This window comes from Anthonomus grandis, chromosome 6 (assembly GCF_022605725.1).
Source record: "Anthonomus grandis grandis chromosome 6, icAntGran1.3, whole genome shotgun sequence".
Classification (NCBI taxonomy): domain Eukaryota; kingdom Metazoa; phylum Arthropoda; class Insecta; order Coleoptera; family Curculionidae; genus Anthonomus; species Anthonomus grandis.
The window spans coordinates 19,247,315-19,365,283 of record NC_065551.1 but is presented as its reverse complement, the minus strand read 5'-3'; the positions used below and the strand labels follow the sequence as shown (position 1 = coordinate 19,365,283).

The following is a 117,969-nucleotide window of genomic DNA, read 5'->3' as shown; positions in this document are numbered from 1 at the left end:
TTCTACTTGTCAAAATGCCGTTCTAAAAATGCTGTTGAACAATAAGGACTCTATATAGAAGTTCTATACGAACAATATTTTAAGTATAAGAAGTTTATATGTCAACTGATATTAAATAATAATTTAAAAATGGATCATATTCATGTATCAGAAAATCATAACCATTTAACCAGATTTGCTCTTCAAGAACATATCATAGTTCTATTTACGTCGACTTCTTCCTGCCAACTGATTTATCTCTTATCTTGGGTCCTAATTTTTAACAACAAAGAATAATTAAACGAAATTCAAATGCACTATTTAAGATTGGACGTTTAATACCCTAAACGAGCAAGTCTTAAAAGAACCTTTTAACGCTGAAGCAGTATACCTTTTATCTTTAAGTTTTGAAATCGTTACTATAATTTGATTTTATAACTAACTTATTAAATTAGGTTAGGTATATTAAAAAGTTATATTTAAATTTATATATATTGTATTTAAATTATGCCCATGTGAGTTTTATAAAAATATAGTCCACGAATTTCATAAAAATGTTTATTTTGTATCTAAACTATTTATTAAATAAATTCAATTGAACTGAATTGAAAAAAAAATTGATCGTCTTACATTTATGGGAAATTTTGGAACCGAAATAGAAGAAAAAACGACTTATTAAGGGGAAAAAATAATTGATGACAGCTATAAGAGCCTTGGCTAGGTAATTACTTTTGGAAGTGGACAGGGTTGAAAAAATCTGAAAACTTTTTCAAAATGTAAAGAAATTGTATAAGTAAACATAACGCTTAAAATGTAAGGAAATCTTAGAAGTAAAAATATTATTACTATTACCTAAAGGAATCCACCAGTACCGTCTAACAAAATTGTTGTTTTCAAAATTGTATTGTGTCAAATTTGTAAGTTTTTATTTTATTTATCTTTACCTGTAACCTTACATCAACGGAGTAACAATAAGGTCAGGAGATAAGATAAGGAGAGATGGCAGCGGACCAGCTAAAAGATATTTTTGTTTTATTTTTAATAAAAACTTGCCTGTATTTCAAAAAATAGCCTATAATGTACTAGTATAAGTGACGCGATTCTTTAGGGAACGCGGAAAGGCTGAAAGCTGCATCAAATATTTTTACCTGGATTGCACATGTTATTGCTCTATCGTTAGATAATTCAATACAGGAAGCAAATCTTAAAAATAAGGCATCAATTATTCAATTATTGAAATATCAATAATACAATACCTGCAGCAATTCTCACTAACTGGTACAATTTAAAACTAATAGTAGGTAGTGCATTAAATAACTATAATAATCTATCTAAAAGAACAGATTTGAAATTATTTGAATAATTCATGCCAAACAGACCAACATCGAACTTAACTGAACATCAATGAACCAGTTGCTTACGATATAATATTTATATGGACTGAAGTGTTAAGATAAAATACATTGTGTCTTCTTAAATGGATGCAGAAAATAGCTTCAGAAATAGCAGAAAAAAGTTCAAAGCTGATAAGAGATCTGAAGCCTCAATTTGCTTGTTGTCAGTTGCATATTTGAAAAAAACACTAAATTCCCACAAACAGCAAATTGATGAAGAGACATTTCAATAAACCTTTGTACAGAATATAGAACTAGCATATCACTTGTAAATTTCTCGTTAACGTGATTCTAGCCTGCATATTAACACTGCATAATTAGGAAACCATAATAAAAATGCATAGAGTAAGCGTGATTTCACTAGGTAGTTAAACAAAATGGTTTCATTTACTTTATGAGAAACAAAATGGCTTCGGAAGCCAAAGGAATACAGAGTATGCAATTTTGGAACTAGTAAATAACATTACTTTCAATTATTAAAATAAATAAAACAATTTTTTATAGAACTGCAGTTTTAAAATAGACCTCTGAATTTAATAAAAAACTATCGAAAAAAATAGAAATTAGGCTGGAAAAATGAAACAATAAAAAGTACATTTAAAACAATATAGAATGTGGTATAACATATAATATAAGATAAGGTGCTGGGGCCCATATCCTTTCTACCTTTCTGCTCTAAACAATAATACAATGTATAAGTAATACTGGTAGCGTTTGTTAAAACTATAGTACTCGTACGCATAAACTTGGGAAGAAACTTATCAGAGAGATAGGTCTTATTAGCGTTCACAGTCAGTCGGAAAAAAATATCATAATATATAATGTCTGATCAACCCTACAACGACCATAATCAAATTCATTTGAAGAATTGCGGTAATGTACGTGACTGTATATGACTCCAAAGAAATATTTCGTAATAATACCGCTTAATACTTTGGCTTGAATAAACATATAAATTGGGACGAATACGTTAATTTTAAATAAGTGAATTAAATAAGAAAATTATAAATCTATTTTATACATTTTTTCATCAAATACGTAAAATTCCCAAATAATTTTATACAGATCCTTGGTGAGATATTGTATTATTATTTTAGGCAGATTATATAATTCTAATCCAAGAAAACTTTCTACTTGTCAAAATGCCGTTTTAAAAATGCTGTTGAACAATAAGGACTCTATATAGAAGTTCTATACGAACAATATTTTAAGTATAAGAAGTTTATATGTCAACTGATATTAAATAATAATTTAAAAATGGATCATAATTATGTATCAGAAAATCATAACCATTTAACCAGATTTGCTCTTCAAGAACATATCATAGTTCTATTTACGTCGACTTCTTCCTGCCAACTGATTTATCTCTTATCTTGGGTCCTAATTTTTAACAACAAAGAATAATTAAACGAAATTCAAATGCACTATTTAAGATTGGACGTTTAATACCCTAAACGAGCAAGTCTTAAAAGAACCTTTTAACGCTGAAGCAGTATACCTTTTATCTTTAAGTTTTGAAATCGTTACTATAATTTGATTTTAAAACTAACTTATTAAATTAGGTTAGGTATATTAAAAAGTTATATTTAAATTTATATATATTGTATTTAAATTATGCCCATATGTGAGTTTTATAAAAATATAGTCCACGAATTTCATAAAAATGTTTATTTTGTATCTAAACTATTTATTAAATACATTCAATTGAACTGAATTGAAAAAAAAATTGAGCGTCTTACATTTATGGGAAATTTTGGAACCGAAATAGAAGAAAAAACGACTTAATAAGGGGGAAAAATAATTGATGACAGCTATAAGAGCATTAGCAAGGTAATTACTTTTGGAAGTGGACAGGGTTGAACAAATCTGAAAGCTTTTTCAAAATGTAAAGAAATTGTATAAGTAAACATAACGCTTAAAATGTATCGTAAGTAAATCTTAGAAGTAAAAATATTATTACTATTACCTAAAGGAATCCACCAGTACCGTCTAACAAAAAATTTTATTTATTATTTGTAAGTTTTTATTCTATTTATCTTTACCTGTTACCTTACACTAACGGAGTAACAATAAGGTCAGGAGATAAGATAAGGAGAGATGGCAGCGGACCAGCTGAAATATGACTTTGTTTTATTTTTAATAAAAACTTACTACACATGTTATTGCTCTATCATCAGATAATTCAACACAGGAAGCAAATCTTAAAAATAAGGCATCAATTATTGAAATATCAATAATACAATACCTGCAGTAATTTAAACTAACTAACTAGTACAATTTAAAACTAATAGTAGGTAGTGCATTAAATAACTATAATAATCTATCTAAAAGAACAGATTTGAAATTATTTGAATAATTCATGCCAAACAGACCAACATCGAACCGTAACTGAACATCAATGAACCAGTTATGCTTGCGATATATTTATATGGACTGAAGTGTTAGTTCAAAGCTGATAAGAGATCTGAAGCCCCAATTTGCTTGTTGTCAGTTGCATATTTGAAAAAAACACCAAATTCCCACAAACAGCAGATTGATGAAGAGACATTTCAATAAGCCTTGGTACAGAATATAGAACTAGCATATTACTTGTAACATTTTCGTTGACCTGATTCTAGCCTGCATATTAACACTGCGTAATTAGGAAACCATAATAATAGGGTATAGAGTAAGTGCGATTTCATTAGGTAGTTAAACAAAATTGTTCTCGTTGCTTAGAAAATAGTTCTGTTGATCTTGAAATGAAGCCTAGGCTAAAGATAAGCTCTTTATCAACATAGACCCCGAGGTACAGACGAGAGTCACAATTTGGTCGTGTGATTTCTTTTATTATGTATCTAAAGTCAATCTCATTTGTGAGCAAAGAAATCTACATCTTTTCACATTTTAGAAGGTAAAGTGGGCTCTGTTAGCTTCACACCAATTATAAAAGCTATCAAGATCTGCTTGCAGTTACATAATGTAGTCATGACAATTTTTAACTAGACAAAAAACCTTTACGTCATCAGCAGTAGAAACTTACTGCCAATAACGAACTTAATAAAAATACCTGGACTCAATGAAAACTAAATGACTACTACTAAGGGGCCGTCATTTTGCGTGATTGTGTCTTTCCGATTTTGGTCACTCTGACAAATTTCAGTTGTGCCAATTGTAGGGAAACAAAACAATTAAAGTTTTTGAGAGCTTATGACTACAAATATAAAATAGAAAGTTAGATTTAGTTAAGAATTTAAGATAGTTAGTATAGAAGAATTTAAGATAAGCGTTAGATCTGTGATTTTTCTTCTACTTCTTTAAGAATTTCCTTAAAACTTATGAAAGAAAGTAATCCTCACCTAAAATGAGATAAAGTTTCAATTAACTTGGGGTAGAAGCATGCACTTTAAAATATTTTTTATATTATTCTGATAATCTTAAATCTTATAAATCTAAACTTAAACTTGAATCTTATAAATCCTACTACCATGAAAATGATGATCTTCATTTAAATTTTTGCTTGTATTTACTCAACAAAATCAGTTAAAAACACTTTTATTTTCTTTCTATTTTTACTATTACGACTTTTACTTTCCTTCTATGTACAGTGTTTCCACATTAATAGGTACAATCATCTATAAAAATCAAAATATAGATGATTTTATGAGGGTTTGTAATTAGCAAGGGTTTATATAGTAAAAATATATTATTCTATCATAAACAACAATTTACAATAATTCGGTTTTGAGAAACAGTGAATCAAATACGTTTAAATAAGAATGGTGATATATTATCCACGTATTAAATAAGGAGGAAGCATATCGCCTGTTGTAGACGATCACGAACTTAATAAATATACCTGGACTGCTAATGCATATGGCCACGATACCCAAAAATGATCACTGCATGGTGGCCGCCATTTTTATAGTGGTTGTGTCCTTTTAATGTTGGTCACTCTGAACATTTTTAGTGTTGCCAACAAAAACTATATTAAATAATGATAAGGAAGTTGACAACGCTCACCTCTGAGTATACGCACTCATTTTTGGGGTATCATGGCCATATGCATTAGCAGTCCAGGTATATTTATTAAGTTCGTGCTGCCAATACTTCTGGAAATGTCATTAATAAAATAAAATGGAGCAACATTTCTCCTCTGGTTAGCACCACTTTAGACGTAACTAGATGATCTGTATCCATTGAACTTAATACAAATTGCGATAAATTTAATAAGTAGGAAATGCAAAACTCTACTAGCAATGTTTATGAAGAAGTTCCTTTAAGTTAAGTCTATTTTTTTAGCTTTTTTGGGAAAGAAAAAGGCCAGTGTAACATAATCTCCCAAAAACTTTAATTGTTTTGTTTCCTTACAATTGGTACAACTGAAATTTGTCAGAGTGACCAACATCAAAAGGACATAAAATCACGCAAAATGGCGGCCACCTAGTAGTGGTCATTTAGTTTTCAATTTTATATTTATTAAGAGTTCCAAAATTGACCATAAATGTAAGACGATCAATATAGTAATATTAAATTCAGATTTTTCGCTATAAATAGAGCGTTTTCGTTGAAACATGACCGACTCAAACGTCAAGTAATAGATAAAAATAAGGTCTGAAAACAAGATAAGGTAGAGACAGCGCAGCGCACCATCTGAAATCTTTTTGGTTCAATTCAATTTAATTTTAATAAAAATATGGGTAGTATTCAATCGAACATCAGTTTTCATACTTTTTAGCACGTTTAAAAACTGGGTGGAGCAACAAAAATACTTATTGAGCATCTAATCTTTAGCATCTAATTAAGTTAATATTGTCAACTGTTTTATACTAATCTGGATAGCTATTTAAATAATAAACCTTCTAAAAACTGTTTGAACTTCATACTTTATAATATGACAAAAGCTAGTGAGCATAAAATAAAACAAAAATAGGCATCACAAATATACTTTATTGTCTTCTATTTATAAAACAAAAAGAACAAAAAATGCCATTTTTTATCATCAAACAGTATTTGAACCACAAAACAAAAAAGAGTGAACTTTAAACAAATTATTAATAAGACTTCAATAAATTAAAAACATCACTGAATTACCAAAGCAGGTTTGGATTTTGATGGACGTCCACGCTTTCTTTTTTGTCCAATATGGATATTTTTTGCCTCTACAGGCGGAACTGTATATTTTAATCTAATTGCTAGGCCCAGAAGATGTTTGCATATATACATCTTAAAAAACTGTGGACAATTGCAGCTACCATTCATCCAATCATCCTTTTCTTTGGGAATTGTTACTCTCCAAGTGGAAAAAAAAATTGTTTGAATTCATCAAAAGTTTCCCAAGGTTTTTCAGCCTGAACATCCAATACTTGACCTCCTGGTACTATATAGACATTGTTCTTCGTGTCAGCATCTAACATCTTTATTTTTTTGTCCAATTTTGCCCTTTGATATGCTTTTGTCCAATCAGGAAGTTTAATAAGCGGAGTAATTGAAAAGGGCTCCTCTGTAGTTTTGCAGGACCATTCGTTAACCATCTCCGATGCAATAACCAGAAAACGAGACAAAGGAAATCTTTCGCGTAATGTATTGCTATCTTTTATGGTTCTATTAAACGATTCCAGTGCGTTGTTTGTGGCTGGTGATCCTGGGGCAGCACCTAGGTACCAATTGCGATTTTGAGTTGACCACTCTTCTTTGAAGTATTTAATAAAATTAGTTTGGGTTTTCCATTTCCTCATAAAAAGCTGTGATGCGCTAGTAAAATGTTCAGGAGAAGTAACGGACTGTAAAGCATCAATGTGTTGTAATATATTCTTTCGGGCGTTTTTGAATGTGCCCAACATATTCTCACAATGGGTTCAGGATCAAAGACTTCTGTAAAAGCATTTTGGATGCTCTTTGCGGTATCACAAACTAATACCTACGGTTGTAGAGAATGTCCGTATGCAAACAAAACCTGTTCTTTTAAACTATTAAATGACATGGTAAAATCTTCCTGACGCTCGTTTGTCGAAACTCCTAGACATATCGGATGAAATTTTCTATGTTTATCTGTAGTTCCTACAATTAATACCGGGAACTCTTGCCAAATCAACTTGTATGTCGCATCAGCATGGATAATATTTGCATGACGTTCTGCTAACCCCAGTAAATGTTTTGTAGACAATGCAAAGCGAAAGGACATTGGTTCATCTGCGAATATATAATAAGAAAGTGCAAACACTTGGTGTATGTCCTCGGAAACTGCTGTATGATATATATATATATATATATATCCATCGCTCCAGTTCTCCTAGACTTATAGTTGAGGAACCGTATTTAACACGTCTACGACTTGATAGATAATTGTTCAATTGTTTCATTGATGGTAATTTTACTCCCTCCATCTTACTAAGACTTTTTAAAATAGCTTTAGGCTTCAAATGTAAATCAAATAGTTTGTTTATTTCTGTCCTAACTTCCTGACTTATTCCGTAATCAGAATGAATTCCAATCGACTCGTGGTTATGGGCAGCCTCTACACGATGGAGCAAAACAGCATCTGATGTAGCTTCAAACAGTAAATAAATTTGTGCCGCACACTGAGAGCCACGACGTTTTACTTTGTTACAGCGATAAAACCTTTTGTTTCCTTCTTCAGTCATATGTGTTATTAAAATAGACCAAGTATTTTCTGCACGAACAACTGCCTCCGCTTCTTTAACACATGCAAATTTTCTTACAAAGAGCCACTGCTTATACTCTCGCCACGCTTTTTTTTTTTCTAATTCTTCAATCTCCGAATCACTGTCGGAACGATATGAAGGAATTTCTATTTCATTCTCCATTTGAATATTGTCATCAGAACTATTCCCGGGTAAAACAGTATCGAGTTCCATGATTATTTAATGTTTAAAACGAATAAAACGGTGCATAAAACAACTGTTTATACTACTGAAATATTATACAGGGTGTTTCACATGCATGCGAATATGTGGGAAGATATTCCTTTAAATTTAAGGAGACGGAGTTGGTTCCAGCTTGACGGTTGTCCTGCGCATTATGGGAGAATTGTGCGAAACTGGTTGGATACCCATTATCCAGAAAGGTGGATGGGTCGTGGAGGGCCAGTAGCGTGGCCTCCACGATCCCCAGACTTAAACCCCTTAGACTTTTCAGTATGGGGATTTTTAAAAGAAAGAGTGTATGCGACACCTGTTCCAACAAGGGATGACCTTATAAAGAATTAGGATTGCTTGTAATGAAATAGTACCATTTTTAAATAACATTTCACGTTCGGTTATTCGTCGATGTGAATTATGTATTGCAGAAAATGGTTCACATTTCGAACACCTTCTTTAAATTTGTTAATTGTTTGTTGTGTTCTTGTAATCTGTTGTTTGTTATAAATAAGTTATAAGTATTTGTGGTATTGTTCTATGTTGCGATTTATTAGACGGTTAAAATAAATTTATCTTTAAATCTTAAGTGATTTTTACAACCCAATTTGAGGAGAAAACGGAGTCAGATACGAAAAAATATCAAGAGGGCATTTTTGTTTACAATTAAATGCACTATTTAGAAATGATCGTTTAATCGACTTAATCCAGTGGCGTGCTACTTTTTTAGTCACATTAACATTATTAATTAGTCATATCTTCACCACTGGCCAACGTAGAAACATGACATTATTTACGATTATGACCCTTCATCTTAGAATTGTTTATACCAATTTTGATTTCAATATCTTTGATAGTTCGGATATTAAAAAATAAAAACTTTTTTTTTGGAAAAATTTGACGCCCTGTATCTCAGAAACAAAAAGTTTGACGATCAATATTTATATGAGAACCTACCTTAAAATTAATTTTTCTAAATACTGTTAAAGTCCTGCTACAAAAAAGTGAAACACCCTGTATACACCATAACCAATAAACGTATATGGGAATCCCAAACGCAGTGTTAACTGCGCTCCAGTATAAACGCACGTTGCCGGATTTTTTTGTGATGCATTAACAAAAGCTGTTGCCACAGAATAAACGATCTCACAGAAGCGAAGGCTTGCGTCGGCTCCTTTGATATCCGTGAAACAGTTTTTTATAAGCCCAACTGACAGATGCACCCTGCGCAAATACACTGAGATATCTCGTAAAGTTGTAGTAAACGCATACACCGAACGAAGTGCTTTTAGTTTTAAAATCAAAATGGTTATATTCATATAATACGGGAGCAAACTACAAAATTTAGTTACATTTCAAATAGGATTTTTTTTTGTTAATGCTTATATTGGTTCTTACTTTTTAGAATAATTATAATAATTATTATTTTCATAAAAATTGTTATTTGACAGTTTTGATACACGATAGAGGTGTAGGTTAGTATACTTTTAATTTTGGAATGGAATTTTTGTGTTAGTTGTTTTATGATAATGGTAAATAATATTTGCCTTTAGTAAGGCACTAGCTGAGAAAAAGTCTGCTATTTGTGTGATGTTAATATGTTAACAATATACTTATACATGTGTACATAGGGAGGTATTTTTAAATTAAATTTTAGCCGGAAGGTTTATACGCAGGTATGTTTTAAACACAACAAATTTAAGAGTAGGTATCATCGGCTTTTATATATTTATATATAAAAAGATATATATGTATGTATTATTATATACATATGTAGGTACCACACATACGTCCATATTTTATAAAGGTATTATACGTTGTATAGTCGCCGTCCATTATGATAGTCTGGAACAAAATATAAGATTTTTAAAGGTTTTACTACTACTATATTATGCACTTGCATGCGTAAACCAGTCCATAAAAACACAGATAATTGAAAATTAAAGTCATTATTCTTTATCACCTAAAAATACTGTATACCTAAATCAACCTTAATATTTTTATCTATGTACAATGTTATGTACCTGCACGTATGTACACATACATAGATACATATGGTTTAGGTATATACATATATGTTTATTAAATTAAATAATGTTTATTCTGTATTTATTTGCATGGTACGACAGATAATTAGGGAATATTCTGAAGTTTTCAAAGCTTTTAAACAACCATAATAATAATGAATAATACATAATAATGTAACTTTTCTATACCTACTTTCTTTTATTATTGTTATTGCTCACCTTCTAATATCCCTAGGAAACGAAAATAAACTTTTTCCAGCTACGCTTTTGGCAAAACAACCCCTATACGCACAAAAAGTTGGCATTTTAGTGCTTTTTTAAGTTTTTAGCACAACACAAATGAAAGGAAAAACAAATTCATAGAGCACAGAGTTAAACTCCAAAACAAGGTAATGTGTAATACCTACTTAACAAAAATAAAATAAAAAACGGCAAATTACAAAATATCGCAAATATACACACTAACGCTCGTACTAATACACTAATTATGACCCAATACCCCACGTGGGCAACGACAGTTGTACTCGTTAGAATGGGGGTAAATGGGAGGAGCCTGAACAAAAAACCGGTTCGGTAAAAAGGGCTAGCCTTCTCTTCTGCGAGATCGTTTATTCTGTGCTGTTGCCGAATGCAAAATAAAAACTTTTAAGAAAAAAAATTGATGATTATATAATATTTTAGTTGAAATGAATTTGAAAATTAGATGCTCATTTAGAGTTTTTGAAGTTCAGTTGGTATTTTGGTAAACTGGTTTTGAAAATTAGCTCATTTAGATTTTTTGTAAGCTTTGGTTGGCAGATTAAAAAATATAATGATGCCTTAAGTTTGTTCACCGATAAATTTAGTTAGTTAAAATAGTTACCCCATTTTGTTGTACATCCATAATATTTGATGCTCATTTAAAAAATATCTCTATTTCAAAGAATAGTGCATAATGGTTTTTCGTATCAACGGTTCCCAAATAGAGATCAATAGCATCAACATGTGTAAAGAACAAAATATTTTAGATATCTTAGTTAAAGGGTGAGCAGTTGGACAGGATAAGTGTTATAGGAAATATTTTCTTACAAAAAATACCCAAATATTATAAGTTCTTTACTTCACTTTACAAAGAATAATACAAAGGTAGACACGGAACTGACTTTGTATTATAACTTACATATTAATAAATGATAAAAAAAAATAAAAAAAAAATTGTGTGCCATTTAAAGAACCGTTTTCGAGGTTCATTAACAGCCAGAAACTCAATATTGTAATATAATTGAACAAGTAACCATAAGTTACAGTAGGAAGTAAAAAATAAATGGGACTAAATCACTTATAAGATAATCATCCCTGATTGATTTGTAGGTATCGAAAATTATAAATCATGTGTTGATCATATTTTAAAGCTACAGACCAAACTTTGTAATATTCACAACTTCATAATGAACAAAACGAAGTGCAGCTCTTAAATGTGCGAATTTCTAATACACTAAGTATAATTTCTAAATTTCAATTGAAAAACAATATTAGGCTCCATAAACGGAATAGTCATTATTTAAAATAATTTAAGTCAATGCAATCTAAAGAGACTTGAATTAAGTAACCTTAAAACATTAAAAGTGCGGGTGTTAAACCGCATTGCACTAAAGTTGTTTTTTTGCACTATAATTTTCCGTTTATGTGGCCTAAAAGTGACTACGATGAAAAAAATCAGCCTTGCATTAAAGTTTAATAGTAATTCCATGTATTTTACAATTAACCGTAGATACTGAATTAATTAATAAAAAATATAATAAATATTATTAAAAGCAAAATACCCAATTTGGAGAAAGAGCTTAATTATTGCAACATAACTTGTTACAACAGATAATGAACTGTATCTATTTACATGGGTACATAAATTGTACTTAAAAAAAATCTATCCATATTATACTAGTCTAGGGAATACTTAACACTAATATAATTTATTTAGATTAAATAAAAAAAGTTTGCATTAAAAAATAGAATAATAAAAAAATGCTAGTCAACTAAAAACAACAAAAAAAAAAGACGTTTCTACCTTAAAGACTAATAGGGGGTGTTATGTAACTTCCATTTATATTTTGTAAAAATGGCTATATAAACTTTCCCACATTTCCGATTTGGGAACAAAAAAAAATCGAAACTAAGACCGATATTGTACACGACATCCCTATTTGATTCGCGAGACATACAAAATGGTAATATATTACATTCTTATGGAAAAAATCGAAAGATTTGGAATCATTTTGCGCCGATTTGAGACGCTACTTTTCCGCCGTTTTTCAGCGTTTCTTTTTTGCTCGGTGGACTCGGTGACAAACAGATGACCTCGTCGTGATCATCGCCGTTTGCTTCGGTCATATCCTCGTTACTTGTGCCGTTTTCTCTGCAAAATTAATAACATTGAAGTATATAATAGACAATAGATTTACTTATCGAGCAAATTATTTCGATTAAATTATACAATAAAATCAGTAAGAAAAAAAAGAACAATATAACAAAACGCAGAGTTGGTTTCCCTATGAAAGGTTGGCGATCCAACTGGTCCGAGAAATTGGTCTATAATTGGCCGTTTCTACTTTGTTATAGCTTGTTTATAAATTGGCACAATAATCGAACTTTTCAGGATCGAGAGTACCGACACAGAGGATGCGATACAATGTGTTTTAGGGGTCAATAAGAAATTTTGTTTGATTACTATAACTATCGGAGCCTTCATCCCTTTTCACCTTATTTTTTAAATTAAATCAAATCAAATCAAGAATGCTTTATTGTTGAATCATGCTCCTGGGCAGTTTTACGAATAAAAAGTGAAAGAATATTTGTCTTGTGGAATAGATGGAGGAATCTTGCCTTAACCAATTATCATACTTTTTATTAATTAAAATGACTTGTTTCAAGTATTGTATAAGAGTAGTGTTAGATTTTATTTATAATAAAAAGCGGCTTATATGCATTTTCACTTTAGCATTATTCATGTGATTAATGGTCTTTTTTGTAGCACAAATATTGTATACACTCGCTGTTTAGCAGAAGAACCCCAAAAACATATACTATAACGTGTAAATGGGATTCTAGTAATCCAATACATACTTATTTTGTGTTTTTATTTATTTATTTTTAATTCCTTAGAGATTAAAGTAGATTAGTTAGATGACATTTTTTTATTAAGAAGTTCAATATGTTCAAATTTTAATTTATTATCAATTTCTAAACCTAGACATATACTTCCAACAGCAGTGTTTAAAATTTGATTTTCTATATAAACTGGACCTAGAGTACACTTAAGACATAATGTTTGTTTTGGAAATATTGAAAAGTTTCTTAGTCACACCAATTGTTAATTAGCAGTAGGCCATGGTGAATAAGGTCCGTCAAAACCTCCTCATCTCTAATTATCCACAAGATAGTTTTTTCACACTATATTTCAGCATTATCTGAAAATATAGTAAACTTTCCAGAAATATTCACGTCCATGGATCCATACTGTCATTGGCATACAACAAAAATAAAATAAAATACAAATAAAATAGGTATATTTATTTTAACATTTGTATGAGACAGACTATGCCCTATTACTGAAATATGACCAAAATCAATCCACTCCTTTGCCTCTGAATCCATAAATCTTTAACTGGCGCAGCAATATCCTGAATTCTGATGACTCACATAATCAAGTGCTTTTGTTAAGTCATAGAACAGTGCCGGTGCAACCCCCGGATCATTTATTCACAGATAAAGCCTCTTTAATAGATTAAAATTAGCCTCATTAGTAGATTTGTTCTCTAGGAACCCAAATTGAACTGTGCTGAACACTTTATTTTTTAATTCAACATTGAAAACCTGCTTTCTGACTACCTTTTCCACAATCTTAGAAACAGTTGGCAGCAGAGCAACTGGTCTGTAGTTTGAAAGACTTTCTTCATCTTCTTCCTTGAATAGTGGAACTATGTGAACAACTTTCAAGAAACTTGGAAAAACATCCATAGCAAGACATATTGATAACCTCAGCCAAACAGTTGAGAGCAATTTCGGGCAGCTTACTAATAATGTTTGAAGATATCCCATCCCTAATTAAATTTCCTTATAAAATAATATTCTTAATAAATATTCCCTAAGACTATCTCTGTCTGTTGGAAAGTTTCAATTATATTATAGATATATTGTTGCCTAGCTGCTTTTATACGTTTGCCATGAACAGGTGCTTATTAAAATAGTTGACAAAAAAAATTATGAATATGGAATTTTCTTATAAAGTGAAGATCTAGTAAATTTTAATCCCTTGGTTACATAGGCTGCCCTAGTTTCTTCCTTCAATAACTAAATGCGCAGATATAAAAGATGGATTAAAAATATTGCTTAAAAGAGCACGAAATGCTTTGAGTGGTTCCTCTATCGCCAGTACATCCCACTTTGCTGAAATAGCCCTGCTAATAGCTGAAACAGTTTTAGAGAATTGATTTGGTTAAATAATTCATAGTTTGTTGTTGGGGTAAAAAATGAATATTCTAAATATGTATGTCCAGTGAGAAAGTTTCTTTTTTAGCAAATTTTTTATTACTTTTGCTAATCTTCTACCAATTTCTGTAAAGTACCGATTAACCTCATTGGCCTTCAAATTATTCATAATCTCCAGAAGACGTTAAAATCTCATTTTAATTTTAAAATTTCTTCTGGATTATATTTATTGTCTGTGCTTTACTAAAGATAATGTGATTTATTTATGTCTTAAACTATACCCTTCATCTCTTTTAACACCTTAAACCTTGGCCTTCTACTTTTCCTTGCCCAAGTAGCAAATCTCCTGGTATAATGGCTGAACTTCGGTCTTCTGAACTGAAGTTCTTCTATTTTGGCAGACAGATTCTATTTTGCTCTCGTTAAGTCCCGATTACGCTATGGTTTGCTTTTAAATGAAGATCAAAATTTTTGTTCTTAAAAACTCCAAATAAACCATCAACATCGTTTCTATCCAAATAAGTAATGTATGACTCTTCTCATATTCATATACTTGGGACGTTCTAAACGAGAGAAGCTAAAAAGGCGTAGTTTACTTTACCCGACTTCTCTAATCGATAAACTTCTAACCAGATTTATAATTATAATGTTATGAAAATGCATTCATTATTCTCATAATTTTTGTACTGTTTTATTTATATTTTATAGTTTAGGTTGGTTAGTTAAGTTTATTTAGGGTTCTAGATTTATTGCTTATTATAAATTATCAGCCAAAACAATGTAAAATATTCCAAGTATTTCCAAATTATTCTGAGGATTTTTAAAAGGGGCGGGACGGACTTTCGGTCATATCTGTGTTTGTTTATCGAACTTAAAATTGAATTTTTCTGATGTGAATATATAAAAACTTAATTTTGGCTTTAATTAGAGAGGGACTTTGACAATTAATCGAACCTACATAAATGAATCTGATGAATTGGCAGTCATTTATTCAGACTGTTTTGCCAAATAACCAGGGACGGATATAGTGTTCAACAAGTGCAAATAATCACATTCTTTTATCAGAATGGGCTCCGTTAGGGAAACGTTCCGCGCGTTTCGACCATTTTACGATGGTAAGAATCGTCCCACCGAGAGACCTATTAGCGGTATGGATGAATTTGAGTCCACTGGTTCAGTAAACAACGAAGACAACTCAACTACGTACGTCCATGAAACCCGACATCAACCGGAAACATCGCCGCTGTCCGTGAAAATGTTCAGAAGAGACAGTTGATTTCTCGTCGCTCACTCGACCTTTCTCAGACTACAACTAGAAGATACGAACGTAGATATTTCACACGAGCAATTTTAGGACATTAGGCTTACGAGAATACGCCAGAGACCATGGCAGCCCTCAAAATCAAAATAACCCACGCGTAAACTGTATGATTTATGCGGCAGAAACATGAAAAATTAAAAATTTCGGATGCAGTCCAAACGAACTGCGATGGTATCGATAGGCCTTTCAAACGAATAATTTAAATAAGAATACCATTTTTAATAATGTCTTTAATCATAACTACTATTATAATTGTTTTGTTCTCAAAATTCGGAATAAATACATCTTTATTTAGTTTTTGGATTATTATAAATGTAAATATAACTTGACATGCTTGTTTTATGGCTCTGCAACGAGTCAATTTTCCAGCACGATTTGGAGACTCGGGAAAACCGTCGGGTATGTACTCTATTTCCCGAATCGATAACTTTCACAAAATTTAATTCTTAAATGCACGATATAGCCAACGGCAAGGGGTAGGAAAGGGTTTAGGAAATGAATCTGGAGGATAGGAAAGGAAAATGAATGACCACTCGTTGACTGGGTAAAGGATGACGCGAAAGTGTAAATATAACTATAATTAAAAATAACTATGAATTTCTCCTTTGAACTTACCTTTCCCATTCCTTAATAATGTGATCTAAATTGTATCTCTTGCGATTGTTAATGAAGAAGGTGCGCACGTAATGTTCGGTCTTGTTGCCCAACATTTCTGCAATGGCTTTGAAGTCTTTACCATATTTACGGAAGCCCTAATAAGAGGATAGAAATATTGACATAACGACCTTAAATCGCATATAAAGTTTATCTTTACCTGTATAGCTAACATCAATTCATCGTTAGTCCAACGGGGATTATTTCTCTGTTTTTCTTCTGGAGGTCTTAAGTCGTCTATCGTGTCGGAGTGTTTGCGTTTAAGAGAGCTGATGGTCTGTTTGTTTTGTTGAATCTGGAATAAATTATGATTTTCAGGGGTTGATTAGGGTAAGGAATAAGAAATTAAGACATTTAAACATAGAAATCTCAAGATTCTCCGTGTAATAGAAATTAACCAGCACATTTAATTGGAAAATCATGAATGTATATACAAAGAGGCAAAACGATTGCACTAAGCTTCCTTAAAGGGGCTAGTGCGAAAATCAGTAAAGTTTCTCCAGCCGAGTAAGATAAGGTGCAACAAAAATAGCATTTAAACAGCAAACATATCTATATTATTGATAGTAAGTAGATTCTACAACTTCCATCAAGCAAAAGCTAACCATACAGAGGAGGGACAAAGACAGAGGATAATCTCAGGATTGAAATCCGTCCCTATATAGTGAAAATAAACTAATGCAAAAAAATAAAATATATCCCTGTCTCTGTCAGCTAGCTTCGCTGTACAAAAAATAGTTAATACAACAAAAAAAGACTAAAAATAGTAACTTAATTAAAAAAAAAATCGTTTGTAATCACTCTTTCTCTCTCTGTCTTTGGTCCCATCCTCTGGGATTCATCAGCTGTGTGCGGCTACCGGGAACTGTCTCGGTCCTGTTCTGCCTAAATTAATTTTCTGAAACGGCTACGGTGATCTTATAAACAGCACATGTAATAATTTGCATACTGTGTTCCATTGTTTCATTTGATTGAAATTGCAGGATGTCCCTTTCTATTAAAGATAGAACCTGTGCCACTTTTTCATCAAACTTGTGTAATCGCTCATATATGTTTAGCAAGAAGAATTCCTATTAAGTTTTTGCCTTCATAGCCAATGAAGGGTTTTGCCAAGTAAAGACGTTATCATCAAGAAAGATATTATCATTACAGTGGAAAAAGACTTTGTACCATTTCATGAAATGTATTGGTCTGAGAACTCCTAATATCATCAAGTTTTTTCTGTTCTCACCATTTGTATGCGTTAAAACATTCTTGAGTAATGCAAGGCTTCATAACAGCTTTTTAGTGCAATTTTAATCTAAAACTGTACGGCAAATAATACAGAATATTAACAGAACTTTGTCTTTGTGTTCTTTGAAAAACGCATTGGCCAGTGACCCACCATAAAATGCTTCTTATTATTGAAACATATATTACCTATGAGGTTTTTAACTTTCAAGTGAGTTGAGACTTAGACAGAGAATTCTTTATTAACTGATTTAGGTCCAAAATATTCTTTAGAGGGTATACATATTTTTCCATAATGTTGTGTGTGAAAAATGTTCCTTTCTGCGAGATCTAGTTATAGAACAAAATCGAGAATCCACTAATTATATGAATTTTAAATAAAACATTTGAAACTAAATGGAAAATAGTTTTAGATTGATTTCCGAAATTGAGAAACATGAATTCAAGAAATAAGGAATATATCCTAAAAATCTAAATCAATAAAGTCAAAAATCAAGAAAAAAATAAGTTTTTTCTTCTGAAAACTAATAACTACATTATGACAATTTATTTGTAGTTGGTTTTTTCCCGTGTTTAAACCAAACTTAATTTTTATAGTAATGGAGTTTACACACGGTGAGGATGAGGAAAAAGATGTTCAATCAAGTGCCTTTAAATAATCTGTCATCTACTTCTTTAAACTCTGAATAGGTACAGATATACAGGGGAAAAAAAGAAAAAAGTGCATTTCACAAAATCCGTTATATCTCGTTTATTATAAAAGAGAATAACGAATTTTTTAGGATGAAAGTAAGAAATAAGCGAGAATATAAAAGAGTAAAAAATTATCTAGGTATCTATGTTGAACGAAGTCACAGTCAACATTTGGTATATTGACTTTTTCCATATTCAGATTCCCTTTTCGAAATGCTCTTCAACCATGTATAACATATTTGTGTTCGATCGACATAAAAATTAACCAAATTAAGATTTCATGGTAATAAGGTATGATATTCCTATTAATTATTACTTTAAATGAATATTGATCATAAAACGAACACTGCAAACAAACAAGTAACATTTAACAATTAAATCTGGTGTTCAAATAAGTCAAAAGAACCAACCGGCAAATATACATCGTCTCGTGACTGCTTAATGCTTCACAGGATTTTCTGAAAATTTCTGTTAACAACATCTATAACAGCGTGCCTCAGCTCTTCTTCAGTTTCATATGACCTACAGTATAACACATTTTTCAGGAAACCACATGTATCAAAGTCAAGTGGTATGTCAGATTGCCCAGGTCATCTTAATTGTCGCAGATTGCCTATCCACTCGTGGAAAATTCTTTATTTAAAAATTTGATGATAATACAACGTGGTGGAGACCATTGTTTTATTGGAAGTTCTTTAAGTGCTTACGCTTATGGAACTATAAATATTGAATGTTAGCTTGTAAGAGGTTCAAATATCTCTTGGAATTTAGGTTCTCATTAAAGAAAATGTTCAATCACATGAGTACCGAAAATACCTAACCAGACATTAAATCCAAACCTAAGGACTTTAATGAACTTTTGACGTACAGACGTACGAGGTGTCTTAACCAAGCCTTGTATTAGCAAAATTAGTTTATTTTCATCAGGAAGTTTGTTTTTCTTAATCTTAGCAAAACTTCTGTAAGCTACAAGGTTTTCAGATGCTTAAACATAGTAACTAAACTTTAGCTCTACTATTTTTCGTCTTTCTCGATTTTTTCAATATTATAAATTTCTTTAGCTTCAGACAGAGAATAAGACTCCAACATATTCTATTTTTTATTATTTGAAACTCATAATTAAGTGCACACAATAAATTCTACTTTGACAATTAGCAAGGCAATTAAAAACGACAGTTTTTATTACCCTAAAATCTTAATTTTGCTAATTTTAATTATAACACAAACATGTTATACATTGTTAAAGAGTATTCATAAAGGAGAATTCGAAAATGCAAAAATTCAATATGGAGACCATAAGTAAAACAAAAGTTGACTTTTGTGTCATACAAAATAAGAAGCCTAGATAATTTTTTACTCTATTTTCAAATTAACGCCCATTTCTTAATTAGATCAAAGAAGAATATGACAGATGTTTATAAGCCCTTGATTGTCCAACTTTTTTCCCTTTTGGTCCACCATGCATCTAATGATTTCCAATATCACCATGTACATCATGTTAAAATGGACACCCTGTATATAAAACATTTTGATATTTATAATATACACTGACTGCCATGATTTTTTTAGTCATCTCTGGATGTTAGACCTAAAAGCAAACACTCACTTTCAAATGAGAAATTCTCTCTAATATCGTCATCTAAGAAGGCCATTAGTTTCAAATTTTTGATCAATTCAATATAATTTGTTTCGTATAAAAGGCCTATTCATGGTATCGGTATATTTTACTTTTAGTCCATTATCTAGTTTTGCACCTTTTATGGCACCCTTAATAGTGAAAGTTTAATTTTCACCTCGACTCTCAGAAATGTTTGATGAAAAAGTAGCACCGTACAACAAATTGGGATACAGTGTATTAAAAAAACTTAAAGACAATTTATTGTCTATAGCTTGTTGACTTAAAAAAAAAGATGTGTGCTACTTGTAAGACCACAACGGAGTACATCAACTACTCACTTGTCTCTGTAAGGAATCCAGTTCGCGTTCCATCTGCTTCAGCAGCAATGTTCCGGCGTTTCCGGACGCCATTGTGGCCAAATCGTCGTAATTGATGTGCATCCCTTTCGGAGGTTTTCCCTTCGCCCTTCCCGGACCACGTTTGCCCATCGCCGGACCGGAAGTCGGCCGGTTCGAGCCGGTACGTCTGATAAACCGCGAAAAATTCGATACGTAACATTAATTACTGAGCTCTCGGGAGGTTTCGTGAGTTTCTTTTTTGAGATTATGTGATACTGAACAAAAATGAAAAATGCGAGGAAATCGAATTACGATAATATTTATTTGACAAGCCTAATAGTAATGTAAACCATTTGAGTTAAAAAAACAATTAAACTAATTTCATAGGGAGACATGTAATCAAAGTCTATATATTTGAACAAGTCCGCTCACTCTCGAAATTCCAGGAAAGTTGTCCTCCTGCCGACGCGCTTCGTCTCGCCTAACTGACTAGACATTCAGACTAATTAAGTAAGCACGTCATCACAAAGTTGGGATAAAAATATATGACAAATAAAGGAATAGAAAATGATGTGACTAACACATTAAGATTTATTTATGGTTGGAAATTAACGATTTTGTCTACTTTAAAATTATGGGAAGTGCTGAAAACAAGGGTTATACGATCTTATTAACAAGAAACCAAAATCAAGATTGCGTCGAAAATTATTTTTGACAAATTAGGAATGCCTGTGGAAATGCCAGAAACTCCACTCCCATTCAGTTCAGCAGAGCGTTAAAAAAATTATTTGCATTGAGGTATTGCGATGAAAAGGAAGTACACTGTCTGGAAGATGCCAATAGCATTTTGCTTACCCTAACACCAGAATTAACTAAAGAGTTGATTTTTTAAAATCTAGAAACAAAAATACTGTTCCGATTTTAAATATTCAAATTAGATATTACCAAAATTTACATTCAATAGAAGGCAATGCATTAGTACGCATATGTGGATATTTATTACGTAAATGTATATTTAAGCATACATGTTCTAGGATAGGACTACGACTTTTCGCGAAAAAAAAGCTTACGAGGATAGTCTTGAGGAGCAGTTTGGGAGACTAATAGTGTCCCTTGTTTTTCAGTGTATCGAAAAAAGTTATTTAAAAAAAATGAATATTTTACCGAGTTCTATACACAGTTAAAAAAAAAGTATCAACTTGAAAATCACCCTGTATATTAATCAATTCATTGAATATGTCTAATTGCTGGTCCTATTATATAGGCCTAATTCTATTGTTAATTGTATAGAAAAATAATACTTTTTGTTTACCAAACCTGCTGCAAATACATATCTTTGATTATCACACCCCAGCTAAGTCATATGAATCTTTAACTTGTGACCACATTTTTACCTTCAAAATCATCCTCAGGAATCCCTTTATTTTAATGTTAAAAAAAAACAAATTTTTCAGTCGTTCTTAAGTTATGTTCAATTATGTCTTCTAATGAACAAAAATCATGATGATGGGTATATGGGTTCAAAATCTTCAAATTTGGTGCCTGTTGCACGTTGGTTGGAAAAAACAGTCCCTATAGTAGTATACCCCCTATAATAGTTCAATATATGAATTTTTAAAAAAAATTTTTCCTATTCAGTATGAAAATTATTTTAAAAAATTCCACGTTTCAGCCCTCAAATCCATCATCAGGAAAAAAGTATTTTAAATTGGCTCTTCAGATAATGCAAATAATATTGCTAAAAATAATTCTTAACAAACCATATTCATACCTTACTCAAGAAATTTATAATGAAACCTATATCGATATAAGAACTACAGGGTGTTTCAGAACTATGGGATCAAACTTCTGGGGGTTGTTCAGTTCACTGTTAGTAATTTCAAAATTATTTGGGGAAAAACAAACATTACCTAAATTCTTTAAAGTAAGTTGAACATGAAAATTGTACTCTTTCATTTATTTCTTCCCACGCAGATGCTTGCTTCTAGGGAAATGTAACTATAAAATTCGGATTCTACTATTATAATGATTTGTGTTGCTGATTGAATAAATTTGATCTGATTATTTTTAAAAGAAAATTTAAAGTTCACATCATTTTAAGATTATTATTAAATCTTCGATTTTTTCAGTGCTCCTAAACAATCTATGTTATCAGGGCAATTCTATTAAATTAATACATTCAGCTAACAATTAGTTAGAAAATTGGACTTTCCAAATGCCATTTTTCAATTTTTGTTCAGCGAAAATGTAACTCAATTACCTCCAGTGCTGGTAGCAGCTGTTACACACTTGCCCCTTGGGGCTTCGATGGGCAATGGAACAAATTACACCACAATTTGAACAGGAACCACGTTCACCCTACGCATATAACGGTAAAAAAAATGAGCGCAGTTATAATAATTACCCGTTACTATACAATGCTGTAATCAGTTAGTTCAAACTATTTTACACAGATTTCTGCAAAAGTATGAAAACTGCATCTCTTACCTTATTGTCGTCGTGATCGGATTCTTCGTTAGAAGCATGATCGACACCTTCCTCTCCATCTTCTTTGGGAGCGTTCAGTTTTTTCGCTTGTTTATCCATTAAACTGGTGCGAGATCTCGTTTTTTTCCAACTGTAATAATACTTTACGAGGCTAGCAATACTTTTATCTGGTAACTGAAAAATAAAGAAGCCTTGTTTAACTTAATGCTCCATATTGTGAAACGGAAAACATACCATTTGCCTTATTCTGTGAAAGCTTTTGCCATGAAACTGGAAAGCCTGCTCAAATAGGACCTTATCTTCCACAGACCACTCATCGGGAAACGGTGTGAAGTTTGCCAGATCCAAAACTGCCCTATCTAAGTCATGTTTGTGCCAGAAGAGCATGCCTAATGCTTGTTCTCCATTGTAGCCATACTTGTCCTTAGCCAGGATTATATAATCTTCCACTGTTGGAATTATTTGGTATTGAGATGAGAGTTTGGATTAAAGGTCTAATTGTTTTTAGAACTCACGTTTTGAATCTGGAATAGCCTCTGTCGGTGACCAAACTAAAAGTGCTCTGTCTGCTAATAATTCAGGTTTTCTCTGCTCCTCTGGTTGCAATTCCGGACATGTTGCTTGATAATCTCTTCCAACTCGGATTTTGTCAACTGGAACTAAGAAGGGTTTTATAAAATACCATGTATTAACATATGTACAATAGTATGATATTATATTGTTTTAAATATTATCTGTAAGTGAAACTTCTTGGCTTTTTTTATTTTCTACAGAGCATTTAGAGCTAATGACTATGAAAGTCGTCATTCAATTAAACAAAAGTTATTCTTATACCTAATTATCACCACTAACGAAATATTATCATTGTATTAAAACAAACACTGTAATAAAACTTAGTAAATTTAAATACCACCTACATAATTGATTAATTAAACGCATCCCAATTTATAACAACTCATTATAGTTTCTACGTAAAGAGATAATACTACAATTTTATAACCTACACTTAAAGAGTTATAGATCATTACAGCCATATAATTGATACACAACTCCTTTGAAAAAGAGGAGTCTTGTGTCGAGGCATATTAAGGCGATTTTGATGTCTAACAGTTCGATCATGAGTAGCAAAAATGAATTTTTCAGGAAGATATAAGGGAATCGAGGATCTTATCAATTTTATAAGAAAAAACTAAAAAATTTAGATCCACTGTATATTGCACTCTAAGCTGCTTTAAGTCATTGATTTTTTGGGAGATATGGACATATTTTCTTTGTTGAGGTTTCATATTATTTGGTAAATGCTAATTAACTTTCAAATCTGGAAACAGATTTTCACCATCACACAATTAAACCATTTGTGACCAAAATCTCTTCAACATCAAATGTCCTGCCTCCCAATGTCTACAATAAACTTAACAGTAGATAACACAAGAAGTCTCAACTTTAAACATTTTATAAAAGTTCTCAGATTATCTTGCGGAAAACGCCATTCAAATATTTTTGATTTAATTACTGCTCCCAGTTTCGTATTTCTAAAGGACCTATTTAAAGGGAATTTGAAATGAAAAAGTACAATTTTTAGGTAAATTTCGATGAAAAATACTACCTAATTGGGTATCTAAGAGGTTGTTTGTGTATTTTCTCCATATTTTAATCACGACAAAAATCTAGGATTAGCATAATTTATAACAGTTTCTCATCCTCGCTCTTTTCATGGATCGAGCGTAAAATGGTTTTTGAAGATAGAAGGCGCGCTAGGAAGACATGGTTTATTGTGGGCAGAGATCGCACAAATAAGTCATTAAATTTATGGAAATGATATTTCCTTGCATAAAAAGTTACTATAAATAACTTATAGGGAAATAATTACAAGAGAAAAAGTGAAGATATATAAAAAAGAAGAAATACCAGTGCCCTCGTCTTCGCTGCTCCAGCCGGGGGGTGCGTATTCGTTTGCACTAGGTCCCTTACTCTTATGGTCATTTTTTAAATTTTGGCTTCTCTTCTCTAAGACCATCTCTAATCAACTATTCTGAACACTTATTTACAGCTTACACAACACTAACTCACAGTCCTCATTAATGTACACTAACATAGACACTGACCGAACAGAGACTTAACATCGGTCGAGCGTCGTGTTATCTCGAGTACCGAAAATGGTTTTATGGGGGTAGAGGGCGCAGTACCAAGAAATGGGTTGAAATTCCCAATTGGCTGAAAGGATCGTAAAATTATTAAAGCCTTTCAATTACGTGTCAAAATTCGTGGAAATTCGTTTATTTAATTAGACTCTGCAGGTTAAATATGATTATAATGACAGAGCTATTATAAGTAATGCATTAATAGTAGTATAGTTAATGAAGAAATGCGATATCATTATAAGAAATAAATACTAGTGGCGTCGTCCTTGCTGCTCCAGCCTGGTGATATGATGCCATATTTAAAATCTTTGCTTTTCTTTGCTACCACCATCTCTAATGGACACACTCATTACGCTAATTCATAGCCTACTTTAATATATACTTACAGATACACTAAGCAAACTGAGATTTACCAACGATCGATCGTTGTTTTGCCTTGAGTACCGCAAATGGTTTTATGGGGGTAGAGGACACAGTACTGAGAAATTTTTTAATACGAAAAGGGATCACAATAATAAGATCACTTAATAATCAGTAAAACTATCATAAAATTAATAAATTCCGTCAATTATCTTTCGAAATTCGTGGAAATGCATTAACAAAATCGGACCCAGCACGCTAAATATCATTATAACAAAGCAATTATATGAAAGTTCATAAGAAATTAAGATAAATAATTTTTTGAGAGGATTTTATAAAGCTACAGATAGTGTTGTCAAGAACATCATAAACACTTTCCTATGAGAAAATATTACTAAAAGATAGTGAAATAACATTTTACTTATTGTGTTTTATCACTTTTATATTAGTATAATGACTTTTTGTGTACCTAACTTCCTATTTTTTTTTAAATAAATAAATAAAATCCATCTATTTACCAAAATAAACAATTTATACAGAAATACTAAACTATTATAGGAAAAAAATCAAAATAAATACCACTGTCATCTCCTCTGCTTGATCAAAGTGGCCCATTCGGACTAGGGCTCCTAGATCCCTTTTTAAAATTTGTGTATACATTATTATGCAACACCATCGCTAACTGACTCTTTAGAACGTCTTGGAGGATCTTCAAAATGCCTCAAGATTAAACTTAAAAGCCTAAAACTATACCTTATTTTTCATACTTCATGTACAACACAGCCTAGAGAGTATATTCACAGAGACTCTGAGATCTCTCCTCGACCGAGCGTCTTTTAGTCTTAAGTACCAAAAACCGTATAATAGGACTAGGGATAATTAATAATAATATAGCTTAATTGGTTGAGAGCAACGTCAAATCATTTCCTTTAAATTATAGGTAGAAATTCCTTTTGTGATAAACTCAAAAAATATGGAATCCTTTGAAATGAGTTATATTTAATACATAGAAAATCGGACCTAGCATTTTAAAAATGATTATATTGACAGAAGGATCATAGGTAGTGCATTAATAGCATGTGAAGATATAAGTTTAGTTCAGTTCTCACTGTAGTAATTTTAATGCATGTTCACAGAGACAGTGAGCAAACTTGGATTTTTATCGGTCGACCGTCGTTTTACCTGCCTAAGTACCAAGAAATGGTTTAATGAGGGTCGAAGGGTGTACTCTCCAGAAATGGTTTATTAGGCTAGGAGACCACTAAAGTGGTTTAACAGACCACGTTTTCAAGTAATGTATTTTCAGCAGTAGATTTATTATTTCAGCATAAAAATTCAAAAAGCAAAGAACTTAAAATAGTTTGCATAGAAATGTGTTTTATATAGAATTCTTCATTCAAATTAATAATGCTTATTTGTAGCCCTTTAAATAACCAATAGAAAGCCTTCTGATCTTTATCAATTCACATGTTAAACTATTGAAAGTTATATACATATATTTTAAAAACACTTATAGATTAGTAATTATTTAGTGATTTTTTACTTAACTAGATCTTGGAACTAACGGCAAATTAAGGATTTGAATGAGCCTTACACTGATGGAAATAACCTTCAAATCCTGCCATTAAAATTATTAAATCCTGGTGTTACAATTGCTTGGCGCCAACAAACATGGCTTTATTATGAATTGTGTTATTTTTAAGAAAATATAAAATACCTTGATTGGCCAGACCCTAGAATCGTTAGCCATATCGAAGATAAGACTCCGTTAAAAATTTAAGGGATAATTGGTTGGAATCAAACAATTTTTTGAAATTCCTGTCTTTCAAATTTTAAATGTCTCTTTTCTGACTATCATTGGCAAAGTTTGTAAACTCTCACGAGATGTTTATATGGATATAATCAATAACATAAATGAGAAAGCGAATATGTAAAAGAATGAACTCCATAGTTAAATTCCAAAGCAAAAAGATTTAAATAAAAAGGGGAAAGATCTAAAAGTAATATCATTCAAATTATCTAAGGGTTATGAGATTAAATGTAGGAAGATTAAAGTTCTTCAATGACCAAATTTATGAAAATTACTATAAACTAGATAAGTTTTTCTTGGATCATAAATTAGTGCGTTTCTTTATATAAAAATACTCAAATCAAATCGTTTATTTCCATTGACATCATAACAATGTATAGGAATTGTCAATAAAAAACTACAATGCTAATAAAGATAGTATAAAATTACAAAAATATGAAAGAAAACAAATTTAACTAAATTTAGTCAATAAATCTACAGTTAAAGAACTCTGTCAACGAGTAAAAAAAGGACAGTCAGCTAACATAGTCTTAAGAGCCTTCTTAAAAGTTGGAAAAGTCTTAGCTCTCTTTACTCTACATGGGAGACGATTAAAAATTTTGAGAGATGTAATTTCCGGACCATCCTGTACCTGCGACAACCGGGTAAAAGGGATGTATAATTTATCTGAATTCCAATTTTTAAAAAAATTAAGATCTCCAGATCTCATGTGGTTGGAAAGAGTTTTATGTACTTGACATGCGCACTCCAAGATATAGATGTTAATTAAAGTTAGGATTTTTTCTTTTTTAAAAGTACCACGGCAGGTTTCTCTGAAGGAACACTAAACATCGTACGTACCATGCGCTTTTGATTAACAATGTTTAATGTCAGCAATGTCCTTAAATAACAAAACATAAAAAAAGAGAACTTGAGAAGATTCCAATCCTGCTGTATGTCCCACATATTCTGCATATTTTTCAAACAAAAGTTAAACGTAAGAATATTTTGCTATCATGTCGTAAGAATAACAAAGATTTTGTTAATAAACATTAATAATCATTTTCTAATACAGCACAGAACTCGAGCAAACAAACAATTTATTACCAGAATATGAAAGGCCTAAAGACCAACACTCTAGACTTTAAAAATACACTTCCTGTTGGGATTTCATCAACATGGGTTCTTGCCCAAAAAATCAACTTTTATGAATCTTACCTCATCCTGTCAATATGTCCATGAAGGTATTAATGGAAAATCCCAGGTTGATGTTACCTATACAGATATGGAGTATTTGATATAGTGAGACAGTGTACAATCAAAAAATCTTTGTCAGAATTAGATGTATCTTCTTCTATTACTTGCCTAATTCAGCCATAGGTTTCAATATTTTGAAATTCAAGGCTCCAAGTCATGTATCTTTAAAAGTACTTCTGGTGTTCCACAGGGAGCCAATCTTGGACCTCTCTTGTTTTTGGCTGCTGTCAACACTCTGAGTTGCAATATTAAAACTGCAAGGGGATTATTATTTGCTAACGATTTCAAGTGCTTGCTTTAGATTCAGCCACAGAATGATTGTTAGGCGTCGATTTTGTGGTGTTGCGAGCTGATGCGAATTAAATAGCTTCAGATTAAATGTCGGTCAGTCTGCTTGTATGTCATTCACCCAAAATAGTAATCCCATAATTTTAAATTACACCTTAAATAGTGAACAACTTGAAAAAGTTCCTCAACAAAGGGATCTAGAATTAATTTTTGATCCAACTCTTTGAGTTTCTAAACATATTTTATCTAAAGTAGAAAATGCTCAAAAAAATTCCGGATTTATTGTTAGAACCATCAAGGAGCTAAGTGTTGAAGTGAGTATCCATCTTTTGGATATCATTTCATGATTTACCAATCGTGGAACAAGGGTCCATTACTTGGTGTCTGATGACAAAATTAATGAGAATTCTAGTAGAATCTCTCTTAAATTATGGTATAATTGTAGTGCCTGCAGACCAACTTTATTAAACTTAATACCTACAAGATATGGACTTTTCAGGTTGTCAGCAGCACATTTTTTTTGTGAAGCCAAGAATATGTAATATTCTACCTATGCATTGCAGAACTATACATTGAAAGAAACTTTTCAATATTAGTGTAGTTAAATGCATCAGAAATTCATGATTATTTCTCATAATTGTTATAGTTGCATAAATAATTTTTATTATCTTTCTACTTCATGCAATATAGCCAACTTCATTAAAGTGATAGAAATGATTGGAATTATTGAACTTTATCTGAGACTGTCTAGACGCAAATATGATAATATATGAGACACCACATACTAAATTCTTAGGAATTACTATTGACTTGAAATGGACTGAATATGTACAAGATATGACAAATAAGCTATTATGGTTAATTTACAACTTTCATCTGATATACAGCATTTTACCTCAAAAAATCTTAATTATGATCTATAAATCACTTCTAGAATCTATATTAAGATATGCTATTATTGCCTTGCACTTTCCTACAATGCTCTAAATCAATTAAGCATTATTCAGAATTAATTATTGAAAATCATTAAAAAAAAGATAGTTTCAAACAAATGAATTATACAATAAATGCAACTTGAACGTTAGAAGTCTGTATTTTTTCAGCAATTACATATTCTGTTTTAAGAAGACAAAAAGTCATGCACCATACAACACTAGGGAAATTTTTAATAATATGCTATTTGTCCTATTTATGAGTCAATGGAAACCAAAGATAGAAATACAAAAACTATTGTCAATATGTTAATTACCACAAAATTTTTATTTCTAAAAAAATAAATATATTATTGAATACTTTGTCAGATTGTTCATAAACTTTAATTACATCATATTTATGAGTATGCCTATTGATTTTCTGTGTAAAAGATAAATTTGAAAACTGTTCTTAATATTTTGTCAAATTGGATATTTATGATTATTTTTATTTTTCACTATACAAGTACAGTAAAAATTCTCCCATAGATTTGAGTTTGTTATATTATGAAGAATTATTACCTATGGTACTTCTTTTGGATATCTTGGATAACTTTAAAGTAGCTTGCAAAATACTGCTGTTATATTGTTAAATTATGTAATAGCATATCCTATCATTAATCTGTGATAATGATCATTTGTTGCAGGTTTTTGATAGACTATCTCTGAGTAAGAGAAAAATTATAATATTTTTGCGCACTCTTTTCAAAATACTGAAAAACAAATTAGATTGTCCTGAGATTCTTAGTTAGTTACCTTTGGCTTCAAACAAAATTAACACTCGCTATCCATTAGTTTTTTATCTAGCTTATCCACAACCCAACCTTTATAATACTTCTTCCATTTATAAACTTTATCACATTTATTCAACTAGTGTGAATCAGTTTAAAAAAATAATACTAAATAAACTAAAACAGAACTGAACTGGTCAGTGAGTATTTGTTATTGTATTATTATTTAATTATTTATTACAGTCCTTTTTATGCTATATTAAGTTACGTATATTTATGTAGGTACATATGTTAAGTTAGTATTTGTGTAAGTGACCTTGTAGCTGCTGATACTTGTAAAATAAATAAATAAAAAAATTACAATGCACTATTTGGTTAACAAGGCAGGCCTGATTATGATTTCAGAAGGTTCTGTTCATTTACACTATATATAGAAAAATGTATAAAAATAGTTTTTATGCTATTTCTCGCTAACAAGATTTTGATCCAGCTACAATTTAACCAATGTGATATAGTTTCCTGCCAATATGTGTGCATCCCAGATTTTTCATCATTTCTGATATTAATAATTTTTTTTTTTAAGTATATATGCATTTCTATGTCTGTATGGTTTTTATTTAAGACTTGTTCTACAAAAAATGTAAATTTCTTCATACAATAAGACTATTGACATTCAAATTCAAATTCAAAAATTGCTTTATTGTTATAAACCTAAAAGTTGTGAACAAAGCTGTAAAAAAGAGAAAATAGTGGAAATATTTATAAAACAAAATAAGGAAACATTACAGGTAAAGGTTTTAAAACTTATAAAATACATGTATCAAAACTAGTCAGTGAATAACAATAATAAAAATAAAATATAAAACAAAACAATGTATCTGCCGTAAAATTCATCCAATGAGTAAAAAGCTTCACTTTGTAAAAATGTCTTTAATTTTTCCCTAAATTTACGGTCACATTCAGTATTCCTCAAATTAAGAGGTGAATTATTAAAAAGCTTCCTGCCGCTGTATACAAATGAGGCCCTACAAATGAGGCCCTACCCTCTCAGTTCTTGGAATAGGAAGAGGCTGAGAAAATGTGTTATGAAGATTGTACTCAGATGGAAAATTAAGCTCATGTTTGTATTTCTTATAAACTATACAAGCTGTTTCCATTATAAATAAGGAGGGCAAGGTTAGGATGGAATGCCTCAGAAAAAAAAGTGCGAATAGGAACACGGCACATATAGTGAATTACCTTCTTCTGGATAACAAATAAAGAATTAAACAGATATTGGGAACAAACTCCCTAGAAGACAATTCCATACCTAAGATGTAAGCTTTTTTGGCTACGACAAAGCTAAGGGAATTAGCAATTATTACTCTAATAGCATAACAGTGAGAATTTTTTTTGCAAGTAAGAGATGTGGTCTTCAAATTTTAAAAGCTTATCGATTGTCACACCCAAAAATTTTCTTGTAACAAATGGACTGATTGAATTATTATGCAAAGTAACTGCATCTAGATCACACCTAAAAAATAGAATTTTAGTTTTAGAGATGCTAAAAGCTAACTTGTTAGCATCACACCACAAGAGTTAGATCCCTGTGAATGGCAACTCTCATTTTTTCAGGATCAGTATCATGCCAAAGTAGTGTAATATCAGTGGTTGGCAAAAAGTGAAAACTTTCCAGAAAGAGGGGATGCCAAAGGCAGATCATTTACGTATAACAAGAAGCAAAATGGGGCCAAGGACAGAGCCATAGGAAACACCAGCATCAATGAATAGCTTACCAGACTTCATGTCACTAAAGAGCACTCTCTGAGTTCTACCCGAAAGATAGGACCAAAACCAGTTAATAGCAACTCCCCTGAAACCATAGATCAAAAGCCATTGCACACAATCAAAATCCTTGGATAAGCCCAGAATTCAACCCCAAGTAGAGGCTCTCCAAGAGGTTGAAAATAGCATTGCTCGTGCCAACTATCTCCCGAAGACTGTTAAGGTCACCTCCCTTGTACAATGGAATTACCAAAGCCTCTTTAAGAGAATAAGGAAAAGATCAGGATGAAAGAGAAATATTGATTACTTCAGAAAGTAAGGTTTGTGGCAATGCAGCAAGTACTCTCACTGAAACTCCATCTGACCCACCAGAATTCTTACTCTTTATGTTACGCAGGACAGCTTCAAACTCATTTGGATCTGTAGGTCCAAGAAAAAATTTTTCAGGGACTTGAATGCTAGTAAGATAAGAGACTGGATTGACATTACACTGGGACAAACCCTCAGAGAGAATTTTCCCAAGGTTAAGTCCATGCTGGCCAACAATCAACATGGCTTTGTTTCTGGTCACTCATGTACTACAAACCTAGCATTCTTCTCTCAGCTTGTGTGCAAAGCACTTGATGATAGAGGTCAAATCGATGTTATCTACACAGACTTTCAAAAGGCTTTTGACTAGATTGACCACTTCATCCTATTAAATAAGCTTGAACTCCAGTTTGGATTCTCCGATCATATGCCGTTAGCATATGCTGATGACCTAATGCTTTTCCATAGGATTGACTCTATAGCAGATTGTGGTCAACTGCAAGAGAACATCAATACTGTACACAATTGGTGCACTTTGAACCAGCTTAACCTTAATGTTTCCAAGTGTAATGTGGCCAGCTACTTTCGAATCAAAAGTCCAGTTTTCTTTAATTACTCAGTTAATGGAGAGTCTCTGGCAAGGTCTACCTGCTTTAAGGATCTTGGAGTCACCTTTGACCAAAAATTTTCTTTTATCCCTCACATTGAAGATACTGTTTCTAGAACTACTCGCATGCTGGGCTTTATTTATAGAAATTGCAAACTTTTTTCGAACACTGCCACTGCCAAAACTCTCTACTATGCATTTGTTAGATCCAGGCTGGACTACAGCTTCCTTATTTGGTCTCCCATTTACAACCAGCACATTCACCTATTAGAATCAGTCCAATGGCGATTCCTTAAATGTTTGGCATTTAAGGATGATGGAGTCTATCCTCCAAGAGAATCTGACCATAACCTGCTGCTCTCTAGATATACTGAATGGTCACTTGCGAAGAGGAGAGAAATGCATTCGGTGAAATTCTTGTTTAATTTACTTAACCATAAAATTGACTGCCCATCCCTTTTGCAAAGGATTTGCTTTCATATACCACACCCAGGATCTAGACAGTGTCCAGCTTTTAACTTGGACACAGCCAGGTCCAACATTCTGTACCAGAGTCCTATTCACTTTATGTGTCAAAACTTTAACACTATTACTGATTCTTGTGACATTCACCATGACAATTTGGCACTTATTTTGAGTCACCTGTGTATGGTTGGTGGGGGAGGCTAGGTTATTTAGTTTTTAGTTTGAATACATTTGTTTACTCATTTTTTTTTCTGCTCTTTTGATTTAAATTAATTCTTGATTCGTATCCTAATTTAGTGTTGATTTTTTATTATTTATTTTCTCAAACTCACTACTTTTTTTTTATTATATAGCAATTCTTTTATAGTTTAGTTGCATGAATATAAAACAGTTCATGCATTTGTACTTGTACATTTACATATTTAATTGATTTTCCTGTAACTGGGTATATGTAACCTGTTGGAAATAAAGCTTATTATTATTATTATTACTATAATAAGTGTTGAGGGACTCAGCTGTTAAAGCTTCAGAAACAGGATCACATTGTACAACACCATGTTGTTAACAATTTTCCAAGTCTCCCTAGATTTGTTGGATGATTGTCCAATTCTTTTAGAGTAATAAAAGTTTGTCAGCCTAATAGAGTTTCTGTAAATCCCGTGGTACTTATTAACATAAGACCCAAAATGTGCAATACCAATTGCAAATTTTCTAATGTAATGCAATGTTCTGAGATTTTTAACCGAAGTTAGCAGTTATTTACTGTACCAAGGTTTTCTTTTTTTTTCTTAATTTTAACCAAGGGGAAGGCTAAATCAAAAACCTTTACCAACTTAGGGTGAAATTCTAAAAGGGGTTCATTACTATTCTCTAACATTAAATATTAATGGATCATTCACTTTGTTGATGATACCTCATCAGTCTTATGGTTTGGAATGGATAGCAACATATTACTGAATACTATCAATTATGATGTTAAAGCAAAAATGGAGTGGTGCAATATCAACAGGTTTATATTCAATATTCGAAAAACCAATATCTATAAATGTTCACTTATAAACGAAGCCTTAAACAATGTTCCAATAAATAAACAAGAAAGCTATAAGTTTTTGGGACTGTTCATTGATATCAAGTTCAATTTTGATGATTACCTACAGACCTTGTGAAAAAAGATTGCATCAGCTGCCATAAGGCATGAAATTTCTAGGCAGGTATATTTTGCAGTAATTGAATCCCAGTTAAGGTATGGGAGTACAATTTGCAAGCAGCCAATTCATGCAGTAAAATTTGTATCCTCCAAACATTTTTTATGTTTTTGACTTGACTAGTTATAGAGCCTTAGCTTATTGTAACTTATAAAGAATTTACTTAAAAGAAATCTCACATAAAAATGCACCTTTTTTAATACCCAGATAACAATTAATTAAGGGCATTGCCAATATGACTAATAGGGGGTGTGTATGCAATGGGGTGCAATATAACCTCTTTTCCCCACACTCATTTAAATAATCCCAAAACACAAAAAATATCTGAAACAGCAAATAAAGAAATTATTGTAAGGACAAATAAACATTAAATATACCAGTGCTCTCGTCCTCGCTGGTCGAGTCAGGTTGTACGTGCCCATTCGGACTCGGCCCCTGACTCCTACGGCCATTTCGTGGATTTTCATTCTTCTCCGCTAAAACCATTTCTAATCGACGCTTCAGTATGTCGCCGAGTGTCTTTAAAGTGCCCCAAGAGTTAACGTAAGGCTTCAAATCTCCTCACTTAGAAACACTTATGTCAAAAACAAATTTCCAGAGTACACTAACTCACTCACAGTGCTTGTATTTGGTATACTTTAATGTATACTCACAGAGACACTCAGTGAACGGGGTTTTTGCATCGGCCAACCTTCGTTTTCCCTTAAGTACGGCAAAATGATTCAATGAGGCTAGAGGGCGCACTAATAAGGTCACTAAATTGGTTAACACGACCACGTTTCTAAACCTTATTTAGTTTTCCTTCAATTATTTAATTATGCGCGGAAATCCCAGTGAAATCGCCAGCGTATTTATAGAAAAAACGCCTTTAGGACATAAATATTAAAAAAAAAGACTTAAATCTGATTGGTAAACGTCTTTTTTTGTGATCACGTCCCACGACTCTTGCTCAACACGAGATGGCGCTGATGTTCGTTTGTCTTTATTTAAGACCAGTCACGTCGCAATATCAAAAAGTGGAATTCATTGTAAATGCCTGTTATAGAGAAATGAATATTAAACATACTTTTAATTACTCTATGATGCCTGTAAGCGTATATTTGCAATGAATTCCACTTTTTACAATGAAATGTCTTTTCAAGGTCAAACGCTTTATTATAATTTTAACGTGAAGATATATGGTGCATGAATTTTCTTTTCTTTTATATCACTTAAGATTAAGTCTTTATTATTTTTAATCTTCAGTAATTGAAAAGATCTATTATAGCCAAGCTGTTATTAAAACTAATGCAATTCACTAAATATTTTCCTCCATTAGCTTCATGCTGTCTGTCTATTATAATATGCTCGAGGCCTAACATCCGTCAAAACTGTCAAAGTCAGCTGCTCACAGTCCGTCAAACTATCAAAACAAAACCTGTCAGGTTAGTAAAGAAAAATATACTTTTTTACTAGGAATTGTTTTTGTTTAAAACTATTTGAAAACTATTCACAAATCTAATGGTGTCAATAGAGTTACGTTAGTGCCGACCTTCAAAAACTTTAAAATGAATAAATAAGAACGTGCAGTGATCGATTGGTAAATAGGAATTATATTGGTGGTGTTATGACTCAACAAACCTCTTAATCTACCTTTGCCTAAATAATATGTAGGGTCTTAATGTGGGACGGGGGGCTTATTATCATGCCTTTTTTCTAATATGTGGGAAGAACAATCTATGGGTTCCCAAACCTTAGAAATTATACGCCAGGGTGTCTGGGCTTCCATAACAGGAGGCTGGTTTTATGACCCTAGCCAAAACCTTTTTTGTAATACTTTTCATCTATATACTTGGCTTTTTTTACTATGTGTGCCCTTTACTCTTTATGTAGTAAGTATATCTTTCTAATTAATATATTTAGTATAAAAGACATGCTTCTGTGTTTTAGTATTTTCCCCCAACAAAAATTGTCTGGTACATATACTGTATCCTAGTAACTCTAGCCTTAAGTGGAATCAAGTTTGGAAACTACTTTTTGCACCATATTTATGATACTACTGAATGTGTCACTGAGACCATTGAGGAAGATCCTGATCTCAGAAGGTAAGAAAATATAAATCATCCTTTAATTAATGTTTACTCATCAGTGTGATTGACTATTATGGTAAAACTGTAAATTTTAGAGAGGATGAAGGCATAGAACTTCAAGACTTATCAAATAAAGGTGCAAAAATTATTCGCTTTGGCCATGTTTCAATGGTTACTAGGTATGTTAAATTGTAAGGAAATTAAAGATTCAGTTCTTTCTGGTGCTGGACTTAGTGCTTATAGTTTTCTTTATAAAATTTCATTCAATTTGCTAGTTTTATAAAATTCTGCTGCACCAACATAAATAGAATGGTAGTTTGCTCCTATTTTTTTTGTATAGATTTTGGCTTATTTTTGCACCCTTAGCTGAATGAAATTTGCTTATATACCTCTTCTTAATAAAATTTCAATTCCATCTTTTTCTCATATGCATATTACTGTGATTGATGTTTGAAAATTGACTGATTCAGTATGATTGATATCCTAGTTATCGATCACATTTTTTTACTTCCTCACTGTTATGTTATTCAAATCATTTTACTGCATATTTTTATTATAATTTCTACCCATTGTACTCGCTACAGATAAGAAGCTTTATTTTATTGACTCATGTTATTGTTATGACAATAATGATCTAATTCTAGATTTTAATGCTTTAATCAAATCAAAATATACTTTACTATTTTTTAACAAACATTTGTCATAAACAAAGCTTAAGTACCTAACCTAATTTCTTAAAATACACTTAAAGATATTAGACATGAAATTAACAAATAGTACAAAAAACAAAACATATATTTTCTTAAAAGTATACTGGATGGATACCATTTAGAATAAAATCAAGACTAAAACTTGAAAATGCAAACTTCGATTGAAAAATCAGCATAGTACATGGCCAATGAATAATAAATTTTGACAGTCAGGAATCTCTTAACTTTCAGTTTAAAAAGCTTAATAGATGTACCCTCCTTTAGGTCTTCCAGCAAATGATTAAAGATTTTAATCCCCTTGTAAAAGATAGACTTATGAATTAGAGTGCTGGAGAAAATTCAAACTTTTAAATTATTGCTTGTGCATATGTCTAGGATTTAGAGTTGCAAACTTAAAATACTTTCCATCTAAGGGAAACAGATCTAGCATTATAAGGCAGAGAACAAGAGCCATAAATTATTTAAATTTTCAATGAGATAGAAAAAAAAATGTGAGATTTGTAAAAATTATATTATAAACTCTGGCAAACTAAGAGCTTTAAAGTGTCAGGGAAAAACTTAAGCAGACTGTATTATTTGAAGAGATTTTTTATTAATGATCAGGGGTTTTTCAATTATTGAAATAGGTATTGTAGAATTTATAGAACTTCTAAAATTAACTAAATCTGCAATAGCACTAGCAATAGTCTAACTAAGGACATGTAACTTGTAACTTATCCTAAACATCTTAACTCTTACGAGTACATCTTTATTCATATTAGTAGCTTCTCTTATTTATAAAAATCATTTTGCACTCTTGGATCCTGTTACTTATCACAACATACAGCAAAATAAAGCTCTACTGCTTCCAAGATCTGCACTGATAAAAAAGCCACTTGTATATGAAAGCAGGAAAGTATTCAGCTATTTAGCAACAAATCTGAAAACACTAAAGTTCTTAAAGACCTTTTCGAAACTTCGAAGATTTACTATTGGGTAGGGCTTATTGGGCTAGTATGGAAGAATTCTAGCAGGATGCACTTTAAAATTTGACTTTATTTTGCTTTTATTGTGATATTGTCTGTTAATGTAAGACTATGTCTGATATCAATGTTTGTATTTTTCAATTCATTATTATTATTTTTCATTGTTTCATTTAATTTTTGTGGTTTTGTAAGGTATTGTTAATGGTTTTTATGTTCACTTGTATACCAATCTTGTTTTGTTAACAACATTTTTAATTTTTTAACTAATAAAGCACTTTTGAATTTGAATATATTATAGAACCATATCTCACTTACATGAAGTTAGTTTTTCAACCATTTTAATTTTAATTTTATTAATAATATGAAAATTCAAAAATAAAACTAATTAAGATCTTTATCTCGCAACTGTAGCTAAGGTTTATAATTTTTTGAACCTAGATGTATTTAGGTTGTTTACTGCTTTCAACTTTTAAGTAAATAATTCTAGTTCTTGAATTTTATTTAAGAAATATTTGTTTCAAATTTGTATTTCTCAGACTCTATTGAGTAGAGAGATTTTTGACTATTAACCTTTCTAGAACCGACGAGGCGATCGAATTACAAGAAATCTCCACAAAATCCAACAATGAACAAATTGAACAATCAACAGGACTTGCCACTCTAGTAACTTTATCCGAAAATAGAGTTCAACCCAGCACTGATAGCTTAGAGTCATCAGATCTCCAACAATTTGAAGCTTCTGGTGCAACAAATATTGTTAGCACAATAGGTAGTTAATGAATAACAAAACTTATGGACATTTTTAATATAATTTATCTTTTTTTCAATCAGATCTCAAGGCAGATGTTCATAGAAAAAATTCTACTGCCAGCAGCGAGTCTAGCGAACACAAACGGTCTGAGGATGTTCTTTCTGGTGTAGAACAAAAAGTGCAATTGTCTAATCATGTTGAAGTATTGCCGGAGGCTACCACGTCGATTTCGGTTGTTAACGAAAAAGATGCGGCTAGTCTTAAAAGACTGGATACACAAGGTAAGAAATCAGAAAAAACTAATTATAATTTTAGATAAGTTTACAGGGAGGCAAAGAGAGCCTGTTATAATATATTCCAATTTAACCAGAATCAATAAACTATAAGACTCTCACACATCAATTATCAACTTCTGAATGACTACTGACAGAACACTCTACGGCCAAACTATTTTATACATAATACAATTTAAATTTACTTTACTGTACATGCTTCAGACCGTAACAAACACTTAATATGTCTATGTTTTTGAATTACAGGCAGTATAGAGTCCCAAGACAAAACCAGCAATTTTAACTTAGAACAACGACCCTCTTTACACAGCGTCGATTCTGAACATAATCCATCAACAAATGTAGAAAATTCTGGTCGACGACACTCGAACATTACCAATTGTAGCCTTAACTTTTTACCGATAGCAGTCCACTCGGAAATTAAACCGACTGGTAGTTTGGAATTAGGTATGTTTGCTTAATGAATTTTTAGTAAAAGCAAAAGTGTTAAATCAAAAAATCATTGGAAATTTTCATTATAAATTTAAATTCAAAACGGTTATTTAGCAATATAAAAATTACAAAACAAATGTGGGTATAATGTAGGCGAAGAATAGAAACGCATCTCGATTTTTATAGATAATAAAACATATATACATTTAATACTTTATATATATAATACTATATATACTTTTTATATATAATAAAGTATAAACATTGTTTCTCAAAAATATCTCTACAAGAGGTATTCTTAAGTGAAAGAAAACAAATTAAAAAACTACATGAAAACAATGCAACCAAAAATTGATCTTATGTAAAAATATTTTTTAAAAAAGTAAATACATTTTAACTTATGAAAGTTGGAATAAAAAAAAAGAATAAAAATAGACAGCATAAAGAGGGCAGAGGCCAGCGACGACTAAATTAGGAAAGATCAGGAAAGGAAACATATCCAAAATATATTAAAATTATATATTATATATATATATATATATATATATATAATTTTATAATATATATATTATATAGATATTATATATTATATATAACATATATATTATATATATATATATATAATATATATATTATATAGATGTTATATATATAACATCTATATAATATCATGTATTAAGAGATGTATTATGATTATAAGATGTATTAAGTATCTAACATAACTGTAGTGTAAATGTAATTGCATTATTGTACATTACATTACCATAATCAAACAATGACACTATTAATAAAGTTGAACAAAAAATATTTGGTTTCACTCGGAAAGTGAAGCTTTAGGTTATCTAAATGTTTTAAGCACATAAAAGTAGTAGCCACTTTTTTTTATTTATAGGGGTTGAAAAAGACAAACTATATTCAAAAATAATACATACCCTTTGTAAAGTTCTTTGCTCCATTAACCACAGGTACTAAAGTATTATCTAGGTTAACCACAGTTTTCAGAAACATGTTGGGATTGTTGGGGTTTTCTGGATCTTAGAAATAAAACACACGATTTTGAGGCCTTCATTTTCAAATTATGAGCCTTGGCATATATTCACAGTGCTTTCATTTCAAACGAATCACCCTTATTAACTTCTAAAAAAAAGTAGGCAGTGTAGAGGCAAAAGCACTATTACTTTTGCAACTTAAGCAACATTAAAATGTCTATTCAATAGTGCCAAAAAAAATTAAATCGGTTAGCATACCAGTGAATAGTGAGCTAAAATGTAAGGGAATAATGGATATTTTATTGACCTAAAACGTTTGTATTTCAAGTGGCTATCCTAAGTGCAAAAGCTACATCATGTTAAAAGGCATACAATTTCCCATTTAAGCGAACTGAAAAAATCAAAATCTAAATTTCCTTTATAATGATATAAACTTCATGTACTTTAAAACTTCAATTAAGTAGTTTTGGGGATTTATTGATTTAAACTATACACGAATACATCATCATTAGTAGAGATCAATACATTTGGCAGGAAAGTAGTATAAACATGAAGAACGGACTGACCCGTCAGGCAAGTCAATGTTGGCAATGACCACCATGACTTTCAATGCAGTAGTAAAGGTTTTGCTCAAAACGTTGCCGCACATTTAGCAATATTTGAGGAGTAATTTAAAGGGATTCATTTACAGTTCTTTACCGCAAATTTTCTAACGATGTTGGCTGAGTAGTATAGATTCACAGTCACGTCACAAAAATGAATTCAAAGATGATAAATCTTGCGATCTTGGGGGCCATTCAATGGCACCTCTTTTATCAATTCATCGATCTGAAAACGTCTGATTTAAATATTGTCGAACACGTAATGCGTAATCTGGTGGGGCACCATCCTGTTGGAACATCAACATATTCGCAATGTACCGCCGATCATTCTGCTTTTCAATTATGGCAGTTAATGCAGGATTATGATGTCTTCTAGTAATTCCAAATGCATTTCACCGGTCAAATTTGCAGGTAAGAAAAAGGGACCAACTAAATGATTGCCAACAATACCAGCCCAAACATTTAATTTCTGTGTGTGTACCTCATGATAAATGCTGGGATTAGAATTGGACCAATATCGGCAGTTATGACGATTTACTACGCCATTTAAGAAAAAGGAACATTCGTCGGGGAAGCAAGTGTTGCATAGAAAATGTTCATCGTTTATAATTCGTTTACTTATATGTTTACAAAATTGTAATCGTCTTCATTAAGTTCTTGTACAAGGTGAATTTTATACGGATGAAAACTATGCGCCTTTACAATCCATTGGACATTACGCCGACTAATACCCCACACAGTATACAATTTGCGGGTACTTAACGTAGGATCGACATAAACTTGCCCTAAAACCCCCACTTCTATTACTTCGTTCCTTATGCGATTTTCAATTGTGAGTATTTTAGTGAGGACTAATCCAGTTTCCCGAAATTTAGCTTCAAGTTCTAGAACATATTTTCGATGCACGTTACTGTTATCGTGTCGCTCATTAAATATTTGTGCTGTTTTATTAGCGCACTGTTTATTTCCGAAAAATTTTAATAATTTCAACCCTTTCTGCCGTGGAATATACCATGGTTAATTTATGTATAAAGCGTTAAAAGGTATTTTAGGAACAGTGAGTGGGCGTAGTGAAGAAATGCACTAACTCATTAAGTAAATACTTTTACTAAACTTTTTTCTGTAAGTAGTATAAATTGACCTCACATACCTATTTAAGTCTACTTTAAGCTTTAAATCAATAAATCTCCAAAACTACTGAATTGAAGTACATGCATTTTACATCATTATAAAAGGAATTGAAAGGCTTTTAAAGTAAGATATTTAGAGAGAGAGAGAGATTTTAAGAGATTTTGAGATCTTCCTTTTAAGATTTTAGGGGTGGTGTCAGCCCCACCCAGAGAGCTGCACGTGTTAAAACCTAATTTTTCAGCAAACTTGTTTCCTCGAAAACAAAATCGACGGGTCGCAGCGTTTTTCCAAAAAAAAAAACTGTCAGTAAATGCGTCTGTTTCGTTTTTGATGCGCCACCCTATATAAAAAGAGATCTAATGTTAGGAATTTCCGTAAACAATAATTATTGTGTAGGGTATCTTCTTTTTTTCCTTATATAATTTTTAAAATATAATTTTAATTTGAAGTGGATAAAGTGAGTTCTTAGAAATAAATTAGTGAAGAGATAGAATGAGAAATAGATTAGTAAAGAGTGGGTGAGAATTAACGCACGCATTGAAACGAAGGCAACTGAGTTATTAGAAAAACCGTACAAATGTATTTTAGGTAGCAGCATATCATGATTTTGAGGGTCGGATGCCTTACTAAAATCGAATAATTAAGGTTGTAAATTATTTTTGTTCTTCATAACGCCTAACGCCATTTATGAAATTTACAAGGTAAGTGGCTGTACGAAACTATTTCCTGAAACCGGATTGACATTCAGGTATAATTTTATAAGAATCGTAAAATAAAATTTTTTTTGATGAAAATTTGATAACATATTTTTTTCTAGAACCTTAGATAAAATAGGTAAAATAATAATAGGGCGTAGATCTTTAGCTTCTTTGGGGTTTGCAAATGCTTCAATGATAGCTTTTTTCCACAATTCTGGAAATTGATTTTGTAAGATCTAAATTCAATTACTAGTATAAAGAAAAGGTTTTATGCAGAATGGAAAATAAGTTATTAAATCTTTTATTGATAGTTCATCAAAGCCTACTGAATTAGTACGAATTGAAGCTATAATATTTTTTAGTGAAACCTCATCCATAAAATTAAAATTTAGTAAATTGGGAAAATTAAAAGCCTTGTTATTTTGATTAAAAGACATTGTTTTTGCATGTAGTTTCATTCAACTTATTAGAGCTAGCAAACAAGTCAGTACATCTGCTTGAGATAACGCTGCAGGTATGTTGTAATTATTCTTTGCTTACAAAATTTGACTTTTGACCGTATGACAAGGGGCTCTACAGATATTCTAGATAAGTTGCGAAAATAGAAATATTTCTTACGTATGTATGCGTATTTAGTAATTTATTTAATTACGATAGTAGTGGAGACGATTACCGTTTTTAGTTTCCAAATAATTTTTATGTGCAATTTTTTTTAGTTATTTAATGTTATTCGTTAACATTGAGTAAAAGGCTTAATTTTTTTCAACTTTTATAGGTGCAAATTTGTCAATTATATTCTCAATATTTGGGATAAAGATGTTAAACTTCATTTATAATACGAAAATAATACATTTCTTCACTTTGTAAGAGTTTAATGTAACTCCGAAGTAATATTATTGTATTTTCGTAATTTAAAATATTTGGGTTAGTTTTTTTCTGTACTAATATTAGAAATAGCATGAAAGACAATGATCAGAACTTTTAGTTGAAATTTGTCTTGAGTTGCAACTTTTAACGGAGGGCGCTCTGCTGGTGATTATCACGTCCAATAGGCTAGAGAATTATTTCGCGAGCAAAATCGGGTAGGTTCTGTAATTTTCAAAGTTAAATCAAATGTATTTATAAGACAATTTGACCAGACAACAACTTGAGATGAATAGTTTGAGGGTTTTAGAAAGTTAACATTGAAATCACGGTTGTAAATAACTTTATCATAAAAAGACATTGTTGCAGCTAACATACTTTCAAAAAAATCCAGGAACAGATCCCGTCAATGGAAGGCGGGCAATCTAGGGATATAAAAATAACATATTGCTTGTTTAATTTATATAATATTTATTTATATATACAGTGTGGTGACTTTAACTGGAATAAATTCAGTTAAAACTAATCAAATTTTATTTCGCAAAATTCCTGAGACCCGTCGATTTTTGTTTATTTTTTTCACATTTCAAGATTTTTCTTGATTAAATTGCACTATTTACTTATGTGATTATCTAAAGGAGAAATACGAAAAAAAAAACATTAAATTATTAAAAGTTGCGTTTAATGTATAAGATGCTCAAAATGAGCACCATTTACTTGTTGCCAAAGCCCAAGACGATAATAAAATTCGTTTCTGACTTTTTCTAACACTTATGGAGATATTTGTCGGATTTCTTGCCTAATACGTTCTCTGAGTTCGTCTAGGTTTCCTGGTTTGCTCATATAAATTTGACTTTTCAAATGTCCCCACAGAAAAAAATCAAGTGGGGTGAGATCGGGAGAACGTGCCGGCCACTCGATTGCACCCCTTCTACCAATCCATCTGTTTGGGAAATTATCATCTAAATACTGGCGTACATTACGGGCATAATGTGGGGGAGCACCATCTTGTTGCATCCAGATTCTTTCGACTTTCATCATACAAATCTGGATCGAACTGACTCGGATATAAGGCACGTAAGACTGGAACTAGTTCATGTTCAAGAAATTCTAGATATCTTTCCCCAGTTAAAGTATCATTGAAGAATATGGGCCCTATAACTTGCCTGACAATTATTCCAGCCCAAACATTAGTTTTCTGGGGATATTGTGTATTAGTTTCCCTTACCCAGTATGGGTTCTCGTCAGACCAGTAGCAACAGTTCTGCTTATTAACATGGCCATTTAGGGTGAATGTAGCCTCATCAGAAAAAAGGATCCACTCCGAAGATGTGCGATTTTCGTCAATGGCGTTCATCATTAATTCACAGAACTGAACTCTGCGATCTGGATCGTCTTCCAATAACTCTTGAACGGGTTGCATTTTATAAGGTCGTTTGTTTGCACTTTTTAAAATTTTTAGCACAGATTTATGATGAATAGTCTTCGCGAGCTACTCTTCTGGCTGCAGTTACCGGATTTTCTTCCATCGCTAACAATACATTTAATTGGGTGTTTTCATCGATTTTAGAAGACCTTTGTCTTGAAACATCCCTCACGTGCCCAACTTCTCGAAATCTGCTTTCGATTTTACTAACCGTACCTTGGTTAATAGGTGGCAAGTCTGGATATTTCTGCCTGAATAAGTGGACAACCTCTAGCTGAGTACGACTTCTGTCCCCATAACCAATCGTCATTAAGATTTCAATCTTGTGGGATTCGGATAAATAAGGCATTTTTTCAATATAAGTTAACTTATTTAACAACTGGTTGAAATTCACTTTAACAGTGACACTACAACAATGTCAAGAAATGTCTCGATACCAATAAAATAAACAAACACGCTAAAAATTTACCAACACAAAATATTTCGAGACTTTTAATAATTTAATGGTTTTTATTTTTTTTTCGTATTTCTCCTTTAGATAATCACAAAAGTAAATAGGGCAATTTAATCAGGAAAAAGGGCTCTTTTCAATGAGAGTTTAAAAAAAGTGGTTTCCATTTGAAAAAAAAAGTTTGGGTTAATTTGGACCCCCCCTGTAGGTGAAAAAATACAAAAACTATCTTGAAATGTGAAAAAAAAATAAACAAAAATCGATGGGTCTCAGGAATTTTGCGAGATAAAATTTGATTAGTTTTAACTGAATTTATTCCAGTTAAAGTCACCACACTGTATAATATATAATTAATTATATTTCTTGGTTTTTGTTGAATTTATATAAATATTTAAATTGTTAGTGAACTAAAAAGTAGAGTAGAACTACTAAGTAGATGTATATATGTTTTTTACCAAATTGCCAGCCGTAGTATAAATAATTCCCTATTTATTCCTGATTTAGATGCAAAAACTTATTTTGACGGATATCACTTCCAACTTTGACCGTTAGACTTTATCAATAGATTTCATCAATTGTTTATTGTACAATATCATCAACTTTAAAATTGTTATTTGAAAGCATTTTAGCACTAGTTAGCATTAAAATTTCAAATAGCACACGTACTTTTTATCGTTATTAGTGTAATGAGTTTCATAGTACCAAATTAAGATATTTTAATTTTACTATATTTTTTGAAATAAACTTATTATTGTTATATTCTATCTTTTAAGTTTAAAATAAAATATATAAAAGTGAGACGGAAGAATCATAAAGTCTTAACATGTACTTCTCCTAAAAGACTAGGAATTTTATATAACATTAAAAAATTCAATTAGGTAACTTTTAGCATCTAATTTTTTTGTACTTCTTCTATAGGACAATATTAAGTCCAAATATAAGGTCTAGAAGGGGATCATATAATTTAAATTCCTTTGTGCTTTCTCTATCCTTCCTTCTGGTATAATTTTTTGGTAATTTAACTCTCGAGATATCTTTGCAATTTAAAAAGGAATTATAAGAATAATTATGATACTTGTGAATTGGTGACGCAAGATTTTAAATTAGATGTGGTATTTTGTGGATAAATTGGTCACATACTGAAGACTATTTGTTTTTAGCCAACGTTTCGAATTATATTTAATTCATCTTCAGGCACTATAACAGTATTGGGAGAGAGATATCAAAAACACTTACCGAAGTTGTTTTTGATAGTTTCCCGTTCTCCCCTTCTTGAAACTCTATGACATGCATCTTATCACTTACAAACATAAATGTTAAGTTATTTTTTTACAAATATTTTATTTAAAAAAATAAATACCATTTTTCTTTATCTATTGAGTCCTGACGAAAAATGAAATATAGTTCGAAATATTGGCTAGAAATAAATAGCTTTCTTTGGTATTTGACCAGTTAACCCACAAAACACCACATCTAATTAACAATCTTTGGTCACCAATTTATAAATTTAAGAATAATCTCTAATAGTTTCTGTTTACAAACGTTGCATATGGAGTATTTACATCCAAAAAAACAGCCTGTTTATTTCGACTTAAATCCTTAAACTTTTCAGGCTATATCGATAAAAATCCAAATCAAGCGTTAAATTTTGAAGGATTTTACTTCAAGCCAACAAATAGAGATGTGAGGAGATTTAGGTCGGCCGCCTTAGAAACTTGTTGTCCCCCACCGACTATTTCGGCGAATACCAATAGTTTGGAGGTGATCGGTTGTAAACAGAGCAATAAAAATCCTTTGCCTCCACCTAGCACCAGTTTAACAAGAAATCAACACTTAAATTTGTGTCAATATTATGGTAAGTCAATGAGATTAAAAAAAAAATCTTTTAATTATTACAAATTATAATAGGTTCAGAAATAGTGTATCCGATAGCAGAACAATCGGACGAACACCAAACCTCACACGGCCCGGATACTGATATCGAATCGTTAGCACAAGGTTCAGATTCTGATTTTGAAGATACCAATCAGGGTAAATTAAAAACAAAATTTTTAACTTTAGGGAAAAAATTAATTTATATTCCAGGAAGTCACTCTCCACTTTTATACATAAAATTCGACAAAATCAAAAAGTCAAAACCGAGAAAACAACGCGGTGTTGCGCCCATAGAGGGCGACAATTGCGCCTTTGGCGTTACTCAAACGGCACAAGAATCACACGAGGACTCGCAGTTAGATTATGCAACGGACAACGATGTTAGTGAGAAAAAATCGAGCGAATACTCGAATTTTTCAAATTTTTCTAACTTGTCGTGCTCGAGTGACGATTTTCAAGAGAGCATGAAGCTGAAAATGGCCGATTTGGATGTTGCGGAGTTCGGGGAGGACGAAAGAGTTGGAGAAGCAACTGGAATTACTACTGGAAGTTTGAGTACTTTAAAGAATTCATCTGGTAAAGGTAGGATACTTTTCTCCCATTAACGCATATTATGAAACCAATCCATAGATCCCATTCATATTTATATATTTATTTATTAAGTATGAACAGCCCGATGACCAATTACAGACACCAATATATATGAAGAAAAGAGAATAACACCAAGTTATCTTATGTTAACAATAATGCTTGACTTAAAATTAAAATGTATGGGCCTGAGTCTGAGAAGCATAAAGTTTATCGTCAATAACTTCTGGTAAATTTATTTAAATCTAAAAGGTCTAAATCCAAATTACACGCATAAATATTAAAATGATTGCACATTTTGTAAATGGGTGAGCGTTTATACGTATTGGAAAGCCTCTATTCGGGACTTAATGACGGAAAAGCAGCGGCAGTCGTTTTTTGTGATATCGCTAAAGCCTTTGATTGTGTATCGCATGAGTTGTTGTTGTGGAAGCTTGAAGTAATGGGTTTAGAGGGAGTATGCTACAATGGTTTCGGTCATATCTGTCGGAAAGAAGTCAGTCAGTTATCTTTAAGGGTTCCATATCTGATCAGTTGACAATTTCAGCAGGGGTACCGTAAGGATCTGTTTTGGGTCCACTTATTTTTCTTCTTTATGTCAATGACTTATCCTCAATATTAAGACATGGGCAGTGTACCTCTTTTGTTGATGATACCACATTGCTATGGAATTATACAGATGCACATTTTCTACTCAAGAAAATGATTGAGGACTTATGCAGAATCAAGACATTATAATTACAGTTACACCATGTAATTATTTGCCCTTTAATGTAACTAAAACAAATGTTTTAAATTTTAAGTGTAAACTAGAGAATGTCCTTTTGAACACAGAGGCTATTTTAAACACAAATAATAACAAGTTTTTGTGTCTAACAATAGATGACAAATTAAAGTTTCATAGACATATAGAGCAATTATCGCTAAAACAACCATTGTCAGTCAACTTAATAAACAAATATCAATTTTTTTTATGCTTATTTTGCCTTAATTGATTCGCACTAAAGGTATGGTATCTGCTTTTGGGGATGTTGCTCACGTTACTTGTTTCGATCTATCTTTTAAGTTGCAAAAATCATTTTGCAAAGAAAAAAATATCGAAATTAAAACGCTTTAAAAATAGCTGCGTCGGTTTTGTTATCTTTCCATAAACATTCAAGAAACCAAAAATATTATATTTGAAATAAAATTTTAGTTATCCCTTAAATAAATTCTAAAAAATCATGTTTTGGGGCGTTGGGCCTTCAACTTCACTGAGACAGGGCTCGTATATGTGGATGATTATTTATTAGAGAATAGTTAGCTGTATTGTAATTTTATTTTGTCTCTTACATTTATAAGTTTTATTTTAGGTACTAAATTATTATAATTTAATATGGATAAGCTTTGTCTACAAGAATTTTCTATTCTTCAGATAATAAAGCATATTTTGTCTTTGACTTGACTATTAGTTCTAGGGTGGCTTAAATGAAACCACTATCTTTGTGGTATTTCTAACATTTACAAAGAACGGCAACATTGAAAGAATTACAGAGGAATCAATTTTGTTGGTTAAAATTTTACACAGATGTATAAGACCAGTTCTGATGCGCCGATTTTCCAAAGTTCATCTATGAAATTTTTGTAAAAGTAAATAGTGGTCATAGCCCTGCTTTGGGTCATACCCAAACTTAAAAAAAAAAAACTTAAGAAATTTTCTCTGTACGCGAAATAAGAACGCAGCTGGGCGAAGTTCCTTTATTGTTACAAAAACGTACTTAAATCTATGGAACAATTAATATGAACAGCAACTAGGCTTTTACACTATATTAGTGTAGCTTCGTAGTTTTGGTCGTCGAAATCCTGAATATGGTAATAATAATCGGAGTTTTGGAGGTTGGGGGCTTCATTAATATCAGGGGGTTGTTCGAGAACATCAGCATTATTGTGGATCAGCATTATTGTTACAAGGATCAGCATTATTGTGGTCGGGATATATTTCTACATTGGTTAGTTCTTCGGCTATGAAGTTTTTAGGGCCTGAGGGTTGGAAAATATTACTGGTTGGTCTGATGGGAATAACATTGGTCTTAAATGTGGGTTCAATTGTTGAGGCTGATTAATATATCTATAGTTTTGATTTTGTGAAACTTGATTCTTAGGATTTGGATGTGTTGCAAATTGATTAAAATTGCGACGCAAAGTTGAATTGGTATTAGTGAAATTTACTTGAGTTTCAATCATATTGTAATTGAGTACATGGGTATAGACATCATCAAGTGTGTTGGGCTGCTGTAACATAAGCAAAGTTTTGAGGGTGTGTGGTGAATTAGCAGTTAAAATTAATACAGATGTTTTTTCAATTTGGCTTAGCAGGGTTAATTTTGCACTATTATTATCTACTTCACAATTAATTTTTGCTATTATTCTTTGTAAAAAAGTTTTGAGCCTATCAACAAATTGTAATATGCCTTCGTTCCTATAAATTTTAATATATTGGAGTTGTTGCATTAAGATTTGGTAAGTTATTGGATCACCGAATTTTAGCCTTAATAAATCCTTAATTAAGGGCCAAGATGTTAAGTCGGGCCTAGAGAGTAAAAAATCTCTTGCTCTATCAGTAAACTTAGACTTTATTGCCGCTAAGACAAGTTTTTTCTGATCATCATTATCGTTATCGTATAGAGAAAAAAATTCGTTTATGGAGATAATAAAACTCTCTAAGTGAGTTTGTTCTCCCGAAAAAGTTGGTAAAAGTGAGGAATGAAATCTTAAGTTTTCCATGTCTAAATAAATTACAGGTCTAATTGTCTTATCTACTAAAGAATTATCTTCTGAATCTAAACTTAAATTTTCTAAAAGTTCTGCTAATTGTTCTTGTGAATCTGAAGAACTTTCGCTAAGATTTAAATTAGGAGTTGAATTTAATCCTAAAAAGGCTCTATTCCTTAACAAAATTTGTTGTAAACGGTTAGAGGGACTGGACATTAAAAGGCAATTCAGCAATCTACTTACAGTATAGACAAGGATGAATCCATAGAGGCTAAACTGAAGAACAGCTCACGAACAAAGGGCTTCCTATAGAGTGTGGCTGGAAAGCTGGAATCGCTGGATAGTTTTCTGGAACGCCAACTGCTAGAGGAAGAAGGGCGGCAAATGACGTCGTTTTCTTTGGTGTGGCCGTATGTGCTGGCGATAAATGTACTACAGGATCGCTCGATTCACACACTGGCACCACTACCACAGGATCACTCACGATTACTAAACGCACTGTCACTGACTTTTTGCTTCTTCTTACTTTTTGAATGGGACTCGAAGATTTTGGGATTTTAACGGAGGTTCCGATCGATCACGAAGGTCCAGAAGATTCAGATAGTGTACTAAGATTTAAAAACCACTTCTGCACAACAAAAGATCGATAAAGGGCAGAATCACACTATCCTGTTCGCAGCGCCAAATAAGAACGCAGCTGGGGGAAGTTCCTTTTAAAAAACTTTATTGTTACAAAAACGTACTTAAATCTATGGAACAATTAATATGAACAGCAACTAGGCTTTTACACTATATTAATGTTACTGTTGAATGGGTTACGGTTACTTATATATACTTTTATTGCTATCTCAGCGTTAAATGTTAGTTATTAGATATTACTCGCGCTCAATGGTTTTAATGCAAACCTCATATTAAGGGAACGAAATTATGCAAGCATTATACGAAAATATACATTCCAACTTTGGTAATACCAGACTGTAAAACAACTTCAGATAATACTCCACATTAAAATTCTTAGTAAATCTGACAATGAAGCCCATTGTTTTGTATGCTTCATTCACCATATTGACAATTTGGTCCGTAAAAGCCAAAGTCAATAATTTAGTCAACCACAACACCCAAACCCCTTTCATTTGTACATTTCTGAAGAGAAGAACCATTAATATTGTAACAATATTCTACAATATCACGATTCAGGGTTATAGACATAGTAGAACATTTTTGGTTATTGAAGAGGAGGGCATTTGTATTATACTGGTCTACAACGCTATCAAGGTTTCTCTGTAGACATGACTAGTCTTCTACAGACCCAATCCCCATGCATAACAGGTTATAGTGTTAACCTTGCAGTGCACAGGTTATTAATGGCGATTAAAAATAATAAAGGTCCCAAATTGGAACCCTGGTGAACTCCAGATGTACTACTGTATATATCAGACTTGGCACCCCTGACTTCAACAATAAATATTTGCCTTTTTGATAAATATGATTGAAATAAATAAATTAAGTTAAAAGTGACATTGTTTTCCTAGAGATGCTTTATAAAAACTTTCAATAATTATAATATTGGAATACATTTACAAACCATATTTAAACTTGATGTCAAATAAGTATAATATTAAAAAACTAAAATAATTTTGTTAAAGGTGATACTACAGACTGTCCTCACAAAAGCACGCCGGTAATAACAAGAAAAAAGAACGTAAAAAAATACAGACGGAGAAAAAGTGATACGGTCGGTGGTGGAGCGGCGACTTCCTCATCCATGACCCAATTCGATTTGGGTTGGCTTTTTGAGGGGGGCGAAAGCACTACCGGCGCCAACAAATTGATTAATCGCAAAGGTGACAAATAATCTCGCACTCACTCTAAATTACTATCAATTAAAAAGGTTTACATGTTTGTTTAGAACCTCTGAAAAAGGACAACGAATGGTCGAGTACTACCACAGTATCGTTGGAACAAGATGTGAGTAAGGTGCTGCAGGAAACGGTACCGGCGGTACGCAGCTTAGGAGCGATCCCGAAGAAATTGTCCCAGAAGGACGTGGAAAGGAAAACGCCCAAGAGCGAGTCTGAAAAATGTAAAGCGTGTAGCAGGTAAATGATTTTTTAGTCTAATGCCACATATTATTAATGTTAACTGAACCAACTTTTATTAAGAAAATATATAATTCTTTTTTCTAATATACAGGGTGTCTCAAAATTGACACCCGTGTATTTGGAATTATATACAGGGGACTATTACTAGTTGAAAAGTAAGAGGGAAACTTTTTCTTTCGATTTTTCTTTGTTATCGAGTTATTAAAACAACAATAAATTATAGTGTATTATCAGTTAATTATTTTATTTACTATAACCTACGATTAATAATAAAAAACAACTGGTCTCATATGTGCATATGATCAAATAATGTGCTCAAATCAGTTGCCTCATACTTCAAGACTAACGGTTGCATGATGGATCATGGAAGCACGAACGTTCTGTAGAATATTTCCATCTATTACAGCCACATCAGCATGAATTCGAGGTACAACGGGCTCGAAATAAACTTTTTCCTTGAGATAGCCCTAGAAAAAAAATCAAATGAATAAAATCCGGGGATCTAGATGGCCATGGTATAGGGCCACCTCTTCCAATCCACCTGATTATAAAAATTTTACTTTTTAAGTAAATGAATTATTTGAAAATATATCAATTTATCTATCAGGAAATGTTTCGTTCAATAATCTTCTCAATTTTAGGCCATAATGCTTATCGACCATCGTCGTTGATAAGATCTACTGCGTATTAAGTGAGGGTTTTTATTTCTCCATTCATGCAGGTTATGAGTATTTATGATACTAGTCTCAGTAAAGGTAGATTCATCAGTCCACGTAATATTTTCAATAAAGAGTGGATTATTATTTAGGTTCTGCAACAAAAATCTACAAAATTTTACGCGAAGCTCACTATCCCCTTCATGCCAAATTTGAACTTAAGGTCTAAACGGATAGAGAAAGCAAGGGCGTCAATTTTGAACACTCTTTCGACACACAGTAAGACTGTATACAGTCTTAAGTTTGGTATTCTTTATTATTTGCTTCCTACTTGCTGAATATTAAGGATAATACTCCTTACAATATCAATTATATTTTCAGTCAAAAGTTGATAATTAACGTTTTTTGGAAATTGAAAAACATTTTTTAATATAATAGATTTAATTGCTTTAAATCATGTACTTAATATATAAAATATTTGATATCTCCAATTTTTGCGCATTTACAAATTTCATCAATTTTAGTGACTATTTTTTTTGTAATTGACCAAACGAGGTAATAACATAATTATAATTATTCTCCAATTATGTTGAGCTTGAATTTGCACTAGAAAAAATGGAATATGATCCATACTAAGTAATACATTACGAAAACTTTCTGAATGGAATAACAATAACGTACAGATTGGTCTCATATCTCGAAAGAAAATAATGTAGAAAAAGCTTGTAACAAATTTAATAATAAGTAGAGGATACTTTTAATCCTTGTGTAAGTTTGAAAATTATAAAAAAAAAGAATCAAGGATTGGATTTCAAATGATTTCCTAATAACCATAACAAAAAGTCATAAAATAAAAAAGAATTTAACAAGAACCCATACAAAAGAATTCGAAATAGAGATACAAATATATTAAGGATAGGGCTAGCTACTTCATTCATTATTATATTAATATAGGTAGCCTAATGAAGGATAAAATTCTAATACCTCGGGAAGAGTTCATTATTTCAAAAATATGTCAGTCATCTAGCGCATCTATGTTTCTAACTCTTGTCCGCTTTATGTTGAATAATTTGTTCTAAATTAAATACTTAAGGGCGAAATTTCGACTAGAGTTATAAAGATAACAAGTAAATTTATGTAAACTTATAATACTGATTGAATTTTCACTAAGCAATCACTTATCACTCCTATATAGGATTTTCAAAGTTAAGTTGGCACTATTGCTTAATATTAGAGCTATAAAATCGGTTAAATAGGCAAACGAGTAGTATTTTTTTCGCTGATTACGATAGTAAACATGAAATAAAAATCGAACAACGCGTTCGCGAGTTATTTCAAAAAGTTCCATTTGAGTATGCAAAATTGTCAGTCGATAGTAAATTGAATTCTAAACAAAAGTTATCCTATGATTTTCACCTTAAAATCAAAAATTAAAAAGCAATTGATGATTTTTTAAGATCGTGAAGGTGGCTGAGTTGGTTATCATAATATTGCCCTATCATTAAAGAGGAAGATAGGAAAAATATCCATTACGTAAAAAAAGTATCTTTTATACATCACCCGCCTGCTGCCAAGCATTTTTAAGTCCGTTTGTAAGCCCCCTGCCCTGATCTGGCAATGATTCTGCCATCAATATTATTGATTGCATTATTTATGCTTAGCTGAAGATTTTCTAGAGTATTAGACTGCCTCTTATTCACAAAATCTGCTAAGTACCCCTAAAAGAAAAAATCGGTCGGCGTTATGTCAGGTAATCGAGGAGGCATATGGATAGGGCCGTTAGTTGAAAAAACGGTCATCAACAAGGTCGTGTAATAAAGTAACAATCTGGCGAATATTATGGACAGGAGCTTCATTTTGTTGGAAGTGGTTAGAATCTATTGTATATCCACGAAGTAAGACAGTCAACAGTTCGACGTAACGCTCACCAGTTAATGCATCTTGATAAAATACAGATGGTTTTCGTATTAAACATGCTCCTATTGGAGAAATTGATTGATCGCTCCAAAGAATTTCGCCCAAAAATTAGCATTATAGTTAGAAAAGTTTATAAAGAACCGGTGACATCAACAGGCGGCAAAATCCGCGCATCTCGTTATTCTATCGATCGGGTCAGATGACTATGTTGAGGTCTGAAGACAGTGGAGGCGGCACACTTGTTGAAATTATTAATATTTATTTGTACTAGAGTTTAAATAGCCCTAGATTTTTAGTAGGTATAGCTAGCGATATTATAAGTGCGTTTGATTTAGTTGAAATACCAACTAAGAATGCATATATTTGAATTTAAAATAGGACTTCAAATAGGTAGCTGAAAATTATTCTTTATTCGCATTTTTTTTTAAAGATTAGGTATTTTAAACGACTTGTGTAAAGAAACAAATTGGTATAAGCTTAAAGTTTTATTTCATTATTTTACATATTATATATTTTTATTCACTATCAGACAGTGTATTACAACATGCACACTCTAGGCTGTACATATATACCTACAAGTTAAATACCTATTATTTTGTCACTTAAAATCAAAGTATATTTTAAATAATATAATTTTTAACAGTAATTAATTTTCATTTATTTTTTTAAAATAATATTAATAATTAGACAATTGAATAATTTAAACCAATTTTACTTACCTTTTACAATAAAAATCGGATAGTCTAACTAAAAAAACTATAGTCTATTTCACTATTATATTTAAAAAAAAACACACAACAGATTTTAAATGCCTTATAACACGATTAACTCACTTCCCGGATGAGACAACACTGAGTAGGCCTTCAGGCTACGTCATAGGCTTTAAATCCCCGGCAGGTACAAAGAAACGAAGTACGGCGGCTGCTTTGTTCTTGCGGTTTCTTTAATAAGAAGCGAGAGAAAATATATTGCGGTCGTCTTTGCTCTCTGCCACCGGATTTTCTATCGATTTTGTGTTGAAAAGTGGGTTTATGCGCATATTGAGCAGCCGGTTCTTTATAAACTTTTCTACCTATAAGTCTGACTTGATAAATGAACCATTGCCAAAACTGAATACGTCCTGCACCAATAGGGCATACACTTATGCTTGTGTAGAATGCCATAAATGGTTCCTAGAAGTAATCCACTTTCTTGAACTAAATCACTAAGTGAATTAGTCGGATGAGCATTAAAGTAAGAATACATCAATTTCAGTTGCTTTACATATTATAAATGGTTTTTGGGTCTATTCTCTTTAAATACATTGACATTTGATTTACAAGTGATTTACGACATTTGATTACGAAAGTTACGATATAAAAGCAAAAAGTACCTTCGGTCAAGTAAGTCAGGCATGGGAAATAAAGCACTATAACATTCACAATCGCTTACTATTTTTTCGACAAATAAGATTCTATCACATCACATTTTTTTAAATGCGTTTTTTAAAAGGCGTCTATTCCTCAAAAAACATAAACTTTAAGTTATTTACTCAAGACTGTTCAAATTGTCACTTTAATCTCGATGGTATTTATAAAACAAACGACCGTGTTATATGAAATCAGAGGTGCTTATATGTTGTTAAGGTTATTTTCTTACAGTTTTTTTAAGGTATTTTTTTAAGGTTAATTTTTGTTTAGAATTCAATTTTCTATCGATTGAGAATTTTGCATCCTGGGTGTCATATTAAAAACACTGAACCTTTTGACGTAATTCGCGAACAAGTTGTTCGAATTTTATTTTATTTTCACTATCGTAAAAAATACTACCAGTTTCTCAATTTAACCGACTTTGTAGCTCCAATAATAACGCAGTTAGCAATAGTGACTTAAGTTTGAAAACTCTGTATATAAAAACTAATCAATTATCAAAATTGAAAACTATCGCCCGATAAATATTATAAATAATTTTGCAAAAACTTAATTTATTTTTGCTAAAACTGATATTTTGCGAGATACTAAAAAAATTAAAGAAAACTCAAACAAAGAATGCATTGTCTTCTGTCGTTTGGCACCAGACCTCATGGAAATCTGCTACCAACCTAAAACCATTATGGTATTAAAAATGTGTTGTTGAGCCTTTTGGGAAGTTACTTCGGCTATTTCGATGGGAGGGAACAAATCCTTACATTGGAAATATTAGGGTCTCTTCTTCTTAAAGTGTACCATAATACTCTTCATACTTTCTTTGTCGTATCATGTAGTGTTGATGCCCTACACTCATTTTTAACGAGACAACATGGCAGGAGGCCAGGATGCATTGTGCAATAACTTTTGGCATATAAAGGACTGGTTCTACTCAAAAGGTCACAATCAATATTGAAAAAACAAACTACACTACTTTTTCTTCGATAGATGTTAACAGTTTAATAAAATAATTTTCGATGAAGTCAGTAATGAAGAAATCTGTGAAGTAAGAAAAACTAAATATTTGGGAAATATACTAGACCAAATGGGAAGAACATATTAATTATCTTACAGGCAGAATTAGGCATTCAATGCAAAAATTGTTTCTACTTCGAGCAATTCCAAGCACTAATTTATGGATTATCTATAACTCTTTAGTTGAATCCTTACTTACTTACTGTAGAATAGCACACGCGAATGTGAAACACAAAACTATTGGTAACACGGTAATAACAGTTTTTTAAAGGACTACAAAATACAGTAGGTCTTTAGTTTGGTAATCCTGTTATAAAAATGTTTTGTTGAATTGTTTGATTTTTTTTTTGTTTTGATTAGTTTTATAAGTTTTAATTAATTTTTATGCGTTGCAAATAGCATTGCAATTGCAATAGATTCATAGTTTAGATTGCTTGTTTTGTTTTGCAATTTAGGTTTATATTAAGGCGAAAAAAAATACCAGCAAGTTCTCGCACAGCGTGCTAGCTCCTGAGGGCTGGGGGCATTTTTTTTTAATGGTAAACACAAGCACAAGAGGAAAGTCCTATGTCACTCTTGGAGTGGTGCTTGCGCGAAGATATTTGTGGGCATTTATCTTGAATCGCTGTAGGTTGTATGCGTCGGGAAATATGTGAGGTGGAAGCCCGTTCCACAAAGAAGATGTTCTCCAGATGAATGAGTCCCGATACAGCGACGTCCTTGGGGTAGGCAGGTGTACTCGATGTTGATGAGCCGCAACTGCTAGACGCGTCCTTCTTGCCGGAACAGCCCTGGGTGGAATCAGGCCTGCCAGCTCAGAGGAGCACTTACCGTGATAATAACAGTAGAATAAACAGAGATCAGCCACCTTTCTCCTGTGCTCCAGACTATCCAGACTCTTTGTCAGTTCTGGTTTGTCGATAAGACGAATAGCTCTCTTCTGTATAGAATCCAGCAGGTTTAAACTATGCTTGGGTGCAGAGCTCTAGACATGCGAGCAATACTCAAGGGAAGGGCGTATTTGAGCCTTATAAAGAGTCAGCAGCTGTTCTGGTGTATACAGTTTTTTCGTTTTGAAAAGCACTCCTCATAGAGTTTTTTGGAAGCCGCCCTGGCGACCTCGGCAACGTGGTCATGCCAAGACACACTGTTGGTGACCTCGACTCCTAGAAGATGTAAAGATGATTTTATTGGCAATGTTTTCCCTTCCATAACCAGCTCCGGGCCACCAAGGTTAGTCTTCGTTCTTTAGCGTTAAAATTGACCAAATTGGTATCGCCCCACTCCAAGATTGCTCTAATATCGTTGTTGGTTGAAGCTACTTGTTGCTGCCTAAGATTCTGAGAACTTGCGGTTGTCGTTGGTTTGGCGAACTTAAATGTGGAAATAAGTGTGCTATCGTCCGCAAAGCTGTAGATTGGATTGACAGTTGTTCCTAGCATTATGTATTTATTGCCAATGTTTATTAAATTTACTTGTATTTCTTTTGTTATATTGCATTTGAAAATAAACATTATTATTATTATTATTATTATTATTATTATTATTATTATTATTATTATTATTATTATTATTATTATTATTATTATTATTATTATTATTATTATTATTATTATTATTATTATTATTATTATTATTATTATTATTATTATTTATTATTATTGCATAAACAGAATATATGTGCGAGCTATAAGATGCATAAGTCATTCACAAGGTACTAGGCATAATGTAAATAATTGTCACTTCTAAAGTTTAATAAATTCCATTTAGAGTTCTCTCTCCCTTCAAGCCTAAGGAATCTGAAGTTTATTGACTATTTGAATTTAAAGTATTATAATTTATTACCAAATGAAACTAAAGAAATTAAAAGTTACAAAAAAATTAAAAATTGAAAGAATATATTTACTTAAATATTAATAGATTTAAATCTGGCATCTTAAGTACATATAAAGGGTGTTAATACAATATGTAGAAAAACTTTTACTATCGAATTCTTGATTGATTTGAGGGCGAAACGTTTATGTGTACATGGGTCCCTAACGGCTTTGTTTTCGAGCACGAGCATTTCAATAAAGAAATGCAGCTAACGTTCTAAGTACGGCCAGAATAATGAAATGTATTTATTGAACAATTGCTATAACCTATGTTTGATATAGCATGTTTTACAAGCTGCTGAGGCTCATTATGAAAGTAGATTAAAATAGTAATATCCTATATTTTTGGAGAGAAACGACAATAGAAAATATAGAATATCAATAAAATAAATAATTTGTTTTCGTGCTGATATGCTCTAGCTTGCAAATAAAACCGTTCCGCAGGATTGGATGGTTCAAGTTTGTCTACATAATTTATTAACACACTGTATATGTAATGTGTATACATATTTATTCAATTTCCGATTTGTCTTGTTCAGAAATGTAGAATTACATGTTGGGTTGCCTTTGTTTAAAGGACTTTTAAATCTTTGTTTCAGGTTTTTTTATTTACATTTATAAGTTTTTTTTGGATGCTCGAGTTTTTCAGATATTGTTTTTCTAAATAAGGTACAATACTTTAGTTTACACTAATTTAAGGCACACACAGGTGTCAACTCACTTAGGTTTTTAAGGTATAATTTATTGTATGAAGTATTTTATTAAATTGAATTGAATTGTTTTAGGTGTAAATCCGACCCAGAAAAATCGAAATCCTTAAAAGAAAACAAAGTCACCCAAACCACTCGCCTTAAGGGAATTAGTCCGAGCACCAGCTACGAAGATCTTGAAGACGACCCGGGCAAGAAAGAGCGAAGAGAAAAAGCTGATCTGCCGCGAAAAGGTTTGTGCTGTTAATGTTAATGTTTTAACCACAAAAAAACACACTCTCGCTTAAACTTGCGCTACGCTCTTACCCTCGCTTTTACTAATCGATCTCTGTTAGATCCTTTAAAGCATCAGCAAGAGCATATGAAAAGTGAAGAGGCCTCCTCCAGCGGTTCAAACAACGAACTTAGTACGCTTTTACCACCCGCGCCCCCGTTACTGTCGGCGTTTTTGAATCCCAGGAGGGACCTACTCACCGCTTCTTGGGTTTCGGGTAAGAAAAATCATAAATTTTTTTCTTTTTGGGATAATTATTGGGGCATAACACCTTTCACTTTATATAACAAATTCATGTAAATTTAGGTGTATACTTATGTTTATTTCAAATAGTTTAGCAGAAAACAAAAGTCCTAATACAAGCCAATCTATATAAGAAGTTAAGACTCAAACAAATATATTCATCAATAAAAAAATACCAAAGTTGTGTCAATAATTGTCACTGACATATGTTGATATTAATCAAAATAGGTGCTATAGTTGTATCAACAAAAAAAACATAAAAAAAAGACAAGCTATCCAACAATGTTAAAAAACCTAAACTTATATTATCATTACCAAAAATAGATGCTAAAGTTCAAAGAATAATGGTTTAATCTTTTTTGTAAACATTGCTATTCAACCATTACAACTAAGATTAGGCTTTGTGTTAGAAAACAAATAAATATTCAATTAAATTTAAATAAAAAAATTAAATATTAAGAAGTGAACTAACCAATTACAACTACAACAATGTATCGTCGAACAATTCATTAATACACTTTATTAAGAATCTTATATATGTAATCTATGTCAAAGTTATGTTGGATATTAAGAAGCTATAGATGTAGCTAGGTTTTTTAACATTGTTGGATGTATTTCAAAGTCACAGTAAATTTGAAATTCTGGATCATTTTTATAATAGAAACCTAAGAATTAAAAAAAAACGTTAAAAACTTTATTAATTTCTCTATCCATATCTAGATCCTTTAGGCAGTTACCTTTTAAGATAAGATCGATAGAATGGGGGAAATAGAATATATCGGTAATTTTAAGAAAAAAATCGGCTATGGGTTTTATATTTTGGATTTGAAACTAAAAGTTTTTTCCTACAAACTAAAACGCCATTTACTAACTACAGCTATAGCAAATTGCACCAAAAAAGTGAAGTTTTAAATTATGGCTACCATTTTGCCTCAAGTATTCTGAAAATGTTCTGGTTTCGGGCGGTACATGCATTTCTTATTTTAAAAATCAAACTTGTTTATATACGATATTTATACTTAGTGTTAGATGAATTATGCATATAACTCATCCAATTTACCGTGAAACTTGAGAGCAGAACTTATATTGAGAACGCATTCGGCGTTAGTTCATGACTCGTAAAATATATTGCGACTAAACTTTCTGATTTAAATTATTAAATTGTCTAAATTTATTTCTTTCCTTTAAATTAAAAAAAAACCTTGTGAAAAAAAATCTAAATTATTGCAAAAAAAAAGAAAGTTCTAAAGGTTCGTCTTCTGTCTCGGAACTACTGTTTTTCTGAAAATCCACATTGTTCTTGTCCGATCCTTTTAAATGTGTGACTAACTGACCAATAATCATTAAAAAAAGTAAGAAATAGCACGCTCACAGCATTTTTTCTACTTCTCTTTACAAAATTGAAAAAAAAATTACATTACTGCTCAACACTTTTAAATTTAAAATCTACATTTTTATCAGCAACATATTGTTTTAAAGCAGCTCATACCAACTCAATTGGATTTAAGTCTGGCTGGAAGTTGTAAAACAGAATGACCTACATCGGTCATAAGCTGTATTTAGGTTTATATTTTTTTTCTCTCGCTACATAATTCCGCTTTTAAAATTTCTTCTAAAAATGAAATATTTCGTTGTCTCAACCAGTTCTTCATTAGATCTTTTCTGGAGTCCATATTCGGACATTTTTCCACTTGAATATTATGGTGCTTTATCTATAATGAAAACACTATAGGTTGGAATATTTGGAGTTTTTGTTGAATCCATTTTTTGTAGTTAATAAAATTTATTTCATTACGATAGTCACCCTAGTTAGTTTCATATTATACATTATATAAATTATAAATATCCGTTTATAAAAACCATTTCGTCGCCTACATTAACAATAATCATTATTTGCCCTTTGTATACTGCCGTATGAAACCCTTCGTTAGCATTGCTTCTCCAGGTTTTTTCATGGGTATGCGAGAAATGGTTATTTTATCCTTGAAAATTATGGGGCGATTTTGTTATTGCTATATTGGCTATATTGCCTAATGGTCGTAAGCACTTGTATTTCAGGCTTCTCTATTAAAAGTTTTCTATTATTATACTTGTTTTTAACGTAACTGATTTTCTGAGAAATCAGAGGTTGATTTTCTCCAGCCTCTCTTCTCAGCCGCATAAAAACATAATATTAGCTATAACCTCCCTCGTTTGTCTCGAAAGACTTTGCCTTAGAACTTTTCTGCAAAATGAATTAATGATTATAGTCTTGATTTTATGTACGAATACTTTAAAATATTTTTAGCTTTAAATTGTTTAATAAATTGGGTTTTTTCTTTTTCTTTTTTTTCTCAGATCGAAAAAATTGAAAATTGATTATTTTGCTTTGAAAAATGCATGAAATAATTGCAAAATAGTGTCGAATTTGGCTTGGCTTGCGCATCTGAAGAACCTTCTGATTCACGTCTCTAAAATCATTTGAGAAGCTGCAAAATTTGACGCAAAATTCAAAATTGCAGTAATAAAAATATTCCTATTTTAAAAAATAGTGCAAAAAGGTAGCAAGAAATGATAAGTGGTACATGAATTTTAAATAAATTTGTTAAATAACAAAACTATAACATGAGAAAGACGCGAATTTGCAGTGAAATTAAAGCACTTTGAAAGTTTTCTAGAATTGTCCCTGCTTCAACCTGCTTATTATCATATGCTATTAGCATGAATTTATAACGCAGCAAAATTTTTCAAGATCATACTGCACGCACAAAATAAATCCATAAAATGCGCTTCTAATTTGCTTTTTAAGTAACCAGATTAACTTATTGCTTTAAAATATGCCTAATAAACAACACCTAATATAACATTGTATTAAATTTCCAATTATTTACTCAAATATGCAAATTTTATGTAGAAAATTCGCCGAGATCGAGCCAAAGAACCCGATTAAAAAGAGCACGAGCTAACATAAAAGGAAACAGAGAACGCACCGCCAAAAAAGAAAACGCTATTGCCATGTCCTTGTCTAGCGGCCAGGGCACTCATACGGCCAAAAACTTTAATGACACCAGCGATGGCGCGGTTCACTGCTTTATGGATGAACATGGAAATTGGGTTACATATACTTTTGATGAAAAAGGTAAAAACATAATTTTTTCTCTGTTACCTATTTTATTAGGTTTTACGTTAATTTTTTTTATTTTGAAAACATAATTTATTTAAGCAATCAGTTACATACAAGATATTACAATTATTATTAAAGCTAAATATATATTTTGAAAGCTAATAAAAATAATAAACTCTTAAACAATGTCATTTATAGCATTGATGATACCAGAGCTTCACTAATAACTAAACCGTAACACGTGTAGTCTTGTTTTACAATCATTACATCAAATTAAATAATACCTAAACATACAGAAAACAATTTTAACATTGACTAACAGCAATCTTAACTTTCCTAATAAATCTGTAGTAAGAATTCTCCTGTTTTATTTGAGAAGGTACATAATTAAATATCTGTGAAGCTTCATTAGGATTTCTTAGAGCTATGTTGGTTCTAGCATTATTTAGTCTAACATTATTATTTCTTAATTGATATGAATGTATGACATTTGAGTATACAATAGTGTGATTTGACTTTTGTAGCTGATGTATAATCTTAAAAATTAATTTTACCTGCTCCAACTCGCAAATTTTTTCAGTATTTTTAGCATTCAAGCAAATTATTGGTGTGCATAAGGTAGTCAAGATCGAAAAGGATTGTAAATATTTTATTTTGCAACATTTGAATTTTCAAGTTAGTGTTAGTACATATGCCCCACATCGGAATCTTAGTACAGACAAAATATACGCATTATATATTTAATATTTAGCTGAAATATTGAGAAAATCTTTACATTGGTAGAGTGCTCCCACAAAAGATATGATTTTGTCATAAACATGCTCAACATGAGAATTTCTAGCTAAGTTTCTCATCCAGTATAAGACCCAAGTACTTTATACTACCTGTTTTAATTATAGCATTAAGTTATTTAAAGATATATTTATTTGATTTATTTTTTTGTTTAAACAATATGCAGTTCGTTTTATCTAAATTAATTATTAAGTTATTTTGGGGCAACCATTGAATATATTTGAATAAATCCTTATTTGCTCGATTAACTAAAACATCGTTATTGTCTGAATAAAGTAGTGCAGCAGCGTCATCTGCAAATGTAAAATACTGGGCATCCAACCGGGCTAACCTCATACTAAGGACAAATAGTGCATATAGTAAGGGCCACACTACAGATCCTAGGGGTACGCCACAGTTATATGTCAATACTTCACTTTTCTGACCATTTAGATACACATATCGCTTTCTATTTAATAAGTACGACGCAATCAAGGCAAATATAACCCCCCTAAGCCCCATTTTTTTCCCAATTATAGAAATTGGTCTATAGTTAGTTTGCTGAGTTTTAGATCCTGATTTATACAGGGTGTCCGGAAAAAGGAGGCCAATCCGCCGGCCACGTATAGGGAGGACCAAAATAGTGCGACTTTCGTTATGTCATTTTTTAATTGGGCGCTCGGTATTCAATATACAGGGCGTCAAAATGAGAAATATAAAATCGTTTTTTTGAAGTTAGTCGAGTGTTTCATAAGATATTAAATTAAAATTTGGTGTGAGGAGGTTTTTTGGCACGAAAAAATTGAAATCCGTTCACGGATTTGCTATACCTTGCAGAGGGCGCCACTTGTGGTAGGTTGCATGTATTAAAAATACCAAAACTTTTTTGTACAATAAAGTTCTAGTAAAAAAATTTTTATTATGCAATCTTTTCTTGTAAAAAAAGTATTCTTGGTAAATGTCAGCCTGAGAATCCGTTTATGAGATATCTTAATTTTTCAAAATCTAAATACATTTTAACAAGTTAATAAAATAAAGGTAAATTATTTTTCTAAATTAATGCTAAATTACTTATTATAATAAAAATCTTACAATAATGATCCTAAATTATTTGTTCTACGTAACCTCCATTCATTTGTATACACATAAGAGCCCTCTTTATTAAAGAAAATCTAAGGCTTTGTATAATATATTTGGTTTCAACCTGAAATGCAAGTTGCAATGATTCTTTCCCTTAAATGATCCTCGTTTAAAATCGAAACCATATACACAAAGTTTTTCATACATCCCCAGACTGAAAAATCCAATAGTGTAAGGTCGGGCGAACGAGGTGGCCACGGAACAGGAGCATCTCGACCCCGATCAATCCAGCGATTAGGAAATACTTAATGTATATAGTTCCTAACATTTATAGTTCACGCATTCGCTAATGCGTGAACGGATTTTAATTTCTCGTTCTAAAAAAACCCCTCACACCAGATTTTAATTTAATATCTCATGAAACACTCGACTTACTTCAAAAAAACGATTTTATATTACTCATTTTGAGGCCCTGTATATTGAATACCGAGCGCTCAATTAAAAAATTACATAACGAAAGTCGCATTATTTTGGTTCACCCTATATGTCGCCGGCGGATTGGCCTCCTTTTCCCGGACACCCTGTATATTGGACAGACTTTGGATATTTTTAGTTCTGAAGGAAATTCAGCAGTAACAAGGGCTCCATTTACAAGCTTTACCAATATACATACATCACATGTTCTTTTATATTGATTAAATAACTCTCAACTATTCCGATATTATCAAGGCCTGGTGCTGCATTTTTTTTCAGGTTTAATATTATGCTATTTAATTCATTATAACCTGTAGGTTCTAAAAATGCATGTAACCATAATGCAATTCAATTTCATAATGCATTCAATTTCATTAAACTTTTGGATAATATTTAAGTGTCCAGTTTGGTTTTGTATATCCCTGACCATGGTCGTACCTATCTCTATAAAATATATATTCAAACTATTTGTGATATCTTTACTATCACTTATAAGTGCACCATTTATTCCGATTTGATTAATATTATTTTTACCTTACTTATTTAAAAATTTATTTATTAGATTCCATTGTTTTTTCGGATTTTTTCCAGCCTGAATCCTTCTTAAAATAATTATATTTTTGTGCTTTTTATAGACTCTTTCTTTTTCTCTTCATAAAATTAATAGGTCTGGTGTAATCCATTCATTATTTTGATGACATTTAATATTTTTTATAGTAGTAGATTCTTTTTTACAATTCGAAATAAGATTAATCAACTCATGAAAAGAGTTAATATTTACATTTGCTATTTTATTTTGAATATTTTTGTATATTTAGTATAGGATGTTGAATATATATTTTAGGTTTGAACCTTTTTATAGATTCGATTACCTCTAAACTAATCATCCTATGATCGAATAGAGAATTATATGATATATTTAAATTTAAATATGATATATCTCCCATGATTAATTATTGAAATGTTTTATTATACTTAATTCAATCTAAGTCCAATAACAGTCTCAGGCACTTACTTCGTCCTTTTTTTGGCATGTAAAATGTGAAACTCTCCGGAAGAAATAAAGAATATTTTTTCTGAAAGTAACTTTATAATGATTTCTGCCAGTTGAGATCTTTCATTATTTCTTTCAAGAAGTTTAGGTAATTCTTTTAGTCTCCTGATTATATGGATTCACTTAAAAATTAGTGAATAGTTCCTGGTCATTTCAAAAAACAACTTGCCTTTCAATGATTTTTTAAAAATTGATTTATTCGTAGAATATTTTTACAAAAAGGTTTGGATTAATTTAAAGAGGGAGGGAGGGGTCAAAAATAATTTCAACAACTTGCAAGGAGTAAACAGGATTATTTCTAAAATATAAAGTAATTTTATTAGTTAGGCCCTAATATTTCAGGTCAGTTTATTGGTTTTTCCGGCCACTTATTTGGTGTTTCAAGTGTTTGAGCTCATTAGTTAGTTCTTCCAGACATTTTAGGTCATTATTTAGATCTTTAGATTATATTTCATAATTAAAAACCAATTTTGGAATAATCAGGATAATTTCTGGAGTATAACTGATAATATAGTCATTTTATAATATTTCCTGGTTAATTAATTCTTTTTAGTAATGGTCTAAAATTTCACATTTTTTATTTCATTTTCGACGGCAAAAACTTTGTATTAAAGACTTTAATTATAATAGGAGGCGCGCAAGCAACAACTAACATAGACCCATTAGGAATTCATAATTTTCAAGAGCGTAGACCGAAAAAACAACGTCCTGAGGGTGAAAATCAGGCTAGTAAAGCTCAAAACGATAACAGTGAAATATGGGACAGTAATGATAGTATTGAAGCGAGTTCGGTTTCGACTGTTATGGGTTCGAGGAATAACAGTAGGCCTAGTATAGGCCAGGAGAGTGTGCAACTCAGGTAAGAGTTTAAGAATTTTACAGTTAAATATATAAAAATATATGTGCTCAGAAATAAACAAAAATATTGTTCGCTTGTTAACAATATATCACAGACTGGAGAATGTTTAAAGAAGTAGATGACATGATCATAAATTGTATTATTTAATCTTTAACATCATGATGATAAGCTCTTATAATCTATAGAAATCAATGTACAACACCTAACTGCAAATTCCTTGGCTTAAAGTAGAATGATTTAGACCAACTTGTCTATACCAAATTTGCTTCGTTTGGCCGCTAGACAGTGCCAAAAATTAAAATGGTTTTTTTAAGTAGCGTATTCTTAAAAGTCTCACCTCAAAAGTGTAACTCAATATAAAAAATATATATTTTTTTATTTATCTCCTATAATTAAGATGAAAATATCAAATATTATAATTTAAAATTAATGATTGAATTTGTATCTTCTAACGTTAATAGTAAAGTGGGGTGAGGCTCCGTCATTCATAAACCACATTTCAGCCCTAAGTTAAAATTTCCAATGCTGCAGACTATTTTAGAAAGAAAACCAGATGTGACGCCCAAAGTGCAATTTAATTTTATAAAAATAATTACTTTATGCATCCAAGACACTGGACAACATTTTGAGCATTTGTTACGAAAATATTAGAGTAAATTTTAGTTTTGGAGTTTTTATTTTTTTGTTTTTATATTTTATCATATTATGTAAATATTTTTTTATTTGTAGATATTTTGAATTGGTAATATTTTTTGATATTTTCTGTTTTGAATAAACGCCTATAGTAAATTTAAGATCTCTTTTATTTTTATTCTTTTTTGCATTAAACTGTATGTTTAATAAAAAATATAGGAGACAAATACAAACTTTAGCAATTATCACAATCAACAATTAGTGACACGTACTATAAAATCCTTTAATTTACAAAAGATTTACAACAATCACAATCTTCTTTTACTCTAAAAAGTACTTTTTAGGGGAAAAGAAGATAGCAGCTAGCTAGAAGTTGTAGCGCCTAAAAAGTATTTTTAGCCAAGCTCGATAATTTTTATGACAATTTTAGTTTTCCGTCGGACTTTCAACCGAAAATCTGTCATAAGCCTACATTTTTTAGCTTCTGATAAAATAGCCTTAACCGAACACCTTATATTTATTTAGTTTACTATCAAGTTAAAAATATTGTGGAAACCTAACTCGTTTTATGCAGGGTATCTGACAATTAATAATACTTCATAAATCTCTTAAAGGCGTTTACTTTTTACAAAGAAAATAAAAATAAACCTTATATGTTTATTTTGCTACTATGTTTTTTTATATTAATTTTACATTTCAAAATTAAATATATACAGAAAATATTATTAAAATTATGCTTTATTTTAAAAATGTATACTTAAAAAAATATTAAAAGCAATTTAGGTTTTGAAAATATTATTAGGTATTTTTACTATTTATTATTATTTATTTTTTCTAATATACACGAGTATTTAGTTCATTCGGTAAGTTACGGTATAATCAAAAGGCAGGGGCCACCTCATAAATAGGTTAACAATATACCAAAAATGTATTTACATATAAAAAAATTGTGGAAACTGATATGGTAGATTTACGATAAAACTAGAGTGACAATAAACACATAGTTTTACAGGACTGTCTTAAGTAGGCACAATAGATTTCAGACCTGTATGAAATCATAAACTAATAAAAACTCATATACCTTACAGGTATTTGTTATTGTTTGGTCTATCTTTAACGTTTATATTTATTTGTATTTTAGTAAAAACTATTATCTTAAAATACAAATAAATTAACTTAAGTAATATTATTTACTTTTTTAGAGATATCTAAGTGTATACCTTTTGTCAGACTGAGCTTTCGCTTGAAATAAACATCTCCAGGGTGCCAGGGTATTAGGGTATTTTTTTGTAATTTATTTTACTTTTTTTGGAAGAAGAAACGAATATATTATGTAGTATGATTATAAGTTCAATATAAAGTCGAAATTATACCTATTTGTAATGACGTCATTTTTGTTTATCTTTGTTTAGCATATTCCAAACAGCGGCGACAACAAACTTTTGAAAAAAATTGGTTGATTATTCATTGTTCATTGATGATTATTCATCTTTTATATACTAGGTTATGTGAAATATCCGTCACTGTCAATCAAAAATATTGGTTTGTCAACTTGTTCTTGAAAGTTATTTCGAAAAGTGTTAGATAATGCCTAAAAAAAGATATAATATGTATAATGAACAATCGCAGCTGATGATTTTAAATATATTGGCTTTTTTTCAACTGGAAAAGGAACAAGTCCGAAACGAAATTCCACTTCAAATTGAGAATGTGATACAGCGAGCCGCAGATGCAACAAAATTGAGCACAACAACGATCGCAAATCTAAAGAAGAATGGGATAAAATCAGATTAGGATTACGCAGCCCGTATATCTTCCAAGCAAAAGACAGCAAAAACCAAAATTACAACATATTTGAAACATAGAATTCGGGACACAATTTATTCTATGTACGCCAGAAAAGAATATGTAATATTTGCAACAATAAGAGAAAAGTTCAGGGAAGAAATTGAATATTTTAAGCTTTTTTTGTTCTAGCAAATTTTATTTTATGATCGTCGTTTAAGTATTCAATCATATTGTTGCAATTTCATTAACTTGGTAATGCAATATGGCGTGTTTTTTTGAGTTTGTATGTTTTATTTTTTGGAATGGTATTTTCATTTTAATGTGTTAACATATTCCTTCAAGCAGCATTTTTTTCCATGAACAAGTAATTGTCAGTATTTAAATTTTTCCCAGTGAGTTAAAATAATTTTATACCATTATTCACAATTTTTGTAAGCTCGGTTTTGTTACGTCTACTGCTCGTGCCGAATTCTTCTTTTCAAATATGTTGTAGATTTGGTTTTTGCGGTCTTTTGCTTGGAAAATATATGAGCAGCGTAATCCTGATCTGATTTTATCCCATTCTTCTTTATATTTGCGATCGTTGTTGTGCTCAATTTTGTTGCATCTGCGGCTCGCTCTATCACATTCTCAATTTGAAGTGTAATTCCGTTTCGGACTTGTTGTTTATGTCCCATTATTTATGATTAATTATAATAATATTTGTTAATTGTTAAGTTTTTTAATAATTCAATAAATACTACAAGATTTCTTAAAATTTTTTGGGAATGAAAGTATATACACGAATATAAAAATATAATAAAATGCTGCTAAAATAAATCATTTGTTAATTTCTGAACGTATAAAAATGCATAGCAGACTATTAATTTCTGAAGGCGATGGTAAAGTTTCTAACCTAATATTGATTGGCAAAAATATCTACGCCATACGTTTTTTCTCACCTGGATGACGTAACTACAAATGGTTATAATGTCGACTTTATCCATTTTTAGTTCAATTAATACATTTGTGCATTCACCTTCTTGTGATGCAAAACTGTTGAGGTAGTAATAATAATATTAATCCGAATTAACCAGAATCTCTTTAACTTATCAAAACTAAAGAAGAACACTATGAGTAAAGATATTAAACGACGCAGTACATTAATTATATTCCTGATAAATTAATGTAGTGCTTTACTAATAATTATATAGTACTCTTAGTAATGTTGATATAGCTAATAATATTTCTGTGAATATTACAGCAATATCTGATCTGATTTTATTATAAATGCTATTCTGTAATAAATAGCATTTATAGTAAAATCATAGTGACTTTTTGAAATGCAATAAATTCAAAATGATTTCATTATAAGACATTCTATAATATACTTTATCTTACCTGGAAACTCCAAAATGTTGAAAAGTTATATAAAAGTCTTTAAATTAGTCACCAAAACTAAATAACAATAATAATCACATGACTTGAACTGGTCAATTCGAACACTAGAAAGTAGAAAAACAAGAAAGAATTTAAATTTCATTGTTGTTTCGGTTTTCGCCGATTGCCATCAGGTAGCACCAGCTCCCTCTATTAATTAATTGCTTATTTTAAAAATTTTATCTGTGGTGCCCTCTAGTGGCATGGCGGGTTCAACTAAATAATGAATTAACATTTATTAATGAGTCGATAACCTCCTCCACCCCAAATTTGGTATACATTGATAAAGGCATTTAGACACTATTAAAAAAAAAACATTTTTAAACGTTTGCCTAAATCGTTTTATTTTTGTCCAAGGAATCTGTGGTAACCGTTGTACCCTCATTTCGCGGATACCCTGTCTAATAGATCTCAATCTTAAACCTTTTTTTCTTTTTAGGGATCCAACGAGACACGAGTTTCGCGAGGCTCTAGCCCGTAACTTCTTTAGACATGCGCAAAATTGGGAGGCAATGCCCCGCAGACGTAGACATACCACCGCTCAAGAAGATGTTACGTTGTCCGCCCTAAGGGACATAGCGACCGCGGCCAATCCCGAAAATCCGGAAATTATTATGCTCGGAAGTCGGGAGGGCGGCAATGGGACTCCAACGAGAACCCAATTGAGGTGAGAAGATTGATTATGACTTATTTTAGTTTCTTACTGGGTTCTTGGTTTTTATGGTATTATCAATTTTTATGATTTTTAGAACTGCATGTTTTCTTGATGCTTGACGAGTTTCTTTTCATTTACAGATTTATTAAAGTGAGCAACCAAGGTAACAAAGTACGGACTAAAAGCTACTACAAAATCAAACTATTACCGTGGAAATTAACGTTGGACCGTCTCGGCCTCTTGGCTATGTTAGACCGCAATCTAACCGTAGCCGAAACCGTTTTAACTGTGATCTTAGGTGTATTAGTGTCCGTATTAGGTGCGGCGTTGTTATATTTAAATTTTTACCAGGACATGTTAGCTTTTCTTTTCTGTTTTATAATGGCGAGCGCGCAGTATTCCCTATTGAAAAGCGTGCAACCGGACGCCGCTTCTCCAACTCACGGATTTAACCGGATGATCGCTTACTCCAGACCAATTTACTTCTGCCTGTTTTCATCGATAATTCTTATAATGCACTTTAATATAACCGGGGATAGTCCGCAATTAATACTTGCTAGAGATTTTTTGATTATGTTCATTTTGTTTTTTCCGCTGCTGTTTTCTTTAGGCCTATTCCCGCAAATTAACACGTTTATTTTGTATCTTCTGGAACAGGCTGATATTCATTTATTCGGCGGTAAAGCGATGTGTAACTTAATCGGGGCGTTTTACTGTGTTTTCCGCTCGGTGTGTTCCGCTTTGATTTTGAGCGGACTGGCCTACGCGGGCCTAAGCGAGAAAAAAAAGTCGCAGGATATTTTTTTTTCGGTTTTTGTCGCTTGTTTAGTTGCGCTTAGTTATCATTTGAGTAGGAGCGCCTCCGATCCGGTCCACACATTTAATTTAATTAAGAAGCATATGTGGTCCCCTGATTTATATATGGAGAGAGAGCTAAAGCGACATGAAGATGATGGAGAGAAAAACGTGGAAAATGGATCTGAAAATGTTACAATCAATGGTAAGTTTTATATTTTTTTTATTAATAATATTACAAATATCCATGCATTGGAAGTTTTATTTACCTATGTTTTTGAAAATCATGTCCAAGAGGAATAGACAGTTTCTGGTAACTTGAGTCATAACTCCACTTCAAGTGATCGGTTCGATTTTTATTTGAAGAGTTTTTTGGAACGTTCCTCATGTTTCATAAAAAAACTCAAAAAACCATACAGTGGAAGTTTTTTTATACAAGTTTTTGAAAATCATATACAGCAGTAAAAGGTAGTTTCGGGTAACTTCGGTCATAACTACTTCTGGTGCTCAGATCGTTTAGATTTTCATTCTAAGAGTTTCTTTGGAATGTTCTCCATGTTCATAAAAAAAAATTCAAAAATCCATACATTGAAAGTTTTTTTTATCCAAGTTTTTGAAAATCATGTCCAAGAGAAAAAGGCAGTTTCAGGTAACAGGAGTCATAAACATCACTTCTAGTGCTCAGATCGATTTGATTGTATTTTAAGAGTTTCCTTGTAATTTTCTTTAGCTTTTACTAGAGAACCCAAAAAATCAATACATTAGAAGCTGTTTTATCTAAGTTTTTGAAAATCATGTCCAAGAAGAAAATCAGTTTCAATTTGAGTCATAACTCCACTTCTGGTGCTCGGATCGGTATATCAGTTTGATTTTTGTCTAGAGAATCTTAGAATGTTTTTCCGCTACTAGGACTCATGCATTGGCCATTTTTTATCCAAGTTTTTGGAAGCCATAGCCAAGAGAAACACAGTTTCACGTAACTTGAGTCATAACTCTACTTCTGGTGGTCAGATTTATTTGACATTTTTTTAAGAGTATTCTTGGAATGTTTTTTAGCTTTCATTAGAAAATTATGAAAATCCATGCATTGGAAGCTCGTTTATCCAAGTTTAGGCAGTTTCCGGTAACTTAAATGATAACTTCACTTCTGATGCTTAGATTGGTTTGATTTTTATTTGATTAGAATTTTTTCGGAATGTTCTTCAGATTTCATTAAAAAAAACTCCAAAATATATTTAAAGAAGCCTATTTATCCAAGTTTTAAAAAAATCAGCGGGCGAACTCTCTAACTCGATAGAAAGAAAATTTCTTTCTATTATAGAAAAAAAGTCTAAACCCTACTCTCAATCTCAACTGGCTTCGATCGGGTAGAGTTCGGGTTGCCGTCGGCAACCTTCGGAATAGAAATATAGAAAGAGGTTGTATGGTCTTGCTATTACTTTCGTCTCTTTTTAGTACATTGAAAAAAAGATGCATTTATCTTTGTTGTGGGGATGTTTTTGTAGCAGATTTGAAAATCAACGAATTCTCATATTCTCATATTAGACCATTAAGCCCCATTTTGCAAGGACCAACATTTTTAAGAGGTGATAAAGGGAATAGGGTCGGCTTGAAAGTGATTCTAATTAAACTTACTAATTAAATAAAGTATTTTATTAGAAAATGTTAAACCATAAAAGTCCACAAAAAAATAACTTACTTAAATCACTTGGTTACAACAAATAATTAGGGTTTTATTGCAGTCAAAAGATGAACGGTATATCTGTGGGTGAACTATAATTTGTTAACTACTTTTTTCAGGTTTAAAACAATCATTAAGTTTATAAGGTCATATAGCTTATCCAGGCTTATTTACGCCCCGGAATTGGGAAATTCCCAGTGATTCTACGGAAGGGAATAAAATGGGTTTTATTACTCTTCACAAATTTTGGAAATACTATATATATAATCCTTTTATCCTTAATTCAATCGTTTGTTTTATCTCTTCCATTTCTAAGAAATTAATAATAATATGATCTATATTTTAAGACAAATATTAAAATATAAATTTAATAGTGAATATATTTTAATTAAAAAAAAAAGAAAATATAGTAAGCTATTATAAATACACACTGCGAAAGTGATAAGAAAAAATTAGGAGGATCCATCATAAAATTTGCAGTCTTATTGATACCTAAAATTACTTCAAAAATCTGTAAGAAAACTTTTCTCTTATTGGCATCCGTTATGGATATAGGATGAAAACAGAAACAATAACAAAGCATACTTATAACTTAAAAGATCGATAATGTTGAATGACATTTCAGTAATTGACATTGTGTGTTGTGAAAAATCCCATTAGCTATAAAAATAGGCTAATGTTTGTAGATTGGGTAGTATAAGAATGTCTAAAGCCGAACGATGCCGAGTGACAGAGAAAAGGTTAGCGAGTGCTAATCGCGCATAGAAAGATATTTTCTTTCTATATTTTTTCTTGTCTATTTCTTTGTTTATCGAGTTAGAGAGTACCGCTGCAGGTCCAAGAGGAACAGGCAGTTTCAGGTAATTTAAGTCATAACTGCTCTTCTGGTGCTCAGATGGGTCTAATTTTTGTTTTAGTTTTTTTTTGAATATTCTTTAGCTTTCATTAAAAAAAATCACGAAAATACATGCTTTAGAAGCTTTTTTATCCAAGTTTTCAAAATCACGTCAAAGAGATAAAGGTAGTTTCAGGTAAGCCACGCCTCCATATCTGGTGCTTGTATTAAAAAAAATGACGAAAATCCATGAATCAGAAGCTTTTTTAACCCAGTTTTTGAAAACTTTTACAAATATGGATAAATATAGTATTTGTGCTAATAGGAAGGTAAACTTTATTCGTAATCCTTGTTACCCTTTGAGAGACTTATAAAATAACACATATTTTCATAAGAGAACCTATTTACAATTCAGTTTTGTAAAATTGATAACATGATAAATAAACATGATAAATTTCTTTCTATCTATCATCTTTCTTTCTAACTTGCGTTGACCAAATAATTGGCAAAATCGAAGAACCAAATTTATATTTTTATTAAGAAATACTATACTATATTATATTTCTATGCAATTGTTAAATTTATAGCTTTACTCAAAAAAAAACTTAAAATTCTAGACGATAAAGAGCAGCCTAGTCAAAAAGACCACGTGGACCCTTTACCAAAGAAACTTCAAGATACCGTCAACAATCGTCTAAAAAACGACCTAATTCTGTGCACCGTCATTGGTAAACCCCATTTATTGCCAAAAAATATTTTCAATTATTAATTTGCTTCATTTCTTTTAGCCATTTTAGTGTTTTCTTTGCACGCGAGCACCATATTTACGGTACTACAGCCAGAGTTATGCCCAGTTCTATGGTCTATAGCGGCAGGTACCGGTTTAATTTTACATTACGCTATTCCAGAGTTGCGGAAACAGTTGCCGTGGCTGTGCATTTCCAGGCCGTTGCTGCGTAGTCACGAGTATTTTCAATATCAGATCCGTGGACCAGCAAAGATTATGTGGTTCGAAGTGGTAAGGAAACAGTATACAGATTTTTTATAAAGTCAAAAGGGATACTTATGCCTCATGAAGGCATTATTAGAGTTTGGTTATTTTTTTTTCTTTTGCTTTCAGCTGTACGTGTATCTTTGTTTTTTTGAGAGAAATATATTATACCCGCTACTTACCCTTGCTGTGCTTACCGAAGACTCGTTAAAAAATGCTGATAGATATGGCACTTTAGCAGGTAAGCCGTTACATCTAGTATAGGATTGAGGATTAGTAAAAAAATAGTAACTGGGTAAAATTTGCGATTAACGACAATTTTCAGAATATCAGAAGGTAATTTAGGACTGAAAAAATGATGAGACAGAAAAAAGGTGAAACGTTTAATTTTCTTTCTTATATTATTATCTGAGTCTAGGTTATCATAAAGGATAGTAATAAATTTATGTTTTTTCTTTATAATTGGATAAGTAAACCAATCGAGAAAAACATATTTTTCAGAAAATCCAGACAGTAATTTAGAAATAAAGTAATTAAGACAGTAATTTAGATATAGAAAAAAACTAAAAAAGTTCAATTTTTTTCATTCCAAGGTATCATAAAAATTACAATAAAATGGTTTCTCTCCTCTGTAATTTGGTAAACAACGCGAGAAAAATACATTTCTGAAGTCTCAGACAGTAATTTAGAAACAAGATCATAATATAGAAAAAAGGAAGAAGATAAAAGTAATTTTCATCCTTATATCACCATGTCAGTCTGCGTTATCATAAAAGATTGTAATAACATAATGTTTTTTCTTTCTATTGGGGTAAAATATCCAATTAAAATACCATTTCCAATATATCCAGGCACTCCAGGCAGTAACAAAAGTGAGAGTTTAATTTTCTTTCTTATCGCCATCTCAGTCCAAGATTTCATAGAAATGGTAATAAAATGGGGTTTCTCTTTGCAATTTGGTAAACTATGCGAGAAAAAGACAACTCCAGAGAGTATTTGAGAGATGAAATAATAATATGGAAAATAATTTAAAAAGTTATATTTTCATTCTTATACAACATCTCAGTCTGGGTTATAAAGGATAATAATAAGATGGTGTTTTTACTTTGTAGTTTGATAAACTAAAGAAGAAAATCACAATTTCAGGAGAGTGTAGAAATAAAATGTTGATATAGAAAAAAAGGGAATATGTTCAATTTCTCATTTTCATTCGAACGTTTTTCTCATTAAAATTTTGCTAGGTTAAACGATTGTTTGAATTTTTTTTCATTTTTTATTAATGTTTCTCAATGCTTATGCATCTTCTAAAAACTACAGTATTTATTAATTACCTTCTAAAATATATTTTTTAGCCGCCTTTATCGCTTCAATATGCGGAATGAAACTACTACGAAACAATTATTCCGACCAGAACTGCCAGTACTTAATAGTCGTATTCACCGCTCTCGTTTCCAAATTCGACTTTAGACATTTGGAGGAGACATTTTTAGTCACTTACTTTTTCGTCAGCATAGCTTACTACAAGGTTTTCGAATTCCTTTTAAAAGTAAGTAGTCAGTCCCATTCGTATTCTACTATTTAAATTATGTGTATTTTATTTTTTGACAGATCGAATTTGTGATAACTTACATCGCCCCATGGCAGATTACTTGGGGCTCCGCCTTCCATGCGTTCGCTCAACCGTTTTCAGTACCGCATTCCGTTATGCTGTTTTCTCAAGCGGCCATTTCCTCTTTATTTTCCACGCCACTTAATCCGTTTTTAGGGAGCGCCATCTTTTTTACGTCTTACGTGCGTCCGGTGAAGTTTTGGGAGAGGGATTATAACACTCGCAGGGTCGATCATAGGTAAGATTTTGATTTAATATCGAAGTTGAAGTATGTGGAGCTTATAGAATTATAATAATAATAATAATAATTCGCTTTGTTCGCGGTGACCGTTCTGAACGCATCCCGGATCAGTCAGGACCTCTTAAAGGATGATAAGGATATGCGCATGCGTGATTCATTACCGATTCGGAATTTATTTCAATCGCGAACGACTGATCCACGGACTAACAACATCTAAATTTATTTGGGTTAGTACAGGTTATTTTTGTCGATTGTTTTGTTTAGGAAAAAGTTTTTTTTTTCTTTGAACAGTAAAGGTTTAAAGCAGAGAAACGATTAAGAAATACTGTAATAAATTTTAATGGAGTTATTTTTTCTCCTTCCTGTTCTTTATAATATGGGGATTCAGCAAATCGATATACCAGTTCATTAGTCAGTGCTCATTCAAAAATGTTGAAAGTACAGGTTATCATGAAATTTTGGGACAATGTTATCAAATTCGGTAACTTTTAAGAGCTTCTCCAAGTCCTTATCACTGGAACTTAAATGATCAGATGTGGTAATTTTATTATGGACAACTAATCTAGAACAAAATTGATTTAATTAAAACAGGAAGTGCTGGTTAAGCAACAAACTACCCGAAAACTAATAAAAAGTAGGACAAGCAATTATTATTTGTAATAATAACTATTATAGATTTTAAATTTAAAAATAAAATAAAATAAGCACCACTTGTCAGAAAATAAGCACGAAAAGAGTAAATAGTCGACATACATCAAGTATCAATGTCATTGAAAACCTACTGCGCAAGTCTAGAACTCAAAATTCCAATGAGAATCCAAGGATCGATTGAACTAGTTACATATTGATCCTGAACAAGTAACAAAACATCCGCGAACGGCAGGATTTCGAACTAGAAGTTCAGAACTGGTCACCGCGAACGCTCTTTTTAACAATGCGCATGCGAAGTAATTCTGAACTTGTTCAGGACTGTCACCGCGAGCAAAGCTAATATTTCTCCAAGTATAAGTAGATACATATACTATGAAAGGGCAAGAGTGCAGCTGAGCATAATTTGTTCAGTAGATTTATACACTTATTCTATATAGACATTGTTGGGTGTATTACGGAAACATTTTCAGGTTCCTTTATATTTGCTTTTTTGTGCATTTTTTTTTCTTTAATTACTGTTAACTATAACTTAAGACTACATTATTTAAAGTGCGTTTCAAGTGCATAATTATTTGGCACATGTGTGTTATTTAGCATTTATTGAAATCTGTTAGAGGGTTGAGTTTGAATAGCCCTAGGCTAGACTTCGCCAACTGATAGGTTAAGAAACATATTATAATACAAATATTATGTAATGAATTTTTGCAAATAAAAGTCGTTTATTATTATTATATTATTATTATTACATAGACTGCTTGAAAAAAAAAGTGTTAACATCCGTCCTTTACATATTTGTGAGTGAAACGTCTCTATTTCATATTTCCCCACCCAGTGGCCTCCAGTTTATGACTCACTGATTGTCTCTTAGATAATATTTTTAAATTCATTCTATTTTCTCACAATACTCTCCAGTCAAATAAGGACCATAACCAACATCATAATGGTTGAAAATAAAGAAAACTATAGTCTCTCAAATCACAAACAGTTTTACCACTAAACAAACTTTTTGCGAGAATATTAAAACTGAAAAGAAACACGTGTCGAGAGTAAAATAAAGAGTTTTGGTTAGTGGTAAAATAATTCTGTGATTTGATTAAGAAAGATCTAGAGTTATAAAGCACATAGATTCGCTATACATTTTTTAATATACATAGATTTACTTAGCTTCAAGTAAAAGGCATGGCGTATAGAAATGCTATACCGGGTGACACAGAAAAAAGGGAACTCTTAATAACTTTTTTCCTTTTCAAGATAAACAAATGAAGTTTGGTATATCGATAGAATAGTGTATAAGACCATCTTTCGACATATTCTATTGGTTTAAATCACTTCTGGTTTAACAGGATGAGACACTAACTTTCTTATTTTAAATGAGACACTTGGTATATTATTACGTATTTCGATAGAAAATGATATTCTAAAAACAATGATACTCTATTTGCTACTTTTTATTTTATACTCAAAGAAAAAATCATTTTTTAAAATTTTAAAATAGGGTGCTATGAATGCGTTATAAGTTTTAGTTTTTAATCAAGTAATTACGAAAAAATAGTTTTCATTGCATTTTATGACTTAAATCGTTTACACGTCTATTTAAAATGTCCAAACTATTAATTTTGGCATTTACTTTATTTTTAAATAGCACATTATTGGGAACAACCAACTTTGAAATGCGGTTTCTTTTTCCCAATAATTTGATATGATTATTTTTTAAATCGGTTGATAAATAAGCTCATAAGAAGGAAAAAACTAATTTACAAAAATGAACGAACAGAAAGCATTATAATGACACGCCTTCTTATTTTTTGCAACTGCCATAACACATCATATTTTGTCAAACGTCATATTACTATTTGAGAATAAAAGAACAAATTTTTTAATGCAATATTTTTTTCAATATCTTAATAGTACATATTTTATTTAACATTTACCTAACATAACATAGGTACATACAAGCGGTAAACAAACAGAAAAAATATGAGGTTATAAATTATTTTAATATAAACTTTTTATATGTATTGTTCGAAACAACCACCTTCTTGTCTAATGAACGTACGTATGCGCGGGAATATAGCGTACGGCATATCAACTTTTTCTTCATTGGTAAACATTTCAAATATTAGCAAAAATATTTTAATAACAAATAATAATTGCGCTTAACAAAATGTCATGTATTATATCAGCCTTTTATGCTATTTTTATTAATTAAATGCATTTACGTAACTTGGTTTTTTTCTTCTTATGGACTTATTTATCGACCAATTTAAAAAATAATCATATCAAATTATTGGAAAAAGAAACTGCATTTTAAAAGTTGTTCCCAATAATGTGGTATTTAAAAAAATAAAGTAAATGCCAAAATTAATAGTTTGGACATTTTAAATAGGCGTGTAAACAATTTAAGTCATAAAATGCAATGAAAACTATTTTCCATGATTACTTGATTAAAAATTAAAACTTTCAAAGCATTCATAGCACCCTATTTTAAAATTTAAAAAAAATATCTCTTCTATGAGTATAAAATAAAAAGTACCAAACAGAGTATCATTGTTTTCAGAATATCATTTTCTATCGAAATACGTAATAATATACCAAGTGTCCCATTTAAAATAAGAAAGTTAGTGTCTCTTCCTGTTAAACCGGAAGTGATGGTAAACAATAAAATATGTCAAAAGATGCTCTTATAACTATTCTATCGATATACCAAATTTCATTTGTTTATGTTAAAAAATAAAAAAGTTATTAAGTGTTCCCTTTTTTCTGTGTCACCCGGTATAGTGTGTTTAGATCACTATACGATAACTATAAGTCATCAGGAAGGGCGGAAAATGTAATAATAATACTAAATATTCTTTATTTGTTAAAATAATACAAGTTTATAAAAACCAAATAGTAGTAACCAAAAGTATGCAAAGAAAAGGCCGACAATTTCAGAATTTTGTCAAGACATTGTTATTGTGGCCTATACTTTATTCAAAAAAAATATAATTTAATTAACGCTTATGGACTAATTAATTAAATTGTTTTTTTTATTAAAAGTATGTTGTATATATCCAATTATTTATAGAAGTTCCGAATTCCCAATCTAACAGTCGAACCATATGAGTATATACCCAAAAAAAACATTTTTATTTAATTTATAAAAGAAACTCGCTACAAAACATAATTAAAAACAACAAATGTGTAATCCCTATACTAAAGACTTCAGCAAACACAAAAAAAATCTACAATGAACAATCCAAGAATCATAGTTAAGCACTCAATTTATACCTTGTTGATTTATTAAACTGTGTTTTATGCCTCGGGAATATCATATATGGATCGTATTTCTTCTTAAATTTAAAAGGTTTAATAATTTCTAAAAGATACATTTTCTGATAAAGATGCGGACCACCATGTTTTAAAATTTTATAAGAACAATTGAAAGAATGAGCAAATCCTTGATTTTTCATATTGAGTCATCCAAGTTTGTGAAGCTTATAGGAAATGCGGTTTCGCCTGCGAATGCGAAATATTAGTCGAATGCAAGAATAGAGCCTTTGCAGTCTACCCCTGTCCCCATAATGAAGACACCGGCCATAACCACATCACAGTAATTAGTATGTGAAAACACGAATCACATAAAAGATTTTTAATATCCACTTAAATAGTGCTTGTGAGAATATATTAATTTTAAAGCAAAATATGCCCTTTTAAGAATATTGGAAACGTGTTGAAGACGACACTTATAACTTCCAAGGGATCGGATATTTCGTTATCTATTTTAATGCGCTGAATGCGATTACTCAATTAAAATCCAATGAAATCAATAGCAGCATTAGGAATGCCAATATAATGGAATAATGCCTTTAAAATTGGCATTACCAAAGGCTTTAGTGTAGTCCAACAATACCAATGCAGAGATCTTACTATTATCCCGAGCCCGAATTGCGATATCAATAACATCATCAATAACGTCATTGTGGAAGTGCAACTATAATTCGTTCTAAATTTAGATTGTTTAGGTGCTAAAATATTATTACTATTACGAATTTGAGTATCCAGAATGCGTTCACGAATTTTAGAAAAAATGGGTAGAATATTAATAGATCTAAAACTGACTAAAATCTGTTGGATTATCAACATTCGGCAATGGCCCACACAAAGGCTTCCTTCCAGCATCTGAGAAAGTACTTTCTGTTAATACATTCATTAACTATGTGTAAAATAAAATGACAACTTAGATGAGTTAATGTAATATTTACATTATCCACCTTAAATGCTTTAGACTTAATACCTAATAAAATTGTAAAAACAGTATTATAATCGACCGGAGGTAAAGAAAATTTATTTATTTAAGATTGGTAATTCATTCATATTATAAAAGTGAATTAATTCTTCACAATTAGCAATATTGCCGCTTTGGTATTGTCTATGAAATATGAATTAAAATAGTTGGTATATACGTATGTTTAATTTTCAAATATATGCTTGTAAAAAGCCCCTTTATCCGCTTACCGAATAATTTAATTATGTTGTTGTTTAAAAATGTACCTCATCATCAATCGATTCGAACTCATATATCAAATCAAATGGATAAGCCTCTAAATCCTCTTGAAAGTTGTTTAGATTTGTATTTTTTAAGGGTCTATAAAGTACAATCTGCGGTTACACAATAGACGTCACAATAGTGCGGTCAGAAAATGTAGAATTTATAATGCCTGATCTTACAATACTAGCATGATTTGTAAAAGTCTATAAGTGTCAACGGTAATACGATTAGGCTTCCTTATAATCTGTTTTAAATCAAAAGTTTCACACAATGAAATAAGCTGAGATGCATTTAAATATCAATATTAAAATCACCGAAACTTATTATATTATTAAAATTAGAAAAAAAGTCAATTAGTGTTTCCTCTAATGTTAACCTTACTGAATTAAACTCTGAATATTTGAAGTTTGAAGCCTATAAATTATGCCAAAAATATGAGGTTCTTTATTAATAATAACCTTTAACCATAAAATGGGCGCCTAATTAAATTATCTTAGGAATAGAAATTATTAAAATTTTTTTTTACTGGTTTTTAAGATATGGGTATGTTGTGAAATTTTTGGCAAAAAAGTCGATTTTTCCAAAAATAGTTTTTTTTTTTCTCCAAACCTTGTCAATTTTTTGAAAAACGCTGGAATAGGTATCCAGTCAAATTATGCTAGGAATTTGTGTAGAAATTTTTAAAATTTTATTTTAACTGGTTTTTGAAATATAGGCATTATGTGAAATTATTGAAGAAAAAAAAAACGATTTCTCCCAAAATATTTTTTTCTCGAAACCCTGTTAATTTTTTGTAAAACGCTGAAATAGGTGTCTAGTCCAATTATTCCAGCAATATGTGTAAAGATTTTCAGAATTTTAGTTTTATTGGTTTTTGAGTTACAGGTATTTTGTGAAATTTTTCGAAAAAAAATCGACCTTTCCAAAAAAAAAAAATTTTCTGTACACTTTTCTAAAAACGTTAAACTAGGTGTCCAATTAAATTATTCCAGGAATATAAATAGAAATTTTCAGAATTTTACTTCCACTGTTCTTTGAAATAATTTCGAAAAAAAATCGACATTTCCAATAAATGTTTTTTTTTCAAAATTCTCTGAATTAAATGATCCTAGGAATACGTGTAAAAATTTCCAAAATATTATTTGTTTTTGCGGGCTTTTCTGAAATTTTTGAGAAAAAAGGATGAACCTTGAGAACAAAATAATTTTTTCCTTAAAATCGAATTATTAAGTCAAATTGTTTCTGAAATATATATAAAAATGTTCAGAATTTTATTGCTACTGGTTTTTGAGTTATGGGCATTTTGTCAAATTATTGAAAAAAAATCGATCTTTTGAGAATCTATTTTTTTTTCTTAAAACCTTGACAATTTTTTTTAAAACTGAAATATATGTTCAAATAATCAAATAATCTCAGGAACCCGTATAGAAATTTTCAGAATTTTATTTTCAATGATTTTTGTGATAATTATGGGCACTTTTTAAATTTTTTTTCTCAAAATTTTGTTGCTTTTTTTGAAAAACGCTGAAATAGGTATTTAGCCAAATTATCCTTTGAATATGTGCAGAAATTTTTAGAACTTTATTTCTACTGGTTTTTAATATATGGGTCTTTTGTGAAAGTTTGAAAAACATCGATCCTCTCCAAACATTTTTTTTTGAAAACCCTGTATATTTTTTGAAAAACAGTAAAATAAAAACTGTTATTTATTATACTAACGTGACATTCTCATAGCTAAGTAATTTATTAAATAAGAATATTTAAAATGATCAAATTTCACGAAAATAAGTATTTATTTCTAAAACGTGGCTACTTAGGTACCAGTACGGATGATATATGTTTGATTTGGAATGGAAGTGAGGTAGAGTTTACAAATTTCCATAATTATGTCAACTCTCTTCACTCTAAAATTGAGTTCACAATCGAACGGGAACAGAACAACACCTTACCATTCTTAGATTTATTACTTAAGAGAGAAAGAAATAAGATATCCTTTAAAATATTTCGTAAACAAGCAACAACAGATAATATTATACACTATAATTCAACATCACCGTCCTCACATAAATTTGCTGCTTTCCATTCTTTATTTTACAGACTTTTTAACATCCCACTTTCTCGTGAAGCTTTTAAAAAAGAATTCCTTACCATTAAACAACTAGCAGTCAGTAACTTTTTCCCTCTTAAACCTATAATATAAAATGTATTTTCAGTATATGAACAAGTATAAATTATCATTTAATTTTATCAGACAACAAACAAACAATATCAAAACTTTTAGGTCGTTTACTTATTTTGGACCAATTTCGTCACAACTATCCCGCTTTTTTTCTCCCTTTGGCATAACCCCAGCTTTTAAAACCAATAATACATTAAAAAGACATCTAATTAAAACTAAAGATAAACTACCCCCGCTATCTTCTCCGGGAGTTTATGAGATTAGGTGTAAAGAGTGCCCTGCAGTGTACGTCGGCCAGTCTGCTAGGAAGATTTCTACTAGGATTAGTGAACACAAGGCCCAATATAATAAATTTAAAAATACCGAAATCACAGTGACCAGATCGGCTTTTGCTAATCACCTCCTCGACTCCAAACATAATTTTCCTGACAGCCAAAATATAAAAAGATCAATGCAACAAAAGTAAAAAACTAGACTTGTTGGAGACAATGGAAATTAGGAAAGCTTTTAAAAGCCCAGATCTGTCCTGTGTTAATGAAAGGTTTGATTTTGATGGCCACCTAGTTTTTAATAACCTTAAGTAGTTCTAGACTCTTAAATGATGGTTAGATTTCTAAAATGTATAAAGTGATTTGATTGTTTAGTTGAGTTCTTTGTACATAGGTAGTGCCACTTTCTTGTAAGCTTTGTTTACTTATATGTCAGGTGTTTTGTGTATGTTATGGTAAGTTTTTGTTGAATTTTACTTTTTTCGGGTTACATAATTTTAATTATTGTTTAGGTCTGATGATGCTCTAGTCGAGCGAAACATGTAACCTTCGTAATTTTATTAAATGTATTTGTGATGCTGTAGATTTCGTGTTTTTACCTTTTATAAAAGTATAGGAATATGGTATATTAAATTAAAGGTATTTTAAGTATCCATTTTAATATAAAATAAAACATAGTGTTCCATTTAAAAAAATTAACGTTTTACCATTTTAGTAAATGCGAGATTTTAATTTAATTTTCGATGACCCTGTATAATGTTGATTGAATCAGGCTAAAGGAAGTTAATCAAGATAGCATTTTAAATTACGGTTTAATATTTGAGCTTTTTAGGAACTTAAATACTTGAGAAATAAATAATTAGTTCTCCATCGGTTTTTAACAAAAAAAAAGCGCAAAATTTTCTTTTCTGGAAAGCCGCTAAAGATAGGTATACAGGGAATCAAAATATCTAAAACTATATAGGGTGTTCTATTTAAAAAATCAAAGATGTTTGCATTTTTCTATATAAGCGGCGACGCTGCAGTGTTCGCAATTATAGTTTTAGATCGATAGAGTATTGTCTGTTACTATCACCCTGTATAAATACAATTTTTTTTATATAGAACTAAACAGTCTATAGAATAATTAGCCTGTGTAACATAGTCTTTTTGTTTTTCCTAGTAGTAGTAAGTTAGTTCTACGATAGCCTTATAATCTAAAAGCCTTGACGCTTTTCTAGTAATACCGCACTTTCATCACACCTGGACAGAAACTTAGGAGCGGACGATAACAACCTTAACTCTATTTTCTACGAGCATCTCACCCGGTCTTTACAACACTCTTTATATGGAGATCTTGCTATGGGAAGGTAAAACTCTTCATAAGGATTTAATTCCCTTGCAACTTAACCGAATTTTAGATGGGGAAAAGTGAACCAAGGCGACGTTTTTGTCATGGCATCCGATTATTTAAACTGTTTAGTTCATATAATCGAAATGGGAAATGGACTGGTAACTTTTCAAGTGAGAGGTTTGGAGTTTCGTGGTACTTATTGTCAGCAAAGAGAAGTTGAGGCTATTACAGAAGGAGTCGAAGAAAATGAGGGTAATTAAATTATTATAAAGCAAATTTTTTTTTATTTCATCCTATACAAATACTGAATAAATAGTAATTACATATAAAAGTTCCTATAACTAAAAAGCAAATTAACATAATACTTCAAAAGGGGATAAAAATAAAAACAATATATTAATAATAATTGTAACAATAATTATGATGCACTAAACTATATATTTCAATTTATTTGGTGAAACATTGAACCTCATTAAGCACATGTCATCGTTCAATTTTTGGCTTTTAGAAAGAGATTTTAGGTAAAGTTTCTTAAGATACTTTTTGTATGAAACTTCATATAGGTAATGGATATTTTTCGACAGAAGAACTATCGTAAATGATGTGTTATTGATTTATTAATTTTAATATTTTAGGATTTTTATGCTTTGACGCGGGACACATCCCAAATATGCTTAGCGTAAATGCCGCTTTTAGTCAGAGGTGGCTTGCATGGGAAGTGACCGCCGCAAAATACATACTGGAAGGCTACAGTATATCCGATAACAGCGTCGTGTCTATGTTGCAATTTTTCGAATTTCGGAAAGTTTTGGTGTCTTATTATGTAAAAGTAAGTGAGCATAATTAAAAATATGAGTAGAATGTCTGTACCTATATACACGTCTTTAAATTCACAGATTTTTTATGCTTGTAAATTTTAAAGCAAATGCCTTTTTTTGATAATATTTTCACTTAATATTAAGGATATTTTTAAAAGGGATTTGGTTACAGATAAAAAAAAATCTTGGCCAGTAATTTCATAGAAGAACGTTGCTCATGAGGAAAAACTTTTCGTACCCAATGATTTCATAATTTTTTTGTACCTCAAAAACGAATTAAAGAATATTTTGTAAGCGTGAACCATTGGTGAATATTCCTAGAGTATATCAAACTCCTGTAGCACGTTAGAATTTTTTATTATCCTTACTAGTGGTGAGTTCTGTGAACAATTAATGTTTTTGAAGTGCATTCTATGAATCGGAAATTTAATTTTAAAACGAGAAGCAAAATAAAGACGCCTTAAAATGTAAATATGTATTATGGAGACATTGTATAAGATTATTATTATACCAAGGCGGTTTGATAAATACAGAGTGCAAGTTTTATTGTTTAACATAGTCTTTAGCTTAATACACTTGATCCAGCGATGCGCCGAATCCATTAATCTATCTGAAAAATACGTTTTCCGGAGTCTCTATTCATTTGACTCAAATTTCCGCTCATCCACTGTTTTTTTTCATGTTTGGAAACGCAAAAAAGTCGAACATTTTGAGGTGTGGGTCGATGCGTTGTCAAGGTGTTATTCTCTGTGGCAGTCGTTTTCTAGGCACCTGGGCTGGCACCAACGTGAAACCACTTTGAAATTCGTTCAGCTAATTTTTGACTGTCGCCATTGAAATAGAAGTGACCGTGCATACTATTTAAACTCTTAACCTTTTTAGTTTGACTGAAAAATGTGACCGATATTTTCAGAGTCATCATAGGACTTAGGAACAGTATCGGATAAGTGTAAAGATGATTGAAAAAAGTTTGTTTTGGATCTCTTTATGGTTCTCCAGGCGTTAATTTAGGTATTGAAGACCTATAAAACTAAATATCAAATAGTTCATCTCGGTTTGATTATGTTGGTATATTGATTTGTTTTTTGGTGGTAACAAAGATCAATCAAGACAAATAACAAATCGATTTACTAATAATGCAGACCCTATACTGTTCACAAATTTATAAAAATTATATCAACTAGTAAAGCAGCATACTAGGATCACACATACATCTACTAGTTTAATTGACGTTATTAATACATCTGATCCAACTATTTGTTTAAATACACTGGTTTTTGATATGTCCGACATATCAGGTTACTGCTTGGTGGCAACTAAACTGGAATTTTCTAAAAAAAAAAGAAATTATTCGGATTCTATTCGTCCTTGTGGAAAATTTATATCTGATGTTGATGAGATGGTTTAATTTTTTAATATTAATTTACTGATCTAATAATAATTTGGTTGATGATAATGTTAAGTTTATGATAAAGTTAAAAAGCTTTAAAAAAATTAAACCGTAATCTACTTTAAGTAGATTAGTTGTAGTTGTTACATTAGATGCAGACAAATTGACATATGATTAATTACCAAAATTATAAAACCGAATAAAATTAACACATAATACACTTTTAGAGTATAATTTTCTACACTATTCGCTCTCCAAAGCTTGAAGAATGGCTTAATTCAGACGTAATCAATAAAACCTTGCGAACCATATGGAAACCGAATTTCGTAGATCTGGACCCGGTTTTCAGTATTAACATCGACGAGGATTATGACAATCAGCATAATGGGATGACCAAATCGATGTTCTTACATGTTTACGGTAATTGTTTAGTTTTAAATAATTGGTAGTTTTTTTTTAATAAATTCAAATTACTCAGGTGAATGGATCCACTATTGTTTGGAAAAACGCGGCAGCGTAACGAAGAAACAAAGAGTTATTTTGTTATGTTTCGCTTTGAGTTTACTGGGACGTCGTACCTTGGGAGCAGTCTCTCAAAATATGGTCTCTAGCGTGGAATTTTTCTTATACGGTTTACATGCCCTATTTAAAGGTAAGAAATAAACAGGGAAAAACAGGAAACATTAATATGTATAAGTATAATATAAAATGGAAGGAGGAATGGGTGAAGTTTAATAAAAGAGTTTAAAATCCACCCTGGCAGATTGGTCGACTTTGATAAAAACCTGATTTTAAAAAGATTTTAATGATTAATGAATTTTATCTGCATTGTCCGAAATGTAAATTAGCCAAATAATAATAGCACTCTGATTCATAAATCATACTGATACTCACACAATAGTTACTTAATCCGACCTAAACTTACGTTACACATTATCTTAGCAGTTGACCTTGAAAAAACGGGCAATTTTTAGGTGATTTCCGCATAACGTGTTCGAGGGACGAGTGGGTTTTCACCGATATGGACCTGCTAAAGACGGTAGTGGCGCCTGCTGTCCGGATGTCCCTTAAACTACATCAGGACCATTTTATGACCCCGGACGAGTACGAAATCGTGCCCTCGTTATACGACGCCATTTGTAAACACGAACAGGAACTGGTGATAAGTCACGAGGGTGATCCCGCATGGAGAAACGCTGTATTAAGCGGTACACCCAGTTTACTAGCTTTGAGGTATGTTGAAGTTACAAGTGTTTTTATGATATTCTTGTTTATTCTAGAAAAATTATCTGAAGGTTTTATGTTTTTAAATTAGGATCTATTTGAAGGCTGTATTTGGTATACAGGGTGGTTTTTTTAAAGGGTTCGGCAAGGGTTAAATTTAAAAAAAGTTAAGAGTTTTAATTATTCCTATTCCATTGGAGCACAACCCACAACAATATTGTTTAAAACTAAAATTTGAGTATTTTCTTTATTTTAGGCCTCTTTTATTTATTTTATGAACCAAGACTTACGTATATCCACTTAAAAACGTCTCTATTTTTCAAACTATTAATTTTTTTAACTACTACATTTTAATTACTTACTAGTTTTTTTACCTTCACGAAATAAAATCCATAAGGCGCTTAGAATTGGTCCTCACAATTATTTAACAACCTGTATATGTAGAGTAGCGAACAAAAGTATGGAAACATTTTATTTCTTTACTATTTCTTACAACGACCTTATCTACAGCTATGAGTCTTTTCTGTGTATGTTTATGAAACCTCAGCAATTTTACTTATAGAACATAAAAAACTTTTATTTGCGGATTCTAATACTGTTTTTGTATTTTGTTTGTTGTTCACAAAAGTATGGAAACTTATAAAAAAATTTCCTTTAGTTGTTGCTCGCCCTCAATAACTTGTGGCGTATTGAAGTATTACCAGGTATAGTGCCAAAGAGCAAGTATTAAGTCGCTAACTTTAAACAGAAAATAGTTGCTATATACCAAAAAAGTATGAAGCAAGTCGACTTCTTAACGTCTTAACATTAAAAGTATACTATAAATAAAGTTCTTTAGCGTTGTTTGCAACGAGGAATTGCACTTAAAAGTAAAAGGCGACAAAAAATAGACCGAGAAATTTTAATAAAATCAAGAAGTGACCCAAAAAATTGCCGTTGATATCAATCAGGCTTTCCTAAAAGTTATAGTTGTTAACCCGCATTATCTCAGCTAACGGATAATATTATTAAAGATGCTGACAATAATAATGCTACAGTATTGGTTCTTTTGAATTTCACCAAGGCTTTTGACATGGTAAACCATAAGTTACTCTTGCCTACAATATATGGGTCTTAGCGATTCTGCCATAGTTTTGGTATCGTTCTTTTTAACGAATCCGAAGCAAGAAGCAGTGCTGAATGGAAATTCGTCAACGGTTCTTGATGTGACTTGTGTACCCCAAGGTAGGTATTCTTGGACCTTTGTTCTATACTATATATAACTCTTAACTAACAAAACAAGTTCTTCACTGCAAAAACCATTGCTATGCAGATGACACCCAATTGTGTTTTTCATTTAAAAATACTGATTTGGTATAAGCTAATCAGTTTATCAATGAGGACCTTCATAGACTATACCAGGAACTCGAAAACATTCTATTAAAAATTGATTTAAGTAAATCATTAGCCATTTTGTTAATCTATATCATAACCATAACCCAATATATCATAATCATAACCATAGATCAAATATTTTAGACAAATTTAAGCCTAAATTTAAAATTAAATAATAATACTAATCTTGGACTCGATAATTGATTACAAACCTAAATAAAAGTAGTTTTAAGTCCAGTCTTAAGGTGAAATATGGTTATTGTGCGATAAGAGCAATTTTCTTAGAGAGACATTTTTTAAGCTGGAATATTAAGAAAATGCTATGCAATATGTTATCGCCTTTTAATTATTCTGACACGATTACGGACCTTGTCATAATAATTCCGAATTACACAGGATTCAAAAACTTTAAAATGTCTATTTGAGTCTTATATTTGGCATAAGAAGGAGGCAATATACAGGATGTCCGGAAGCTAGATGCAATCCTTTAAGAGGGTGATAGTTGACTTAATTTCAAACATTTTAAGCTAAATATGTGTAGGTCGAAATTTGTTTATAAATTTTCTATGGCAATTTTTGCATTTTTCTCAAGAAATACAAAAATTTCACACTTAAACGGTAATAGAGCGCAAGTTACAATTAGTCGGAGTTTCAAAGTTTATTTTGTTTTGTCTAATGTGTATTAATAAAAATACGATCAATTTCAAGCTTCTGTGTAAATCTTATTAGAAAAAATAGAGATATTGAAACGTAAAAAATAAATATGGAGTTAAAATAAAAAAGCTTTGTTTTATGTTTAAATAATTGTTATGAAAATGCTTTCGCCGTCTTACTGAAGTTGGCATTGGGAATAATCCGGCACGTGGAGTCAATCCTGGCCATAATAATGTAGAGATTGAGGAGCAAATACTGGAAGCTTTTACCGCAGACCCTACTGCAAGCGTCAGAAAAGTAGCTGAAGACCTTGGCCTTTCTAGATGGAAGGTGTGGACGACCATGAAGAAAGATGGACAGTATCCCTTTCATGGTACGGGGGTGCAGGGCTTACAAGAAGAAGACCTTGCAAGACGAATTCAGTTCTGCCACTTTTTATTGAACATGGACATCGAGGACCCGTTATTCTTAAGAAGTATATTGTGGACAGACGAGTCCAATTTTTCCAGGGAGGGTATTACCAACTTCCACAACCTCCACGAATGGGCTGCCAAAGATGCAAATCCGCACTGGAAAAAACAAAAATCATTTCAGAACAGATTTTCGGTCAATGTGTGGGCCGGAGTAATAGACAGGACTATTATTGGGCCACATTTTCTACCAGAGAATTTAAATGGTGCCAACTATTTAGATTTTCTACAAAATGATATCCCCGTTCTTCTAGACGAAGCTGGATTATTGGAACGAGAAAGACCAGTAATCTTTCAGCAAGATGGTTGTCCAGCGCATTGGTCCTTGGCTGTCAGGAATTACTTAGACGACTGTTTTCCGGACGGTTGGATCGGTAGAGGCGGAACCTTTCCTTGGCCTCCTCGATCGCCTGACCTAATTCCGTTGGATTTTTTCATATGGGGCCGGGCAAAGGAGCTTGTATACACCACCGAAATAAGAACAAGAGAAGAGTTGATTCGCAAAATAAATGAAGCATTTGACAGGATGAAAGAAGATATGACCATAAGAGTAACCACCACCGAAGTAACAAAAAGGGCTCGTGCCTGTATTAGAAATAATGGATTGCATTTTGAACATGAACAATAAATAGTTTAAACAAAATTGTGTTTTATTTAACATTAAAACCTAAAATAACCCCACAATCGGGGCTCTAATGCTTACTAGGCTTATGAGAGGTCTCAGTCTAATAATTTTTGTTTACATGACCTGCCGCACAAAAGAGGCCATGAGAATTGGCCAGGCATCGGCATGAGTGATATCTAAAAATAAAGGGCGTTTCAATGTTTATTTTTTCTATAAGTTTACACAGAAGCTTGGAATTGATCGTATTTTTATTAATACACATTAGACAAAACAAAATAAACTTTGAAACTCCGATACTAATTGTAACTTGCGCTCTATTACCGTTTAAGTGTGAAATTTTGGTATTTCTTGAGAAAAATGCAAAAATTGCCATAAAAAATTTATAAACAAATTTCGACCTACACATATTTAGCTTAAAATGTTAGAAATTAAGTCAGCTATCACCCCCTTAAAGGATTGCATCTAGCTTCCGGACACCCTGTATATCGCATAACTTGAAAGAAGTAGGTTGGTAAATATGCACCAAAAGACCAGTCCCTTTCTTTTCATTACAAAATTATTAAATATAAGTCTCCACCATACTTATATCTAAGTCACTTACCGGAAAATGTGTACAATCTCAATATAAGAAGGAAAACTATTTCATCGCACGACAAATAATTATATTAAAGATCTTTTTCATACTTCACTTCGTATTTCATCAATAACTTTAAAATTAAAAGTTTTGCTGTTTTCGAAGAAGCTTTAAGCAAAAAACCAGACGGCTTCTTTTAAAGAATGTGTAATATTTAATGCCATGCTTAAACGTTTAGATTATAATAAATCTTAAAATTTTATACTCGACCTTATTCCACCTTAATAATTTAATCTTAACCGTCCTGTAACTTCCCATTTGCTATTTTTTAGGAATTGTATGTAGTTTTAAATCCAAATAATTTTTAGATCTTTTTTTTTCTTAATATAGTCTATATCATTTAAAGGCCCCAACAGAATTTCCGAGACAGTCTAGATTGCTCCTGGAAGTCGGAATACAAGACCTATTAGTTACCATACTAAGAATGTGAGTTGAGGTGTTATAGATAGTAATAGCTGTAACTATTGGTAGCTAATAAATGTCTTATTATTGTTGTTATAAGGAACTTAAGGAGAAATACCGAAATGTAAAGCTTTGTGAGATGACTGTTAGAGGTCACCTTGTAATGGGAAGCCTTCATGGTCGAGGTACCATTCAAAGATTATTGCTGACGAAACGGCTTAGAGTGGCGAGATTAAAGTTTGCTAGAGATCTGATTGATTAAGAGATTGCTTTATTTGGGACTGATTCTACAGGATAAATAGGAAGGTTTCCTGGTCAAAGATTCGACCCAAAGTATTTGATTACTTTTTCAGCTGTCCAAGATGGTGGAGGAAATCTGGTGGTCTGGGGGTGTATTAGGCGATGTTGAATTGGTCCACTAGTGAGAATGGATGTTCAAAAGTATGTTGACATCTTGGAGATTAACTTTATGCCGTATGAAGATGATCTGCTATTGTCATGCATTTTCCAACAAGGGAATGATTCTAAACAAACCTCCCGGCTAGTTAAGGATTGACTTTTAAAGGAAAAAATTCGAGTATTGGATAGGCGTTCCCGATCACCCGATTTGAACCCTATAGATAAAGAATCTTTGGCAGCACTTGAAAAATCATATTAGAAAATGAAACATTAAAGTTAGTTTTGTACGAAGAATGGAATAATTTCAGTTATAGATCAGTAATAGACTCAATGGGTGGACAACTAAAAATTTAAAAAAAAAGTTTTTTTTTGATACTTTAAAAATGTTTCCATAATTTTGTTAATTAATAATTTTTTGAAATAAATTTTTTTACGAAATTTGTTTGAGCGTATACTCATTTTTTATTGTATGCTATTTTGCTTTTCGTCACTTTATACGAAAATGTCATTTAATAAAATAAATCGTAATGATTTGTACAATGACTATGATTAATACAATGTTTGCCACTGTATATGAAACACGTCAAAAAATAGATAATTCGATATTGAATTGCATGAGTTTACCGATAAAGGACTGACAAAGACATACAGTGTAATCCGCATATAATGGACTTGAGGGGACCAAGAGATATAGTTTAATATACCCGAGTGCCCATCTTATGAGATGAAACAAATTATGTATGCACAATTTAATTAAAAACTGTATTTTATTAGTAAACAGGTACATACATACATACATATGTATAGTTCAGTTCAGAGATCTATTAGAATCTTTGATGTACCGCAAATAGTCCGTGTGCCGGTGTTGCTTGTATTGTCACATGACATGCATCTTTAAGCCGCAAAATTTTATGTGGAAAGAGTCATAAAGTATTATTCTAAGCGATATTTAATCATTTCATTAAATAAATAAATGTTTTAAGCATTTTTTTAAGAATTTATACATTTGATTCGTAAAATGTGCCCACGTACTATTTTGTTAAACGTCTGACCTTAGCCATAGCCACTCAAGCGTGAAAAGTTGCACAGGTCCGGCCTTAAAATTTATTTGTATTTAAAACTTTATTATTCGGGATTTTTGGGTTTGGTTTTATTAAGTTAGAAATTCAGGATAGTTGATAGCAAGATAATATTTAATTTAAATATAAGATTTAAGTACGTTAAATGAGTTTAACCAAAAATTTTAATTTCATAAGTTTAGTTTTTAGCGTCATCAGTCCCTTATAACAAGTCAAGTCTCTTTGCTTTGCAATATGTCAAGTTGGAATAATGTATTGACTACTGTTAACCCACTGCATAGCTTTCATCAAATAGTATTAAACAATTTTAACACTGCTTTTCCTGTTGTCAATATTAAGAAACGAAATAGAAAACCTTGATATACTAAGGGTTTACGAGTATCTGGGAAAAATATGCGCTTCCTTTTTTACATTAGGAAATACGCTATGAACAATGCAACATTTTTAAATTATTATAACAGATAGCGCAAGATTTACAGAAACTCAATCAGAATGGCTAAGTGGACCTACTTTCAAAGGAGGATAAATAATTCCTCCAACAGAGCAAAAGAGTCTTGGAAGATTTTAAATGAGCTTAGGGGTAAAAATAATGTCTTGGTTATTCCAAGTACCTTAGATTCCAATGTCCTCAATTCCTTCTACTGTGATATTGCTAGTAACCTTGCAGCCAATCTCTCACAAAAAATAGATCCCAGGAGCTATCTTAGCAATGTGGTAGTAGCCGAATCTTTCTTTTTTGCCCCCACAAGTGTAGAAGAGCTTATACAGTTAATGGTTAATATTAAGAATAAGGGTTCATCAGGTTGGGGTGGGCTTTTTCTTAAAATATTTTCTGTTTTACCTCTTGTTGCTTTGCAAGTCTTGGCCGAGTCAATTAACTTTTCATTTATGTCTGGAGTTTTCCCAGAGTGGTTAAAAAGAGCAATGATTGTTCCTCTTTACGAGGGTGGCGATCGCGACTGTCCTTCTAACTTTAGACCTATAGCGTTATTGCCTACTTTAGCCAAGATAGTGGAACGGCTCGTTAAGGTGAGGATGGTTTCATTTTCAAATAGATTTGGCCTATTGAGTCTTCAGCAGTTTGGCTTTCGTGAGTCTGTGAGCACAAATGATGCTATCTTTCGCTTTCTAGAGCACCTGTACAACTGACTGAATGTTGGTGAAGTTGCAGCAGCGGTATTCTGTGACTTGTCCAAGGCATTTGACTGCATGAGTCACAGAGTGCTGCTGATAAAACTGGAGCTCTATGGTTTCAGGGGAACTGCCCTTGAGTGGTTTCGTTCCTACTTATCAAATCGTGTCCAGGCTGTCAAATTTAATGGTGGTATGTCTAAAGAACTTGTGGGTGTTCCGCAAGGACCAGTACTTCTTTTAATTTTTCTCATTTATGTGAACGATCTGCCACAACTGCAGGTAACTGGTGTGCCGATGATACCACCATCCTGTGGCACGACTCTGATGTTTCTCAAATGGAGGCCAATATGCGTGCAGATTTGTTAAAAATAAAAGACTGGTGTGATGCAAATTTTTTGACATTTAATATTTCCAAAACAAATATCCTTAAATGTAATACAAATGATATATGTTTAAATAATGAAGCCATCAACATGTCACCGTTCGCGATTATCGAGTCGCACCTTCGATATGGAATTTGCTCTTGGGGTTCATGTTCAAATTCACTCTTTAGTTCAGTGTTTGTACTCCAGAAAAGGGCCATTGAATATCTATGTGGGGCCAAGCCTCGTGATTCATGTCGCCCGCTTTTTGTAAGTCATAATATTTTAACCCTGTGTTGTATTTTTATTTTGGAAACAGTTTGCTTAGTTTTTAGAAAATATAAACAGGAACTCCACTTAGGAAGCCACTATAATACGCGACAAAACTATTTGTTGAGGCTACCCATTCCTCATTTTGAACTTGTCCGTAGCTCTATCATATATGGAGGTAGAAAGCTGTTTAATAAACTTCCACTAGAAATAAGACAACTTAAGACTGAAAAAAGCCTACGTACAAGGAAGAAAATATTTCTTGCTAGTAAAGCGTACTAAACTATGTAGCACCTAAACTATGATGAATTTTTAATGATTAGCATTTAAGTATTTTTCAAAGTTTTACTATATAATTTTATTTTATTTTAAATTAGTTTCTCGTTTTTATTCCTTTAATGTAGTCTATTGGTTTTGTCTACAACTTCTATGTTTATATTGACAATAAAGCATTTTTGAGTTTAATGAGAGAGTAGATGACAAATTACTTAGGCCCATTTATTCTGTAGATTAAGGCATTAAATAGTTACTTTTTGACACAAAAGTGTAAAATGTTTTGGTTTGTCTTCAAATTTTATATATTTCCTTTTTTGGGAATTGAGATTTATTTTTACATGGTGGTGATTATTAATGGGGATTGTGGCTGCCATATTCAATGTCCTTAATTATAGTTTTTTTTAATTAATACATATTATGATATATTATTATAATAATATACTCATAAAAACCCCCCATCTCTATATTTAGTACCAACTTCTTTTGATAAAAAGTAATTATCTAGTCAGAAAATTGGAAGTATATTTTTTTAAATCAACTTTTTTTTAAAAATCATCTGGCTGTCTATACTTTATGCCTTTAAAAGACACAAGTTTTACTTATAAAAAAAAACACACTTTACATCCTGAACGTATTTATTAATTTGTTTGCCTCATATTTAGTTATTATGCATATTAGGAGAGATTGGATAAAAATTAACAAAAATAAATGCTTATACTAAAAACTAAAAATCTTATACAAAACACTACATTTTAAGTATACTGGATCCTAAAACTACAGTGAGGATACTAAATACTTTTATAAATTTAACCACTCTTTTGAATCTGGCCCAAAAAGTTAATACACATTTTGTAAATTCTGTTTTTTTGCCATTGTTCTTTAGCAGTTTCTTCCATTAAGGAAGGAAACAGTTTCTCTGTTGCCGCCATGGATTCCAACTTCATCTCGCATATCAGCATATGGATTCTAAAGCATTACATTATATATACTTTATTGTGTCGCTGAAGGACAAACAGGGGCAGTAAGCTGAAAAAAACAAAACTTTAAACTTGTTTAATTAATAAAAATAGGATTTTCTTACTATGGCAAAAAAAGGGACTTTTTTCCAGAGAATGGAGGAAGAAGCAGTCTTCATTGTGTTGCTGAAGGACAACAGGGGTTGTAAGCTGTAAAAAACAAAATTTTAGATTTGTTTTCTTATTAAAAACAGTGTTTTTCTTACCATAGCAAAAAAGGGTTTTTCCCAGAGAATGGTGGGAGAAGCAGTCTTTATTGTATCACTGAAGGACAACAGGGGCAGTAAGCTGTAAAAAACAAAATTGTAAACTTGTTTTATTAATAAAAATATGGTTTTCTTACTATGGCAAAAAAGGGACTTTTTTCCCAGAGAATGGAAATCATACATCAATCATAAATGTATCATATCATGTTTCTGCTAAATAATATATGGATCTTTCTTCCTCCCAAATGTTTTTAATTTTCCTCAAATATTCCATACACCACCTGACAATTCCATTACAGCAGCTCTTTTGTTAACCATCTTAAGTTTAAATCCAAGTTTTATCAGGTATCTCCGCAAGGTTGAGACTGAGAAATGTTTGTCCCTTGCCGATAAGGTGTCTCTATGGTCAGAACCTCATTGTTTTTGTATTTAAAATACACACCTTTCCTTAGCAATTTGGCAATATCCATGTCAAGTCCCTTTGATTGTCCTGCATTTTTCCTTTTTATTCTGTCTTTAATCCTTTTTTTTACAGGCATATTGTACTATAGGGAACCCCTGTTAAAAACGCTATTTTTTGCAAAGCACTACAATCATTTGTGAACTGAGTATCATTTCTTAGATTGTTATAGATATTTAGATAAATTTGTTCTTTTAAAACTGCTTGTTTTCCTCTGTAGCTTCTACTTCTTTTTGCTTCCTCAATACTAGAAAATGAACTATCAGAACTATGTAAGTCTAAATCACTGCCCAGATCACTCTTATTGTTTTTATCACAAATGTTATTGTCTTTCTTGTACACCCACGGTCTCCATAAGCCCGCACAAACACTTTCCTCTTCATTTGCCAAATTTTCCTGCCTATTTTTCCAGGGTCGAAACATTTTAAGGTCTTTAGGTATAATACCAAAACAAATCCACAAACACAAATAAAAAAAAACACTGTTCCTCACAGTAAAAACTGCAAAAAATTTACAGGAATACAGGCCAAATTCTAAATTCTTTACTTTCATAAACGTGTAAAAAGCATAACCGGCAAAACACATCAAATAATAACCTCACATGGCCTCCCCTCCCAACTATTAAAGGTGATAGACCCATCCAACAAGTATTTTAAAGGCGATAGACCCATTCGTAAAGATCTCTTTAAAAACACGACGAAAATAATACAAAAACGGTCCAAAAATTTATTTGGGTACGGCCCCGTAATTCTTAAATTCAGTGGGATAGAGAGAGATACACAATCACTTGCACAGCCTAAAGTAGGAATTGTCAGAACGCAGGTGTTTTATCTTTGTTTAATAGACTGGCTAAAAAGAGGTGACAAGTCTGTGAGTGCTGGAGGTGTTTAAAATATTTTGTAAGATGCTTGGATTTTAATCCGCGGTCAATTTTTTGATATTATTTTCTTGTGATATTATTTTCTTTCTAAAAATTGACATTTTCGAAAGAAAAATAAAAAATAGTATAAAACATGGGGTTTTACGTATATTTAAAATTATTTCATAGATAGACAATATAAAATTTTGCCATTTAAACATATATATCATGCAACAATAAATATGACATAGGCGCACGGACTAGTTAGTGCGGCATCTGCGACACATCAAAGATTCTAATAGATCTCTGAACTGAACTTTATGTATAGGTACATACACAATCATACATATTTATAAAAACATTACTTCTCAAAAAAGTCGGTTATTTTACTTTAAATCGAGTTCTTTTTTATTTAATTGTTTTGCAAAATAAGTTTAACTTTATTTAATTTTGAAAACACTTCAGTGCTGTTCTCTTCCTGTAAAAAATAACGTTGTAATATTTGTGTACAGCTAAGAGCCTCTTCTGTGGTTACCTCGGTTTCTTCTGCTGTATCATCTTCAATATCTTCAACTTCTTCCTGAAGTGTTTGATTTACCAAGTCTGCATCAGATAATTCTTCTCTTACAGTAACGTTCTTATCGGCATTAACGAAATTCTCAAAGTCCTCTAAAACCATTAATTTGTTTATTCTTATCAGCTCGGCCAGTGGAAGGTCATTTTCAGGATCTGATTCCATAGTAGTAGTAGCTGTTGCTTTTACTATCCCGGCATGACGAAAACAATTATGGATCGTTTGCGTAGAAACCTCATTCCATGCAAGACTTTCCAATTTTTCGATTTCCTTTGAAGAGTTCTCTGTCCCACTTTTTTAAATAATCTTCAAAGATCAGTGAGGTCATCCAAGCTTTCTTATTCCAAGAATAGTCCACAGGAAGAGTCTTAACGTTTTTAAAACACCGGGGATTTTGAAATTTTCCTGAAACAACAAAGAATGTATTCCTAACACTTAAACCACAGTATGTATTAAACAACAAAACAAATCTAAAAATTCTAATCGAATTTAAAATTTCAAATTACATTTATGAACTTTTAAACTTACCTATAATGAGTAATTTTCGTTTCTCGGTTCCAGAAGCATTAGCGCAAACCATTGCTGTGATACGTTCTTTTGACGTCTTTCCCCCACTAATGTTTCACCTTTTAACTTGTGAGTTTTATCGGGCAACATTTTATAAAAAATTCCAGTTTCGTCGGCATTAAATATGTCATTTTCTGTATAGTCATTACTTATCAGAGGCCAAACACGAGCCAACCAGCCATCTGTAATATTTGTATCTACTGAAGCCGACTCACCGCATATTTTTCTAAACACAATGTTATGCCTTTTTTAAAGCGGTCTTTTATGCCTTTTTTTAAGTGCATGTGAACTCCTCGCCGATTAATTTTCCAAATTCTTCTGCCTTGACTTGTAACATTGGCCCACTTACTGAAAAATTGTTTGCCCTTTTTTTGTTGAAACCACTTGAATAACATGTCGCCGACCTGAGGATGTGAAGACAAACGCATTTTTTTCTTCTTTTGGTCGTTCCAAGTTTCCAATCATTTCGAATTCTTTCGCGATTCTTCCAAATATTCGATACAGTGGATTTTCTTAACCCCATTTCTAAACACACATTCGCCTGAGAAGTTCCTTTTTCAATATCACTATTGCTAATGTTTCATGTAGCGTAAAAGCCCGTTTTAACTTTTTCTCTATATTTTTTAAAAGTCTCGAGAGAAATACGGCACCTCGAATAACACCCACAAAACAACTGCAAGCGCGAGCTCGAATAAAAGCTTGTTTACTATTGCATCAGAAAATATCGTTTCGGGGAATTCCGGGAAAACTCGCTTATGATAGACACAGTACTAGACTAATTTATAGTCCACTATAAGAAAGGTTCCATTATAAACGAGTACATCTTGTCCGAGGATTTTACATGTGTTTAAGCCGGGACATCAAAATTTGTTCATTACATGCGAGTTTCCATTATAAGCGAGTTCATTTTAAATGGATTATACTATATCTAGAGTAATTTTTGTCTTGTTTAGCTCATGCCAAATTTAAGTATATATTATGTCTTGTATTCATGTCATATCAAACCAATGGTATGTCAGCCGAATTATGTGTAGACATAGTAAACTTATTGCCTATCTATTTTCTACTGTACACACACGGTGAACGACAGTTAGCATGTTAATGCATGGGTATTTCACCCATGAACGCAATTTTCCGTGCGTGCATATTACTCTGATAGAATTGGTCCTCAAATTCAATTTTTTACTTTTAGGCACGTATTCGATGAAGGCAATGACGAATATAAAATAATCATGCTAAACAAGAGGTACCTGAGTTTTAGAATTATAAAAATTAATAGGGAATGCGTTCGCGGTTTGTGGGCAGGGCAGCAGCAAGAGTTGGTTTACTTAAGAAACAGAAATCCTGAAAGAGGTAATTTATAATAAATAACCTAATAAGAAGTAATTTAAACACGCTTTTAGGGAGTATACAAAACGCCAAACAAGCCCTAAGGAATATTATTAACTCCTCCTGTGATCAGCCAATAGGTTATCCCATATATGTCTCGCCATTAACCACTAGTTACGGCGACACCAACGAGCAGTTTTGTTCTTTAATAGGGGGGGCAGTAACTTTAAAGAAAATTAGGAATTATGTTTTTAATTTATTCAGAAGGTAAGACACAATCAAGTGAAAAAAAAAACGATTAAGTTAAAAGATTTCTTATAGGATACGGAAGAGATGTGGCGAAGGTTGTTCTAGCGGAGCATCAAATCGGGAAGAAATCAGTATGGGTCATGAAGGTGTTTACGCTATGACCCCCATAACGTTTCCCTCTGCCCCTAGACGATCCACGGATAGTTTTAGATCAGCTGGCAGTATCGGCAGGGGATCTAGTCTTAGCAGAACGTCTCTAGGTACGATTTTATTAATAATACATATTAATTTATTCACTGTACCTAACATCTAAATTAATTTTTACAATTTACAGAACAAAGAGTCTGTTTAATAAGAAAATATTATAGGAAAGTATAATTAAAACTCACTAAATAAGTAAAGTAAAAGAAAATTGGCATTAAATGGACATCTGTTTGGCTTTGATGAACTGTTTCTAAAAGTAACAGAGAAATTGATTCCTTTCAGCGCAGTCTATTTTATGATTATTTTCAAACGCATGTTGTATAATTTTTAATTTTTGAAAACCATTGATTTTTATGTAAGATTTATGTTCTTTAATTATTTTTGGTAATGGGCTGTAGATTTTACTTACTTTAAACATACGTGTTATATTTATGTTTTATAGTTTAGTTTAGTGTTATATTTATAGTTTACTAAGTACAAGGAATTTTATTCATTACATTTTTATTTCATTTATTTTCATTAAAAGTTTTAGTTTTTGTTAATAGATACCGTAATGTATTTTGCGATTTAAAAATAGTTCTTCTCACAATTTATCTTCTTTCAATTAATCATTCTTTTAATTTTATCAGAAAAACCAGGAAATAAATAAAATAAGAATTTTGTGGAAAAACTTATGATTTAATCTTATACGCGGAATATCAAACTCTTTTTCTTTGTATTAAAACATTAAAATAAAATATTTTTCAGCTGTTAGATTTTGATTATTACAAATAAGGTTTGCACGATCGTATACACATTTTACTCCTCTCTTTACCGTTATTAGAGGATTATAATTAAGCTATCTATTAATATGAATTGGTTTACGGTAAATTCTAGTCTGAAATTTTGTATTTTTTTTAATTAAAATATAAAGAAAAGGGAGTTGAGCATCAGCCTCCTTTTCGAAAATAAATTTTAGAGTAGACTTTTTGGAGTTAATATAATTTAAAAAATGGTTAAGGTCTTTTTGGTTATGGTCTTTTTGCAAGAGGGTGAGCAGCGGAATGTATGCTACTATTAGGTTTTAAGGGAATTATTTTTTTTTATTGGTGTGTGCTTTATGTTGAGTTAATGTAAACCTATTAATATCAGAAAATTGGTTTTTGTCTTCTTAGTAAATTATAAATTTGGCTTTTAATTTTTTCTGTAGGATCTTTAGATAATTTAGAATAGTGACCATCATTAATTAATAAATTTAATTTATTTTCGTATAATATTTAAAACACCAGTAGCATTACCTTTATCTTCTGGAAAATGTTAATAATGGTATCGGATTTAAGTATCTTTAAAGCTTTGTCTTTAAACTCTAATGTGTTTAAATTTTGTTCAATTGTTTTTGGTTTTTCAATCTTCCATCTTTGTCCTAATTCTAAATTCGTCTTGTTGATTCCTTAGTAAGTCTTTCGTTGCATTTCCTATATAGCTGGAATGATATTAACTGATGATTTAATTTAGGCAGAATTTTTATGGATTATTATTTTCCGCACATTGATACCTACCGAAACGTTGATTTCAAGTTAGGTTTTTTTTTATTCAATAAATAAGTTGGCTGGGATATTGAAAAAACAGAAACGAGCTATATAAGAGGTCGATAGATGAAATCTTAACTCCTGGATAAATTTAAAAAATCTATAATAAAAATAATAATCTGCTTTATTGTCAAAAAAAATTACAAATTTTGTAGACCAAGGAAAACTAACAAGCAAAAGGTCACAATACAAAAAACATAAAATATAAAATAAATACTCACTTTGTACAATAAAATAAAAATTGTAGGTGGTCATAATATATAAGCATACTCCTTAGTCTTAGTACAAAATTCAAGTAAATAAATAAATATTTATGAAGTTTTAAAATTATTTAATAAAAAACTGTTTTAGTGCGTATAATGCTCCATCCATCTGTGGCAAGTGTAATTTTAAAGCTTTGCGAAATGTGGGAAAAGATTCCATGAATTTGATTTCAGGTGGTTGAAATCAAAAGATGATGTGCATTTTTTGCATTGTATAGTATAGTGGTCTTAGTCAACTCTGACCGTGGGGTTGGAAGATAAAGAGCATGCTTCCCATTACTAAGTTGGTAGTTGTGTGAAGGCCGTTCGGGAATTGCTTATATGCTTACGTAATAAGTAAACGGATTCAAATATAAATAATATAGGAAAAGCTATTATTTTATATATTTTTTATTCAAGTGCAAAACATACACATCTTAGTTTTTTAGATAAAGTATTGATGTACAAGTCCCATTTTAAAGACTTATCTACAAAGTTATAAAAACTTCACAGAATTACCGTCGTCTAAACTGGTGCTATGAAGTATAAAAGGCTCCAACGTATTTTTGTATGACAACACTTTTTAGAAAATAGATTTTAGAAACGTTAAGGCACAGACACACACAAGATTAGAGTCGCACCCCGATTTTATAGTGACTAGGTCATTTTGTATTTATGTATGGTCATTTTGTGTTTTTACACGGTTGTATGTATTGCCTTAATATTCGCGTTTTGTTCCAAGTAAAACTTCTATCGACCGCAAACAGACAGATTTTACCGCTGATGTCCAGATTAGCGATATCATTTATAAATAGTAGAAACAAAATAGGGCCTAAGATTAAACCTTGAGGCACTCCACATTCTATCGGTTTGCAACAACGCATTGTCATATTAACCCTTACAAGCTAACTTAAACCATTCGAGTTCCTCTAAACCCATAGTGCTGCAATTTATTAATTAAGATATTATGAGTTACACAGTGGAAAGCTTTAGAGAAATCACATAAAATTGGTGCTGTCGAGTGATCGTTGTTTAGACAGGTGTGTACTCTACTAAATAGGGAAAACAGCATCGTTAATGCGTTTGTTACTCAAGAATCCAAATTGATGATTTCTGGTAGATTTGATAACATTTAGGGTAAGCCCATCTGTCCCAGCTGATATTTTGTTTCTAGTGTGATTTATTGTACTGTGAAGTTTTGCTAATACTATGGGCGTAAAAAAGAAACCGTCTAAATCGTCATTTTTATACTTAAAGTAAATTATTGTACTTAGATTTAATGAAATATAACGAGAGGTATCGTTAGATTTAAGTTCATATTTTATCTAATTAAGTGAATAAGACTATGTTGTTCTTTTTTTTTTAATTGAGCGTATGAGATAGTATTTTCTGAATTGATATTTATTGAAATAGTGACGTAATACCCAATATAATAAATAACTTATTATGAATTCTTCACAACAAGGAATTTATGTGTAAATATGTCTCTTGGCAAACAAACATATACAAACTAAATAAACAAATAATCCATAATATTCCAGTTAAATATACAAATGTATACAAAAAATAAATGTTCACATTCAAAACCGTAAATTTTGTTGCACCCTGTATAATTTTTAGTAGCCAATAAATAAAGCATATGTTGATTTTACACTTTTTTAGGTGGCAATCGGGGCAGTTTAGCTTCAGTGGGTAAACCCACAAGCTCCACTCTAGTCAACATCACCGGCCTCTTCAAAGAAAAAGAGGAACAACGACCTCTCGCGCCTGATGCCCCCAGTCAAAACAAAAATGTAGAAGAGAGGTTGGGAAGTGCCCGGGAAACGGTGGCGAACGGCGATGATAATGAATTTGCCGCACTGGATCGTAGAGTTAAAGTAAAGTATTACGGATCGGTTCTTTAAATTTAATTAATTTCTTGTTTTTACTATTTCAGATAATGGATCCGAATTTAGTTTACGACTGTATTAATTTAGGTAGGCGAATCGACGTGTCTTGGCCTACGGAATATATGAGATGTAGGGGGGGCCGATCGTATTGGAAAGACTGGTTACCGGAGGCGGGTATGGAAGGACCGGTTAGTCAAATTTATTATTTGTTAATTAATTCATTATATAACTTCAATATTGACACCTTTTATCTGCTCTGCGGCCATTTCAAGCATGTGGACGGGACAAATCACAAAATAGGATATGCGAAAAAAAATGTTGCCAATTTGTTAGGTAATATTTCTTCACCAAAATTAGCAAATATATTCTTTATTAATTAGACAATATTTTAAAAAATATAAATGCAAGCAACATGTTTTTATAGTAGAGATAATAGCAATAAACGACGGTTGTGGACGGGACCGGAAAATTTCGTATCATTTATGTTACATAAAAAAACAACCAAAATTTCTGAAATGGTTGTTTTAAGAAAAAAGATATCGTTTTTAATTTTCAACAAAATACTAGTAAATCACATTAAATGATTAAGAAAGATTTTTTCTTTAAGAATTCGTAACTAAAAAATGATATTTATTGGTTGCGGACGGGACGGTTGTGGACCGGACAAAAAACCTTAATAACTTTAGAATATTTTTTTATAATTTATTTTAGTATAAATAACAATATACTATGTAATACAACTAAATTAAAGGGAATGATAACGACGAATTAGTTCAACCATAAATAATTAATGATTATAATCTTTTGTTACCGATATCTTTCTTATATTGTTTTGATGGGTCTGACCAATTTTCAATATTTTTTCGGACACAGGCCTAAAAAAGAGGCATGATTGGAGCCCTGCAATGGGCAGGACACTTTCCCATCGAGCGGTTAACATGTTTTTGTTATCCTGAATCTTTTGGCTTGAAACGTAGATAAGATTTATATTGGTTTTAGCATTAAGTGCATTAAAAAAGCCTTTGGAATTATTAATAAGTTTAGTAGTTTTCTACTTTTCACCATTTCCCAGGCTACTCTTTTAAGCTTCCCTCCTACTCCGTCTCCAGGCCTCTTCCCGTGAGCGGCAAAGAAATTCCAAAAGCCAGATATATCGAAATCTTCATGAAAATGACATAAATTCGATAGAGTAAACTTATTTTTAAACTGTGCTGCATAGCCATCAGAAAATATTGATACAGTTCTCAAAGTACTATAAGCATTTTTTAACCAATGAACTATTTCTTTTAGAAATGCCCAGACTGCAAACTTATCATGTGATAACTCATCACTGATGATAGCAAACGAATGATGGGTATTTTTAGTCCAGGCTACTGCCGTAAATATTGTGACCTGTTTGTGGCTCCAGTGCGCACTTTGTATCTCGTCCTGACTTATACATGAGTAATTTTCTACGAAGTCTACTTGCAGGACAACTTTTTCTTCATTTATATAATTTTTTTCTTTCTCAAAATTCCGTTCTTGTGTGGTTTTTACAAAGCAATGAACTTTAAATTTCTCCATAGATTCTTGCAGTTTTCCTCCAAAGCAGCTTTAGCAAGTGCCAGATACTTCTAATACTTGGGGTTTACGAAGATTGACTTGCCACCTTTTCCATTTTATTTCGGTCTCCAAATCGGTATTTAAAGGCACCAAAGCAAATTCAATATCGGTATCACAGTTTGGGCATAAATTATTCATACAGTCGAAATTATCTTGATCGCAACTTATGGCTGAAAGTAATTCCTTGGAAGATTTGGGAAATTCATGTACATTTTTGCAAATAGCCTTAACCAAAAAATTAAAGTTCGCATGGTACTTGCAAACGCACAAAAAAATTCGGCATAAAAAAATTTCTTTAAAACCTCCTTTTTTTGCTCAGCACACTTCGGCAATATAGACTTAATTTTCTTTACCACCTATCCCATCGATTGTGGCGTTTTAAATGAGCTGATATTATCTGATGATTGGATTTTCTCAACTTGCAACTCTCCTTTTTTTCTGACGATACAACCGTTTTTTTAATGTTTTTAGTGCCCTGTCTTTTCTTTGCATTTATCATATCTTTCGTAAAAAAACCTTCCTGAATCAATCTCTTCTGCTTTTTTCTGCTGTTTTTTTTTCTTTTGGCATCCTTCTCTTTAAAACGCATGTGCTTCACAACATTCTCTTTGATCTTTCTTCTAAAATCTATAGATTTTTCTTTATTTGTCTTAGGTGCTATATTTTCTGTAAAAAAATATGGACTCACTAAGTTGGGATAAGATTGACCGAGAAAAATTATCTTAAAATTAAATAATAATAATAAATTTCATTTAAAAAAAATGTTTTTTTTTGGCTTGGTGGAGTATCAGCCCTCAGCGAATCGGTTGCGATATACATATAGATTACCAAAAATAAAAAAAAACTTACTTAAAATAAGTACTTTGCAGTCCGTTTTGCATTAAAAATTAAATATTTTCGATATATATATTAATAGGATCTTATTTTTATATATTTTTCAATGTATGGGTTGCAGACGGGGCAATTTATTTATAACATTTTGTTGCAAAATAGTAACATGATACAAAAAAAATCTTTTACTATAATATTGCCCTAAATGCAAGTCAAGAAAAAATAAAATTGAAAGTTCAAACTCTTTATTATTTAGTGGGATATGCCTACTTTTCTAAGAATTTGGTTGTGGATGGGACAAAAAACCCTTATTATTACACTAAATGAAAAAATATATCTACTTACTTTGATTACGAAATTAATATTCACCACAAAAAACTTGAAACCACTGACATTTACTCTGCCATGACAGCGTCTCAATGGATCACTTGTTTTAATCCATGGCCGACTGACTATACAAAGTTAACAATGTTTTCCTAAAACAGAATACAAACCTGAAAGTAATGAGTGTCCCATTTTTTTCGGATGTTATTTTTTTACATATTTTTATAAGTTTCTATGACAATTAAATGACATTCAATAAATATATGGTTTAAAAATATACTTTAATGCATTTTCGTATTTTATAAAAAAAATCCAAATCACTTGAAATGGCCGTCTGGGTAGCATGGATTCTTGAGATTTACAATCAGCAATATTCTTAGTCTATATAAGTGTTTAAATTTATATTTTTATGATGAATTAGGAACAAATAGTTATTTCAAATTTCTGAAAAGACTTTAAATAATACTGTTGGGTTTAGGGATCACAAAATAAAAGTCCAATTTTGTTTATATTGGCGGACGTTTCGCAAAATATATTTGCATTCTCAGGGTGCTAAAATACAAAAATAATTAAGAAAATGTTTTATATTTATAATTATAACTACAATAAAATGTAATTATAATTAAAATAGATAAAATTGATTTTTACATATGTAGTAAGACCAATGTTAGACTTATAATTCAATAGAAAAAAAATAGATATTACAACATAAAAGAAACAAATATTTTCAATTTAGAATTTTGGATCGAAGTCGAAAAACAATTTTAAAATAAACTTGTTGACAGAAAACCTTTAGATAAGTCGAGCTCAGACAGTACATGGATATTAAAATTATTAAAATACAGGATTACTGGTAATTCGATACATTCCTTTGGAGATGATATGTACATATTTTTAATCTTTTAAGCTTTTAAATAATGAATTTAAATAAAAGTAAAAGTCAGTCAGTCATGAGGTTTGAAGTAATGCCTTTAACAACTTTTTATTATGGGTAAGAGTATTATACCGCTGCGCTATCGGGAACTGACATTTTATTTAGAAATAGAGGAAGTAATATTTCCAAAAATTGAAACTGGTACTTTAGAATTTAAAATTTATCAAAAACCTGCTTATACTGACCACGTTATTTCATCTAATTCGAATCATTCTTACTCTCACAAAATATCAGCTTAATAAAATTATTAATTAACGTTTCTTCAGAGTTCTTAACACCCCTTTTAATCCCTTTAACTACAATGACGAAATCAACACTGTTAAATAATTAGCGGCTAATGATGGTTATATTCCAAAGGTTGTTGATAACATAATAGCAAAAATCAAAATTTGGCTGGATCAAAATAAACTATTTTTAAACATTTATAAAACCACTTTTATTGTTTTTTAATAAATAATTCAAATAGGCCAGATTTTAAAATATTAAAAATAGTAATAATAGGTAGCGTATTTGATATAAAGGAGACAAGAACTTTAAATAGCCTGATCAAGCTGTGCTTTCCAGTGAAAGGCTTTATTCACAAATTTTATGAGCTCCGCAAATTTCTAAGTAATAAACAACATATGATCTACGAAACATTGGTAGAATCCGTAATTAGATATGGTATTCTTGTTTAAAATAGTTTCAAATCAATAACACATAATCAATAAGAAATCTAAATGTACCACTTCGACATACAACAGCAAGTCAAAGATTTCCAACTTATATAGGGCCAAAAGTAATGAATAAGCTTTCAACTTTAATTAGAAACATCAAAAACCTTCAAATGTTTTCAATTAAGATTAAACAATTTTTAATGCAAAAATGCAGGTCTCGTATCCTATATTATGTATATAATAATTATTGTTTTTAAAGAATCATATAAGTGACTTTTGTTATTAAGTTTATACATCAATGTTATATTCGTCTAGATAGATATATAAAGTAATTTTCTTTTACACCCACCTTAGTACCAAATTGTAGTGACACATACCGGATTTCGTTTTCCTAGCTACATGCTATTATTTACAATTATGTATTATATACATTTGTATTGACAAGATCCTAAATAAATAAAAAAATAAATAAATAATTTTAAAATATGATCTAGAATCTAGAAATAAGGTTTTACTTGTATCCTGAAATAGTTAATGACTTACGACTTTAAACAGTAATTTAGTAAATAACTAACTGTATACCAAATACCAAAATTTCTTTTAAATCTCATAATATACTTGGCATGCATTTAGTCAATACAAAAAAAAAACTTTCCTGTATTGTTATTAGTGGAGTTTAGATTAGGCGCCGTAGCTGCCTCACTGTACATCCATCTATATCATGAAAATAATATGTGAACAAACAAATATTTTTTTGATTTACCTATAAAACTTAGAGGTGTTTCTATTTCAGATAATGGCCAAATTATTCATAAATTTAAAAACAATTATAATTGACTTATCTGGAGGATACACCTATTGTTGGAACCTTTGGTGTGATGCTTAAATTACGAGATAGTTTTACCACTAACCAAAACTCTTTATTTTTACTCTCGACGCGTGTTTCGCTAACGATGTTAGCATCTTCGGGAGAAGATTAAAACGGACTGTTTTAATCTTAAAACTGACTAAAAACTCCTATAATTCTATTCTATCTATGGAATTATTTTTTTTTATTTTCAATACCTGGAAGACCTACAAAAGATATTAAATGCCTGGAAAAAAATAATAAAAAATAACATTTAATCCAAAAGTTAAGAGGATCCAAGAGATATAAAAGATCTTAAAAATTAAAAACTGAAGATGTGCAGTTTTTTAAACTTTTTATTGCTTTGTCGTCAAAAAAAAAAAGCGAAAAATTTAAAATAATTTTAAATTGTGATACAAAATTTAAAAAAGAATCTCTTAATTACTTGCCTAATACATAATATTTGCTTTCAGGTTGTACATAAATGGATTCCTTGCCATAGAGATACTAACAAAAGATCTCACGTAGATAGAACAATTCTTCTAGTCCAAATCGATGATAAATTTGTTCCTATAGCCGAGAGTGGTGTTCAAGATTTAGGACCGGAAGTATAGCACAAGGGGTCCTTAGGTAAAACCATTTATTTCCATTTAAAATCGTACTTATTAACGTGTTAATTCTTTAAAGGTGTTTTTTTATTGGCTGCTTATGACGAGACTGGAAGGAAGACGTGTCAGGTTATCGATATCATCGAACCAAGTCCATTTTTATCAGATGATATGGTCTGAACCGAACTGATGATGCGAATCAAAATATCCACAATAAATTATAGAAATATTTTTTTTATTAAAACACATTCCCTTGTGATTGTTTAATGTAAAATAAAAATAATTATATTGTATTTACTTCTTCACGGAAATTTTACCCTATATATGGGGTGGTCACATTCGGGTGACAATCGTTTGAGAATATACAGGGTTTTAACATATTATTAAGTTAAATGTTACAGTGGGGCTGTTAATTTGCTCATTTTAAAGGATTTTGATGGATTTGTTTTTAATAAAAGTTAATCCTGTTACTATATTTTTTTTATATTCAATGCCAAATTAGTAAATCTTTGAAGAGTTCTTAAATAAAAGTGATTTTTATAGGCACAATAATCACGAAAATGCAATATTTTTTACTACGCCATTAACAACATGAAAAGACTTGGACTATGATGTCCTTCATAGTCCAAGAGCCCGCGACTCCCAGGTCAAAAAAAATGTATCTACATTAATTTTTGAAAATTTATTTTTGTGACCCTAGTAATTTTATAAAGTCAATTTTCTTGGTAAAACAAGTAAATAAAACGCACTATTTCACTCGCACCCGCTTACACGTATATATTCCTCGCGTTCTCGCCTAGAGCGAACCACCGAAACTGTCCGGCTATAGAAAAAACATCATTTTATAGTTTCCGAAATAACATATACAGGGTGTCAATTTGAAAACTTTCAATGGAAATATCTCTGAAACTAAAAAAGTTAGAAAAGCGCAATTTGGTACAAATGTCTTATAGGTAGGGGGAACTATAACCAACATATTTTGGTTATAGGGTGCATCACCTCTTGGGCCCGATGCACCCCAATCCCAAAATTTTAAATGGCACCACCCCTTTTGTAGTACCTTAAAGGTCTTTTTGGAGTAGGTAGTAGTCATCTGAACAAGAATTTTTCTTAAATTTTATACAGTGTCAAAGAAAGGTATAATTTAAGTAAAATAAACTTTGTTTTATGAAGTGTTATTCTATTTAATTAGATGCTCAAAATGCATTCCATTTTGGGCTAAATAAAAGTGTAATCTATTTTCAAATTTATTCGAAACACTTCTCTTGGTATAGATGCACATTCTGTAACAATCCGTTGCCGCAGATCATCGAGTGAAGCTGGTTGCGTTTTAAACACAACAGTTTTTAAGGGACCCCAGAGAAAAAGTTGAGGGGTATTAGATCTGGTAATCTCGCCGGCCATTCCTTTGGACCTCTTCTGCCACTCCACTGATCTGGAAATGCATCATGTAAAAATTGCCTCCTCAATTTTAGGTTGAATAGTGGTTTCCAACATTTCCAAGTAAGTTTCGTCATTAAGGCTACCATTGATTAATAGAGGCCCGACAATAGTATCAGACAATATTCCCGCCCACACATAGATTTTTTTTTGGATATTGTGTTTGTCCTTCCCTGAAAACATGCGGATTTTCATCACTCCAGTATCTACAGTTGTGTTGATTTACAGAACGATAAAAAAAAAACGTGCATTCGTCGCTAAATCCAATATTTTTAAGCAACTCAGGAGTAATACGTAATTTTTCTGTCAATTCCTCACAAAATTCTATTCTGCGGTCAGGGTCTTCACGCAATTCCTGATGAATTTGCATTTTGTATGGATGGAAATGGCTTAATTTAAGTACCTGACGTATGGATTCATGAGAAATTCCTGTTATTTATTTATTTATTTCTCCTCCAACTTTTAGAGCAATTTATATTAACATTTTACAAGCGAGGAAAAATCTAACCTACACTACACATTGCACAAAAACCATAATTAAAACCTTAATAAAATCCTTAAAAATAGATAGGGTACAATTTGACTTAATAAATTCACAGAACATTGGCTTTCAAGTCAAAAAATTCTATTCTATTAGTAAAACAATCTAACTGATCCGAGTACTGGTTAGCTAGTTTTCCTGCCGTGGTAACAAAGGAATTATTTCCATAATTGGTTCGGTGGGATGGAATATGGAATGAGGGTGTCTGACGGGCCTGCCTATAAGGAACATGTAGACCAGTTTTACCGAGTATATCGGGGCAGCAAGATCCAGAATGGAGAACGTCATAGAAAAGTGACAGGTCACGATGTTTACAACGGGTTTGGAGAGTATGGATATTAAGTTCAGACTCAAACTCGTGGTGGATAATAGGAAGTTTCCTTTTGAACGCATGTATCTTGAAAAATTTGTGCTGAACCTGTTCAATCATCTGAATGTGATTGTTATAATGAGGTGACCAAATACATGAACCATACTCTAGGTGAGGACAAAGTAATGTACAGTAAAAAAGCTTAATAGAAGCAATGTCCTGGAAATCTCTGATGCACCTCTTAATAAAACCCAACATTTGCATAGCCTCTAATACAGTTGTTGTGACATAAAGAGAAAAAATTTAACTGGGAGTCCAAAGTTATACCAAGGTCTTTTACACTAGATAACACTCAGAGGAGTGCCATTAATAGTATAAATATGATTAAGCTGGCCTGTACCTCGAGAGAAAAGTATGCAATGACATTTACTAGTATTCAAGCTCATATTATTAGCGGTGCACCAACCAGTAAGCCTGTTTAAGTCAAGCTGAAGTTTGAGGCAATCATCCAAATTGGAGGCTCTACGGTAAACCTTAAGGTCATCCGCAAATTTCAGATAGTAGCTATATTCACAAAACAACTTCCAATATCATTGATGAAGATGTTAAAAAGCAACGGCCCCAGGTGAGATCCTTGGGGAACACCAGATGATGTTATTACTGAGGCTTGGCATAGAGACAATGTAGGATTAACTAATGTAGAATTCTTAGCAAAAACTTCTGCGGCTTTATCAAGTACTCTACGCTAAACTCTTTCGGTTTTCCGCCGATCCTGTTTCTTAAAATTTGAGAATTAGTTGCCTCACATATCAAATTTAGGAAAAATTCTTGGGCAGGTAAATACTACTACAAAAGACCTTTAAGGTATCGTAAATGGGGTGGTGCCATTTCATTAATTTTGGAGTTGGGGT

General features: G+C 31.4%; 2 protein-coding genes and 1 long non-coding RNA gene across 8 annotated transcripts; 1 reads left to right on the top strand and 2 right to left on the bottom strand.

Moving 5' to 3' along the window:
- Positions 1-11,339: 11,339 nt before the first annotated feature.
- Positions 11,340-35,891, bottom strand: LOC126737675 (REST corepressor 2). Its single transcript, XM_050442670.1, has 9 exons — positions 35,327-35,891; positions 23,578-23,721; positions 23,297-23,511; positions 23,063-23,236; positions 22,836-22,933; positions 20,576-20,762; positions 16,857-16,991; positions 16,658-16,794; positions 11,340-12,649 (listed from the first exon to the last, which is right to left on the bottom strand). Exons 1-9 carry the CDS (start codon positions 35,433-35,435, stop codon positions 12,505-12,507), a joined length of 1,344 nt encoding a protein of 447 aa, XP_050298627.1. The 5' UTR covers positions 35,436-35,891; the 3' UTR covers positions 11,340-12,504.
- A 463-nt stretch (positions 35,892-36,354) lies between these two features.
- On the top strand, positions 36,355-115,060 carry LOC126737205 (pecanex-like protein 1). 5 transcript variants are annotated; one of them, XM_050441984.1, is made up of 35 exons: positions 36,355-36,820; positions 36,879-37,033; positions 37,114-37,197; positions 39,272-39,462; positions 39,525-39,725; positions 39,984-40,184; positions 47,943-48,185; positions 48,239-48,361; positions 48,416-48,787; positions 53,191-53,388; positions 53,454-53,643; positions 61,299-61,456; positions 61,559-61,714; positions 64,634-64,858; positions 68,853-69,081; positions 73,361-73,588; positions 73,717-74,576; positions 77,505-77,615; positions 77,676-77,905; positions 78,008-78,119; positions 79,231-79,424; positions 79,487-79,725; positions 88,579-88,707; positions 88,759-88,943; positions 89,327-89,520; positions 91,127-91,319; positions 91,378-91,551; positions 91,874-92,132; positions 104,677-104,837; positions 104,888-105,080; positions 105,135-105,322; positions 108,739-108,953; positions 109,013-109,153; positions 114,633-114,789; positions 114,847-115,060. In XM_050441984.1, the coding sequence occupies exons 1-34, from the start codon at positions 36,650-36,652 to the stop codon at positions 114,771-114,773; spliced, it is 7,044 nt and encodes a 2,347-aa protein (XP_050297941.1). In that variant the 5' UTR covers positions 36,355-36,649; the 3' UTR covers positions 114,774-114,789; positions 114,847-115,060. The 5 variants fall into 5 exon arrangements, with proteins under 5 accessions (XP_050297941.1, XP_050297940.1, XP_050297944.1 ...); XM_050441983.1 differs by having other exon boundaries at positions 53,436-53,643; XM_050441987.1 differs by lacking the exon at positions 37,114-37,197.
- LOC126737206 (uncharacterized) lies at positions 53,874-71,207 on the bottom strand. 2 transcript variants are annotated; one of them, XR_007660970.1, is made up of 2 exons: positions 71,088-71,207; positions 53,874-54,113 (listed from the first exon to the last, which is right to left on the bottom strand). It is a non-coding gene; the product is annotated as an uncharacterized LOC126737206 (long non-coding RNA). The 2 variants fall into 2 exon arrangements; XR_007660969.1 differs by having other exon boundaries at positions 70,935-71,187.
- Positions 115,061-117,969: the final 2,909 nt, after the last annotated feature.

Coding starts and splice junctions, on each gene's coding strand:
- LOC126737675 (XM_050442670.1), bottom strand. CDS start 35,435: ATGGTTTTAGCGGAGAAGAATGAAAATCCACGAAATGGCCGTAGGAGT. Junction 16,992..20,575: donor TGGATTCCTTACAGAGACAA/GTGAGTAGTTGA, acceptor AATTTATTCCAG/ATTCAACAAAACAAACAGAC. Junction 16,795..16,856: donor AATTGATGTTAGCTATACAG/GTAAAGATAAAC, acceptor TCCTCTTATTAG/GGCTTCCGTAAATATGGTAA.
- LOC126737205 (XM_050441983.1), top strand. CDS start 36,650: ATGTGGGAAGAACAATCTATGGGTTCCCAAACCTTAGAAATTATACGC. Junction 39,463..39,524: donor AAATATTGTTAGCACAATAG/GTAGTTAATGAA, acceptor TTTTTCAATCAG/ATCTCAAGGCAGATGTTCAT. Junction 53,389..53,435: donor CAAATTGATTAATCGCAAAG/GTGACAAATAAT, acceptor TCAATTAAAAAG/GTTTACATGTTTGTTTAGAA.